This window comes from Cucumis sativus, chromosome 7 (assembly GCF_000004075.3).
Source record: "Cucumis sativus cultivar 9930 chromosome 7, Cucumber_9930_V3, whole genome shotgun sequence".
NCBI classification, from domain to species: domain Eukaryota; kingdom Viridiplantae; phylum Streptophyta; class Magnoliopsida; order Cucurbitales; family Cucurbitaceae; genus Cucumis; species Cucumis sativus.
Genome location: NC_026661.2, coordinates 11340111 through 11460278, shown reverse-complemented (window position 1 = coordinate 11460278; position 120168 = coordinate 11340111). Strand labels below are relative to the sequence as shown.

The 120168-nt window shown below is 31.9% G+C and overlaps 14 protein-coding genes across 20 annotated transcripts; 6 read left to right on the top strand and 8 right to left on the bottom strand.

Annotated features, from left to right (window-relative positions):
- Positions 1-2828: 2828 nt before the first annotated feature.
- On the top strand, positions 2829-6091 carry LOC116404988 (ribosome biogenesis protein BRX1 homolog 1-like). Of its 3 annotated transcripts, none has more exons than XM_031888482.1 (5): positions 2829-3168; positions 4261-4487; positions 4667-4808; positions 5055-5181; positions 5844-6091. In XM_031888482.1, the coding sequence occupies exons 2-4, from the start codon at positions 4285-4287 to the stop codon at positions 5151-5153; spliced, it is 444 nt and encodes a 147-aa protein (XP_031744342.1). In that variant the 5' UTR covers positions 2829-3168; positions 4261-4284; the 3' UTR covers positions 5154-5181; positions 5844-6091. The 3 variants fall into 3 exon arrangements, with proteins under 3 accessions (XP_031744342.1, XP_031744341.1, XP_031744340.1); XM_031888481.1 differs by lacking the exon at positions 5844-6091 and adding an exon at positions 3485-3555 and having other exon boundaries at positions 5055-5818; XM_031888480.1 differs by lacking the exon at positions 2829-3168 and adding an exon at positions 3485-3555.
- Positions 6092-13795: 7704 nt separating this feature from the next.
- Positions 13796-17344, top strand: LOC101210511 (probable serine/threonine-protein kinase WNK9). Its single transcript, XM_004139836.3, has 7 exons — positions 13796-14026; positions 14135-14172; positions 14265-14492; positions 14595-14815; positions 14905-15062; positions 15145-15583; positions 15677-17344. The coding sequence occupies exons 1-7, from the start codon at positions 13943-13945 to the stop codon at positions 16729-16731; spliced, it is 2223 nt and encodes a 740-aa protein (XP_004139884.1). The 5' UTR covers positions 13796-13942; the 3' UTR covers positions 16732-17344.
- A 4214-nt stretch (positions 17345-21558) lies between these two features.
- Positions 21559-30780, top strand: LOC101210263 (increased DNA methylation 1). The gene is made up of 9 exons (XM_011660723.2): positions 21559-21709; positions 21839-24147; positions 25029-25161; positions 25250-25335; positions 26141-26379; positions 26732-26818; positions 28270-28369; positions 28497-28710; positions 28798-30780. The coding sequence occupies exons 2-9, from the start codon at positions 21946-21948 to the stop codon at positions 29730-29732; spliced, it is 3996 nt and encodes a 1331-aa protein (XP_011659025.1). The 5' UTR covers positions 21559-21709; positions 21839-21945; the 3' UTR covers positions 29733-30780.
- Positions 30781-34660: 3880 nt separating this feature from the next.
- On the top strand, positions 34661-38024 carry LOC101211659 (imidazoleglycerol-phosphate dehydratase 1, chloroplastic). 2 transcript variants are annotated; one of them, XM_031889038.1, is made up of 10 exons: positions 34661-34813; positions 35003-35298; positions 35386-35510; positions 35751-35855; positions 36063-36155; positions 36726-36800; positions 36908-36970; positions 37278-37387; positions 37510-37582; positions 37668-38024. In XM_031889038.1, the coding sequence occupies exons 2-9, from the start codon at positions 35064-35066 to the stop codon at positions 37535-37537; spliced, it is 834 nt and encodes a 277-aa protein (XP_031744898.1). In that variant the 5' UTR covers positions 34661-34813; positions 35003-35063; the 3' UTR covers positions 37538-37582; positions 37668-38024. The 2 variants fall into 2 exon arrangements, with proteins under 2 accessions (XP_031744898.1, XP_011659020.1); XM_011660718.2 differs by lacking the exon at positions 34661-34813 and having other exon boundaries at positions 34993-35298.
- LOC101211891 (photosystem II D1 precursor processing protein PSB27-H2, chloroplastic) lies at positions 38010-40087 on the bottom strand. 2 transcript variants are annotated; one of them, XM_011660721.2, is made up of 4 exons: positions 39877-40087; positions 39430-39561; positions 38479-38882; positions 38010-38394 (listed from the first exon to the last, which is right to left on the bottom strand). In XM_011660721.2, the coding sequence occupies exons 2-4, from the start codon at positions 39503-39505 to the stop codon at positions 38257-38259; spliced, it is 618 nt and encodes a 205-aa protein (XP_011659023.1). In that variant the 5' UTR covers positions 39506-39561; positions 39877-40087; the 3' UTR covers positions 38010-38256. The 2 variants fall into 2 exon arrangements, with proteins under 2 accessions (XP_011659023.1, XP_011659022.1); XM_011660720.2 differs by having other exon boundaries at positions 39427-39561; positions 39877-40085.
- A 4985-nt stretch (positions 40088-45072) lies between these two features.
- Positions 45073-55162, top strand: LOC101210911. Its single transcript, XM_004139770.3, has 3 exons — positions 45073-46207; positions 51980-52287; positions 54486-55162. Exons 1-3 carry the CDS (start codon positions 45177-45179, stop codon positions 54839-54841), a joined length of 1695 nt encoding a protein of 564 aa, XP_004139818.1. The 5' UTR covers positions 45073-45176; the 3' UTR covers positions 54842-55162.
- Positions 55163-59983: 4821 nt separating this feature from the next.
- Positions 59984-63438, top strand: LOC101210012 (FRIGIDA-like protein 4a). The gene is made up of 3 exons (XM_011660717.2): positions 59984-60991; positions 62032-62207; positions 62585-63438. The coding sequence occupies exons 1-3, from the start codon at positions 60097-60099 to the stop codon at positions 63068-63070; spliced, it is 1557 nt and encodes a 518-aa protein (XP_011659019.1). The 5' UTR covers positions 59984-60096; the 3' UTR covers positions 63071-63438.
- A 3379-nt stretch (positions 63439-66817) lies between these two features.
- LOC105436123 (transcription repressor OFP12) lies at positions 66818-67534 on the bottom strand. Its single transcript, XM_011660716.2, has one exon. It carries the CDS (start codon positions 67479-67481, stop codon positions 66888-66890), a length of 594 nt encoding a protein of 197 aa, XP_011659018.1. The 5' UTR covers positions 67482-67534; the 3' UTR covers positions 66818-66887.
- Positions 67535-69792: 2258 nt separating this feature from the next.
- Positions 69793-72463, bottom strand: LOC101209766 (late embryogenesis abundant protein D-34). Its single transcript, XM_004139833.3, has 3 exons — positions 71935-72463; positions 71533-71814; positions 69793-70395 (listed from the first exon to the last, which is right to left on the bottom strand). The coding sequence occupies exons 1-3, from the start codon at positions 72253-72255 to the stop codon at positions 70204-70206; spliced, it is 795 nt and encodes a 264-aa protein (XP_004139881.1). The 5' UTR covers positions 72256-72463; the 3' UTR covers positions 69793-70203.
- Positions 72464-72766: 303 nt separating this feature from the next.
- On the bottom strand, positions 72767-74537 carry LOC101211159 (hypothetical protein). The gene is made up of 4 exons (XM_004139771.3): positions 74321-74537; positions 74010-74246; positions 73454-73529; positions 72767-73057 (listed from the first exon to the last, which is right to left on the bottom strand). Exons 1-4 carry the CDS (start codon positions 74408-74410, stop codon positions 73023-73025), a joined length of 438 nt encoding a protein of 145 aa, XP_004139819.1. The 5' UTR covers positions 74411-74537; the 3' UTR covers positions 72767-73022.
- A 2598-nt stretch (positions 74538-77135) lies between these two features.
- LOC101211410 lies at positions 77136-78190 on the bottom strand. Its single transcript, XM_004139772.3, has one exon. The coding sequence runs from the start codon at positions 77859-77861 to the stop codon at positions 77238-77240; it is 624 nt and encodes a 207-aa protein (XP_004139820.1). The 5' UTR covers positions 77862-78190; the 3' UTR covers positions 77136-77237.
- An 11380-nt stretch (positions 78191-89570) lies between these two features.
- Positions 89571-89969, bottom strand: LOC101209523. The gene has a single exon (XM_004139832.3). It carries the CDS (start codon positions 89967-89969, stop codon positions 89571-89573), a length of 399 nt encoding a protein of 132 aa, XP_004139880.3.
- Positions 89970-97995: 8026 nt separating this feature from the next.
- On the bottom strand, positions 97996-102328 carry LOC101210669 (folate-biopterin transporter 1, chloroplastic). Of its 2 annotated transcripts, XM_004139769.3 has the most exons (9): positions 101694-102328; positions 101300-101505; positions 101070-101134; positions 100814-100976; positions 100436-100584; positions 100082-100336; positions 99783-99951; positions 99585-99677; positions 97996-98890 (listed from the first exon to the last, which is right to left on the bottom strand). In XM_004139769.3, the coding sequence occupies exons 1-9, from the start codon at positions 101764-101766 to the stop codon at positions 98591-98593; spliced, it is 1473 nt and encodes a 490-aa protein (XP_004139817.1). In that variant the 5' UTR covers positions 101767-102328; the 3' UTR covers positions 97996-98590. The 2 variants fall into 2 exon arrangements, with proteins under 2 accessions (XP_004139817.1, XP_031744519.1); XM_031888659.1 differs by lacking the exons at positions 100814-100976; positions 101070-101134 and having other exon boundaries at positions 101694-102315.
- Positions 102329-103100: 772 nt separating this feature from the next.
- LOC101210425 (FCS-Like Zinc finger 8) lies at positions 103101-105288 on the bottom strand. Of its 2 annotated transcripts, none has more exons than XM_031888660.1 (3): positions 105154-105288; positions 103639-104484; positions 103101-103546 (listed from the first exon to the last, which is right to left on the bottom strand). In XM_031888660.1, exons 2-3 carry the CDS (start codon positions 104445-104447, stop codon positions 103471-103473), a joined length of 885 nt encoding a protein of 294 aa, XP_031744520.1. In that variant the 5' UTR covers positions 104448-104484; positions 105154-105288; the 3' UTR covers positions 103101-103470. The 2 variants fall into 2 exon arrangements, with proteins under 2 accessions (XP_031744520.1, XP_004139816.1); XM_004139768.3 differs by lacking the exon at positions 105154-105288 and adding an exon at positions 104589-105134.
- Between the last annotated feature and the right edge of the window lie 14880 nt (positions 105289-120168).

The following is a 120168-nucleotide window of genomic DNA, read 5'->3' as shown; positions in this document are numbered from 1 at the left end:
AACTCTTGAAAAAAAAAACATTTATAAGATTTAGCTACCTAAATCTAAACGCTCGTGTAGAATATTCAAATCTAAATATATTACACGACGCGTTTGATGCTAATTAATCACAACACATTTTTCAAAATTTTCATTGTGGATCCATGGATCTGTTTTTGAAATTGTTTTATAAAAAGTAAATATTTTGTGGGTTTGTTCTATTTTCGAAAAACCACTCATTTTTATATAGAAATAAAAATAATAATTTATATTGCAAAAAATCTAATCTTGTTTAAGTTCACAAAAATTCCAAAACGGTGTAAAATTGATAAGCGCAACAACGCACAACTAAAGTATAGATATATAAAAAACTCAAACAATTTTCCACTATTTTGAAGGTTTTTGGAATTTTAACCCAATCTCGTGTCTTATCAAATTGAATAAAAAAATCATATTTATGGCAAAAAGAAAAAAACAAGAATTGGTTCGATTACGAATTAAATTTAAAAAACTTCACATTGCAAATTTGTTATTATTATTATTTTTAGAGTAAACTTCAACTTCTTTCGATTACTATTATTATTTTGTTTTGTTTAATATATTTTTTAATAACATATTTTGTTAATATATATGTTTTTTAAAGAGAAAATTAGAAATATATATATATAATTTTGGTTAAGAAATAACTAAATTAAATTAGAAAAAATGAATTAATAAGAAAATTTGAATATTGAGATATTTAATATATATATATATATATATATATATATATATATATATATATATATATATATATATTAAATTTTTTATTCAATGCATTGATTTATTATTATTATTTTGAGTAACTTCAACTTCTTTTAATTATTATTATTATTATTTTCATTTGTTTAATATATTTTTAGTTGAATTATTATTATTACTATTTTTATTTGTTTAATATATATTTTAATAACATATTTCATTAGTATATGGATCTTAGAAAAAATTGAAAATTGGAAAATAAAATGTATAATTTTGATTAAGTAATAATTAAATTAAATTAGAAAAATAAATTTAATAAAAAAATTGAAGATTAAGATATTTAAATATACATACACGACTTCACCTCAATTCACCTATTTTTAAAAATAGTCTTACACTTTACCTATTTTTTTACTTATAATTAAAGATCCAATAAACTATATCAAATTCATTCAGTTGTTTATAGTTCATAATTTTTTTTCTATATTTTATAAATAATTTTCTTTTTTTTAATCGTAATCATTTCTCTTTCAAATTTTTAATCGTAATCATTTCTCTTTCAAATTCTAAATGGAGAATTCAACCATATTTCGGTTATAATTTTCAACTTGTTGAGTTATATTAATTATTACATCTTTTTTATATAAGAGTTATATTATTTATTTAGGTTGGTTTTTACTTTACAAATTTACTATACATAAAATAAATTTCAAATATCACATGTAGCACTAACATGTATATTATTATTAAAACATATGTTTTGATATGCGTTATTTTTAGGTTAATTTTCATGAACACAACAAACGGTCAGAATATTTATCTTCTGAGTTACAAATTGAAAAACTCCATAAAATTCATCATTTTTTTACTAAAGTTACTGGTTTGCTTTTCCTTATCATCATCTTCCTTCTCTTGTATGAACTTTTTTTCTTTTCCTCTTATGCGATCTTTTTTCTTTTCATCGTTTAAGGTTTAGGGTTTCCTTTCCATCGTCTTTTTCTTTCTTCTCCAATTTTTTTTAAATATTTCCATTTGCCTTTCCTTTTCATATTTTTTCTTCTGTAATTTTTTTTCCTTCTCATCGTCCTTTTCTTTTCCTTTCCATTGTCTTTTTCTTTCTTCGTAATTTTTTTATATTTTTTTTTCAAATTGTTATTTGGTTCAAGATCATTCTCCAAATATAAAAGATTGTGAAAAAAATCATTGGAATATTGGATTGCCAAATGTAAATGATCATGTTCCAAATATAAATGATCGTGTACCAAAGTTAGTGTCCAAAAAACTTTTTTAAAAAAAGTTGAAATTTGTCTTACCTAATTTAAACATCAAATCTAAACCATGTGTACCAAATATAAACGATCCTATACCAAATTTAAATAATCGCTTGCAATTTTTTTTTTTTAAAAAAATAGTTTAGATTTGACTACCAAAATTTAAATGATTAAATTACATGATTATGTGTCAAATGATCTAAACAACCGTACCAAAAAAACTCTTGAAAAAAAAATCATTTATAAGATTTAGCTACCTAAATCTAAACGATCTGGTAGAATATTCAAATCTAAATATATTACACGACCGGTTGGATGCCAATTAATCACGACACATTTTTCAAAATTTTCATTGTGGATCCATGGATCTGTTTTTGAAATTGTTTTATAAAAAGTAAATATTTTGTCGGTTTGTTCTATTTTCGAAAAACCACTCATTTTTATATAGAAATAAAAATAATAATTTATATTGCAAAAAATCTAATCTTGTTTAAGTTCACAAAAATTCCAAAACGGTGGAAAATTGATAAGCGCAACAACGCACAACTAAAGTATAGATATATAAAAAACTCAAACAATTTTCCACTATTTTGAAGGTTTTTGGAATTTTAACCCAATCTCGTGTCTTATCAAATTTATGAAATGTCACTGTTTATAGCTAATTATATATGACATGGATCATATGATCACAAAGGTTTGGTATCTTCAAGACACGTGACAATATACACTAGAAGAAAACTACCCTACAATGACAGTTATATATCTCAAAAAATGAATGGAAGAAAAAAAAACTGTCACGAAATATAAAATTTCGCGTTTTTGGCGGGAAAAGACGGAATTTTTCGAAAAACACTTTTCGTGACAGTTATTAACTGTCATAGAATGTTAGGGTTAAATTTTTTTTTCTTTTTTCCTTTTCTTTTCTTTTTCCTTTTTCTTTCTTTTCCCTATTTCCTTCTTCCTCCCCGTGCGTCCTTCCCCTTCTCCCCAGCCGCAATCGCCGCGCCTCTTCTCCTTCCTCCCGTACGCCGCGACGACTCCACCGTCTCCTTCTCCTTTCCTTCTCTTTTCTCTTTTCCTTCCGTCGTTCCCTTCCGTCTTTCTTTCTGCCGCAGCCCAGCCGCCCCATCCTTCCCCTTCTCTCCGTTCGCAAAGCAAAACCGCCACCGCTCCGCCGGTAAGCTTCTCTTCCTTATCTCTTTCTCTCTCTCTCTCTCTATGAAGTTCTTCATTGTCTCCATTGGATTGTTTCTTGATTTCAGTTTATCCCAATTTCATTGGATTGTTTCGCCGGTAAGATCTTATCCTCATTTCCAAAAGAGATGTCATGGCTAGTGTCGATTTCTTTGCAATCTTTAAAATTATTTTCTTTGTTTTCAAGAATTTGTGTAGGTTGGTGATGAAACATTTTGGTAGCTTACAATGTGTTTGATGAAATGCCTCAATGAAGCATTTGGTTGATTTTTGATTGATTTTTGTTCGTTCGAAATTAGGAAATCAAGGCCAAAGGAGATGTCATGGCTATGGGCTGAAGCTTTGAGAAAAAAAGAATGAAAAATGAAATGTGAGATCTTAAACTTTGTACTTTGCCTTAAGTTGTGTCAAACTAGTCAATAAAGTAACTTAACTACCAATTTGCCTTAAGTGCCGGGTTGTTGGGATTTATTTGCTGTAATTTGTCTAGGGTTATGTGTGTTTGTGATGTGTTGTTAGTGAGTATGTTGAATTTTGTGTTCGAGCTTCCAGATGTGAAGTATATAAAATGTTATTTGTAATTGTTTTAAACTTGAAACGCCTTTGATATTTGTTATTCTCTTGTGTCATACAATTATGTTTCAGGACATCTACTGATTAAAATCATGAGACCTCATGCATACGTGTATACGCATAGTTATTATATTTAAAAGTTATGATTTTGGTAATCATCATCATGGGTAAAGTTTCAGTAGTGGTTTACATGACACCAAGAGTTAAGATTAAAGAGAAAACGAGTGAGTTGTACACTTATAGAATGGTATTACTTTGGTTTAAGGACTTGTGAATGATCTATATGTTTTCTTTGTAAAGTTTTAAGATTTAATTTTTTTATTGCGTATTTTAATGATTTTGGTATCCCATATAAAGATTTATTTCTATTGAGTCTTTGAGTGTTTTCTGTATGCGTGAAGTAACAATCCTGTTTAGAACGTGTCTTTGAAGTTAGGTTGCTTCACTCCTCTCTTCATCCTTTACAGATTCCTTTAATCTATGTTTCTTAATTTAAGTGTAGTATTTCTGAAGGTGATATTCTCAAATGGCAAAGAAGAGGAAGCATAGTGAGTCTTTGCCGACGGTATCAGTTAAGAAGGACGATGATGCTCCGGAGAGACCTAAGCGGACACTCATGGGCTGGAAAGACAAAAAAGTGACAAAAGAGAGTGAAGTTGGTTCTGATCATGCTGTTTTTCGAAATAAAGAAAAGGTTCTCATCACGTGTTCCCGTCGAATCAATTTTAGGTATGTAATATAGTTGAAACAAGTTGTTGTAGCTTTTTGTAAAATATATTGTTATGTCTATACATGGTTAGGTAGTTTGCAGTATAACTTATCACCCAGTAACCAAATGTTTTTTGTTTTTATTTATTTAGTTTTTCTTCCCTTTAGAATTTTTGGCAATTTAACTTGTGATTGATTAGGTATTGGCATTTGATGTTGAATATGGTATCACTTTTGCCACATTGTAAGAAGGATAACAAGGTGGAGTTGAGGTCCAGCAAGGGTGCAACACTGAATGAGCTGGTTGAGCTCAAAGGTTGTTCTTCCAGCCTATTTTTCGAGGTTAGAACCTTTTCATTGCACTGTCGTAATCTGGAATTTTTAAGGTACAATGTTTTCTAATTTTTATTTTTAATTAGATATAGGATGATAACATTTTGGTTTTATTCTTGTGGTGTATAACTTATAAGGATGTTTTAACTATCCTTTTGCTTTTCATTATATTACTTTCCTATATGGCCTTCTCATCATGTTTGTACATTGCGATCATATTTTTCCACTCATTGATATTTTTTTCTCTAATTCCAGTGCAGAAAACATAAAGATCTTTATCTATGTATGGCAAAGTGCCCTAGTGGGCCATCTGTGAAGTTTTTAGTTAATGCCATTTGTTTTCTCTATTGTTGATGACCATATCTGGTTCTGGAATTACCAGGTATGCTTTATTTATTTCCTACTTGCTACAGAATTTAATACTAACCATGATCATGCTTTATTTATAACCATCACTCCGTTAGCAACACCACTTGAGGAACAATGCGTGTTTTTAGTGAAGTACGTTAAGGTATATATAGATAAATGTCAGAAGTGTCGTTCTTAAGATATGAGGCATACAATCGTCATTAGGAAAGGAATTTGGCATGGCAAAAAATTAATTGATTTGAAGAGTTTGAGATTAAGCAGATTTTGGGGAATAGTTTTTAGGAGTCCTAGTTGGGGATCTTGCTATTTTTCTTTCTTATGTCAATGATTTCATTGTTTTTCTAGTTCACTGTATACATTTCCATATAATTGATTGTTATCCTTTAAACTTACATGTTCAATTTTCCATCAACTGTTGGTATGAGAACCCACTTTATGTATCGCCAAACCAGGTTAGATTGATTGTCCAACTTTTTGATCATTTGGGATTACACTTCTTCACACTATTATTTAATGATCGTTTGCCTAATGTAGTCCTCACGTGCTTCTTTTCATTTCATGGAATCAAGTGTTGAAGTTCTTGTTTGTGTTCTGTATTTTGTTGAGACATTGATTTAGTTACTCATTGACTGTACGTATGTGTTATGGATACTTATGTTCATGTTGTCTTTGTAGGTTCAACTGGAGTCGACAACTTCATGAGTTTTCTTTCAAAGAACATTTCCAGAGACGAACATTCCCGGTTGGTCGTTTATGCTTCTACAGAAAATCTTGTTAGATGTATTCTAATGCTATTTAAAATATTTTTTGATTAAGGGCTAGTATTTCGTACATGTGGATTATTGAAACTTGTATTAAGATGTACAAATATTATAAATCGTATTATAGTGTATATATATTAAAGTGTTGGCTATTTTTTTGTACATTCGTGTGAAACTTGTATAATTTCAAATTTGTCATTCTCAGCTACATTATTGTCATTCTAATGGTTCGTGTAATGGTGGAGTTGCAATATATTTGACTGGAAAAAAATGTCGTCACTAGCAAAACAATGACATTTAATGTTATCGAAAAACTGTCACGATTGCACAATTGTTGACTGGAAAAAAATGTCGTCAATAACTAAACAATGACATTTTTACAAAAAAAAACTGTCGCAAAAAACATATTCATGACAATTAATACATGTCACGATAATAGAATTCGTGACAATTATTTAACTGTCGTTAATAAAGAAATGATGATAGTTATTGAATGTCATAAAATAAATTATGACAGTTATTGAATGTCGTTGAATGTTGATTAACGACATTTATTTCATGTCATAAAATAACCTATTGCGACAGTTTTCAAAAACTGTCGTCGAAGGCCTTTCTATGACTCCCGCTTCTATGACTGAAAATAACTGTCGCGAAATCCGTTCGCGACAGTAAATAACTGTCGTCGTAGACCACTTTTGTACTAGTGATAAATGAAATGTAGAGAGAGTGTGACATATGACAAAAAAAAAAAAAACACTAAGCATAATAGACTTCTATTTAATAATATTTATAATGCGAACAAAAGGTATTATGAATTTTCTCAAACAAAGGAAAACGTCAATCTTAACCATAAACTTGTTTAGTTGTTATCGATTTTAACTCTAACTTGGTTAAATTTATCAAAAACTCAAACAAAATGTTACCAACCTAACCTTAAATTTAAATTTTAAATTTCTCAAAGAGTGTTAGCAATTTCAGTCTCTAAAATTTATTGCTCCATATATATGGTCGAAAAAATTATTTTCATTGGTGTTATTTTCATCTCGCGTGTTTTTTGTTAATAGTTTTTTTTTTAATTTTTCAAATTTCTTTTATCAATTGAAATGATTGTAACTATAACAATTAAATTCAAAATATTTATGTATATAACATCATTTTAAAAAAGTTGTATATATAAAAAAAACTATCAATAATAGAAGTTTATCTGATAGACCACTAACAGACTATAAAAGTTTACACTCGATAGAAGTCTATAATTAATAGACTTTATTGTATTTGTAATTTTTTTAAAATGTTGATATACATTTGGTTATTATTCTTAAAATTGTCTTTTATATAACTTTTTTTTTTCTGAACATTGTATTTTAAGATTTTATCCTTTCTACACTCAAATACATTTTAACTTTTCTTATTTTCTTTTACTTTTTAAAGGAAAAAAATGATGAACCTTTTCACGATGAACCTTTTCGCAAGGCATACAATTCTGTAAGTTTAGCCAACTATATATTAGGTTTGAATCAAACGAAAAGGGAAAATCAAATACAAATGATTCAAACTTTTACCTATTTTTAAAATAGATGTTGACATATAGATTTCAACTTTGATTATGTGAAAAAATGAGAGCTATTGAAAGTTCATTGGAATTTAAAATAAACTTCCATCAACAGATCATTAGTACGAAGTTGAAAGGTCTAAATCAATATTTGAGTATTCAAATGATATATATATAGAATGATTATTTAAAGTTGACTTGGACAATACACATGGCAAAGCTGGAAAACAAATATGGGAGAAAAGAAAAAGACTTTTGAGTATTCAAATAATTGGTTGAACAAAAGATTTCCTAACTCTACATTGGAATTGTGTTATTAATTAATTTATAGATTGATTTGTTGATTCATGGGTTTTGTTGAATTGAACCTCTTTCAATCTATTGATTAAAAATTTTATCTTCTTTTTTTTATGATATAACTATGCACTTCACAGTGTATATATATATATGTGATTGATTTAAATCTTTAAAATATTTTTGCAAGTCGATTATAGCATCCTACTGTAAAACTTGTTAAAAGTTGACGATTTTGCAACTTAAACCTTTGAATTATATTCATATTCATGATATTCAAATGTTGTTTTATTAATTCAATTCAAAGGTTATAAAACATTATATTTTGTTTAAGTGTCAATATGAGTTTAGTTATATTTTGTTTCTTTTAATCGGTTCAAATTTTCTATCTCAATCATTTATGTCCAATAAATAAATATTTTTGCTCCTTTCTTTTCTAATTTTTTTTTTTTAGAATAAATGTAATTTCTTGCTTCTGATTAAATTTGCATGTGTTATGTATTGAGATAATAATTCTAAAATTAATAGCAATAAAATTGAAATGATATTAGATGTGAAGGTTAGGCCAAATTGGATGGACCTAACTATTAGAAGTGCCACTTTGCACATGAATTTTCATTCTTACTGTTGAATTGATGCATCCCAACACCCATACAACCCCACCCCTCTTGGTTTTATTTGTCATTTTGGTAACCATCACCTTGACATATTAACATGGTTTCCCATGCCCTCATGTTTTTTATTTTGTGATTTTTTTTCTTTTCTTATAAAAAAGTGGTCTAACAACATTTTAATTTAGCCCAACTAGATTATATTAGAAATATATGCACTAACTTTTCCATAAGGATTGAAGTAGATTTAAATCTCTAAAACTTTTGATCGAAGATATATGTCTTAACCAGTTTAGGAAGACAAACAAAAATAAAAATATTCATTACTTATCTTCTTACAAAGCTTTACAGCTTACAATCCTACTTAAAGGGTTTTAAAACAATTTTGATTAAAAGAATTAAAATAAAAACAAGTTTTCTAATAACATTTTTAAAACCCTTAAGTTAATCAGTCATTTTTTAACAATTTAAATTATCAATTAAAACAGTGAGTTTTTCAAAAATAAAAAAATTGACAAATTATTTACACTAAACAAAACCATTAGAAGATAAAATTTATTACACTTGATTTTTTTATGAAGTGTAAATATATTATAATTTTAAAACTAGTCTAACGTTGAAAGTAAAAAAAAATATATAAAAAAATTGACAAACTATTTATCTTCCATAGAACAAAACCACCAAAAGAAAAAACTTATTATACTAATTAATTTTTTTACAAACGGTAATTATTTCGTAAAATGTTCTTTTTTTATATATATAACTTTTCTTAAACAAAACAACATATATTTATAAATAAAAGCAAATAAAAAAATAAGAAGGATTATTCGTTGTTAAAAAGTAATATTAGAAATATGTAGACGAATCCACGTTGATATTACCTTTTTCTTCTTTTCCACATTCCAATCCTATGAAGGTTGGCATGGAAAAAAAAAAAGGTAGCCTAATTTAGTCTCAATACATCACCAAAGAAAAGGTGAAAAGATACCACCTTTTCAAATTTTGTAAAGGGTTTTTTTTTTTTTTTGTAATGTAAACCAAACCTTTCTAACCAATGGTTGGGATTCAATGAAGCAAAGAAAGGAATAATTATGGAAAAAACAAACATTAAACCCACCAAACAAGTTTTTTAAGATTGAAGTTGAAAAAAAAAGATGATCACCGTGAATAATTTCGGATTTATATTAATCTAAACTATGCACGAACTACACTGATAACAAATTTAAACCCTCAATTTTTAAATGTATCAATTTACATCGTTTTTCAAATTTAATTTGAAAATTTTGTGTTAGACATTTACTTTTTTTCAAATAAACTTATAAATTGTTATAACAAAATTCATACATTTATTAAAGTTGTGTTTAAATGATGAATACAACTTTCAAAGTTTAAAGATAATAAATGGATATTATTATTAATTTAGGGTTTAAATTCATATAACCCTCGAATCAATATTTTTCTAATTAAATATTGCTTTGGACACTGAGGACTCGTTCCATTTTCATGAAAATGTTCTTTCATATATCTAAATTTACTTTATACTCTTGTCGAACAACTTTAAACCTACATTTTTTTAAAAAAAATTGACAGAACCCACCTCAAAGAGACAGAAGAACAAAGAAGTGATGGCCACGAGTAACATTCAAAATCTAACTTGGAAAGTCAGACACCCAATTGCACCCTACATCTTCTGAAAGAGAAGAAAGATGAAAGTGAACGCAATTATGGAACCCATGATCAGGATACCATGGAGCTATCATGGGGACAATTCGAAAAGGAGACCAGACCCAAACCTACTTGCAAAATACCAAATTTCAACACTGCATCCCTTAACTCATTCAAATCTTCAAAGCAACTGTTAACTAAATTCACCAACCTCCCCCCATCAGGGTTTAAGAAGTTAATCGGAAGATCAGGAAATCAAAGTTAAATTGTCACTGATAGCTTGAGCTTCAAGCAACTTAAGGAACCACTCGCGGTGAATCTTCTTGAGACCCCAGCCCTTTTAGAGATCCAATTATAGAGTCACACACCACTCAGGTCACACCACCACAACACTTTCCCTAATTCCCAAAGCATCAATGTTCATCCTCCACTAATAATAAATCTACATCTTATCATCAGTACTTCAAAGTTATTTTTAACTAGTTTAATCAAACAATAACGATAATAATTCTTAAAATACACCGTTATTATAATACGAAACACTAACGATTGAATTTTGATGTTTTAACAAAAACGAGCTCAGGATCTAAATTTTTGGACTTAAAAAACAAAAAAAAACTTTCACAATACAAAAAAAAGGAAGGTTATGGAAAACCCAAGTTGTAATAGTTTGTAACTCAAACATAGTTTATAATAACATAAACTATGATAGTACTATCCTACCACATAATATCATAGTATATACTACAAACACATACTGTTAATTATAATATATACTATAATAGTCTGCGCTCCAAACACAAGCTATATAGCATAATACTAAGGCTATTATAATATTAAAACTATCACAATACTAGGACTATCATAAATTCTCATTTTTTAAAAAAAGTTAAATAAACATGGGAGAAAAATTGAAATCTTTTTAGGAGTTTTTTAAAAAATATAATAAACCGACAAAATATTTACATCACATAGAACAATTCAAAAAAGGGGAAAAGTTCACGAGCCCACAATAAATAATACAAAAATATCTCAGTCAACGCACAATTAATCAGTCATACACGTGCATGCAATTCTTCTTCTAAATGATCATGGATACGCAATTGTGTAGCTAACGATTGTGTTGACTATGGTAAGCGATAGTTTAGATCATATTCACATGATTGTATAGTTCTTTTTAAACGATGTGAAAAGAGTTTCAAATCTAAACGATCGTGTTGACTATGCTAAAGGATCGCGATAACCATGATAAACGATTGTTTAGATCATGTCAACATGATCGTTTAGATCATTTTAAATGATGAAAAAATATTTTCAAATTTAAACGATAATGTTAACCATGCATGCTAAACGATCGTGTTGGCAATGGTAAACGATTGCTTAGATCATGTCAAAGCAAAATTTATAAAATTATTTTATCGGTTTATAAATTTATAATCTTGTCGAAAATGGCGAAGATGAAATATGGGGTTTAAACATAAGAATAGATCGTCTAATAATAGAAGAAAAAAATTTGAAAGAGGAGCTGAAGAAATTTAGAAGAGAGGATGAATAAACCACAAAGAAGAAGAAATACAAGTGACGAATAGTTTGCAATATCAAGAACAAATCTAAAATTTATTAAACTATTTTATTGGTTTGATAGATTTTTGTTTTTGTTACAGAAGTCATAAATATTTTTATCATAGATTATATCGATCAAAATTAACCCATCTTTTAACCTTTATAACTACATTATTAGCGTGTGTAATATTATCTATTATTTTCATTTATGTAGATCCTATTTCTTTAATTTTGATATTCTTTATTAACCCTATGATCATAAACTAGCATTAAAAGTGATTGTATACTAGTTCATATATTTAATTTACATCTACATTTTCCACTTTCACCCACTCTTCTTTTTTTTCTCTTTTACAATATGGATGAAAACTTTTGATTTCCAAACTGATATTACACATTTCATCGATGTAATTCACAACATTATTGAAAATATTTATAAATATTTTTTAACTTATTTTTACTATATTTAAAAATAATCTTAGTTTATAATGATTTATTGTAAAAACAATATTGCCACATATTTGTTGTTGTATACTTACAATGCTTACCAAATTAAATGTTAGTAGGCCTCATAAATCCATTAAGCAACCTTAGTGATCAGCTACCCAATTTTTACTGGATTTGTTATTTGTTTTTGGCAAAAAGTCTTGTTTTTTTTAATATTGGAACAAGTTTTTTTTAGTACAATTGAACTTTCTACTTTTTGAATGAAAGGTAATATTAATTACTGATATGATCACATCAGTTTTTCTTAATATTAATGGTAACATTTAATAAAAGTTTTTACTTTTTCATAAACCTATCTGCATGGCTATGCCTATGCCTATGACCCCTTTCTCCTCCTTTTCAATTTCTAAATTAATATTCGGCCAATCTTTTTTAGTATGTCAAAAGTAGGGTATGATAAAAATAACTATAACCTCAAGCTAAAAAGCTCATACTAATTAGATTGTAAAACTATACAGAACATAATAAATGTTTAGTAAAATTATAAGTTCAATTTAAAATTTAAAATTTGTGTTTATTGAGTTTAGATGTATTGAATATAAAATTGAATTCTAACTTTAATCCAACTTTCACTTTTAATTATATACTTAATAGATGATTAAAGTAGCTATGGTCAAAATCAGAAGGTTAAGATCATATGAGTATGTTTTTGAAGAAAGTATAAAAGTATTTAAATCAAACTTGAAAGTTTATAGGATGAAAGTTGTGAAATTTAATAGATCCATAGACCATACACACTAAACATGTAATTCATCCCAAATGTTGTATCCATAAATAGGAAAATTGGATATAAACAAACAAACTCTTATTAGATATTTATTTGGGATTGGATGAGTAAATCTCAAAAAGAACACACACACAAATAAATTATAGCATTAAGTGAGTGGCCAATCCAAAAAAAACAGGACATGTTGTTATCATAAATGAATTAAAGTTAGTTTGAGTTTCACAAAATTAAACCCAACAAAGCAAAGATACAAAAACAAATTACAAAATATCCTACTTTTGGATTTCTTTTTTCTGTACAAAATAAAAATCTCTCTTTTTGTTTTTAAACTTTTTACACTTTAAAAGAGAAAAGTTAAGACAAACCAACAAGAGATGAGGTTAGTTTGTTGTTTCTTTCTTCTAGCACTTCCAATGAAAGTAAGTTCTCAAAAGATTTTCGTGATTGGAAAGAAGAAGAAGAAAAATCTTCACAAACAAAATAATTATTAATTTTATTTTCATAACTTCTATGGTCCCTAGAAAGTGTTGGGTTTTTTTAGAGGTTTTACAGCTCGTGATGAAACAGAGAAAGAGCTAAAAGTGAAGAGGAGAGACTTTTTTTTTTTTTTCTTTTTTCTTTTTGAACCAATTGTAGAATCCATTCCAAAGATATAACTGTAGCTGAAGCCTTCAAACTTAGAAATTGTAATAATTGTTAGTTTAAAGGTTCAGTTTTTGTCATTAGATAAGTTCAACGACCAAATATCAAAGACCCGATTATTGTATTTGAAAGTTTGAAGATGTAATTAGCTGTGGTTTTTGCATTTTTGTTTTTATGGGGTCAGATTATTTAGTGGGGTTGGCTTGTTTGTGAAATCCTCTGCTTCGTTGGCTCTGAGTAGTTGGCAATTAAGCCTTGTCTTCTTGGTGAACTTTCCTAGGCTTTCTTTCTCTCTTTCTCTCTTTCTCTCTCTCTCTCTCTCTTCTTCTCATCCAAACAAAACCCATTTCAAAATTTCTGTTTTTGTTTTTTTTCTTTTCTTTTCAGTTTTTCCCTTCTGAAATTCCTCAAATCTTCCTCAGCACAACTAAAGAAAACATCATTAACAAGGAATGAATGGTGCCACAGTAACAAATTCTGAACCAGACAACAACTCTGAATATGTTGAAGTTGATCCCACCGGAAGATATGGAAGAGTATGTTTCAATAATCTCGTGTTTTGTGTAACATAATCATTACTTTGATATTTTTCTTTACTAAAATTTCCTTTTTTTTTCCTTTTCTCTGTTTGATTGTTTTCTCAGTACAATGAAGTTCTTGGCAAAGGGGCATCGAAGACAGTGTAAGAACAAGAAAGAACTTAAACTGTTTTGTTACCCTCACATTTCTGTTTTTTTTTTTTTTTTTTTCTCTTATGGGATTTTTGTCAAACAGTTACAGAGCTTTCGATGAATACGATGGCATTGAAGTGGCATGGAATCAAGTGAAGCTTAGTGATTTTCTTCAAACTCCTGAAGATCTTGAAAGGCTGTACAGAGAAATCCATTTGTTGAAGACATTAAAACATAACAACATAATGAAATTTTATTCTTCTTGGGTTGACATTGCTAATAGAAACATTAACTTTGTTACAGAGATGTTCACTTCTGGGACGCTTAGACAGTGAGTTTTGTTCTTCATGGCTTTTTTTTTTTTTTTTTTCCTTTTGTCTTCTCCAATGGGTTTTGTTAAAAATCCTTTCTTTGACTAAATTTTTCTCTACAGATATAGGTTGAAGCATAAGAAAGTGAATATCAGAGCTGTGAAGCATTGGTGTAGACAGATTTTAAAAGGGCTTCTCTATCTTCACAGCCATGATCCTCCTGTAATCCATAGAGACCTTAAATGTGATAATATTTTTGTAAATGGGAATCAAGGGGAAGTCAAAATTGGTGATCTTGGTCTTGCTGCTATTCTTCGTAAATCTTATGTAGCTCGATGTGTTGGTAAGTCATTGAATCAACTCAGCTAAAGATGGGATTGAAACATCTAACTTTCTGGGTTTGTTTATTTTATTTTTCTTTCATCATTTCAGGAACACCAGAGTTTATGGCTCCAGAGATTTATGAAGAGGAGTATAATGAATTGGTTGATATATATTCTTTTGGAATGTGCATATTAGAGATGGTTACTTTTGAATATCCATACAGTGAATGCACCCACCCTGCTCAGATTTACAAGAAAGTTATCTCTGTAAGACTTCTTCAATGTTCATATTTGTTTTCTTCAAGTTTTGTTCTTTGTGGTGCAAGTTTCTTATTCATTTTTCTTTTAGGGGAAGAAACCAGATGCTTTATATAAGGTAAAGGATCTCGAGGTTCGGTGTTTCGTTGAGAAATGCTTGGCTACTGTGTCAACTAGGCTGTCAGCTAGGGAGCTTTTGAATGATCCTTTTCTTCAAATTGATGGTTGTGATTCTTTATTGAGGCCAATAGATTACTATTCAGAATATGATGAAGTGAACAATTCCCTTATCAGAGGAGGGCCTTTTTATGGAACTTCTCATGGTCCTTTGGATAATGGGTATGCGAATTATTTTAGTCATGAGGCTGGGAATGGCTTGGATTACTGTCCCATTGATAACGAGGCGAGCGAAATCGATCTTTTCTCCTGTCAAGAGGATGAGCATTTGGAAGATGTTGATATCACTATTAAAGGGAGAAGAAGAGACGACGATGATATCTTTCTACGACTTCGGATTGTAGATAAAGAAGGTAAGAAAAATGAGTCTCAGATTCTTAAGTTGATGGATTACCGTAAATCTAATTAGATTCAAACTATGGATAACATTTTCTGTTGTCTTGCAGGTCGAATTCGAAACATCTACTTTCCCTTTGATTTAGAGAACGATAGTGCTTCGAGTGTTGCTAATGAGATGGTTTCTGAGCTTGACATTACTGATCAAGATGTGAAGAAGATTGCTGATATGATAGATGGTGAGATTGCTACATTGGTACCAGAGTGGAAGAAGGGAAAAAGTTTAGAGGAAACTCCAAATTGCAGTGATTCTAATGTTTGTCACAATTGTTCTTTGAACAGTTCTCTTTTGGATTACGTTTCGCCACATAATCTTGCGAAGAAGAACCTGCACATTCTTCAGTGTTCTGAAGAGCATGGTTGTGCTTCTATCCATGGACGATTTGAAGAGATTACATACCAAGTTGAGGGGTCGGAACAATTTAATGGAGACGAAAACTTGCATAGAACAACAGGAAATTCAAGTGATATCCATTATGCCGATATTTGGGCGCAACGAGATGGACCCGATGTAGTTTCTCCAGAATCTTTAGAAGCTTGCAATGAATTTGGAGCGTCGGAACAGCCGAAACTCGAGAAGGAAGAAAGCAATGTAAATATGGATGATAATGATCATCAAATGGAATTCCAAACAAGAAACTCTAGCTCATCAAATCCTTCGGAGTCCTTTGTCGATGATCACGAGAACGAAATTCGACAAGAACTAAGATGGCTCAAGGCTAAATATCAAATGCAGTTAAGAGAGCTAAGAGATCAACAATTAGGAGTCAAGACCAAATCTCTTAGCTTGCACCCAATTTCCAACCTCACCGAGACCGATAACGGAGCTTCGGTATCTTATCTTTCGCCAAACTTCAATGAAGCAGCAAAAAATAAGACTGTCCAAACATCTCTCTCCTTTGGCAAGAATATCACTTCACATTCCCCCTATGTTGCTGCTGATAACATTTTGGAGAACAAAACCTTTCAAGACAACAATGTCATTGTTGACGAGTTGAGTAGTCCCGAGCTGATTGTTACGGCCAAGAGTTTCTATACAGGAGCATTGTTTCCACATTCTCTTCAAAGAGCAACCTCACTTCCCGTTGATGCTATAGACTTTTAGAATCATCCACTGAAACTCACTTAATACTCCAAATGTTCTAATTACATTGGTCTTTGAGCATCCTCTCCTCACCCTCACCAATAGGATACAAGTTAAGGCCCAACTAGGGGGAAAAAGTACATCCAAAAGCTCTTTCTTATCCCAAAGCCTTCCATAAAAGAAAGCCAATTTGTTTGAAATTGTAGATGCCCATTGAGATTATGAGCTGTTTGGCCATATTTGCTTGTCAATTGGCAAGCTGAGATGCCATTTTGAAACTGCATATGGTACAGAGCCAAAGTGGGAATGGTCCCTTGCAACTTCTTGAAGGGTCATTTTGAAAATGCCATGAGCCTGATTGCGGCTGTAAGTTCCAAGTTGGCCAACTTGGTTGGATATTAAATCCACTCCATAACTTTTATTGTGAGGTTGTTGTGGCTGTTGTGGCTCTTTACCAAACTTTAAAAACCAATATAAAAATACACTTTTTTTTTTCTAATCAAACTGTTTGGGACATTGAGTTGAGTTATAAAATTGAGAGTTAGAAAGCCTATCTTTGAAGTGCAGTGCTCTAAGTTAGAGGTCTTACATAAATATGCAAATGAAAGAAAGAGATGAAAATAAAGTTACTCTATAAATGTGCAATTTTCAATGGTAAACATCATTGAAGTCGAGTTATTTGAGTCAAACACCCCTTGATTTTTTTTATAATATGTAAATTTGAACTTCTAACCTTAAAGTTTAGTAGTAGAATATTTATATCAATTGAGTTTTGCTCAGGTTAGGACTGAATTAGAGTTTACAATTAATAAATCAAAATGGTAAAATAATGTGTTGACCGATGAATGAGAATTGGTCACTTGTTGAATAATGATATTAACATATTTCCGTACATTTTAGTTTATTAGAATTAGGATATAATTGAGACATTTTTGTATCTTTGGTACAATAATGCCTACTTTAATCTTTAAAAGAAAAAGGAAATGTTCTTGTACTTGTTTACTAAAAGTTTGAGTTAATTATATGTTTTAGTGCTTAATAATGCTCATGTGTCCTTTTCAAAATAAAAAGCCTTGTGGTTCATAAAAAGTTTTCAAGTTAGTTACTTGTGTTTTAAACATTATTAATTATACCTTTACTGTTTCTACATGTGAATGTTAAATTTTGGTTGTTGATCGACTTATATGACTCGATTGTGTTGCTCGAGTTGACTTGAAATTACTATGTTTTGTGATTTTTTAGAAAGTTTTATAGGAAAAGTGAGTGAATGCAAATGATGTAAAAATGACCCATATTGATTTGCGGTCATAGTCTTCGTTTTTTCAATTGGTTAAAACCTGTTAGGTGATGTGGTTAGATTGTAAAGGAAATATTTGATTACAATTGTCACACCCCGTCCTGCATATCTGCTTGCGTTGTGCGACTTGAGCATCTTTGACCTAGTTAAACGCCAAAGATACTCGTTCTAACTTCCTTAACTTAGATCGTCAAAACACTTAACTTAACAAATATACTTTAGACAATAAAGAACTTAACGTAAAAAAGATAGAACAAACTTTAAGTTTTATTACCAATAAGACATTTAAGTACAAGAATATACAGATACAATACTTAATCAAAAATAAATACAATACACTTAAGCTTATAACTAAACGCTTGACAACTCTTCGCCTGATAAGCCCAAACTTCCCTCTCCTCTTCGCCTCAACACTTAAGTCCAGTAAGATAAATTTTAAAAAATAAGTCTAAAAGACTTGGTGAGGTTTTATGAAATCATTTTCGCAATACATTTTTATAAGCCGAACAAATAATCATATCAAATTATATAAATATATCATTTCGCATAAGCACCATTTCACATAACACATCTTTTCGCACAACTGAATCATTTTAAATAAACACACATTAGTTAATTGTCATTCCTTTCGCCAAAGATCCCGAATCACTCTCTACGCTAGGTCATGTAACTTTGCATTTAAATTATTGAGTTCTTCAGCATCCGAGAGTATACAGGTTCATCCTTGTTGCTTAGGCCACTAAGCTTTATACGCTCCTTTCAAGGCATAAGTTAATTTCTTATCACCATGTAGCCCCATACATCCCATGATGGTCTTACTCTTTATGTGTACATAAAAGTTAGCATCATCTCAAGAAAACAACTAACGGTTTGAAAACCATTTCATAATATTGAAATCATAGTTATCAAATCAAGCTTTAAACATTTTCAATTATCTTGAAAACATATAAGCTTTCTTATAAATCCCTGTTGAAACATTTCTGGTTGGAAATCATCTTTCAAAATAGTAAAGAGGAATCACAAGAAAGATTTTAACATGAAAGCATTTAAGAAAGTCACTCACAACTTCTTTTGGCTTCTGCAAGCCCCTTCTTGCAAAGCTAAATCAACAGCACTTCAACACTTTGATTTTTTTCTTTAATAATCTCAAACAAATGACTGAGGACCTCTATTTATAAAGCTCTTAAACCAACTTAGTTATGCTTAAACTCTTCTCAAATTGTCAGCTCTTACTTTTTAATGAAGCACGTGTAAAATTAAGATGTATCGCCTTAATCATGCTTAGCTTGAACTCCATACATGACCCATTAATCACACCTAGAAAATTCATCCAAACTTTCCTTACTTCTTCTTGCCAAACTTCATTTCGTGAAGAACCTAACTCGTCCAACCTTTCTCGCGAACATCTTTATCGCGTAGTTACACTTTTACTCCAAGAAATATTCCTCGCGAACTAACCAACATTTCCTCGTAGACTCTCTTAAGATAATTTCTTAGCTCACAACCTTAAAATTTCTATTTTCCTCGCGAAATCCTTCCCCGCGAAATACTTGATTCTTCTCGTGAAGACCATTCTAAAACACCAATTTTAAACATTTAGCCAAACTTCCACTTTTTAACTTAAACTTTTGGTACAAGTCTTACAACAACAACTATTAAGGTAATCAGTTGTCATATGTAGGAAGGGTTTAAAGAAGTAATGAGTCCAAGTACTATAAAAAGAGACTATGACATTGATTTTAAATTAATGTCACGTCAAGAAGAATCTCAAACTTTACTATACTCTAATATGATATTAGGAGAAAGAGTGTAAGGTACACAAGCTTTAAGAGAGTATTCTTGTAATTGTAACGAAGACCAATGAGATAATTAGTGCATAAAAAGAATTATATAGTAAATTTTTTCAAGTCATGGCGATTTTAACATTTTCCTTGCTTACACCTAACAAAGTTATGAGAGATTTTTTTAGAAAAAGAAAAATAAAAGGAAGATTGCAGTTTGTTATGTTTTTTTAAGTACACATGTATTGTTGTGAGTTTGGAAAAAGAGGTTTGAAGTTTACTTCTCATTTTTTTTTAAAAAAATTACAATGAATTTATTAAAACAAAACCAATTTGGATTTACATCCTGAAAATGTAGTTGTACTATATAAACACAATATTAATTGTTATACTACATTAACAAAACAAAAAAATGTATAGTAAACATATAAACAAAGATTTCTAATAGAGAGTGAGAGTAAATTGATTGATAGGCATTTAGTGGATGGTGCAATGAGTGGAAAGTGATTTCAAAAATCACAAATGTGTTTGTTAAAAAAAGATAGATGCAAAAGCCAGGCGAGGCTTCCCACGTTTGAATAAAATAGTAGAAGGGAAAAAGAAAAAGTTAAAAGGGGAATCCGTACCACCACCAAAGCATGCTCCTTTGAAACAAAACAATTCCATGCCCATTTTATTCCAACTTTGTCATTCTCCAACCACACACTCTTTAAATATATACCTTACACAAAAAGTAGCTACCTCATAAATATCACCAACATCCACCTCAACTTTAATCTTATGTATATATATTAGCCCTTTCTTTTTTTCACTTTTGATATTATTTTATTCTTTTATTTGACTTTTAAACAACACGTTTAAAATATGTATAAATGCGAGATAAAGTTTACGAGTGTACCACTCCTTTTATAACATTTCACGAAACAAATATATTTGCAAAAACTTTAAATTGTATTTGTTGGAGGCATCAAAGTGAAAGAATAGCATCTCTATTTATATTTTATTATAAAATTGACAAATAATAAATAAATAAAGTGGAAAAAGATAAATCATAAAATAAATGACATAAAGATTTACAAAGTTTAGTAACCATGTTTGTAACACTTGAAATTGATTGATTTATTGTTAATGAAAAATATTAGATAATTCAAACTATAAAAACATATGTAATTTTATGGAAGCAGAAAGAAGGAGTGGCAGCATGGATGGGAGAATTGAGCCCAATAGCAAAAGCCCAATCCAAAACTCAACCCAAGTAGTGCCAGGTTCTAATAAGGACCCAAATGAGAGGCCATTAACAAGAACCCTCAAATTACAGTTCCTCTCATGTCCACTAAATATCTAGCTGATGTGTCACTCAATTTCCTCGTCAATACCTTGACGAAAACGACCCAATAGAACAAAGTATTGCCTTAAGCAGAATCAAACGCCAAAAAATTAGAATTTTCAAAAATAAAAATAAAAATAACATAAAGTAAAATACCCACACAAAAATTAATACAGTCGGAACAGCTAGCATTAGCATAGCAATCTTCTACTCCCAGTGAGATCATGCCACATCAGAAATACAATCCAACGTAGCTCAATTACCATCTCACGTGGCAAAATCTGCACCGTCATTCACCTCCATGCTCCACCTAGGAAAACGAGATTTGGAGAAAAATAAAAAATAAAAAGGCAAATAATAATAAAAATTATTATTATTATTATAATAATTATTATTATGAGTATTTTATGCTTTGGAAAATATATGCTAAAGAGGAAAGGGAAAAAAAGGAAATATAAATGGTTTGGTTTTTAATAAAGTGGCGATGACGATCCTAACTAAGAGACTTGTGTCTGATCAGTTTCGTACGTCGGGCCATTCAGCGGGGAATTACACCGAATTTCCGGCCATGGAATTCTAGAGCCTTCTATTGAGGTAAGATTCCTAATATCTCCTTCACGCTCGGTTTGGTGCTTCCGTTTTCGAATTGGGAAATCTTCAGAAAATTTGGATCTCTTTTGCGTCAGATCTGATACGTTTTTCGTTCTGGGATTATCGAATTAGGGTTTGTGGTAGCTGGATTCTATTGCCTTTGTTGGTGAAGCTCAATATGGGTATAGAGGAAGATTTTTCTGTAATTTAGGGTTCTTGCGTTAGGGGGGTTGATTCAAATGGAGGACGGTGTGAGATCTGGGGGTTCGTCGGGGGTTTTGGTGAAGACTAGGAACTCGTCTGGTTGCTTAATTGTTAGAAAAAAAGAGGATGGATTAGGAGGTGCTGGTTCTTCGGCCTCACGCTTGCTTAATGCAAAGAAGGAGAAGAAGAGACCTAGGTTGGTCTTGAGTGATTCTGGGTCCAGCGATGAGGTATTGTTGCCTAATCGTAGACGGGTTGGTCCTGAAACCATTCGGGTTTGCAATGGTTTGAATTCTTTTGGGAAGGATGTTTTGGACGGGAGTGGAAGTATTAGAAAGAAGGATAGGTTGCAGTATGTTAAGCGGAATGATGATGGTTTAATCAACAGGATGGATCTTGATGGTTTACGAAGAAATATGGACACCTTAGATGTCTTTGAGTTCGATGAGTACGATGAAATTGATGGTGATGCTAGGCGGATGAAGCATTTTAATGACAGTGGAGAAAGACGGTTTGTTGGTGCCATGAAATTGCCTCAAAGTGGCATCGAGAGGGAATTTGGAACCACTTCTAGCAGGCATGGTTTGGTGGACAAGAGGAAGAATTTGTATGCTGAACAAACCAATAGCTTTGATCGGGACAGACCTTCAAGAAAGATTACTTACGACTCAGATGATGATGGACCTCACCTCCCAACACCTTTGTTGAGAGATAAGTTTAGGGGTCATTCCGATGAAGCAATCAGGGTTCAGGGGAAAAATGGAGTTTTGAAGGTCATGGTGAATAAGAAGAAAAATGTGAGTGGAGCTTCCGATATTTATGAGCATCGCAAATTAGAAGAAAGTAGAAAGGGTCTAAGGACTGAAGATACCCTGAAAAGGAAAGTGTTAGTTTCTCCTTCACTTCACCCAGAAACTAAGCCCAATGTGAAACAGGATCTCTTTTCTAAGCCAGAGAAAGACCATACAGATTTTCAAACTTCGGCATCAACAAAAAATGTAAAAGGTAGCAGTTGGGATTCAGGTGATGGCAGTGTGTCATTGAAGGCGAGAAAAAAGGTTGTTGAAGCTCAGAAATCTACCAAGAAGGCAGCTTGTGAAGTTGAAAAAGTTCCATGTGAAGATACTCCCCCAAGTACAGCAAAGGAAGGAAAAGTAAAACGAGGCAGTGGAACAGAGAAACAAAAGCTACGTGAAAGGATTAGGGGAATGCTCCTTGGTGCTGGCTGGAAAATCGATTACAGACCTAGAAGAAATAGAGATTATTTAGATGCTGTCTATGTTAATCCCACTGGAACAGCTTATTGGTCAATTATTAAAGCTTATGATGCCCTTCAAAAGCAATTGAACGAAGGAGCAGAAGCTAAACCTATTGCTGATGGTTCATTTACACCAATATCAGATGATATTCTTAGTCAATTAACCAGGAAAACTAGAAAGAAAATTGAGAAAGAATGGAAAAATAAGCGGAGAGATGATAGTGACAGTGAAAATGCTAAAGATGCAAGTGCACTAAGATCTGCTGGTACAAAAAATGACATGGACAGCATGGACAGTGACAGCAACGAAGAAAAGTTAAGCTCTTTCATAAAGCAGGGTGGAAAATCTTTAAAAAATAAATTGAACGATAATGGGTTACCCAGTGTCAACTCCAAAGGTCAAACTTCTAGTAAGTATTCGCGTGATGCCATTGTGAAATCTTCTTCTGGATCCAATTCACGTGTTTTACATGGAAGAAAAGGTAGAAAGCTTGGATTGTTGGTTCGTGGATCTAGTAGGGGATTAGATTCAGAGAATGATGGATATGTTCCATATACTGGTAAAAGGACTCTGCTTTCCTGGCTTATTGATTCCGGAACTGTGCAGTTGAGCCAAAAGGTCCGGTACATGAACCGCAGACAGACCCGAGTAATGCTGGAGGGGTGGATTACCAGAGACGGCATTCATTGTGGTTGCTGTAGCAAAATCCTCACTGTCTCAAAGTTTGAGATACATGCTGGAAGCAAACTACGCCAACCTTTTCAAAACATCTTTCTGGAGTCTGGACTTTCTCTTCTGCAGTGCCAGAGAGATGCATGGAATAGACAGGAGGAGTCTAAACTCCTCAGTTTCCACACGGTTGAAATTGACGGTGATGATCCGAATGATGATACATGTGGCATCTGTGGAGATGGTGGAGACTTGATCTGTTGTGATGGGTGTCCATCAACGTTTCATCAGAGTTGTTTAGATATTCTGGTGAGTGTCTAGTTTCTTGTGCTTGTCGGTAGGTTTGCCTATTATGTTTGCTCCCTCAATAATACTAGTTTTTTCTTTTGCCATGCCACTTGTTTAATTTTATTTATTGATCACAGTTTATGGCCAAATTGAGCATAGCTCAATTAGCTTAGTGCTTGTACTATCTACCTCAATGTTAGAGGTTCGATTCTCCCGCTCCAATTGAGCTATGCTGATTTTAGCAACTGTTTATTGATCACAGTTTATGATGCTAATAACTTAGGAGGCTAGAAATAATTTTTAGCTGAATTTAGGGAATTGTGTACAGGGGAGGATGGGGTTATTTGTTTGGACACACACACTCCCTCTCTCTCACTCCATGCATATGATTTTAGTTGATTTATTTGTCTGATTTTTTCCTCATCCCTCCCCTCCTCTTTGAATGAGCCTTTTTTGTGCCCACCTTTTTGTTTCTCATCCTGAAATAAATTCTTTCGGTATCAAACAAGAATTAATCGAGGGTATGACAGATGATATATTATCAAACCCACCTACACCCATTAGCTTAAGCTCTTAGGTCAATCAGTGATATGGCAGCTTTAGCTTTTGGGTCAATTGACGAAGATTTGGATAGAATAATTTTTTTACTTCCCGTCAATGATGGTAAGATAAATAGCATTCTTATATAGGAGAAAGGCTCAATGCATTAAAGGAACAAATTACAATAAGAATAAAACAAAATCATTGGTGATTCTACAATTTACATCTAATTATTTTATTTACAACCAACAGTAGAGTACTTGAGTGATATATTTTTGCCTGTATTGGCTAAGTATCTCCAATTTTTTTGGTTAAGAAAATCAGACTTACCCCCCTTTAATTGCCTTTTCCCTTTGGTACAGATTCCTCCTCCTGGCGATTGGCACTGCCCAAATTGTACTTGCAAGTATTGTGGAGTTGCCAGTATTGATATTTGTCAGGGAGACAATACCAGTGTTTCTGAGATATCTACTTGCATATTATGCGAGAAAAAATGTATGACTTAATTTCTTCTTTTCATTTTTTCTCTCTTCCTTGCTCAACAACTGTCATTGTAGAATTCTTATTTTGGTTATTGCTGCAGTTCATGAATCCTGCAATCTGGAGATGGATACTCCTGTTCATTCCAGTGGTCTAGTCACTTCTTTTTGTGGCAAGAGTTGCAGAGAGGTACCAAAGTTTTCAATTTATTCTAGCTCTCAATCTTATTTTAGTATGTCTTTAAATTTCCATAAGTTATTTGTTAATGTGGATGGTATGAATAAAGTTGTTGAGCAACTGTTGACATTATTCACTTTTCCAGTAGTTATTTGCCGTGGACTGTAGTTATTCCTGAGACTTCTATGGAGAGAAGTTGCTAAGTTTCGTTCCTCAGTTGGAGTTTCTATGGTTGAACTCTTTTGTAATTATCAATTAAGCCTTATTATTTTGGAATTAAGTCACCTTTCTTTCTTTCTTTCCTGTTCTTTTCCTCTGTGATTCATTAGGCTCCTTTTTGTCATGCCCTTATATCAGTTCACATTTCACTGTTAAATTGCAATTTCTTGTTTAGAAAAAAATGAATCCGCTTGTCATTTGATAATATATTTATGTTGTATGTAACAATGTTTGTTACTAGTTTGGCAAATTATTTTTTCTTGGACTTGAACCTTTTACTTTCAAGAAATTATAGGAAAACTGACGATGTCATGTCTTCATCCTAATCTTATGAAGATTTTTATCATATTTTCTCCATAATGTTCGTGTACCTTGGAGCTACTCCTTGTTATATTTCAATCACCTGAGTGTGGTAGTGAGTTCAGGCTTCCATGATCATACTTTCAGTCTGCATGCTGGTGGCCATGTAGTGTAGTGGTATAAGGTTCCTTAGTTGATGCATTACGCTAATGGTTTTTTCTGCTTTTAAGTAACTTTAAGAACTCCAATTTCTTCCCGCTGAAATTTTTACCTGCAGACTAATTATTGCATTTCACAGCTTTTTGAGAGTTTGCAGAAGAATCTTGGGGTGAAACATGAATTAGATGCAGGATTCTCTTGGTCTCTTATCCGTAGAACAAGTGAAGATTCAGATGTATCTGTTCGTGGACTTTCTCAAAGGATTGAATCCAACTCTAAACTGGCTGTTGCATTAACAGTTATGGATGAATGCTTTTTGCCTATTGTTGACAGGAGGAGTGGGATAAATCTAATTCATAATGTTCTTTATAACTGTGGGTAAGATTCTTTTCTTGACTGTCAATACTTATATAGTTTGTTCTCATAATCATAGTTTTGATACTTTAGGAGTGCTCTTTCAATAATAACATTATCATGAATAAGCTTGATTTTACTTCATTGTTTTAATAAACAAGATCTTTTAGCTCATGTGTTGACTTTTGCTCTTTAGAAAATTGAAATTTTTTACTCAGGCGCTGTCTCTTTACTTTTGCCATAGCTACTTAAGTTTAATTGCTCCATCATGGATAAAACTACTTGATCAAAATCTAGTGAAATTTTGTTTTGAATATTATTGTATTATCAAAGCATCTGGAAGTTTGTCTGATGTGTATCGTGTTTAACTTTCCAGATCAAACTTTTATAGGCTGAATTATAGTGGCTTCTACACTGCTATTTTGGAAAGGGGTGATGAAATCATCTCTGCAGCAACAATCAGGTATCATGAATCAAAAGTATTGGCAGAAGGAAAAAATTCAAATGAGCTTCTCTGGATTGAAATATGTGCTATGTTTCTAAACTTAATGTGATTGATGAATGATATAGTTCTGGCTTTTATATGACTTGCCGCTTGTGCTTGGGCAATTATACCAGTCTTGCCAGTTGATAGGTCGTAGATTGGTTCTAGTTGTGTGATTGTGTAACTTTGCAAGTAATGTACTTCATTAGTAGGAGTTACTTTTAGACAGTATTATTAATGAACCAGTAATTAAGAGAGCTGTAAACAAGTCGAGAAATTCAGAAGTTTCTGTCTAAGAATTGACGTATTCAGAAAAGAAACAATCAGGAAACAAATCTATGATAAGGAACAATCGGCCAAGAAATTACTGAAGTTTTTGGCTCAGCATTGTCCTTGCTCACGGTTTTTCCCTAAAGGAAACACCTGCTGGCATCAAATACCCTGTCTTAGCAAACAACGGTGAACTTAATTCTTGAAGGAAAAATCGAGATCCCCATCTTGCCTTCAGTTGTCCCTGTATTAAGGCATGGTTTGGTAGTTATTTTGAAATGGTTAAAATCACTTGTCATATCCAAAATCACTTCCATATATGAGTTTAATCATTTGAAATAAATTTTGATGATTAGAAAATTGTGTTAGTGTTAAAATCAAACACTAAATTGATTTTGAATGCTTAAAGACAAGTGGTTTTGAACATGAGAAATGTGATTTTAACAATTTGAAAATTGCTCTCAAAGATAGTCTTTATCTTGCCAAACTAAGTGTCAAGGGTGATGTTGATATGCAGAAGTTAATCTTAGATATGATGAGAACTGTAAAAAATTAGTATATTTGAGTTAATATTAGTTTAGTTGTTAATTTAGGTTACTTTAAGGTTTAATTAGTATTTAAGTTTGAATTAGTTATTTTTCATATTTCCCTGTAAGTCTATAAATAGACACCTTAGGGTTGTAATAGAAGGTTTTTGCAAATCATATTTGAAATAGATCTCTTGTTCTTGGAGAGCTTTATCTCAACTATAGGACTCTTTGTCTGGTCATGAATACCTTAGGAAATAATCGGACCTTTAACAAGAATTGTAAAGGTTGAGTACATTTTTGCTATTAGTTCGTCCTGTTAGGATACTAGAATCCCAAGAGGAAGGTGGTTTCTCGTATCCTCAAAGTAAAAGCTATTATGGTGCAGAAATAAGTAATCTTTGTCCACGGATTCTTACATTGCTTTTATGAGATTCAATCTTATGCTGAGAAGTTGTCATGTTGTTTATTTTAGAACTTAAATATGCTAAAACTAGAACTTTTCTTTTGCATTTTTCTTCTGGCTTTCATTGTTTGTACGATTTATCTGCTGGCCTTCATTCTTAGAAATTTTCTTTTGGATGCTTGCTTGGCAATAAGGTTTTTCTGACGTGCTATCTTTTATATGGTTAGGTTTCATGGGACTAAGTTAGCTGAAATGCCATTCATTGGTACCCGCCATATTTACAGGCGTCAAGGAATGTGCCGTCGGCTTTTTTGTGCAATTGAATCTGTAAGCTACACAAGATGTTAATCTCCTATTTGTGCATAATTGACAGTCACGGGATTGCAAAATTTTGGTTTTTAAGACATTTTTCTCTATTGCTGCAACATTTACCTTTTTTTCCGGCTGTATTTAGGCTCTCCGCGTGTTTAAGGTTGAGAAACTGATTATACCAGCAATTGCTGAGCTCATGCACACTTGGAATGTGATTTTTGGCTTTAGTCCTTTGGAGCCATCACTCAAGCAAGAAATGAGATTGATGAATATGTTGGTGTTCCCTGGAACAGATATGTTACAGAAGCTGTTAATCCAAGAGACAATTGTCGAGGAGAATACTTCTAATGGCTCAGGTTTTTATATAATTCTCTTCGCTTTTTGTTAACAATAAAATTGGTCTGCCTCCCAATTTAATTATCCAGTGTGTTTTTGTTTAAAAGGTGCAAAGCAAACGGATTGTCGAAGTACAGAGTTTAGTAGTCCTAAGATGGAAACAGAGACTTCATCCGGTCATGAACCTCAAAGTTGTGATGACACGGAACAGCATCACTCTAAGGAGAAAACAAAAGAAGCAGCTGTCCTCAATGCGAATCCTGAATCCGTGTCTGTTTCTCTAAATGATACTTCTGCGGCAAATAGTCCTTTGGATACATTTTGTGAAGTTAAAACGTCATGTTCACCAATGCAAACTGTAAATTCAGAATCTGATTCTGGTGATAAAGTTAAATCTTCGTCTCCATCTGATTCAACCAACTCTCTTCAACAGGAAAATCAGCCTGAAATTCAGCATGGTATAGAGGACCATGTGCAGTCCACATCCCAACGTGTTGAAGTGGATATATCTTCGGACAATTTTCATGAACCTAAGGTTAAAGTTTCAGATGAAGGAATCATTTGTTCCAACTCTCATGAACCTAAGGTTAAAGTTTCAGATGAAGGAATCTTTTGTTCCAACTCTCATGCTGGACACGAATTGGCTGACTCCTTTTCTGAGAAGAAATCGATTTCTCCTGCAATTGGCAATGGCATAGATGAGTTTAGAAATGATACACCGGCAGTGGATTGTCCTGAAGATGATAAGCCATTCAATAAGATTAATGGTCATGAATTCCATGAAGAAGATGCCCATGTTAATGCTCTTGAACCTGCTCATTCGGTTGAAAATTTTGCCAATGACATCATCAGTGAAAATCCACTTGTCTCTTCTACTAGTTTGTGTGACACTAATGGACGCCCCTTTGAGACTACATCTGATGGCAAAAATCCAAGACCTTATGGGAAAGAAACTATTTCTGATGGAATTTATGACAGTGAAAATTCTCCACGGTCATCATGTGGGGCAAAAGCCAAAGGTGATTCACATGAAGAGAGCTGAATCTGGTTCGGTTTGAAGTTGCCTCCATGTTGATGTTTCATCTCCAAATTATCATGCAACCACTTTGCTGGTTTGTCCAGGGCTCTGTTGCTGAATAACTAGTGATTACATTGAGATGAGTCGCAATAATTGATATTGCTATTTGACAGCATTTATTCAATGTTATACTGTTCAGAGTTTGGCATTTAGGTCATAATCCAACTTCGGTGATTGTTAACACGATTTTTTCTGCCCTGGAGTTCACAGTGGTTCCCTTGATGGAAGTAGCATTGTTCAATTCTTCACCCTTTCTCTTCTGAAATTGCTGCTTTGAAAGACGAACTCATTATACTGGCTGGCTTGGAAGCTCAGACCTTCACAGTATGGCCGAAACCTGATTCGGGGTATCTCCATTCTTGATCAAGGTCAGCTAATCTCTTGGAGCAAAATCTTCTTGTAGTTTTAAGGATTGATCTCACATAGTTCCAGCGCCGATTTGTCTCGAACTATCTGGTATCTTATGCTCTGTGCCTTTCCAACAACCACAACTGAGAGAGACAGAAAATTAAAATAACTCTGTGGCCTTTTCAAGTTCTCAAGGATTTCTGGTGGGGTCTTTAACAGAAATATATGGACATAATTAAGAATAGTATGGCCACCTTGTTGTATAGACTGTTTTGGTGGAGTCTCCAGACTCGTCCAACAATGAGAGCTTGCTTAATTTAAAAGCATTTTCTGGGAAGCTGCTTCTTTGCCAACCATGAGAGCTTAAGGGGGGTTTGGTTAACATGTGTGTGAAAGCAAAGGGTAAAAAGATATAGTTTTTAGTTAGATTTAGAAATGAGGAGTCCATTGTTTGCTAACTGTTATTGGAATTACTTGTTATATTAAGATGAAATTGTAATTATTTGGTGCACATGTATTTACTTTGAATTACTGCCCTGAAGATTTTGCTCCACATTTTTCTCAACCCCTCAAACTATATTGTCTCTCTCTCTTGAATCCAAGTTTGAACTCCAAGTGTTTTTTTTTTTAGTAAAAATTTGAAGTGTCCATGAGAATTGTGTAATTGTAAAGGGTTTTTTTTTTCAATGTGTAATTGAAGTTAATAACACTTCCACATTAGAAAACTAGTTTGTTTGGGTTTTAGTTGGAAACTTATTCGTTGTCTTTTTGGTTTTGTATCTTCCAGAAGTTTTTGATAAGTTTTAGACTTTAATACTATTCGTTTCAAGTAGGTTCATAAAGTTTAATTTTAGTTTATATTTTTGTGTCTAATAGTTGTTTGAAAATTTATAGATTGTAGGGATAGAATTTGTAAATTTCAATGTTTGATTATGAAATTTTATGGAGACTTTTAATTTTAATGCCCACCTTTTGTTTTTATTTTATTTTCTTTGATGCAACTTTGGTTCACTTAGATCAATTTACTTTTAAAACATCATTTTAGTTTGTGTGTTTTGAGTTTTTGTTTATTTTAATTTAAGAACTCTCTCTTCATTAGAGAAGTGATATAGTCTTTTAATACAACACCCTACATTCAAGGATTAAAATATCGCTATTGGTATAAATATTGGTAACTCAAATTCATGGATACATCAATAGAAAAAAATCACAGAAACTTATGGAGTTGTAAATTCTTTTGGTGAAATTTTACAACAAGCTTATTTAAATAAATAAAATATGACTTCAAGTAAATAACTGAATAGTTAAAATCAAAATACGTTTGATAATAAAATAATATATAACAATGAAGATCGAAAGATGATTATGAATAGAATATTTTGTAAATAAAGTCTAAATCATATAAAAGGAAGGTCAAATAAAAGTTTCAATAGTAAAAGGATGTTATGAGGGTTCGTATATTGGCCACTAAATATCTACAAAAAATATACGATACTAGGTCGAAAAATTCACGATATTTGATCGACATTTTCATAAAATATCTGGATATATCTATGTCAACTGATTTTTGTATGGATGTCTTCTCATGGTCAATGTATTAACATCATAGTCAGTTTTTAGTAAAAAAAGATCTACCTCCAATTATCGCTATTGGACATACCATTTTGACGATTTATGGTCGGTTTATAGCGATTTTTTTATTCTAATTGACAACATCAAACAAAAAAAAAGAGAGTTAAATATAGATTTGTTGACATGGACTTAACAATCAAATTGAATTGTCAAAAAGTAAAAAAGAAGACGGAAATAAATCGTGCAAAAAAGAGAAACAATTGTTAATGTAAAAGAAATGAAAGTAACCAAAATTGAAATCGATCAAATGCCTTCCTAAGTCAACAAGATGAGATTGTGCAGAGATTGTTAAATTTATTTTAAATATAATAATATTATTAACATAAGTCATATGTATTATATGTTATTTTACCTCTTTCAAACCTGTTATTTTATTAGGTTCATTAGGTAAAAAGATAATAGTCTTAATTAAACATCATAATGGGTGATGTTTATAAATAGAACCTAAGAAATTGGTCTCTTACTCACTGCCTTAAAGAAGGTCAAGCTAGAGAAACATAATTCCTTGTATTATTCATTGATCAAGGTATGTTATTCGTCAACTAAATTTAATTTGTAAATTCATCTAGTTCCAAGATCTGAACTTATTGTTATATACAATGTTAGAGTTTTATTATGTAATCATGAAACTAAAGTTTACAAAATTGGGATAACAGAAGGCATTCTTTTTGTCAACCGTGCTTGTCACTTTGCTAATCATATTGTGTCCTCCTAAAATGTGGCCTCATCTACCACTAGTGGAGGATGGAGTTGTAGAAAAAGTTTTGGAAAATTAAGGTCGTTCATATCTTTTGCTTGGACAATAATTAATGATTTCATTCCAGCCGGAAGAAAGATTTAAAAGTGTTCGTTGTTGCACTTCGGTGGAGCTAAGCGTCGTAGTAGAAAAACCTGCAAAACAAAAGCATGTCAACAAAATGACTGAATCGTGGATCTCACTCTATTAAAGAGTTTCACGACTCTACTCAAATGTGCAAATAAATGTAAAGTGTCGTGTCATTCCCATAATAAAAAAGTCTCTAATTAGTCGATAGGAACTGCACTGGAACCAACCGATATACCAACTCTCACAATATACTTAGTTGCTTCGAAAACTTAAAAGAATGAGATAGAATAAGAGAGATAGAAAAGTGGAGAAGTTGAGGGAGAATGTGAGAGATTTTGTGTTTTGGTGGATATCTAAATGAGAAGCAAATGCACACATATATAGCAGATGAGGGAGCCTTGCAATGGTAAAGGATTTATGATGGAACAATAAAAACAATCCAACAGTCAGGATATTCTGCAGTCAAAATAAAACGATCCAACGGTTGAAGACCATTCTATTAACTATTGGTAATGGCTCAATGGTTCACAAACTTAAATATAAAAGGTTTATTAATTAAATCCAATGATTTTGAAAAAAAAATGAAAAATCCATTTTAAAATATACATATATATATATACACTCACTTTTGCCTATCTCCTCTTCCTCTCCAAAACATGGGTACCCCTTTGCCTCTTGATCAGGTATAAAAGGATTGAGTTGGATTGTCTTGTCGGGTTGAAAAGGAGATGGTGAACGTTGGAGACTGAGAAAGAGACAAATGTTGAATTCATATGATTAGTTCTCTACTAATCTCAAGGTTTAAAATTAGATTGTAGGATCAAGAAGGTGATCGAATATATGATTTTTATTTTTTTTTTATTTTAGAGAAATGAGTTTATTAGGAATGGATACTTTTTCTGAAAAAAAGCAATCAAGATTCATCATCCAAATTACACAACCAAATAGGTAAATCTCATGCAAACTTACAATTAGTTTTTAATTGAGCTAAAACATAATGGGATTTGTGTTTGTAGGAGTAGAAGACCATTCACTAATAATACACCATAATTTAATTGAGATAAATCCTCCAACTCTCACAAACTCAACAACTAACTTTTGATTTTTTTGAAAATGTTAAAATTCCAAAAAAAAAACTAATTCTTTAATTAAATTAATTACACTATTATTTAACATTATTAATCTCCATAAATCTTATTACCCTAATTTGAATAATCATTTCTCTCTCAATATGTAATCGTTAATTATATCGAATATTATTAACGATTCATTTTCTTAACTAATTCGACCAATTCAAATATTTTATCACTTTATTCTAAGTTCAAATTCATAATGAGCTAAGCTCAAAATTCGTGATTAATTGACTAAACTCTTTTAACCGAGCTAATCAATAACTAATCGAGACTATCTAATATAGCCCATAGTTGTACTATCCTCATTATAGATATATTTGTATCCATTTGATAAAATCATGATTAGTAAATCAACCCTCCACAAGTTGTTCATAATTTTGGTTGGGTCAACTTACTGTTTTACCCCTAAGATTATATATTGTTCTTAAGTTTCATGTGATTCTCTAATGAACAATTAGTTTAATGTATAACCTATAAATTGAATATCCCTCGGACCAATAAGAGGGCAGTGTCCTTTTTGTTCAAAACCTGAAGTAAGTACTTAAGGAAACAACTTATCTACTAAATCTAAAAGTGTGCATAAGTGAATTTCGTTTTGCACCCTACATCCAACTATTGGCCAACGCTGATGAGCTGTTCTCACCTACATAGATCTAAGGATAATCTCGAGTAAACAAGATTTCATTTTGCACTCTACATCCAACTATCCACCTGATCTTACCCCTGAAATGGGAGGTCTATTGGCCAACGCTATGAGTTGTTCTCACCATTGAGTCGAGTTGTTGGGTCTTGTAAATAAGGGTCGGGTTAACCCAACCCGACCCGGTTAGCATATTATGTTGTTGTTGTGGTTATTATTATTATTATTATATATATATAAAAATGTAAACCTAAAAGGCCTTCCCTAATTCCCTGATTATTATTATAGTCGCCCCCATCTTCTTCAATCTTGAGTTCAGTTTCCTCCCCGCTGGCCCTTACAGTCGGCTGCCCACATCTTCGCTTGCACTTCAAGCCGGCTGCCCCCATCCACCGGTGTCCAGTTGCCTGCCCTTGATACCACTGTCTTTCAACACTTATTTGGTCTTGAATTTGTTTTCTGTTTGGTAGGTTAAATATTTCGAATCTGTGGTGGTGAAATTGCTTAGTTAAATAAACTTTTTAATGAACGTTGCGGAAATAGTTTTAAAAACAATATGAAATTTTTGGTTTAGAGATAATATGAAAATGATTAAACTTATATTAAAATAAAATTGTGCTGATCTATAATTTTCTTAATTTTTATTATATTAAAGAAAAAAAATCCAAAGCCCAAATTTCTACCTGGGACCGGCGTGGTTGGTCGAACCCTTTCCAATGGAGCTTTCTGCATCTCCCCACCTCTTCAGCTCTCGCTCTCCCACTTCGCTGATGCTACTCAAACCCAAGTTTGGGTTTAGGGTTTCTAAGATTTCTTCATCGACCTTCCATCTTCACCCATCTGTTTTATCTCTTAAACCCAATTACAAAATGGAATTTACTGGGACAGTATGTTCGGCTTCTTCGTCTGAACGAAACGGGTCACCGGCGGCCATTTCTTCAACCGCTTCAGGTCGACCCTAAACCCAATTTCTTATTTATACCCATTGATTTTCCTTATGAACTTTCTACTGAAATCTGTTTCTATTTGAAAGTTCAGGACCTCGAGTGGGCGAAGTGAAAAGGGTCACCAAGGAAACAAATGTATCTGTCAAAATAGACCTCGATGGTTCTGGGATTGCGGATAGTAATACTGGGATTCCATTTCTTGATCATATGTTAGATGTAAGTGTTTCCCCAATTTTGAACTCATTTTCGGTTTTCTCTGTTTCTGAAGTAACTATTTGCGTTCAATCTATGCTCAATGAACCTTCCTAGCTGAGAGGAAGTGATTTTTAGCTTTTCCTATATGAAATTTCGATGGTTTGATAGGATCATACATGTCCAAACATTATGTAATCTGGTTGTTGTACTTTTTATTGGATTGACGAGTAATTTGTAAATGTTTTTATTTGATCGTGCTAGCAACTTTCTTCACATGGGCTCTTCGATGTGCACGTAAGGGCCACAGGAGACATCCACATTGATGATCACCACACTAATGAAGATGTTGCCCTTGCTATTGGATCGGTATTGCACAACTTATTACAAAAGTTCAATTCTTTTTTTTCTAGATTGTTGTTCTACTGTATGACAGGTGATGTTCTCGGTTGATGAAAATGTTTGTTATGGCTTATGAACTGGGTCTGTTTCATAATTTCAGGAAAAAGATCTATTCTGGGTTTAGTCATCTATTTACTACTGCAAATTAATACCTTATATCTTCTTGCTTTATAGGCTTTGTTGAATGCACTTGGTGATCGGAAAGGAATTTACCGGTTTGGAGACTTCTCTGCTCCTCTTGATGAAGCACTTGTACACGTATCACTAGTATGATCCATCTGATATTTTTCTCTATGCTCCTATTTTTGGTGTTAATAAAGGCTGCTAAATCATTTATCAATTGAATTAAATGCCTCTCTTATTAGGGAGAAAGCCCCTTAGTTTCAGAGCGTAAACTAGTGGGATGGGGACTGAAATGCTATTGTTAGAGCTTCACATTTTTTGCTTTTAAGCTAGCGAACTTGTAGCATGATTAGGAAATGGGAAGGAGAACTTGTTGTAGCTTTCTAAAAATTGAGCTTGTTTCATCACCATTTCTTTACTGTGGTTTTCACCTCTCTGAAATAAATATTTGAGTTCTTAGTTAAAAAAAAACAACTTGACTTAGATTGTAAAAACCCTAAGTCGTAAACAGCTTTTGAAATCTACTTTACCAAAACTTGGTATAAATTTTAAAAACATTTGCAGTAAACAAATAAACTCATCGGCAGTATGGGTGTTTATCAACTTAATTGTCAAAAACGAAAACTAAATAGTCATCCAACAGAGTCTCTCCTTTTTTAAAAAAAACTCTATTCATTCTCTGTTGTAGTAACTTAGGTTAGAGTTGATATGCAGGATTTATCTGGCCGGCCACATTTGAGTTATGATTTAGAGATACCTACTCAGAGAGTCGGAACATATGACACCCAGGTGTTCTGAGCATTTCTTTTTTCATTCATCTTTCATGCCGTTTTCTTACTGAATCTATACCATAATAGTTTCTTACTTCTATTTTTCTGTTCAATGTAATCTGATAGTTGGTGGAGCATTTCTTCCAGTCTTTGGTGAATACTTCTGGTATGACTCTTCACATTCGACAGGTAAAAGAAAAAAAATTGGAGCAGTTTTATAACATAATGGAGTAGAAGCCTAAAGTAAATTAACTCTTCAGTTTGTGTTGTATTTACCTTAGTCTGTTTTTATAGTCCTAATTGTGTATTACAATAAACTTCTTGGAAGATTTCCAAAACATGGCGTTCCTATATGAGCCAAGTTTTGCTTATCTTATTCCTCAAGGCTTATGGTTTTCTGCTTATTACAGTAGTTTACTGTATTGGACGTCCAGTTATTGTACCTATCTTCTGTTCTAAATTCATTTTTGTTCAAAATCAATATGTTGACGAACAGCTTGCTGGAAAGAATTCTCATCATATTATCGAAGCCACGTTCAAAGCCTTTGCCAGGGCCCTTAGACAAGCAACAGAGTATGACCCACGTCGTCTTGGTTCTGTGCCCAGGTACGATATCTCCTACTTGTTGATTTTCATTTTGGTTTTACATTTCTCCTGTCTTGTATTTGGAGAGTCAACAGGGTTAATTCTGACATGCTGTGACAATGTTCATGTCTTTTGGTCTGCAGTTCAAAAGGGGTTCTATCACGTACTTGATTTGTTGACATGAACATGCCAAGTTAAAACTTGTGCCTTAATACGGTAAGTTTCTGTCTCCCTTACCCTATATTCTAAGTCTGGACATGGTGTGGTGATTATTTAAACTGGCGTCTTTTATTTTACCTAGGGATAATTGAGTGGAGCAATGTTTCATATGGAAGTGATCAACGCTGCTTCGGTCCAGTATGGAGATGGATGCTTGAACAGGAAGAGATGATGGCAGATGGATTCTTGTATGGTTGATGGTAGAACATTTTGTATATGAAATTAACTGGTCCTTTAGCTTGAATCATTTTTCCTCATATATCACTGTTGTAATAATATTTATGCATTAGATATCTAGTGCCTTCCTCTTTGGAAGCATCGTTGAATAACAAGGCTCAAACTGCCACGGTTGAAGATTACTCCATCTTTTTTACTATTTCTCAAAGGGCAGAGAAAATAAGAACAGAAATGGCTTATCCATATGTTAGACAATGCAAAATTGTACTTCTGTAACAAAATTTGATACATTTCATTGTCGCTAAAAAGCTGATATACGACTATACAAGTGAAGTGAGAAACAAGAGCAGCTATGTATGCTAATTCCAATCCAAATTCCTTTTTATGATCAATTTGGCGGAGAATAGCAACAAAAGCAGCTGAATACCTCAAAATCTAAGAGGTGAAATAGTTCGTTGACAAAAAAATTCATCTACACCTCAAATGCTCTTCATTTACAAGGATTCTTCAACCTTATCCAAATCATCCAGAATATCAGATTTAACCGCTTCTGGCAGTGGCGCAGATGGCCCAGCCTTTGCATAAAATCCTGCCAACGACCTAATTGCTTTCTCTAATACAACGTAAGATTCCTGCACGTGAGTGAGCGTTGTTATTATAAAGTCCCTACGATCATCATTCATGAAGTAACATCATCTGTTTTTCCCTTGTCATACCTCTTGAACAACTGTTTGTTTCCCCAACCAATTGCTTAAATAGTCACGAATGGATTCTTTTGCAGCATCCGCAGTTCGTCTAAATTTAGCACCATCCTTGGGGTCTTCCTGCAATGACTCACGCAGCGTTTTCACCACCTCCCTTGCAGACTTCAAGTAAGCCTTTGGCAATATTTTCCCTGATTTGGTTTTTTCATTTGGATCAAATATTGATTTGATCGTCCCGATAACTCCATTATCCTCTTCCTCCATGTTATTTGGCATTTCTTCGGCCTGGGCCGAAGATGGTGTCAATCCATTGTTAAATGTGAGAAACACAACCAATGACATGCCATTCCATACCAAATGACGTCTACAAACTTCTTGATATGGAAGCACTACTCGAGACCTGGATGGTAGTTTACCTGTTATGTTGCATAAGACAGTCAATAAAGAAATAGTACAAGAATGAAGCTTATGTCCAGGTGCATTCAGATTCAGAACAAGAGAATTGTAAATAGGTTAAAAAATACTCGTCCTAAACTTTCCTACATGGAATAATTCAATCCATAAACTTTAACTAGTCTTAATACTTCCAAATCTTTTCAAAAATTAAGTTTCAAGATTTTATAATATAATGGTTTAGTCTTTATAGTTTGTAAACAAACTCGATCTCCAATCAATTTATAAATTAATATAGTAGAAGGACGGACCAAATGGTTGGAAAGAAAGAACTAGATTATCACTAATTCAAAATGAGTTTTGACCAATAATATGTATAAATGATACGGCATTCAGGAATAAAGCCTCTGCTGCAATACATTTTGAATGTTTGAAGCATCAAAAGAATCTTAAGACATGTTATAAATGACGACAGCTAAGAAAAATAACTTGCAAATATATTAGGCAACGTTTCAGATTCAACACAGAAGGTAACTAACGGGCTTACAAACAAGAGATGTTACTTACGACCATATTCACTTATTAAGCTTCTATCCAATGTTGAAATAGTCGTAGGGCAGATCTTTGCATGAATAAATGCAGCCATCTCTTCGTTCTTCTTAGTTACTCCAGCTATACCCCTGGTTCATCTCAGCAATACCCCTGCAGAAAAGAAAGCTTTATTCTGTTTAATCGTGGGTTCATCATAAAACAAAAACCTTCCCATTACAAAACCAAACCCAGAAAACTTTTCTAATTCAAGAACAACTGAGGTTGCAGTAGATTCTGCCCATGAATTGAATGGCCAATTTACGAAAGAAAGAAAGAAAGACAATCAACGAAATTTAATGAAAAATTAAACAGAAGTGAGGGAATAAATAGGCGTGGATACCGCCTGAAGGCTTGTGGTGTGAGTGTTCATAGATGGAGTAGGTTGCATAAGGGAAAGGGAGAAGAAGCTGAGATGGAAGTGGATACCTAATTCTTAAATTTTGTGGCAGCAATGCATGAAGTTCTGAACCGGCGTAGAATCTGCGGAAGCAAAATCCGGAGAAGAAGAGAAAGTTTCTAAACCTAATGGGGAAAATGAATTGGAAGAGGATAAGTTAGGGAAACGGAAATGGAACTTCTTCGAGTTCTTAATCTGTGTGGATATGCGGAGAGCGTTGCTTTCTCTTATTTCTTCTCTGCCTTTGTACATTTTATACAATAATTTATAAATATTTTTAACAATTTATAGAATAATTTTTGGATTTTATTTGGAGCAATTGAGTTTTAAATTGATTTTAATACTTCTAAAACTATTCCATTAAATTAATTGTTAGATCTACAAGTGTCTCTTAATATATTTCTATGTTTTGTTGTAATTTTAATCATTTGTCTCTTTCAATACATTAAATTTTAATATATTTCACATCTTTAAGCTTTTAAATTCATCAATTAAATCCTACATTCTTAAACTTTCAAATTGATTAATTAAACTCTTTACATCCGAATGTTGTGCACCAATTTGTTGTACTGTGATGTCGTCATTTTCTTCAAGATCATGAGTGTAGAAAAGCTTCGATGAAATATATTTTGTTATATCACCTTTAATATAACCTCTTTTAATTTAAGTTATACATGTCGTGTTGTTTTCATATAACGTTGTTGGAAGGAGTTTACTAGGAGACAAACCACGTGATTTCCAAATGTGTTGAGTCATTGATCTTAACCATATACATTCTCGACTAGCCTTGTAAATTGCAAGAATTTCGACACAATTTGAGGAAATGGATGTTATGGTTTGTTTCACTAATCGATAGGATATAGCAGTTCCTCCAGATATTAATAGATAACCTATTTAAGATATAGCTTTGTGTTGATCAGATAAATATCTAGAATCTTAAAAAAAAAAAAAACTATATTAAATTTTGATTTATTTGAATAAAATAATCTCGTATCAATTGTTCCTTGGAGATAACGAAGTATATGCTTTAATTTTATTCCAATGTCTTTTTGTTAGAGAGGAACGATATCTAGCTAATAAATTTACTAAAAATACAATATATGATCTTGTATTATTAGCATGATACATAAGTGCACCAATTGCAGTGAGATATGGTTCTTATAGACCAAAGAGTTCTTCATTATCATCTTGAGGTCAAAAAATATTTTTTTTCATATCTAATAAACGAATTTGTATTGGAATGTTCAATGAATATGCTTTATTTATATAATATATTTTCAAAGATTTTCCTGTATAAGTTGATTGATGAACAAATATTCAATCTACTAAATGCTCAATTTGCAAACCAAGACAATATTTGACTCATGGTCATATGCTAATTGTAATAGCGAGTATTTGTGATAAGTTGTTGGCCTAATACTCACAAGTGATGCAACATGCAAATAACATGGCACCACACAGATGTAGGAAGTTTAGCTCTTATATAAGCAATGGTCTAGCAATTAATTGCAAACGTTTTATAAATGATTATGCTAAACCATTTTGTGTATGAACATGAGTTACGTGATGTTCTGATTATTAATTTACCTTGAGAGCAAACATCACATGATAATTTATTAGATTGAAGAATTTGTTGATTATTCAATGGATGTCCATGTGAATTTTCAATAATTATTCTCATCATTATAAATCCTGGATGACCTAATCGATTATGCCAAAATTGCAAATATGTCTAGATTCATAAACTCCAGGTTTATTGTTGCATAGGTTTTAATTACTCGTTATGAGTATAATATAATCCATAAGATAAAGCAAATAACTTTTCTAATATATGTTTTTCATTTGAGATGGTAGATATAGAGGAAGTGAGGCCCGAATAGGCAAAAGAAAGTCTGTATAGAGAGAGAAAGAGAGAGAGCTCAAGTGAGCTACCTGAAGAATATATAGTCGTGATGAAGAGAAAGACTAATTATGTTGATTTCCTAACTTGTAATAGTGTTCCACTTTCTCTTCCTCCCATTTTGTGTTTTTTATATGTATAACTTATACTTTATATTGTACATAATATTTATAGATCTGTAACCCACAACCTTAGATAAATTTAAATAAACATAGTCGTTCAATCTGTCATCTCTTCTCTTCTATAAGTCAACGTGTTGTCAATAACTTGAGTAGGTGATAGTTCATGACAAGAAGAGTCACTTATAAGTTTTAACATGTTAATTGTGCTTTTATTAGTGTTTGGCCAGCATAAGTTGCTAACTACCCGAGAGGAAAAGTAGCTAGATCTTACTTAGTATGCGTGAAGAGGAATTTTGCCTATTCGTGAGAGTATTTCTAACATTTAGACCTCAAAAGGAAGGCAAACGTGGACAGTGGATATCAAGAGGTATCAGTGCTTAATTACGAAATACTATAAAATACATAAGTGGGTTCTCCTAGATATAACACACCTAGCCATATTTGGTCATATGGAAAACAGTCATGTTTAGCATATATGCTTTCGAGAGAAGCATGTCTTAATTATAAGTATGACTTAGCGAGTTAAATCGCATAAAAGTTATCTCTCTACTTCTTCGAATGGTAAAACGCGAACATTTCTGTCTTCGTTTCATTAGTACAAGTTAGATGTGTTAATTTATCTCTCTTCACTTCGTCGTGCAGACTTTCATTTTATAATTAGCTGATTTTTACATTTTCTTATTCTTTGATTCTTTCAACTTGCCTAAATGAAAAGTGGATCCTAGAACTAACATTTAAAAATAATTTCTTGTGTTCGACCCTGGATCACCCAGGTAAACCTACTGTTTCACTTGCACTTGGGCAAGTAGTAGGAAAACTTGTACTCAACAAGGACTTAGGAATCACGAGATGAAGAGGTACATTGTGAACATCTCACATGCTATGATCACACCCCATGGCCCATCACCTCGAATGAAGTATGCTCTACAGAGAGTTACGATGAGCGCATTATGCGCAATGACTTGACTCGGTGACGTATTGCAATCATATTATACACGAATGAAATTATTAAATCCAATTCAACACCAACCATATGCTAGATATAGGTTTTCTTTGTTCATTTTTGAATGACCACTATAAGAAATTAGGGATCTTCTTATGCATAAAACTGTTGAAAGATACAGGAAAAATAGTCGAAAAAAGATCTTCCGACACACAAGTGACTATTCGGATCAAGATCGGGTGAAATGGGTTGGAAGAGGCCTTCTTGAGGCCGTGAAATACATCATTGAAACATCATAGAACTCTTGATCCCATACATGCAACGGTGGGAGTTTGATTATTATTTTTTTTAGATACCCTCCACTATTTATTTTATCCTTTGGCCCATACTTCAAAAGCATCTTGAACAAATTTGTTGGTGCAAATGCATGAAAAAGACATTTAAAAACAATTGACTAACCAACTTCCAACAAATGCCAAGAAACAATAAAAGTAAAAAAGCAAAAGCCAAAATACACCTTAAATCCAATATCCAATAAAAACCAAACAAAAAGAAGACCAAAGAGTTTTATGGAATCAAGACACAAACTAACACAATTCTCTAAAATGAAAATTATAAGAAAAAAAAAACTACCATAAAAAACAAAGGCACATTTCATTCCCAATCATATAATATAAAGTATATAATAGGTTTCTATAAAGAGAACCATTTATAACCGTAAGAACGTTAGAATGTCTAAACAGCCCAAAATGTGAGAAGATATAAACATGATCAAATAAACCTAAAATGTGAGGTTGAAGTTTAATACCGACTCCCAAATGAATTTGTAATGCCGACTAAAACATATACGCATACATATACCTTGGAAAGTATAATAAGTTTCTATAAAGAGAACTATTTCAAGTGTTTAGCAGCATAACTTTTGTCGGCTAACATAATCAGACCATATTGTATGTTAGTAACAAAAAACTGCACCTACTTGATGTGTGAAATCATTTACCAAAAAGAAAAAAGAAAAAAGAGAAAAAAGTCATCGAGTAGTTCAAAGTAACAACACAAGTGAGCATGTTGTTATAGTTAATAACGTTATATATGGTTTGTTTTATCTTTATTCTCGTTGTACACTTACGGAGCTATTTGTATAGTTTTCTTTTGCAATCTACACTTTAAGCAAAAGTTACAATCAATGCCGAGTGCTATTGTGAGTGACTTTCCAAGGTATATGTATGTGTGTGTATATATATATATATATAGAAATTAACTAAACTATTCAATTATTACCATTTAATACAAATAATGCACTAGAAATCTCTGTGAGAATTGAGGATTAAATTAGTAAGATTCTTGTCAAGGGTTTTGGTAAACTGATTCAATGTTGGAGGAACCTTGAGCCATCTGCTTCAAAATCCTCTTTTTCCTCTAAATTTGAACAACTTTAGACCATTTGACTAAGAGAGTGAATTCCTTTGGGGCGGCAATGCTCCATCCATTCCAAACTGCTTGGGACGCTTCTCAAATAGTGGGTTTACCACCTTGATCTCCTACAAAGAATCCAAAGCCTTGTTAAACCAAAGCAATAGAGAATTGAAACAACAAATTTTACATAAGAATGCAAAGAATAAATTGAAACTATTAAAGTACCGATTAAGTGAGGATTTTAAGAAGAGAAAATGAGAGTGTACCATTTTTTGTTGTGGGAGTTGGTAGTAAGCTTCAGTAAACCAACAACGGAGGGAACAAAGGCATTTTATGCTAGGAGTCAATGATGGCGGTGGCATGTTTTCTCAAGTGTTCGTGGTGCATTTTTGCTCCACATATATGTTTTTCTTATCCCCTTCGCAAATACGTGAATTGATGTGGGAAGAGTTTTTAAAGACAAACTTCCGACGCAACCAGATATGCATTGACAATTCTTCCATAACTTCCGATACATACTTGGAATGTATAAGGTTTAATATTAATAAAAGCAAAGATGAAGATAGAAAACAAAACAACAACATTATTCTAGATATATTTTAATATAGGACAAACAATTATCATCATTATTTTGTGGAGCATCGTGTTTATGATCACGATTATGATGTTAGTGTGGTAGGATATATATGTATACACACATGACCATCTACACTACACTGCTATCATTACTTGTATTTATAATAGTTAGTATTGATTTAAATTAAAAATGGTGTTGTTAATATATATTTTTGTGGGGCCGGGGAGGGAATCGAGAAGCTGTAGGCTGTGTAGTTGAGATCATGGGCAGAATAAAATCTGCATTCACACACCGATTCGAACCGCGAAACGGCGATTTTCTGATTTTTCACTCCTTAACCCTAGGCGGCTCCGCCCGCGTCTACAGCAGCCATGGCTGGCGGTAGCAATACCAACAAGTCCTCTCAGAAGCCTTCTTCTTCTTCCGCCGCCGCTTCGCATCGTAAATCCCGCTGGGAGTCCTCCTCCAACAATCCTCCCTCCCTTCCTAAATCCGATTCTAAATCTTCCAAACCCCATCATCCTTCCTCCAAATCTGGAATTAGTCCCAATTCCACTCACCCCAAGCATCCTACCGACAAGCCTCTTAATCCCACTCCGGCTTCGGCTCCACTTCCTTCTCCTGGGCTTCCACTTCCCTTTCCCGATCTCTCAGCTCTTGGCCCACCGCCTCCCCCGTCTTATGGATTCCATATGCTTGAGCGCCGCACGATTGTTCTTGCCGATGGGAGTGTAAGGTCGTACTTCGCTCTCCCTCTTGACTATCACGAATTTACTCCGCCTGCTAGGTCTATGGATCTTGCTGCTCGGTTTTTACCAATGGGCGCCGCTGCTTCTGGCCATGAATATGGTGGATTCGATCATCGGTTTCCCCCAGGTGGACCCATGAGTCCAGATGAATTTAGGGGTGCTCGGGAAGAACAATTTGGGCGCGGTAGGCCTCAAGATCATTGGAATTCTCGGGGGACTGATGAACGCGGTGGTCCTGCAGATTCATCAATGAAAAGGAAATTCAATGATGACAGTGAGAAGGACAGGAAGGACGAGAAAGACGATTTGTCCCGGCGTCAGCAGCAACTTTTACATAACGGGAATCCAAATGGGTTTCTTACTGGTTCTGGCGAACGAAGGGGTGATTTTTTGGCAGGAACGAGTGATCCATATGGTCGTACAGAGGATACGAGATTCTCGAAGTACATGCGAGCTGGTGGGAGTTATGAAAATGAAGGTTTACGGCTAGGTAATGGTAACAGTGTAGCTCCTAAATATTTAGAAGTTGATCAGAGTGCATTGAGAAAAGCATTTCTTCATTTTGTGAAGACTATCAACGAAAACGCCAATCAGAAAAAGAATTATTTGGAGGATGGGAAACATGGGCGTCTTCAATGTCTTGCTTGCGCAAGGTTTGATGCAGTCGGATTCTTTGTGCCTTTTCTCTTTGTCTTGCCCTATTTCTATTTGTTGCTTAGGAATAATGCTTCCTTTTTATGCATCTGGGATAATTTGAGGAGGATGCTGTTGGCTAATACTTTGCACTGTTTGTTTGCACTTGTCTGTTGTTGTGATTCAGAAGGAAGTAAATGTGTAAGGTATATGCTTCTTGATTCGTTGAGCTTTCCTATAAAGATTTTTTTTTCTGCCGCTGCTGGTTCTCTTAGCACAGCTGGGTTAAATCATTTGAGAAGAGTATGGGTAGTGACTTACTCTTAAGCATCGGGACCTATGGTTTATTGGACACTTCCTCCTATGCTTTCTCCCACTAAGTGTGTGCAAATAGGGGTCAGATATTACGCTTTCGTTGTACTTTTGTAATTTTGGATTTGACATGTAAGTTACGTTTAATTGAATTGCCAAGAAGAAGAGAAGAGGTAACATGGGAAGGAAAGGAGAACTAGACTCCCTTCAAGAATCCTTTACTTGTATCTATTTGTGGTGGTTTCTGGTAGCAATTATATTTAACTATTTGTTTGCATCCAGGCATGTGAGGATTGTAAGCCTTCAATAAGGAAGGAGTGATCTTCAAAATCTTATAATCACGTTGATTGGAACTTCTTGGACAAAGTTTTGGAGAAGAAAGGTTTTGGACATAAATGAAGGATGTAGATGTGGAGTTGTGTTGAGAACGTTAGTTACTTCATTATGAAAAAGTTATTTCCTTCTCATCAATGGGAGCTCGAAGGGTAGGATTCAAGCTTTAAGGGGGCTTAGGCAAAGGAAGCTCTTGTCCCTTCTTTTGTTCCTTGTTACGGTGGATGTGTTGAGTAAACTTGTCACTAGGGGGTTGAAGGTGAAATAATTGACTTCTTTCTGGTTGGTAGTGGTGAGTCTTTCCCACCTTCAGTTCGTAAATGACCCCATTTTTTTTTTTCTGTTTGGGGAAGGACTTGTTTAGGATTTTTAACCACATGGTGGGTTTCTTTGAGATATGTACGGGCTTAAAATTAATAGATCTAAATGTCATATTTTGGGGATCAACTATTATTAGGTTGAGCTTAGTCACTAGCAAGATTTGGTTGGTTGTGATATCAAATCCTTATCTTGGTCTTCCCTAGGAGTTAATCCTAGGCCAACCACTTTCTGGGACACTACGTTGGTTAATGTTAGGAAGAGACTAGCTTCTTGGAGGAAAAGTTTCTTCCCAAAGCTGGTAGACGAATGCGGATCAAATCAGTGTTGAGGAGCCTTTTATTATCTCTCCCTTTTTCGAGCCCCTTGTTCAGTTTGCGAAAGCGTTGAGAAACTTATGTATGATTTCCTGTGGGAAGGGGTCAATGAAGGAAAAGGATCACATTTGGTGAATTGGGAGGTTATGGGGAACTTGGTCATTTAAGGCTTCAGAATGAAGTCTTTTTGGCTAAATGGTTCTGGCATTTACCCTGTGAGACTGATTCTTTGAGGCATACAGTTACTGTAAGGAAGCATGACTTTAATCCTTTTCAATGGCTTTCAACTGGGGTTAAAGGCACTTTCCAGAATCCCTGAAAGCATTTCGTTTGAGCCACCTTCCTTCTCCCATTTTGGTGGGGGGTTGGGTGGGGGGAACATACTTTTTGGAGGGTTAATAGGTGGAAACCTCTCTTCACTATGTTTCATTGTTTTTATCACTTATCTTCTTTTAAGCATTGTTTTATTTCTAATTTTCTTGTTTGGTTGGGTAGCTCCTTCTTTTCTTCTGTTTGGCTTTTGTCGGTCGTTGATTGATAAGGAAACAACTGAGGTTTGTCTCTCCCAACTTTGATTGGAGAGTTTGATTCTAGGCTTGAGAGGAGGGAAGTTCGCGTTTGGAGTCTCGAACCACTTAAGGGCTTTTGTTGTAAGTCTTTCTTTTTGTATTTGTTGGATCAATCTCTCCTTAGTAAGTTTGTCTTTGATAAGTCGTGGAGGATTAAGATTCCAAAGAGAGTTAAGTTATATTTTTGGCAAGTTTTGATGCGTCATCTGAACTCGTTGGACCTGCTTTTGAGGAAGTTACCTTTATTAGTTGACCCCTTCTGATGCATTGATTGTCAGAAGACGGAAAAAGAACTGGATCATTTGCTTTGGAGTTGTGAGTTCGATATGGAACTACTTTTTCTAGGAGTTTGGTTTCATGTTGACTCACTAGCATCAACATTTTGATTGAGGAGTTCCTTCTCCATTCGTCTTTTAGGGGTGTGCGCTATTATGTAGGTGTTATGGAGAGAGAAATAACAGTGTTGATAGGATTGGAGAGAAACCCTAGTGGGTTGTTTGGTCCTTGGTGAAGTTTTATGTCTCCGTTTGGGCTTCAATTTTGAAGACTTTATGTAACTATTTTTTAAGCAACATCTTAGTTTGTTAAACCTGCTGTTTGAGGGGGTTTTATATGCCCTTGTATTCTTTCATTTTTTTTGTCAATGAAGTTGTGTGTTCTATTTTAAAAAAATGTTTGTTTCCACTCGCTGTTGTGACAGAGAAGGGAATGAATGCATAAATGATTTCTTCTTGATGCAATGCCCTTTCCTTAAAAGCTGTTTCTGTGCTGCTGATTTTTCTTATGAGGGTTGCGTAAAAGCATTGTGAAAGTAGATCTGGGTACTGTTGAGTGTCTCAGGCAATGGTTTTGTTTTGCCTTTTGTCCTATGATTTTCTTCATATTTGATATAGTTTATGATATAAGTGGTGCGGACTGTCATCAAGTTCAATGCCTCTGTTTGGGCATTGATCTCGAAGGATTTTTTTGTGGTTTTTCTTAAGGGTTAGTTATTTGGATGGTGTACCCTTCTCTGTATAGTTAGTCTCGACTTTGTGTTTTGGCTCCTAATGGCGGGTTGTCTTTTTTATGCTCGTTTGTATTCTTTGATTGACAGCTCTTTTCTCTCTTTTTCTCTCTCTCTTAGAGTCATAGTATAAAAAAAGGATGGTTTGTTCGAAAACCAATCTGTTGTATTGGAAAATCAACCTCGAAACCAATTTCTTTGAAAATGAAATGGAAATCAACCCAGTTACTTTTGCGCTTTATACATTAGACAATAGAACTTAGGATGGAATAGTTCACTGACTGCAGGGACTTAAGCATATTTTTGCTTTCTAACTGATATGAATGCTGGGATTGCTTCTGCACAGTATTTGCAATTTCCACAAACACACTCATTGTGGTTTCTGGCTATTCCTAGAGTGGTTTTCACCGAAAATTGAGTCTGGTTGTCATGTTACGGTTTTTTTCTATCCTTTTTCTTTTCTCATTTTTGTTACTCCTTGATATGAGTTTTCATGTGATGCATTAATTATTAGTTGTGTGATGCTATTTTCCTTGGTAAAGGGTTGTTTTGCAGGGTTTCCCCTGATTTGGGCTACGTTTTGTTCGCTGTATGTCTTCTGTTTAGTTATCTTAGGGTTTCTATTTTTGTCTTTGTTTTTGTTTATTTAAAGAGTATGTTTGCATTAATGGGCAAACACCATGGCCTTGTAACTTTAAGTTTCTTCATTTCATTGCAAGAATGATTCACCTTTAGTATTGTGTTTTTGGTTTGGTATTGACGTGATCTCTCTAAACACTGTGATAGAGTTTGATGGCTTGTGCAGATCAAATTACTTTGTTGTATCCAATCTATTTGTTCTAGGGCATGGGGTACAATCAAAAGGTTTATCTGGAAATATTTGTTTTTCTGTATGGAGTGAACCGACTGGTTATATATCATTGGTACTCCAAAAAGCATGTTGTCTAGATCTTGTACCTTCAATATTTCTTAATAGCTATTTAAGGTAAAATATTTTGGATTTGTTATCTCTTCGCTGGTCAATGTCTGGTTAGGCTCTAACCCCAGCCTTTAAATGGGAAATGTGGCTTGAGTTGACTTGATATCTTAATCATAATCAATGAAAGAATCCTGTTTAGCATTTTTTTATGAGACTTCGTTTTCTGTCTATATCCATTTGATTTATATTGACACTGGTTTATAGTTCAAATTTTCTTGTTGCAAATTGGTGAAACCTTTTGGCCCCTTATATATCTCTTTGGATATTCCATTCTATCAATGTGATCGGTTCCTATCCAAGATAGAACTTGCAACTCTCCACTGTTGAAATTACCATGAGAATATGATAGAGCTTACATTTTTATTCACATTGAGGTGTCAAATGTGCCTGTTCATTGATTTAGGGAGAAGAAAAACCCTCTCTTAGTAGGTGTCAATGTTTAGGATAGTGCCAGACAGGATGAATAATGCGTGCCTGTTCCTTGATTAGGGAGGAACTGACTGACTTGTTTCCTTGGTACCGTTCCTCCTTACTTTGATGGAGGACTATTCTAGTAGGTTTAGCATAACCATCGTGACCCTAGAAACTTACAAAAGTTGTTTGATTTTCCTTTTGGCGATCCTCTAATAATGAAGGAAACTAGGAAATTGTTCCAAGTGTTGAAAGGTCTTTTGACACTCTTTAGAAGCTTATTGTATTTGTCATCCCGACATCCCATTGAGGGACTTGTTTCTTGTAAAGGATTTTATTCCTTGATTTGTTTCTATTGGAGAATTCTCATTACCTTAATTAGTATAGCTCTTAGGCTTGATATATACACACGTTTTCATAAGTCTGTTCAATAAAATCACTAATCACCATCGGACCTAGTGGAGGATAAGGGTGAGGTTTGGAGGAAACAAATTGAAGTCATGGTGGCCAACCTACTTGGGATTGGATGTTCTACAATTTTGAGTTTTCTTGGCAACCAAATGTAGCAGGATCAATTACTTGTCTTTGAGAACGGCTGAGGTCTTTAAAAACTCGATTAGATGCATACCCCATACAAAAAACAACGAAGCTTTGCTCAGTACGAACCTTGGTAACTTTTTTTTCTATTTAAATGGTGGACCTGCTTTTCTATTGGTATGATCCTTATGACGTGTACCGTGGGCTACCGACCATGCAAATATATTAACCATGTTACCGATCATTGGTTCCCAAATATTGTGCTTGTTTATTCCTTAATGTTGTGGAAGAGTTCAAGCTTCAATGTTTTGATCAATGAATCTTTCAGAAGAGTAACCCATATCATTGACAATCCGAAGTTCTTACTGTAATGGAAAGATAGATAGAAAGAAACCCCTTGAAACACAGTGACCATAAACTTTAGGTATGTTTCTATTAAGGTTCCTCTTAGAATGAAATCAAACGAAATAAAAAATCTTAAGTGTGGAGAAGGAGACTATGATCCTCAGTAATCAAGATCATTTTCCATTGTCATCCCAGACGGCAGATGTTAACATGGATAAATTAAGTAATGGGAGAACCTTAGATGGAAAAACTTTGTGTCTTCTATGTTTTTTTCTGGACTGAATCTTCCTTTTTTGTTTGAGGTCACAAAGGTGGAACTATCTCATCAAAGCTTGAAAATACATCTTAGGACTACTGCAGTTGACAAGTGATTGTTGGTGACACTAGCCCTCTTTAAAGAAGCAGTTTTGAAAACTAATTTGTAATTGTTTGAAGATTTTGTGGGAAGTAGTGGAATTAATGCATGCTTTCTGTGCTTGTTGATACTTTTTGCAATTCTGGAGTCTTTGTTTCCACCTACACCCTAACATTTTGAGTGGTGCTTACCAACTTATTCCCATTTTGGTTCAAATTTGTAGGCTTGCATTATAGTTTGAACCTATTAAAAAATTCATACTTTGGGCCCCTAAAGAATGTTGTCCCCTCCTTTATATGCTTACTTTCAGGTCCTCTAGAGATTTTCCAGATATGCATGGCCTTATTATGCACACATACAACTCTGAGAGTGCTGACTCGCAAGTGGATCATTTGGGTTTACATAAAGCTCTCTGTGTATTAATGGGGTGGAACTACTCAAAGCCTCCTGATAATTCAAGAGGATACCGGTTTCTATCTGCTGACGAAGCAGCAGCTAACCAGGAGGATCTGATTATGTGGCCTCCTCTAGTTATCATCCATAACACTATTACTGGAAAGAGTAAAGATGGACGAATGGAGGGTTTGGGAAACAAAGCAATGGATAGTAAGATTAGAGGTATAATACACCTTCTTAAATCTTTTCGTTCTTCATTTCTGCTTGAATCAATTTATCTCATGTTTGGTAGAATAAGGTCTATCAACTAGGACACACTATGTCCATCTGTTTTAGGCAACAGATTTAGAATGTAGAGTACTTGATTGAATTTTTTAGTTGCTGATAAGAAACGTGGTTTTTTTGTATCTTACTTGTTTAGCTAATAAACCTAAAGTTGTATCTGAATGTTCCATGGATGAGTTGATGCCACACGTGGAACACTATGCTCATTCTGATATTGTCTTGTTCTGGCGTTAGTGCATCTGTTTCAAAGCCAATTGGAAGGAATTTTTTTAATGCTTTTGCTCAAGGAGAATATCTTATCCATAAAATGTGAATGAAGCTATTTCTCCCCCTTTCGTAGTCTTCTTTCTGGACCAAATCTCTGCTTCTTATCCGTAGAATGTGAATTGAAGCTGTTTCTCTTTTCCAATGTTCAAACGTTCACACATTGTAGGGAGGAAGGGCCACACTGTACATTGTACAAGTCCTTTTTTTCCTTAAAAAACATCTTTTGATAATTTACTTATCAGGTCTCTTCTCTCCTTATCTCTCTCAAGTCTGTCAGAGTCAGATGATTCATCTCTTATGCACAGTTTAGAAATTAGAGCAACTTAATTTCTTATTGATACAATTGCTGAAGAACTATGGTTATATTTAGTCTTCATAATATACTTCTTTGTTGAAGTACTTCTGTTATGTATTAGTATGGTTGCTGATCGTTATTAGGTTATATTTACCTGCTTTATACTGTAATTATAATTAATTTACCTAAAGTTTTTATCTGAATCCTCCATGGATATGTTGATGTCACATTGGTGTCTTTTAGGACTTTTCTGTTATTGTCCTGTTTTTGGCTTGGAAAGGCTGTTTTTCAGCTCATTTGAAGGGATTAATCCCTTTTCTAATTAAAATCCTTAGATCACTGTAGATTTCTTTGGAGTCCTTGATTTTTTTAAAAATTATCCTGCAATCTTGGTCTGCTGACATAAGTGAGATATGAATAGGTTTGCAGTCTGTAGAGAGCTTAATCTGAGAAATGTGCATATTACTATTGGCATGTTCTTTATGCACTAGATATGATTTTAAGCATCTCTCTGCATCTCAAATGTCGAGTTGAACATAGTTTTTATTTCTTTGTTTTAAACTATACCTTTCTTATCAATTAGGTTGTCTGATCTTATTATTATATTGTTTAGGCTTAAGTTTCATATGCTTTTTTTAATATAAGAAACGAAGGAGTCTTAACAGCAACCAAAGTTGATACAGTCTATGAGCAGGGGGAAGAGAAACCTATCTCTCAAAGGAAACTAATTACAAATTTTTTAATGATCTTAAGAGAAGTTAGCGGCAGGTTACATGAGATCTTTTGGTGATAAATTGATTAATTTCATTGCATATTATATATATATTCCTGCATTGTTTAAGACGCGTGAACTGGAAGAGGTTGGGGTTGTGATTTTGATTGTTTAATCCTAGACTGTACCTTCATCAACCTCTTATTTCGGCAGTATATTTTTGGATTGTATTCTTCATCTGTTTTAGTGTGGGAGACAAAGAGAGGTAGTGATAGGCTTTCCAATTTGATACTTTGCAATCTCAGATGGAAGACTTAGATTCCGATAAATTGGAGGCATTCTGATATTAAGTTATGCTTAACATCAGGGCAACTTTTTAATTTGAAACATTATTTAGTTTGTCTTCCTTGGTATTATAACAGTGTGCATTTAACCGTTCATTGTTAGTATTTATCATGCTAGTTTCTAGTGTGATGCTTTGTTAATTGGTAGACGTGATAATAATTTGGCTCTGATCGTCTTTTCAATTTATTATCATATGTGATTTGGGTTTTCCCATATTCTCAAGCTTCCTGTACTGGGTACTCGGGGTGTTCTTCCGTGCCATATGCCTGTACTGGGTACTTGGGATTTTGTGCCCTAATTTTTGTTTTAAATAATCGTGCCATACACCACGTTAGATTTGTACATTCTGAATCTTTTAAGCTTTAGTAAACAGTGGTCTAAAAATGTTTATTTGGTTTCTACATAGCCACCTCTGTTCTTAGTTCATGGTTTTGCCTTCTGTAATCCAACGCTGGTTTGCTATCGATCTATTGGCATTTAGCTGTCATGATGAGTCATTTGGCCCTTTTTTTTCAGACCTCGGGTTTGGGGGTGGTAAGTCCAAGTCTTTGTATGGAAGGGATGGTCATTTGGGCACAACTTTGATCAAGTTCTCGGGTGATCAGTCTGGCCTCAATGAAGCCAAGAGGCTGGCTGAATTTTTTGAGAAGGACAATCATGGACGTTCGGTTTGGGCTCGTGTGCGACCTGCAGCATATAGCAGGGACGATGATAAAAATCCAAACCTTGTGATGGTGGATGAAAAATCTGGAGAGAAGAAAAGGATTTTTTATGGCTATCTTGCAACTGCAGCTGATATGGACAAGGTTGATTTTGATACAAGGAAGAAGGTAACCATAGAGAGCTGTAGGGATTTCAAATCATCCAGGTAGATTTTCTCGATAAATATTGTTCAGCATATTGTTCAGCGCTTCTTCAATTTGTGTCCTTGGTTGAACCGCAACACTCAGATCCACCTCATTTATTAGCTCGATAGTTCATGGATGGAGTCTACCAAACAGCTTATTGAATTTTGTCCTTTGTCAAAAGGTGGTGGTCGGTTATGTTTTGTCTACCAGGAATCTCCCTGGATTGTTGCGTAAATTTTAATTCTACTGTGGAATATATGTGTATGGTAGGATGTGGAACATGGATCTGGTTTTTGCAGTTTTAAATCCTAATGATTGAAAAAAGCTTGAATTATTAGTATGTTACCGCATTAACAAACCTGCATAATCACACTATTCACACCGTCGTCACTCTAGCCTGCTATTGCTAACGATGTGTGATGGAACAGGATGTAATCATAATTGAGTTGCTGTATAAGTGTATTTTTGATGAAAACGAATTCTGACTAAAATCCCTTCAACGTTGCTCAGTACTTTTTAGAACAAGCAAAGCATACTATGTTCAAGTGTGGAATCAATCACACTAGCCTGTCTTCAGTTACACTTCCCTGTACTTATTGATGTTGTACCATAAGGGATCCCTCGTGGAGTTTTTAAACAGCAGGCACACTTAGTCGGAGTGACTGTGGGTGGGTGTAGCGCCTGCAGTGAGATTCCAATTGATGAATAAAAATCATTAGACGGTTGCAGTTACATATGCATATTTTCTTTTGTATTGAAGTACAAATATGTGCACCTGGGCTACCTGTCAGGCGTGGATACTAGGTTTGAAAAGGGTGTAAAATACCTAATCTGATAATTTTTTATATAGCATTGATGCATGTATGTATTCGAACTATATACAATTGGGTAATATAACTTTGTGCAAAGAAAACTAATTGAGTACTTTTTGAAGGCAATGTAGCACATGTGCGGAAAGGGAGGGGAAACCAGAGAACCCTAGCCTTTGTGACGTAGTTTTTGTTTGCTTTTCATTGTCTCTAGTTTATGTTTGGTATGATTTGAAGAATTTTTCTTTCAAAAGTAGAAATAGAAAGGATATTATCTCTGGGGTAGTGATGTTGGATGCTGAAACTTAGCCTCAGTGTCGGTGGAAGATACTTTGACACACTCGACTAGGAATCTTATCCACAATATTGTATGGTTCCCCGAGCTGGATGGTTTGATAGATTTGATGTGTAATATCTTAACAAGATGAATTGAGTATTGTCGAGTTAAAACCTTTTTAGCATTTTCATTCGTTCTGTGTCTTGCAAGCAATGTTTTGAAGATTCCTTCCATAGAATTCTGCAATTCTGACAGGTAATAATTGGAGATGGTGTGGTTTTTGGATTCAAAAGGAGGAGGGAAAGAATGTAGGTTTAAGTAGATGGAAGGGTAAGTGAGTTTGGAAACTTTACACGTGTGATGCGCATGCTTGGAGATGGTGGTGTAGGGAAGAAGAGGCAGGAAGTGGCACTGTGTATAATTGCGTACCTTGTTTGGCATCTGTCTTCACTTTAACTGACTGAACCCATGTGGTGGTCAGACTCTCTCTGCGTAGGCATGGCCCATCCCCCACCTATTCCTATTCCTTTCCCCCCCTCCCTCTCTTCTTTTACTTTGGTTTTCGAGAAAGCACTTTCTTCCCACACCCCCCCATTTACTTCCTTTTTCTACACTACTCTTCTGTTGGTCTGTATAAAAACATTATATAATTTGGACTACTATAATGATTTGTGTTTTCAGTACAGATTACTTGATGAAAATATATGATCTATGTTGAACTTTTGAAATGCAGACTATCTTTCAAAACACCAACTATCACATATGAGATGGGATATTAGTTCACCCTATCTGTTTGGAGTTCAAACCATTCACTCTATTATATTGTAATTCTATCCTATCGTACTGTGTTCAATATGCAATTACACTTTGCTGCTTTCTTTCCTCCCCCAAAAGAGAGGAAAATTCTTATCTAGATGGTTGCTTTTGTTAGTGATCCGTCTTGGTCAATAGGGTATAGGGTGTTTGATTATCCCTGTATGTAGGTTGACACCTAAGATTTCTTAGCTAACTCATTATGAAGTCACTCGATAAAATTTAATAATGCCAAGTGGTTTTTGGTGATGATAGGATAGGGAGCTATTATGAAGTTTAGGTGACTACTAGACCGACCAAAGAGGTACTTGAAAGATTGTTAGTCTTTGTAGTTAGTCAAGATGCTTGGTAATAGAAGTCTAGAGGACCAGAGACGTTTTTCTTACAGTGGTTGGTTAGATTAACTTGATAGTCTAATTCAGATGCCATTAGAAAACTAATTCAGCCTAAACTTTGAAACATTGCTCATGATGTTACGTCAAGTATTTTTCAATCATCTTGTTACCGGTTAACTTTTTGAGAGTTGTAAAGATCATGTACTATATATGCAACATTGATGCATGAATTGCTACGGTCTTTCGTTATAGTCTTGAGGTAGTTTTTGGTATAGTTTATATACTTTAATTGAGGGTGGTCTTCTCTTTATTTTAAAATTAAAGAAATGTCAAACGGTTAGTATGAACGAACAAAATCAGTAACAAAAAGAGAATTAAGGGGAAGCGAATGAAGAATGAAAAAAAAAAAATTGTAGGTCATAGGTTGGAATAGAGAGTGGGTGGTGATAAAGACCATTTTTTAGGGAAGGATAACAATTGAAAATTTTGCAACGAGTAACTAATATATTTTTCGTATTCAAACAACAAAGAAACCATGAACTTTTATTTCATGTTTCTGGCTTTTTTTTTTTTTTTTAACTTTTGAAAATATTAAGTTTGCATTTGATCGGTTGATAATAAATTTGTTAGATATCAATAGTCAAATATAGCTATCTTGATTTACATGTATTTTAGTAGTCTGCATACTCTCTATGATGTTATTTTCTACAATGCAAACATATATCGAATCAGCCTAATATTAGGAAATAAGACTTGAAAAATATGGATAATAGTTGAATGTCTATATTACAAGTGTGCAATTTAGGGGTACGCCACTTTTTCTTCAAAGAAAAATGTTGTGTCGTTCACCTTTCCCAATCTTATATTCAAATCCAACCCCTGACTTGATCAAGCAAAGAGACATTTGCTTCAACTTTACCTTATATTTTCTTTTTTATTTTCCTTCTAAATATAATATATCTCACTTGCGATTTTTGCCAATATTTTTTTATTCATAAATGTTTGTGTTAATTTAAGCTTAACTTAACTAGTTTAACGGGACAACTTATCCAAGTTTACAATATTTGCATGTCAAAAAAATTCGTAGTAAACTAAATTTCTAGAAGGTTATAACTATGTATTGTATTGAATTTATGACGTGTGATTTATTGAGACCATTATGCGAGTTCATGAAAGTTAATTTTTGTCTATGTAATCCATGATTATGTAATACAAAGTAATTTTTGATAGAAATGTTGTAATGGATCACTTGAATCATGTTTATATTGGTGTTTCTTTTTAAATAAAAAATACAGAATGGTTGATTCTATGATCTAAGAAATGTATGAATACTAGAATCGATGAAATGTTAGTGAATTAAGATAACAATTTGAGAATAATCACTCAACAGTATGTTCGTTGTAATCAGTATTGAAATTTGTAGGTAATCTTTGTAATTCTATGAAAGATAATAGTAATTATAGAATGTTGATATAGACAGTGTTATGCTCTTCGGCATTAGGTGTTTAGAGATCAAAATATAGTGCAACCAATGTGTCCTTTTTGTTTGAAAGAAAATAAAAAAGCTGACGTTTCTAAAGTACTATATTTTAATTTTGAATTTGTTTAATCAATTGATAAGATATTAGCCATTTGATGTTAAATTAAAGTTTTGTGTCATTGTTTTGTCCATTCTATTATACTAAATAAAATAATACTCTGTTGAAGAATTTAACAGAATAGACAGCAAAATGACACAAATTATTATTTTGAAACGGACATATCATTGTTCTTCCAAACTTAATCTACATCGAATTAAATAATTCCAAAATTAGAAGTATTAAGAATTTCAGTTATTTTTTTATTCGATCAAATTACACATTGAATCTTTTTAATGTCTGGATTTAATACTAATGATAAACTGAGAAAAAAAGAAATAGGCCTTTGATTTTTATTTTTCACATTCATTTTACAAAAATGTTTTTCGACTAATCTTTACCTTTATGTTGTTTAGGGTTTAAAAAGTATATAACAATCACGAATATATAATTAAAATTAAAAGTTAGTATAAACTTTGTAATTTGAAATAAGTTTATAGTTTGTTAATAACAATAAATGCTAATTTAAAGCTTACATTAAGAAAATACGACTAGAGTCTAGTGTTATGTCTATTCATCCATCTAATCCAAAAAATTTCTAATAAATTAATTTTTTTTTGTCTGTAATAAATTTCTTTATTATCTTCATTCTTGAATGCTTACATGGCTCAAAGTTTTTATTATTTGAAGATTTACATAGTGGGTTGATTTTTTTAAAAAAGTTAATCAGATTACAATAAAATCTCTACAATAAATATTATTTCAAAAAATTTCATTGCTTCAACTTTTATTATTTTATAATTTATTTATTTATTATAGTTAAAATAGATTCAAGTATGATAATAACTAAAGCTAAAATAACAAACTCATTTTACCAATGCTCTCTTTAGTGTTAAAAGTTGATGATATAAATATATAAAACAGAAAATTATAACATTTGAAGCACTTTTTTAAATTTTTTTTAGAAAAGAACTTTTATAAAATAAAAAGAATAATTCATATTTTTAAAATTTCTTTTTTGATGGATGAGTTTAACAAAAAAAAATATATATATATATAAAAAAAAGAATATACTTAAGAATTCAGGTAAGAATATGTTAAAATAGTAATAATAAAAACTAAGGTAATAAAAATGAAGGATTTAAAAATTGAAATCTTAAGAAAAGAGAAAAAAAGAAGAAAAAGGAAATGATATAAAAAGCGGCAGTAGGCATAGTCGGCGCACTGTAGAATTGTTTCAGAAGTACTTTTGGACGCCGGTTTCCGGTTAAGTATCCCTTACGTGTCAAAGTTTTATTGGTTTATGTAATTTAAGTGTCTTCCTTCCTTTGATTTTATCTCTTCCCTTTCAAGTTTCATTCCCCCTTCTCTTTTCTTTTTCATTCGCCCCTTTCTCTCTCCCTCTCTCTCTCTCTCTCTCTCCGACGTTGAGCCGCCGCCACCGCCGCCGTTCGAGAAACAGAAAGAAATGGGAACGATCCCCGATCCCGGAGAGTTGAGTGAGTTGACTCACCCGAGTTTCGATGAGTTCCAAAGACAAACGTCTCTGATGACCAGCTGTACTCTGCTTTGGAAGGAACTATCCGATCACTTCACTAATCTGGAACAAGATCTTCTTAAGAAATCGGAGGCACTGAGGCATAAAATTCAAACCCTAGACCATCAGACCAAGGAGTCTCTTGATGAGCTAGAGAAGCGTGAGGTTAGTATCCAAGGTAGTGTTCAGATCGCGCTAGGTAAGGTTGAGAAAAGTATGGAAGCAGCGCTTAAAGCTCTTGAGAAAGATGGTGATGAGAATGGTGAAGTGGATGATGATGATGGATTGTTGTTGAAGCTGAAATCGTTCTGTTTAGAAATGGATTCTGGTGGGTTTTGGAGGTTTATCACTGGTAAGAAGAAGGAATTGGAAGCACTGAGGGCTAAAATTCATCTGGCTTTGGCTGAATGTATCGATCCGCCCAGATTCGTGCTGGAGGCCATCTCGGAGGTGTTTCCACTTGATAAGAGAGTGGAGAAAAGTGATGGTGGGAATGATTTGGGCTGGGCTTGTGTTTTAGTGCTTGAATCGCTGATTCCAGTTGTTGTAGACCCTGTGATCGGGAAGTCAAGGATTTTGGTTACTCCTAGCATGAAAGAGCGCGCTAAGGAGATTGCCGAAACTTGGAAGGCGAGCTTAGAAGAACGAGGTGGTATCGAGAATGTTAGAACACCGGATGTCCACACCTTCTTGCAGCACTTGGTTACTTTTGGTATTGTTAAGAGGGAAGATGTTGATATGTACAGGAAGCTTGTAGTTGGATCGGCCTGGCGGAAGCAGATGCCTAAGTTGGCTGTATCCCTTGGCCTTGGAGATATAATGCCTGGTATAAATCTTCAAAATTTCTCTCATTTCATATGGAAAAATGATATGATTTCTGATCCTGTGTTTATTTTTTAATCTAGACCACATTCACTTTCTTTTTTCCCTCTTCCATTTATCTAGTATGGGCTTTTGTTGTTCTCGTTAAGATCCAACCATAGAACTTCAATAAGTGGAATGATTCGTGAAGGATCATCAATTCACATTGTAGTCGTTCAACTGGAAGGAGCTTTTATGAGGATTGCATGGCAAATTACTCAAGAGAAGGATTATGTTGGTTGCATATTCAATTCTTTCATAATAATGCATGGATTTGGGGCTGGGTTGTTTTTTATAGAACAAATTTGATGTTTTAGTGGAGTGGGTTCATACCAGTTATCACAAATTAGTTGAATCTATGGGTAGGGAGTAGCATCATACTGGATTTTATAGTGATTGTCCTCAAGCGACCACTGGGGTTTAAGTGTCAGTTTCATTTTAGGTATACAATGATTCCATAATTAGTAATATTTTGGAATTGATAGAGATTAGTTTCGTTGTAACTTACTAATTGCAATGCTCTTAACCTAATATCATTCTGGAAGTTATATTTTTCGATTTGTGTGTCATCGTTGCACCGTTCCAATTTTCTCTGTATCATTCTGGAAGGTTATATATATATATGCATGGCTAGTTTTCCTCGTATATGCTGCAATGCGAAAACAATTTTCTTCCCCTCAAAGATTTCCCCTTCATTTTCTTTCTAAATTATTTTCTCGATTCTTAATTGAAGTCATTACTATAATTTGTAAGGTATAAGCAAATATGTAGTCGATCATGTGTGATTGTTCTTTTCTCTTTAATTCTCGTGTAGAACTTCTATAGCTTTTGCATTTGTATTGCTTGCTTCTAGCATGATCATATTGTAACTTTTCCTATCTTTTTTTCTTTCTGAACTACTTCCTTGTTATTGTTATTATCCTCATATCATGGAAGACATCACATAACTGTAATGGGAGAATTGCAGATGTATTTTTTATTCTTCTAAGCTGGTATCATGTGTAGATATGATTGAAGAACTAATCAGCCGGGGACAGCAGCTTGATGCCGTGCATTTTACATATGAAGTTGGTCTTGCGGATAAGTTCCCCCCTGTTCCGTTGCTGAAAGCCTATCTGAAGGATGCCAAGAAAGCTGCAGCTGCTATTTCGGAAGACCCAAATAATACTGGCAGAGCAATGGTATCTTTTATAATATATCTTAACTACATTGTTATTTCTTGAAAACAGTCTTTTTAGTCATGTAAGTATCTCGCATGCAATATTGTGGGATCATCAATGGCGTCCTTTGGATTATAGTATATATCAAATTTACCATTCATTCATTGTGAAAGCATGTACTCAGCTGTGACAAATTTATTTTATATACATCTGTCTATTTGTTCGAAGGTGAGATTGTGTTAGGCTTTGCTATGTGCGTGTAATTGTTCTATACTATACTGAAAGAAAATTTCCTCATTTCTCGATCCCTTGTTTAATTTGTTCTCTGCAATGATTCTATACAACATATTAGAGGAGAGGCAGTAGTAACTGGTATATTTTTGTTTTGTTTGGCATAGCATCTTGCTGCACGGAAAGAGCAGTCTGCACTTCGAGCCGTTATCAAGTGCATTGAAGAATACAAGCTTCAGGCTGAGTTCCCTCCAGAAAACCTCAAGAAACGCCTTGAACAGCTAGAGAAGGTGAAGGTAGAGAAGAGGAAGCCTGCTCCAGTCCCTGCCAACAAGAGAACACGAGCAAACAGCGGTGGTCCTATGCCTCCTGCCAAGGCTGGTCGTTTGACGAATGCATATGTCTCTTCATACCCTGCAGCTCCTGCATTTGTCAGGTCTCCCTCGCACTCGCAATACCCTGCTGGTGTCCCACCTTACCATTCCCCACCCTCAATGTATGGCAGCAGAAGCCCACCAACAAATCCTTACTCTTACTCACCGGAAGCTGCTCCACATGCTGGATCGTTTCCATCACCTCCAATGTCTTATCCTGCATACGGTGGTTATGGCAATGCAATGGCCCCAGCATATCAACCAGCTTACTACCGATAAACAATGACTGATCTCTGAAGATGGTAACTGCTGATCTTGATGACTCCGATCTTGTTGTTTACTTTCCCGATGGTTTGTCTGTAATACCTAACCATTAAACAAGTAGCCATGTATGTGTGTTAATTGTGACTTGTTATGCTTCTTGCTTTTCGTGCTGAGAAGCCAAACTCTAATGTTGATCAAACTTTAGCTCTAGGTTGATCGTGTAAAGTTTTTAGGATGACCACGACACAACATTATTAAGTAGATCCTAATGTCATATGGTCTTTAGTTGTAGAAAGACTTGTCCTATTGGTTTTATTAATCTCTTAGTCTCATAACTCGATCATGCCTATCATTTGATACAAATGCCATTTGCTATCCATGTATGAGGGCTCTTTTGTTCCATCCTAAATTATCAATGTATCTCGTCTCATAGATTTTTTTCGCCCAAGTGGCATTTGATAACATCATCATCAAGGATGGGAATTCGACTTTAGAATCTCATCTTCATATTGCTGTCTGTGGCTGTGAAGCAGGTGGGCATCATCATTCAATCTGATGCTTGTTGGTACGAAACAGCTATCGGAGTGTATTTCTACACTCCATAGTAGACTCCTTTTGCTACAACCCCATTCAATTCCTGGCTCCCTTTTTTTTTTTCTTTTCTTGCATTCTATTTGTTTCAATGTCAGTCCTGAGATGTTGTTTGGAGGATGTGGAGCTTTTTTTTTCTCTCAAAATAGGCAGAAGGTTGAAGGCAACTTCTTTCGTCCCTAGTTAAGATCAACAACAGTAAGTTGAACCAAGAGCGATCTCCAACAAGAATTACATCTAAAAATGCACAAAGTTAACACTTCTTCTCTAATAAGTTGAACAAGCAGTGACTATCGGCAAGGGTGAATCCACATGCACAAGGTTACCTCTTTTTCTACAATAAGTTGAATAAATAGCAAAGTTGACAACATTAAGATGCACAAGGCTGCTATTTATTCTACATAAAGTCGAACAAGAAAGTTAGGCTCGAAGCTTCCACTCGATCTGTTTAGGATCCGTCCCCCAACAAGTTACCTATAAAGGAACAGGGGAAGGTTTGAATCTGGGAGGGTCCAAATTTTGGATTTTCATTGTCTACGAATGGATTTGTCTCGTTTATCATCTGTTTTCAAGAGTCAAAAGACAGAGAGAGAAGCCTTGTTTTATCGGTTTACACACTAATTTTGGATGGATTTTTGTCAATAACAATCTTAATTCTTATGAAATCGACATGTTGGGGTTTGTGCAAATCCAAAAAAATTAATCCACAATAAACAGTAATTGCAAATCAGTTTGGTATCTTGTTTGATTCCATACTCATATAATTGGTTTCCACACGTTCATATACAACTTCAATTTGTAGTGGGCCAACCAAAATCGTCCTTGCAAATCTCTATCAAATTTTGATATGGAATCTTCTTAACAAAACGGTAAATTTTCAAAAAGTAAATCCTCATTTGCAAATCTCTCTCTCATCAAGAGTTAAAACCAAGAAAGTATTTGATAGTCCGTTGATTTTTTCTTTTTTCTTTTCATTTTCAAGCCTATGAACGCCATTTTCACTCCTAACTTCCTTAATTTGTTATCTACTTATAACTAATGTTTACAAAATCTTAATTAAAGTTAGTTTTTAAAATCTTAAATTGAGGAAATATGCTTAATTTTAAAAAACAAAATAGTCATTCGTCATTAAATTTTGTTTTTGGCTAAAAAAAAATAGTACTATGTTTGACAATTGTTTCAATCCAAAAGGAAGTCTTGAAATTTTGAATGAAAATTGAGTTGCCAAAATGAGTGCACTCACCCACTATACAAAGCTTCAGTTTTTGTCTGGCATTCAAATATACTTTTACTTATTTAGAAATGTTTATGGAAATATATATCATATTTTTTTAAAAAAAATTAGTAAATCACCAAATTTTGAAATATTTTAGTCCATTTTCTAATATATAAAAATGTATAAAAAGGAAGTAAAATATGTATTGATATTTTGTTGTAATTTAGGATAGGAAAGAAGTGAGGGAAAATATTAAAGGTCCTCTTTCAATATGTTTCCAACTAAGAAACAAATTAAAGATTATATATTTGAAAAGAGGGACAAGTTAAGTAATAATAATTTTGAAAACCCCCCACCAGCACATGAACTCTTTGCTAAGCCCTAATCCAACCCATCCATCCTAACAACTCTTCTAATAATGCTAAATATTTTAGAACATTTTAGTTCGTAAGGAGATCATAAGAAGATAAATGGGATTAGGTCTAATATGATGAAAAAGGGATATGGAGGGGGTGACCCAGTAGTACTGGATCTTGTCCTTATGCTTCCAAACAACATATTGGTTAGCCCAAGTCAAGCCTCCACATTTATTTTTCCTTTTCCTTTTCTTCATATTATACATATATCCATTAAATGTATCTTTTGGTAAAATCCAAGAGTTCTGATCATTTTTATATAGGTTGGTCATTCAATGGGCCTCCTTCATCATCCCTCTTCTCTTTGTTTCTTTTGTTTACTTAATCCATGTTATATATATATATTTGATGAGGCCATATATATTACACACATATATGATCATCACAATCATTCAGCAATAATAATTATATGGTTTCCACCGTATATGGTAATCAATTTCTACTTCTATTTCTAGTTTCAATAATAAAAAAAAGTAGATGTTCGAATCTCTGTCTTTCATTGTAAAATATGGCTCATGATCTCTACCTCACACTCTCGCCTTTGAACATAAACTTAACAGAGACAAAATGACCCAAATTTGTTTTCAAAAAACTTGTTGAATAGTTAAGGATATTTCTTAATAATTGTCCAACAAATAAGAGATCAAAATTGTTAAAGTTTTGAAAAGTGAGACAAAAGACATAGGGAGTAAATTCAAAATCAAGACTAGAAGAAAAGAAATTAGAGATTGTGCCATCAAACTACAAGAATTGAGATGGGAGAGAGAGATTCATAAAAAGCCTTTTGTTTTGCTGAAAGGAACAAAACCTTCCAAATACCTCAATGATTCATTTTGAATCAGGTGACTTTGTTTTTTGTTTCACCAAAACGTTCTTAATGATCTTTTTTTTTTTCTTCCAATTTATATGAAGTTTTGAATGCATTCCTAATGCTTTTTAGATGGAGTATACATCAACCAATAGCTTTGGAGTGTGGCTCTATATATATATATATATATTTATACATAACAATGAATGAAGGAATGATGTGGTGATGATAGGATTCAAAGGCAAAGTTATTTGGGTCCATGTCTCTATTGAATGTGATTGACATGATTTGTCATTTTCTTTCATCTCACATTTTTCTTCTGATTTTCTAAATATTAATTGGTAGGGCTTCTCGCCATATCCACCATTATTTTTTTGTTAAATTATATAAAACAATTCGAATACTTTCAATTGAAAAACTTAAATAGTTTTTTAATTCCAAAAATATAGTTGAAGAAGAAAAAGAAAGAAAAAAACATGAATGCTAAGCTCCCTTACATCTATTAATTCACAATGCTAACATCTAATGGAGTTTTGCTAACAAAAGAAAAGTGTATTTATCATATGTATAATTTGAGAAGATGAATTGATTATGAAACAATTATATAAACATATTTCATAGTTAATTTGTGTGGACTTCACCGAATAAGTTTTAAAAGAAATTTATATTTTTATAAAGTGATAAATTTAGATATATAGATGTAAGTAGTAGTAGTAGTTAGATGAGCGGCGTCCTTAAAGAAGGATTTTACCTTAGTGGTACTGTTGAGAGGTCACCTCCATAGATTCAATCTTTATTAAATTATCGAGACGTAACAACTTTTCGGCGAGCTATGGAAGCCGGCGCCGGAGTCGGCGAGGAGGAAGCTAACAAACTGAGTACAAGATCAGAAAAAGCTTTAACAATAAATTTATGGGTATTCTTGGGATTCAACCGGAGATAGCAAGACAAAAGCTCTCGCAAAAACTCCGAATCGCTTCTCACGTCCTCCAATTCTCGAGCTTCGACCATCTCCTGCATCGACCGTCGGAAGTCGGCGTAAGGGTCCATGGAGTATTTCCGGATTCTATGGCCTTCTGAGACGAGGACGTCGTGGGGTTGTTGGCGGCGGGAGCAGGAGGAGTATTCGAAAATGGAGTTGGAGCGACCGGGGGAGGAGAAGAAGAAACGGCGGGAGGCGAGGAGGGCGGCAAGGTCGTCCGAGATGGAGTCGTCAGCGTCGGAGGAGGTGGAGAAGAAGTCGTCGCAGTCGTCGGCGGTGGTAGAGGAAATGGGGTTGGAGGTGAAGTAGCAATCGGAGGGTGGGGTGTGGGAGGCGATGACGGGGGGCGGAGGTGAGAATTTGAGTTTGGAGAAAAAGGAATAAAGGTTGTTGAGGAATTTGAGATTGGACATTTTTTAAAGATGACTTTGCAACACACAACGAATGGGAGATTTAAACAAACCAAAAAGTTCTCTTTTCTTGTTAGCTATAAATAAGTTCCAAAATCAATATATCCCTGCAATCTCAAACCTCCTAAGTGCATTTTGATTTTCTAAAGATCTTTCGTTTTCTAAAGATCTTTCATTTTCTAAAGATCTATAATATAAGCGTAAAACAAAAAGTCAATTCAAACATATCATAACTGAAAAAGAGAACTATAAACAGACACATCTTATCATAACTGAAAATGGATGTAAACTGATACATCCTTCTTTTCTAGTTAGTTAAGTAAAAAAAAGTATAATAATTTTCTTTTTAAATTTTTTTTGTGTTTTAGGTTTATATACAAATATTTTAAATTTATCTAGTATCTATTGCCAATTCAACTATTTTGGTTTAAAAGACAAAGCCAAAACATAAAAACTAGCTTTTAAAAATTTATGTTTCTTTTTAAAATTTGAACTTGTCCTAAAAAATGTTATAGGAAAATTTCAAAATAAAAAAGAAAATGCAAATAATATAGGGAATTAAAAGAAAAAGAAAAGCAAAGGAAATTGCTACCGGACAAAACCCTAATTATTATTTTGAAAAAATTAAATAAATATCGTTTTCAAACATAAATTTTTACTTTACCGATATTTTCTAAGAGAAATGGCTTAGTATTAATTGTTAGATGCACAAATGGAGAAACTATATATGTTGTTAACTTTACTGTTCAAAGTTTAGAAGCTATATATGATATGTTTAGCTGACATTGACAATATCAAAAAAGTTTGAATTGCATATCATGATACCTCTATATGATTATATTATATGAATTAACATCTCCTACAACTTGTGGTTAATTTAGTTTCCTTAGCCATACACATACATAACCACTTCTAACAATTAACTTCTCTTGCACTAAAGAATAACTACTAAATTCTCTTCTCATTACCAAAACTAATAAACCATAAAAGAGGAGTTCAAGTACAAACTAAATGGTTACAACAAATTTGGAAGCGTAGAGATCACTTATCAAGTCTAAATTTTAAGAACATGTAGACTAACTTGTTGCCACCCATTTAGTAACTATTTAACGTTATTATTTTTAAACAAATTAGAAAACGAAACAATTTCTTATCACAATAAAATATAAATAGTTAGTATTAGCGATGTATTGTGATGAGTTGCAACTTTTCTACCAATGTGCATCGTCTTAGAAGTGTACCTAAACTACTCCCACCCAAAATGTCATTAAATGAAAATTTTAGAATGTCAACTTCTATGAAGTACGTAGAGATGTTTTTGCACCGGCTTTCTTTATGGAATATAAAGGTTAGGGGGACCTCAACCCATTTTTATGACAACTCTTTCTCACTGTTGCTTATTCTTTGATGGGAAATCTTGAACACACAGCTTCGTCACCCCGAACACAATAGATTTATAGAGTATTTAGTGTCAAATTTTTCGATAAGAATGTCCCCATCACATTAAGATGATACACATGTTCATGTCATACCCAACCCGGAACGATGTTACATATGAGAGAACTTTGTGAAGAACGGGTCATTAATAATAAAAAGAAGCCTTTTGTGAGGGACGGGTTATCAATGAAAAAAAGAAATGAACACTCAACTAATTGAGACTTTATCACTATCTAACTTTGATCACATGGTTCAGCAATACTAGAAAAGAGAGAATTAATTACAAGTTCACGTATTCGTGTATCCAAAACAAACAGATTGAATCCATGTTTTATACATACCATTCCACCGTAGGACTACGCTATATTACATACATACATACATACATACATACATATATATATGTAACTTATTGTTGGTCCATAGAAATTAGAAAAGTAAAAGATTTTGCAGCTACAAAAATTATTCTACGCGGAGAGGGTAAAAACTTTAGATATGACAAACTGGAGGGGCCCCGCTGTAATCTGTTGCATTTGAGGGTGCGGTCTAATATTTGAAACTTCCAATTGAGGAAGATGCATAGATAGATAGTACTAAAATTGACAGCGAGAGGTTATCAAAGTTTAAAGCAGACATCAGCAACGTATTTGTTTCTTTTACCATTACTGTATCATACAAGAAGTTAAAACAGTGAAACAAGACCCAAATTTTAGATGCATGTGGCTCTCGATAGTGACATTTCCTAGGGCCAATATTTCTTCAAAATGGGGAGAATCTATTGACTGTTTTATTTGCTTTTAACTTCAGCAAAAACTTCCTATATTTGAACTCATCATTTTTCAGAAAAATGAAAGAAAAACAATGAAAAAGAAATGCCTGCAAGAAACTGGAAATTTCTAAAATTGAGGTGGAATTGATTGTCATGCATATAATTTAATGTTAAATTGAGTCAAAAGAGAGCGTACTGTTGGATTGTGATTGGCAAATAAAGAGCCTGCCCTCTGCTGCAGCTTTCGTATGGCAGCAGCTCTTCACAGGTGCAAGGCCAACACCATTTCAACATACGCTACTTTTCCAAGTTTTCAAAACTGGACTGCTCCTTTGTTATATTCTATGCTTGCATGTGAAGCTTGGTCCATTCCACACGTCTTATTCACCTGTTCATTTATACGGCTAACATGGGATCTTTATTGAAATGTGTTTGATGCCATCTTTTTTTGTAATGTTGGATCACTGTTAACAAACAAAGCTCAAAACTGTACTATACAAACGAAACGATACAACCCCGTCAGTCATCACTCTCACCACAAGATCGTTCATTATTAACGTTCTCATTGAGCCTGGCGGCTTCTGTTATGGAATCCGCCACACCACCAGGATGGGCAGCCAGCCTTGGGTTGTTCCTCAGCTCTGCACTCATCACGCCTTCAGCATCCTGCTTCGTTACAACTTTATCTGCCGGTAGCCTCATTGCCGCATCCTAAAATGTAGAGTCTAGCCATCAGTATGACTTGGTTACCGAATAGAAGGTAAAAGACTTGGTTCTTTAAGAAAAGCTAACATAGGAGCAAGCAAGAAATAATCCTATATAAAATTTGAAATACTACATAGTATGAAAGTTCATTCATTTGTCATTTGTCAAACGAGTATGCTTTTAATAGTGTAGGGATTTAGTCTAAGAAAAATAGCATGGGGTCCACCAATACTTATAAAGACCAATTTCTATTTTCTAGTATGAACAAAGAAAATATAGTACCCTAAAATATAGCTCGAGCACCTATAGTATTAGGGGACCCTCTTGTGTTCAAATCCCTGTGTATAATTGAATAGTCAAACCAAACGTTGGATCTCCAAGCCCAAAAGTCTTATTCTGAGCCCACGAATGAGCCACTTCTTGGACTTGGACTATCCAAACCAAGGGTGACAATCTGAGCCCAGGAATGAGAACTGGTGAAAAATGTAAATCAATAATTAAGATAGGATAATTATAATAGGGAGTAATAATTAAGTATATAATGCAATTATAGCAAAGTCTCGATGATAATAAATTCTAGACCAATATTTCCACAAGAACTATTTGCAATTTTTAAAAAATGTTGTTATGTATGCAAATATTTTGAATCTAGAGGTTAAAATTGCAACTATCCCCCAAGACTATGTTTATCATTTGACTTTTTTATTTTTAAAAATTAGAGCTCCACTACTACCTTCTAACTTGTTTGTTAAAGCTTTGATAACTTAAAATCCTTTTTTTTTTTTAATTCATGGAAATCGGTAAGAAACATAACTAAATTTCAAAAAAATGAAAACTAAGGAAGAAATCGTTTTTAGACGGGACCTAAATGAGTTTTAAAAACTTAATTTTGTTCTTGAAATTTTAGATAAGACTTCAAATATTTCTTACATAAAAGTAAATTGTAGTAAAGCAAGTGCAGAAAAAGCATGCACAATTTTTTTGGAAAACAGAGCTAAAAATGAAATATTAGCTAAATCTTCAGCAAAAGAAGCATAAATACAAGCAATATAAGCCATCATGCACACACATCATGAACTGTATCAAACGGAATCGAAGTCCTTCAAACATTAGTTGTTTTGGATTTTGTTAGCTCATACGCACCATGAGGGTGTCGTTCAGTTTAATCTTATCTTCGTCCTTGCTAACCCCAGCATTGAAAGAAGCAGCAGACTGAGCGCTGGCTGCGAGTCCACCCGGTATCACAACATTGCTCCCTGTTGCCCTCACCTCTGCCGCTTGTATGGCAGCAGCATCGCTCTGGTCAACCGGTTTATCACCTGCAGTGTGGGCGGTCGCTTCAAGAGCTTGTCCTATGGTGACCGCGTTCTGCATTACAGCCGCAGCTCCAAAAAAAGAGGTAGGCTCCACAAACTGCCCAACGATCTGCACTTCGAAACAAGCAAATCAAAATCAATTATAATTAGTCAGACGAGAATATGTTTAAGACTCGAGCTTAATCAAAAGATAAGCATAATTAAAAGTTAAGAGACAAGAAAAGAGAACCTGTCCGGCAACTGTTTCAGTGATGATGCGGCTTCCAGGGATATCTGTCTCTTTAACTGCAACTCCTTGATCCCTGGCAGCATCACTTACATCCTCGTGGCCTACGAAGCCAGAAAGCTCATTCCTGGTGGCGGCAGATTGCATGGTTGCGGCAGGGCCACCCTTCTGGGTTCGACCGAACACAATGGTCTCGGCCGTTTGCATCATATCAGCGTCCACCGGCGGTATAACCTTAGATGCAAGGTCTCCAGTAATATTGAAAACGTCCCCGTACTTGATAGGATCTTGAGTTTCTTGACGGCGAGGCTGTTCTTGGCTCATTTTCTCTCACAAGGTACAGGATACTCAAACAATCTGGGAAGATGGAGGAATGTAACAGTAGCAGGTCAAGGAGAGGGACTAAAACGGTCGTTGTTGGAACTTGGAAGGGGAGTTTAATGACACGTGGCTTCCACCAGACACGTGTTGAACTCTGCTGATTTTATGTAAGAGGTGGCATTAATTGAGACGAACAACAAGGAATCAGCATGCCACTGCCACAGATGGCAGCTCAAGCATAGCTAAATGTGCTTGTTCAATACTTTTGAACCCATCAACTCTTTCTACCGTTTAACTTTTGACACCCTCACCAAATGTAGCAAACGTATTCATTCACCACTCAAACAATGTCCCCTCCCCTACGAAGCCATTCTTTTAGTGAGAATTCTATAATCTTATTTCAACGAGACTACGAATCTATCTATATCTATAATTCCAGAGAGTTTGGGCAAACAAACACGATGTCACCTAATATAAGCCCTCGTGGAGAAGTGGAACCATTTGATTTGTTTGGTTCAGTCAGACACCAATTTCATCCATTTATTATATCAATTCCTCACATTCCCATTGTTCAAACACAAGTCTATCTATCAATTTCAACAAACACTTTAGATGAGAAGTGGGAGAGGGAAGAATGAGAAGATTAAGTAATAAAATATACGGTTATTCACGTTGATTATAAGTTTGTCGAACAAGGCTCTGCTACGAAACCCCCATTTAAAACCGTACATTATATTACATTTGATTACAGTATGTAGGCTAGATCTTACTCAATCTTCCCGACTTGCAATCTCCAATCCATTACCTGCATAGACATGGATAATTTACCAACTAACTGAACATATCAGGAAGTCTAAACATACAAGTATTAATCACCACTCATCAATAAGCAATCAGAATCCAGAAACAAAATCTCTTTATCGAGAATGCTTGAAGAATTAGGTGTTCAAGATTTTAGATTCTGAGTGGGCTCTTTTGAGAGAGTGATTAAGTTCTGCTTCGTATTTAGATTTTAGTTTTAGTCTGTTTTTTGTCTAACCTTCGGTAAAATACTCCTGTTTTGTTTTTTAAAAAATAATAAAGCACTTTATCAAAAGATGAAAGCTGATAGCACAAGTTCGGTACAGGAAAAAGGGATTTTCATCATGTATTTACAACCACACAAGAAGAGGAAGAAGAGGTTGGTTTGGCGGAAGCTTACCATCCGGATCAAAGAAGAAGACTTGCTTTACCTTCCCATTTGGAAGGGTCTTCTCAAAAGTCTGGATGCCCTTTTCCTGCAGCAAGATATAATTTAGTCCACCCATGTCTAATTACATTAGGACTGTAATGCATTATGCATGTAAAAGGAAGAGCAAACTTTCTATAAACTGAAGAAATTCGAAACTTTCATTGTTTTTTCTATTCTCTACATTATAAATTCAACAAGTCGCTTCAATTGATTCTCTCCAACAGATTCAATTAGATTGAATCCTCGAATTAAATTAATAATTCAGCATTCAACAGTGAACTACTCTCATTTAGTTCGTCAAAGAAAATTTCTGAGAGCTGTAGTGATTACTGATTAGTGGGGATTTAAACTAAAAGTCCCCTCAATTAGCAAATTATAGAGGCAGACAATTAGAAATCAATTCTTCTTCATCTACATCATACGGTTCATCTCCCAACCCGGACTTTTAATGCTTGGTATAATTAAATCCATAGGCATAGCAAAAATCTCGAATGTTTTCCAAAGTTCGGATAATTTGTAAAATTACCTTGAGAGCATGAACGACAGAGTCGAAATTGGAAATGGGAACCGAGAAACAGATGTGGTGACCTCGAGGAAGATGGCTAGGGTCAGCAACGGGTGACGTGGCGCTCCATGGACCTTCGGGAAGCTTGGAATTAGGGTCTCTTTGGATGAGGTGAAGTTGAAAGGCAGAAGGAAGGTTTAACCAAATGACCTTGAGTTCACCGAAATCTGGACTCTCGATTTCTTCGAATCCAAACATCTGCACCATCAAATAAGAACTACCATGAACAAAGCTGTAAGAAACGGAGGTAGATGAAGATAGAAATTGTAGACCTCTTTGTAGAATTGAGAAAGACGATGAATATTTGACGATTCTCTAGCTATGTGAGCAAGAGACGCTGCTTTCGCCACCGGAAATGCCATTTTCCTTGAGTACTCCACCGATTTCGATGCTTCGTCGGAGATCTTCGAGCTTATATATTGAAGAAATTCATCTCATTCTTAATTTATTTTTAAAAAATGTTAGAAATAAAATGTAATATTTTAGGATCAAAAGTCTAAACTTTAATTCCCAAAAAACTATAAACATATTTCATAACCCTTTACTTTCAACAAAAACAAAGTTTCTTCCTTACAAAATTAATCTCCATCAACAGCAATTGAATAGATCATTCAAACTCACCTTTTTTAACAAAAATCCACCATTAGTATAACAATCAAACCAATTTGGATTTAGAAACCCTTGTGAAATGAGAAATCTATCGTTAAATCTCAAAATTCATCTGATTTCAAACTTTAAAATGTTATTTTAGATAAAGATTACCTTCACATTAAAACTTTTAAAACAAGGAAAAGATACTTTTCGACTCAAAATTCAAAACACTTCACAAGATTAAATGACTAATCGTAATTAACTTGTCACTAAATGATATATTATTTTGTTTATCGTTTATATACCATTTCTAAATATTTCCAGCATGATAAACCATGTATGAGTTAATATGACATTCGGATTATACTTTTATTTATGACATTCAGATTATACTTTTATTTATGGGTTAATTTATTCTTGTTTGTGGGAAAACCTGAAAAAATTTAGTTTTATGTAATTAAAATTTATATGTGGTTATGATTAATACCATTTATTTAATAAAAACATGTTACATAGAGAAAGTTAGTAAAACATTGGTAGTTCTTTATATTAATAAATTAATCAACATTATTAGTATCACGTAAGTTGATGGTTAGAAAGAAGTTTTATAAGAATGAATCCTCAATCCTCCAATCAAAAGGGTTTAGTAAGTGGGAGTTTGGTACAAATAATCTCATTTACTGTACAATATTTTAGCATGTTTTGAAAGTTTCTCACATTCTTTAACGATACCCATCCATTAATAAAGAGAACCTTAATTTAAAGCTTACATCCATTAATAAAAAGAAGCTTAATTTAAAGCTTATATGTTACACTTCCTAAGTTACTATATCAAAATGGAAAGGACTTACCTAAATATAACAAAACTCGACTCGCGTAACAAAATAAAAAAACTCGACTCGCTTATCTAGTCAACACGATCACTTAGATTTAAAGCTATTTTCTTATCGTTTAAAAAAAACTACATAATTGTGTGAATTTGATTTAAACAATCACTTAACATAGTCAATACGATCATTTAGCATGGTCAATAGGATCATGTAACTTTGAAGTCATTTTGATTGTGTAACTTTGAAGTCATTTGCTCATCATTTAAAAAGAACTACACGATCACATGGATATGATTCAAGTTCTTAGTCAACATAAAGCCTTTTTTCCATCATTTAAAAAAATCTTAGTCAACATGAAGCCTTTTTTCCATCATTTAAAAAAATCTACATGATCACACGATCATTTAGCCTTATCAACACGATTGTTAGAATTGAATCATTTGTTGACTCAAATATTTTTTCGTTTACAAAATTGTTCTATATATATATATATATGACTTATCTACCAAGGTAATTTTCCTCATCCTAATGCACACATCTTACTATATTTCTACCACAATCTATTTGGATCTAAATTTTCATATATATTCTTTTTATAAATTTTCATTCTAATTTACTGGTGTAGAATTTTTAATTTCCCGTAAGATTAAAAGTAATATCGTAACTTTTCAAAGAATAAAAAAAAGGTTTCTTTAGAGGTGATCCAAATTGCAAGTCTCCAAAAACAGTAAAGAATAATATAACCTTTCTTCACATGACAAGCTACTTGTCAATGTTGTAGCAAAAGAGGAAGAACCCAAGTATGTGAGAATTTTATTATATTAGATTAGAAGTGCAAGTTGTTGGTGACAATGACTCTTCTCATATCTCTACTATGCTAGTTTACTTCGAGCATAAACCCTCTATTTTTGTTTTTTTGTTTTCAAAAGATCTATATCATAAACAATTATGTTAACCTATATCCACGATCATCTTTGTTTTAGAACTTTGGTTGCATTCCTTATTAGGATGGAGAGGAACTAGTTAGGGGGCAAAAGATTTGTAGATAGAAGATCATATGTCGTTTCAAAAACTTGGGTTGAACAACATTTCAACCATGAGATAGTATGTCAACTATACAAAAATCTAAGGTCTCCTAGAATATTATTGCGTATAATTTCACATCTAATTGGTGAAGACTAGATGGGCTTCATATTTTTGGACTATGTTTTGCTCTCTAACACACACACACCACCAAGAGAAAAAAGCAATTGAAGAAATCATATGGGCGGTTCAATGCATGGTTGGTTGGACCAGAAGAAGAATTGATGTCCAAAGACAAACAAATCCATTGAAGAAAGTGGAAGAAAGAAATTCATGGCCATCAAGAAACAGAAAAGAACTTATGCTAATGAATCTAAATTAGAACTTATGCACTAATTTTATCCCCAACTTTTGACCGACTTTTTTGCAATAATATAGAGAGAAAAAACAATGGCCACAGCCCACAAACATCAATTAATCAGCAAAAGCAAAACAATGTCATTGTCAAACCATGAAAAAGAATCAGAACCCAACACAGTCAAATGAATTCTTTTAAAAGAAAACAAAAGTTGAAGAAAATTCTACCAAGTTCTTTAGCATCATGTTCTAAAGTAAATTCAAAGCTATATTTTGATCCAGCAAGAAGAGAAAATCAGAACAATCAATTCAACCCCAGAAGAAGAATGAACATAAATTTCATTAAATTGCTCAATAAATTGAAAATGGCAACAGAAAAAGATTCTATTTACTGTACAGTTACTAAATGGCCACCTCTAAAACCCCCATTCTTAGCCCCCCACGCACCTTCTCCGGCGTCCTCCCTCTTCGGAACTGTCACGATGAGTTTCCCACCGTCGAACACAGCGGTTGCAAGATCCGGCAGAGTCGTCTCCGGCAGTCGAAATCTCCACATATCGATCTCAAGTTCATCTAACGTTGATTCCAGATCCCCAATTTGTCTAACCACAACTTTAATAACTCCAGGATGGATTTGAACAGTATGAGCCCTAAAATCCTCAGTAATCCCATCAGTTTCCGCTACGAAACGGAAACAATTACAGTTTTCAACAATGGAAACATCGGCATCGGACCTAAATGGAAGCTCCAAAACCCGACTGAAAACATGGGGTAACCGCCGTAATTTCTTAGGGTTTAAACCAAGAAGCGACTGAGCACGAGAGATCGAGTTGCGAGCATTAGAATTGTATTGAACAGTAATATTCTGCCTGTTGGTCACTGGATGAACCTTCTTCATATCGTGGATTAGATTTCTTCTTCTTCTTCTTCCTCTTCCTTCGTTCTTGTCAATGGATAGAAAAAAAGAAAGGGGACAGAAACTGATATATATGGCGAAATGAGTATGGAACATCAATTGAAAGACGGAATCAAAATCTTGATCGGATAGATGAAGATTGAAAGATTCATTAAGGAAGTGAGATAATTGGGTTAGCGGATTCCGGTCTAAATTTTAGAAGGAAAGTCGGAATTGAAATCGGAAACGGAAACGAAATGAAGAAGAAGAAGAAGAAGAAGAAAGGCAATGTTAGAGAATTTTTGATTATTTAGGAAGAGAATGTTTGGGAGAAGAGAAAGAGGAATTATTAAAGGGTATTGAAGAAATTTCCCTTTTGTTCTACTTCTTTTCTTGGGGTTGCAGAGTTCGAGAGAGAAGCATCAATAACTCCATATTTAAATAAAATTTTAAAAACCTTGGCTTATCAATTTTTAATCAACTTTATTCTCTTTGAAAAATATATGTATATATTACACACACACACCTCTAAATGAAAATATGTCTTTATTAGATGAAAAGGTAAGTAATTTCAAATTTCTTTTATTTCTTTCTTAATTTTTGTATTCTTCATTCTATTTTTATTTCTTGTGTTCATATGGGTTCTTTTGGTTTTAAAGCTTTTTAGATAAAAAAAAAATTACTTTCTAATTTGGTTGGAACATGATCAAATCTAATTTTAGTTGAGATTTTTTAAGATTGAAAATAAGAATTATTTATAAAGTGCAAAATTGGATAATATTTTTGGATGTTGTATTCATATTCATTTTTTACTTAATGTAATTTTGTTTTTATTATTTCTTCTTCCAACAATAATTCTTCTTTTTTAGGCTCAACTTATTCTTTTTCCCTAAATTATGTGAAAAAGAAAAGTATTTAGGGAAGTTTGTTATTCCATTGTTACCTACAAAAGTTAATTTTGAATTTTATATTTTACAAATGAGAATTTCTAAGGATAAATACAAAATAAAAGTTTAATTTATGAATACCTAAATTAAAATAGCTTTAGTTTATTAAAGTTTTCTAAAGTTTTAGGGAAGTTTAAATTAACAAAATGGTGATTATATTAAATAAAAGTATTATTTATTATTAAATTTTATAAAATAATTAATTCAAAATTTGAATTTATAGTTACAACTAAGACATCACTTACTTTTTTTTTATGGCTTTTTATAACTAATTTTAGATTTTTTTAAATAAACTTTTTTTTTCAAATTCTCAAATGAAATGTCTATTATTAAACTTTTATAATTTAGTTCTTCCTTCTAAAACTTCTTATAACAAGTGCATATGGTAACAAACTAGTATATGTATGTTGTAAAATGAGACGGAGAGGAATTGGAAAAACGAGAAAATATAATATTAAAATAAATTTCTCTAAAAAATTCTACTTTCTAGAATTTTTTAGTAAATTTCACCGATGCGTGTGTCTAACAAAATCATCCAAATGCAACTATTTATAAGCAATATGGCAAATATGGGGTGGATTATATGACCACTAAGAGTTGGTATCTTCAAGACACATGACAAAGGAGTTAGATGTGGAGGAAAATGACTAATGACAATGGATATACAAAGCATAATGGGCATATATTATACTATTTATAATACTACCTTTTAGATGTCTATTACGTATATGAAATATGTTTCGTTAAAACATTCTTAGGAAAAAACCCAATGAAAAAAAAAATTAGTGAAGGAAAAAGAGCACTTCATATAGTTTATACATTTACACAAATACAATTTAGTCGCCGCATTTTAATGTTGTGCACCAATTTTTCAAAGTTTGGGGTGAGTAATGATTTTGTAAATAAGTTTGACAGATTATCCTTTAAACAAATTCATTGTATTGTGATGTCGTCATTTTCTTCGAGATCATGAGTGTAGAAAAGCTTTGGGGAAATATACGGTAAAGAAAAGGCGTTTAGTATAACATCCTTTGATTTTAGGTATACATGTCGTGTTGGTTTCGTATAGTATTGTTAGAAGTTCTTTTACTAGAAGACAAGGCACACGTTCCACAAATGTGCTGATCCATTAGTCTTAGCCATACACATTTTTTGCTTGTCTTGTGGATTGCAAGAATTTGTGTGTAATTTGAGGAAGTGGTTGTTATTGTCTATTTCAATAATTTCCATGATATAGCAATGCCTCCACGTGTGAATAGATAACATGTTTGAGATTTAGCTTTATGTGGATCAGATAAATATACAGAACCTACAAAACAAACTAAAGTTAAAATTTGATTTATTTGAATAAAACAAACTTATATCAATTGTTGCTCAGTGATAACAAAGTATGTGTTTAATTTCCTTTCTTCCAATGTCTTTTTGTTGGAGAGGAACTATGTATCAACTAAAAGTTTATTGAAAATTCAATATCTGGTCTTGTATTGTAGCAAGATACATAAGTGCACCAATTGTACAAAAATATGGTACTTTTGGATAGAAGTTTTTCTTTATCATCTCGAGGTTGAAATACATCACTACTACAATTTTGGCCTTCTTTGATGTGCAAAGCAAGTAAAAAATGTCTACATTGATGATTTTTGCTCATCAAGTAGGCAAACATCAAGGAAGCTCGACCATCAAGAAAAGTAGTTTTTTAGATTTGCTTTTATTTTCTCCCTCTTGTTCATAGATACATACATGTGTCAGTTGAGCTGAGCTCATGTTCTACAACTTTCACAAATTTTAAAACTCTAAATTACAAACTTTCAATTCAACTCATTAAAGTTGAATAGAATAACTAATTTAATTTTGATAAAGTCACTTATTTCAATCTAATTATAATTACAACAGTTAACTTTTAAAAAAGTAATATTATATTATTGATGTATATATAGACAATAATAATTGGAAAAAAATAGTAAAGCTTTAAGAATACTATTGATGAATATCGTGTTTTTTGAATCCGTTAATGAGGTCCAAATTTCGTGCTTCGTAGTAATTAAATAGTTTTTTTTCTTGATGAGTAATGCCCATCAAGATATCATTTCTCTGAATGGACCTTGTTCATGATTTTTCTTCTTCTTTGTCCATCAAGAAACCCTAGATCCATCGAGAAAATTCTAAATCCATCCAGAAATCCAAAACAAATATATTAAAAAAAATTCGATGATGACCATTGCAAATCAAGAAAATTCATTCCTTGATGGGCCTCGTCCATCAAAAAAATCTATCTAACTTGATGGTCATTGCCAGTCAACAAATATATTATATTTGATGTTTATTGTCCATCGAGAAATAGTTTTCTTGATGATTATGAACCATTAACAAAACTAAAGAAACTTTTCACATCAAGGAAATAAAAAAATCCACACATTTTTACATTTTTTCATACTTCTTTAGCAAAAATAAGGGAACTTTTCTTGACGTACATGACCATCAAAATTTGTGTACGTCAAGAAAGACCAAATTTGTAGTAGTGATAATTTTCACATCTAGTGAACGAACTTGCATTGGAATGTTCAATGGATGTACTTTATCCATATAAAATCTTTAAAAAAATTCGTATATAAGTTGATTGATGAATAAATATCACATCTACCAAATGCTCAATTTGCAAGATCTTCCATCTCGAATTCTTTTTTAAGATATTCTCCAATCTTTGAAAGCTCTTTAGAAAATTTTAATTATATTTAAATCATCAACATAGACAATTATAATATCAAATCTTGATTGTAATTTTTTTATAAAAACACATTAAAATATTGAATTATTTTGATATCATTCTTTCAACAAATATCCACCCAGACTTCATATCACATTTGTCTCGATTGTTTCGATCCATAATGATCTTTATAATGTTATTGAATAAAATTTCCAGAAACTTAATTTATGTGTTTCAAGTATCTTAAATCCTTTTGAAGCTTTCATATAAATATCGTTTTAAAAAAATACATATAAATATGGTGTGACATATTCATGTGGTAAGAATATGATTACATCTTTATAATGACATATCACTTTCATATAAATATCATCTTATAAAAATACATCTTTATAAGATGCGTGTTCACATTTTCACACACAATCAAGTCAATTCAAAATCTTAATGTGATTGCATCCACCATTAGAAAATATCTCTAATCATAATCAATACTAGATCTCTGTGAAAAACCATGTGCAATTAGTTTTGCTTTATATCTTGTGATCTCATTATTTTCATTATTTGCTCAGTTATACCTATTTGTATCTCATAAAGTTTGACATCTTATGGTATTTGGACTACTAGTTCAAAACTTAACGTTTTGAAAGTGAACTTAATTCTGCCTTAATAGTTTCCTTCTACAAAAACAATTTTTTTTCTCTATCAACATTATTCAATAGATTTTGGTTCAAGATTCTCACTTTCAGATATAATATCAAGAGCAATATTATATGCAAAAATATTGTCAACTATACATTAGTTTAGTTCTATTTCTTTTTCTGTCATGACATAGTTTATTGAAATCTCATTATTATTCTTAGTTGTTTTATCTTCTACGATATTTTTGGATTGCTTCTAGAACATTCATATCCTTAATCGAGTTATTGACTCCATTTCTTTTCAAGGATTTTTGTCTCTGGAACATATTGGTCTATCATGCTTCTAGTATATTCCAGATTCATTAATGGCAACTTGTTGTGTTGGAACATCAATTTTTTATAGAACATTTGCATCTTCTATACGTTACTTAGTTACTTTATTTGCATCTACAAATGCATCTGATAACTGATTTGCAATATTTTGCAAATGAATTATTTTCTAAAATTCAAGTTCATGTTGATTTGTACAATGATCTAAATGAGACAATAATAATACATTTCGTGTCATTTCTTTTTCCAACTTTTGAATTCCTCTTTATTGTTGGAAATTTTGTTCATTAAAATGACAATCAGCAAATCGTGCAATAAACACATCACTTGTAAGGAGTTCGAGATATTTAATAATTGACGAAGAATCAAATCACACATATATATTTCTAGTCTCCTTTGAAGGTCTATCTTAGTTTGTTGTGGTTATAAAAATATTCTATCTCATTATTTTTATAATAATCGTTGCAATGTATATATTTAAAACTCGGTAAATTTCTCTTTGATTGACTAGAGAACAATGCATTATCAATTTTGAATTTTGTTGTTATAGGTAAAGTGGTATTTGCTTTTCAAAATCATTCAATTAAGTTTGTAGAACCTGATATTGTATTAATTTTTGCTTTCAACACTGTCGATTTGGAAAAATATTTTTTACTTAGTATTGTGTGTAGTTGCATTATCTGTCAAACTATATCTTCATTACTCGTTTTTTTAGTTATTTAGTACAAAAAAGTCATTCATGCTTCTTCATTAAACAAAATATTTACGATGAGAGAAACAAAACTTAGAATATAAAAGGAAAATTGAGAAATAAACGACATTAATTATTATATAAATTCATAAAGAAAACCGTTGATATTTTATCAAATATTACATTTTTTTTTCTTTGGGAGATTCAAACTTACCACATCCAAACCGAATGTGAGTAAAATATATTATTAATATGATATGCAAAATTTGCTTCCACATCTTTCTCTTTTCTTGTAGAGCTTTTCTTTTGTAGTTTTTTTATAAAAAAAATTGGATGTTTACAACGACCAAACATGAAAAATAATTATTTTTCCTTTACTGCAATCACATCCTCGATCACAACTATTAAATTCACAACATTAACAAGAAAATGAGATTGTTCCGGTTGGTGAAGATTCATAACTTTTCATCCACCATTATTAAAATTTACAACATTCACTTCAAGAAATGTTGGTCCTTTAGTTGTCTAATATTCATAATTTTCAATCAATAACTCATTATTTCATTCATCCATGAGAAGAGTGATAAGAATAAAAATATTTCTCTCAGTATTGCTACTGTAGGAGGATATCCAAAACATATTGATTTAAAATTTTGGAGTTTCAAGTGCATCCATTTATAAAGAGCTTTAGGAAGAATAATTGCTTTTTTATGATCATATTTTTAATAGCATCTCAATGTATTTTTCAGCATCAAACATTCATGATAAATAATAATAATTATTAGTATAAAATAATAGAAATTGTAATTTTTAATATTTTTCAAGGTGACATATGCAAAATAATGTTTATTAATTATAACGAGCAGGGGAAACTGATATATACCTTCGAGGCCTGCCCTCAATGGAGAAAATGATAAGAGCTCATGTTGATAAGGTGTTGTAAAAAGGGGTATAGTAGGAATACGAAAAATAAGAAAATATAATATTAAAATAACAAAAATAATAAATTAAGAAAATATAAATTTATCGGAGAATTCTACATTCTCCAATTTCTCCAAGAATTCTACTTTCTTCAATTTCTTTGGAATCATCGATATGTGCTTCTAACAAAACCCACAAAATGTCACTATTTATAAGCTGGAAAAAAAAGTAGATTTAGTTAGATTTTTAACTTTTTACCACTAGGTCAACCTATGATGATTACGACACTACTTCTCTTTAATAAAGGCTAACATGTCGACACTTGTTTGGCGTCATTATTTTTTAAATCAAAACACATATTTTTTGACATATAAATGATGAATATGAATAAATTAAATACATGATTCAACTTATCCACGTGTGTTTAGAAAGATTTTTTTTATTAATAATAAAAAATATAAATTACATTGCCCGTAAAGATTTTACAATAATCCAGAAGATAAATTAATTGCAATACATGTATGTGTGACATAATTTAATAAAAAAGTCTAACTCATAAATGGACTTGATCAATCTCATGGTCCACTTATCCTTCAACTACTCGCAAATTTGGTGAGCTCCTTCAAACGCCGAGTGGAGAGAGCTTTTGAAAGAGAGGAAAAGATGTGAGTGTTTGCGAGAGAGGGAAAAATGTTGCCGGAGAGTGTTTGCGAGAGAGAAAGACAGCGAAAACATGAGATGAAGTAAGAGTTTTTTTCAATCGTGGTTTACAAGAGGGATCAGAAAGTGTACAAATGAAGAAAAACATTGATTTTTTTTTTAGGGCAAATTTTAATGGCACATAATTTATGTCGTTAATTAACGACATAAAAATTGTGTCAAGAAAACTCAATTTGTTGCAAGAAAATTCTGTAACAAAAAATTTAGCATTTTTATTTTTAACGACACATTTTATTTCCTTCTACCCTTTTTTTCTATCTCAAGTGTCATTAAAATTCATATTTCTAAGTAAATTTATTCGACGACAGTGGCTAGATTGGTGGGTTCGAATGTGAAGGCTTGTTGTGGCGACAACGACGACAGTAGTTGGAGTGTGGAATCGACGACAACAGGTGGTAGAAAATTGGAAGGCAAGGGTTCTTCACAATGACGCATACCCACTTCATTCAATGAGATTATTTTGCATTATTCGAACAAAGGCATAAAATATAAACTATTGATCAAGATATATGAATTCATGTCTCGTTATTATTATTCAATTCAAAAAGATTAAATGATCACAAGAATATGTAGTTAAGGGTAAGTACCAAAATCTTTTTTGATAACATTTTATTTATAGTCTTAGCCTCCTCTTTCTTCAAATTTTCAATCTACATATAGAATAAACATGTTAATTTTTTTTAAAAAAAATATTTGTATGAAAAATTAAGGAAAATTATTTTAAATACTAATTTGAAATTATAAAGAATAATTTAGGAAATCTAAATTATGTTTTATGTTTAATTTCAGATTAACTCAGCTTAATAGATAAGCATTTGATAGACAATCTGGATCCTGTTTCTTAAAGTTGTTTTCAGATAAAAAACAATGCAAATTTTGAAAACATTTTTTATTAATGTTTTGATTGGATCGTGAATTTGATTTTTACCTAGCAAAAAGTAGAATTATATTAAATACATATAAAAACATTTCAAATACATGAATATGTCAAGTTATAAACTCAATTGATTTTTTCAATATAACATGTATTACATAATGTACTACAAATTATATAATAATACAAAATAACAGTTATACAAATTTTTAGGTTAAATTACAAATTTGGTCCCTATTGTAAAAATTGGTCTATCACCGATAGATCATACGAGTTTATCAGTGATACAAGTCTATCAACGATAGTTTTGCTATATTAGCAATTTTTTTTAAATGTTGCTATATCCTTAATTATTATTACTCAAATGACCATCCATTACAATTACCCTAAAAAGAATAGAGTTTAGTCCCTATGATTTATAATTAGAATTTAGTAGAAGTGTAATTGGGCTAGATCAGGTTGGTTTTCATCCAAACTTGACCCGATCCGAGATGCATGGCTTCCACAATGTTAAGACCTGACCCGATCCGACCCAAATTCAGGGTCAGGTCAAAATGGTCTGAATCGGATCAGGTCATTTTTCTTTATTTTTATTATTTTTTCCCTTTCTTTCTTTCTAGAACATCCATATCCTTAATCGGATGCAATTTCCTTATTTTTATACTAGTAGACTAATAAAAGTAAACATATCCAACCTAAAATGAGCTTCTAATAACTAACATATATTTTTAGGTGGAAGTCGAAATTTTGTTAGAATAACAAACACATAATGAAAGATTGAGTTTTCAACCACTAAAAAAGAAAAATCATATCAATTACGATCAACCAAAACCCAGGTTTTACTCTAGAAATGTGAGAGTTATCTCCGTTGTTGGCAATTAAATAGTTGATCATACCATTTGCCCCTTGATTTTAGAGATAGTTGCAAATTTAGTAATTATATTCAAAATAATTAAGGATATAATAATATTTTTAAAAAATTGCAAGTATAGCAAAATTTGTCAAATTCTATCAACGATAGAAGTCTGTCGCTGATAGATCATGTTATAAATATTGATATATCATTAATAGATCATAGAATCTATCAACGATACAAGTATATCAACGATAGTTTTATTATATTTATAACTTTTTAAAAATGTTATAATATCTTTGATTAATTATTGGGATAGTTGCAAATTTAGCAATTAAATTCAAATTAATTAAGTATATAGCACAATTTTAAAAAATTTACAAATATAGCAAAATTTGTTAAATTCTATCAATGATATAAGTCTATCACTGATAGACCATGTTGCAAATATTGGTCTATTACTGATATATCATATAAAAGTCTATCAGTGATACAAATCTATCAGTGATAGTTTTTCTATATTTATAATTTATTTAAAATGTTACTATATCCTATTCATCCATTACAATTTTCCTTAATTATTATTTCTTAATAATATTAATTAAAGAAAAGGTTGCTATTTGTGTATTAATGGGCCTGCCATCGTAGGAATGGTGTTAAGAGTCCAATATGGTTGGCCCAACGGTAGCCCACTGGGAAAATCGAAATCATTTGAATGAATATGTCCACTATGTATATAGTTTTAAAAATTAATGATTAAAATAAAAAAAAATCAAAAGTTTGTGACGTCAAACTTTAAATGCATATTGTATTAATTTATCTAAAATGGTATATATCATTAAATCACTAATAATACACATAATAATATAATCTCCACAAATTGTTCCAAAGCCACATATTGATAAATCTAAGGAAAACATATGTCACCTAATCTACTTTTTATAAGGTGCAAAATTCAATCTCTACCATGCATGCAACTTATTATTTATTTACTTATCAAACAATCATCAATTGTACTACAGGGAATTATTTTGGACCATCCATTTTCACATTAATTTCAATGATACACACCTTATCCTATTTTATTATTTTGCCTTTGGTTAATCTTATAAAGTTCTTCCTAAGCTGTTAGCTAGGTATTTAGTGTAAATGCGACTTAAACTTGTCTCCTATCCAAAAAAAAAAAAAATCATAAATGGAATATGATGTGGTAGCAAGTTTTTATAATATTTACATTTTAATATATCTATATATGGAGAGAGTGATTACAATATTGTATCATTTAATGTAGTTTTCAAATAGAAAATTCTTGAAATATCTTGGCTAATTGCATTAAAAAATTATAAATAACTTCAACAACTTTGGGTTGAAGAGTGTAATACACTCAAATTATTAATCTTTTATTTTAATTTTTTAGCAAAGTACAAGTTGGTGACAAATGCACAAGTTAAATCAACAAGACAATTGAGTCTTTTAAATATAATGAATTTGTATGAAACTTCCTTTTTCCTTTGTGCAATTAAAAATTAACATACTTTCTGGAGATTTCTTACAATAGTTTTTATTTATTTTGTAAGTAAAAAGAAAATTGAATTCAAGTAAATTTTTTTAAATCACTTTTTTATTTCTAAAAAATTATCATACTGGTATAAAGGAGAGTAAGATTTGGAGGTGGAAGGAAATTTATAGATTTAGTTTCCATAAACTTCAAACCAAAAATCAAATAAGAAACTATACCAATGAGTGTTATTTTTGTGAAAGATACGTTTGAGATTTTAAGTTGATATTAATTTTTCTTCTTAGTTTCCCTAGATAGAGAAATTAAAGAAAGATTATTAAGTGTACCTAAGGGATTTAATTACTCTACTCTTCCTTCTTAATCAACCCAATTGAGATATAATTAATATTGTTTTGACTTCAACTAAGCACACTCAAGAATTCTTAAATCCCACTTAATCCAATAATATTATTTAAAAAGCAATACTTAATTTATCACTTCATTGCATAAAAGTAAACAAAATAATAATAATAATAATAATAATGATAGTAATTAATTCTTTAGGCCACACCCAATGACGACCTATCTTCAATCTAATCATTGAGTTTTATTATAAACAAATCCCTAACCCTCACCCTCCCCCAAAAAGGAAATTCATCACTTTAATTTGTATATAATACTCAATAACATACGAGAATAGGGTTTAAGGTATTTGACTTTTATGGATGATCAAGATATATATATATAATCTATTTAATGGTTATAAGAAATTAATTTCATAATTCATATAACATTTTCATCGATGGAAAATTAAATTCAATAAAACACTACATAACTAGTCATTATTGCATTTTTTTTTTACTTCCAAATCCAATTTTATATTTTCAATTTAATCATAGGAATTTATTATTCAAAACTTACTAAACTTCCCCTTGAAAGGAAGGTGGAAGAAACCAACCATTGTCCATTAATTTTGTAGTTTTAACCAAAAGAAAAAAAAGGTTGAGTAGGTATTCAAATTTTGTAATTCTAAACTTTTTCATCCATTAATTGAGTTATGTTTAAATTAAATAATATTAAGATGAGCAAGATTAAATTAAATAAATACAAAAAATAGCCAACGTATACGTGACGTATACATCTCTTTTCAAATAAAAAGGAGTAATATTGTATGTATTTTTCATGCATGGACAAGATTTTAAAATATTGATATATAGTGTCACTTTCAACATCAGTACCCAACAAATATTTTTGTGTTGATAAGTTCATAATAACTATTTAAATTAATAGTTAATTTATTTTTAAAATCAAACTAAGTTATAAGTTTTGATATTAACATTCATCATCCATATTCATACTCATATGAGATTAATAGATGATAATTTTATAACGTTTTCTAACAAATCGTATCAATTATATATCAAGTAATTATACGGATATATCAACGTAGCAATAGATATTTCATTTCCGAATTCACATCTTCCTATTTTGTTAGGAAAATCGTTCACTTACGAGAAAATTAAAAAAAAAAAGTATTATATAATTAAAGAAAAAAGTGTTTAACGTACACAGCCATAACCAGAATTGAAGGCAAAAAAGTATGAAGAAGAACAAGATCAGTAGATCAGGAAACAAAAAAGGGTTTTGAAATTATCGAAGAGAAGAGAAGGACGACATGTGGGAAGAAGAAGTGGAATTAGAAGAAGATGAGGATGAGGATTGAGAGGACGACAAGTCGGAGGAGCGCCTTCTCAAGATTTGTTTCATGCCGTCAGCGACTCTAACGGCAGGGTTAGATTTGAACTTACGGCAGAAAAGCATGTGGGCATTAACGGCATCTTGAATTCCACCAGTGGACGAAGGCGGCGGCTGTGGCGGCGAGTGGTGGTTGTTTTTGGGTCTAAACAAAATTTCATCACCCACGGCTTGAGAACAAAGGCCACAAAGCCATTTCGCGTCAAAATTGGCCTTCACTTCACTGATATAATCTTTTGTGCATTCTTCTTTTAACCCACAACACTCACACTTCACTATTTCTATTTCATCCATTACTCTAAAATTTTCTTTTTCCTTTTCTTTTTTCTTTTTTCTTTTTTCTTTTTTCTTCTGCAATATATATATATATATACACACAGAGAGAGAGAGAGAGAGAGAGAAGAAGAAAGCTTTGGAAAAAATATGAGAATTTTGTTTTTTTTTTTGGTGGATTTGATTGAAAATAAGGATATGGGGATGGAAAGTTGGAAAGTGAGGTTATGCTTCTTCTTTTTTGAATGAGGTCACTCTCTCTTTTATATGTTGTATTTTGATAAAGAACTTGATTTATATTCCATATAAAAGAATTTTGTATTTTATCTTACAGTATACTATATGATTGTTATTGTGATGGTTAATTAGATGGATGGTTTTGGTATTGGGGAAATAAATATGTGTTGTGAGAAAAAGGAAAAGGAGAGGAAGGAGGGGTTGAATTAAGAAAGGGAAATCTGCCATAATTTCCTCCATGTTCTAAGGGACATGGGGCTATGGAAAATAAAAACAAAAGTGGGTCAAGGGGTGCCTCTAAATTGGCTCTTTCTACCATTTAATGTTTTCATCTTTGGTCCCATTAAATATCCCAAAAAAACCAAATATGTGGAACTAAAATATTCCCACTTTACACCCTTTTTTTTCTCTTACAAAATTCTTTAATAATTCATTAAATAAAAAGAGTTTCTAATTTTAATTTTTCTTACTACAATATTAGTAGGATGTGAATCCAACCTTTCTACTCTTACTAGAAATAGAATAGAATGAATTACTCCAAACTCGCTTTCACAATCTTCCTCGTTCAATTCAGAGTACAATTTAGGAAATAAATTAAAAATAGATCAAATATATACAAAAATAGAAAATAATTGCATTTGATAACACATTTTTCAAATTTTAAAAATTTCAAGTTATCACTAATATCAACTATTAGTAATAACAATTGATATCACCACTTATAAGTTAGAAGTGATAGTATAATTTAAAGACAATTAACAATTTTTACTTTTTTTAGAATATAAGATCAATTTTTTTTAAAGTGTATAAAATAAAAATAAAAATGAGTAGTAGGTTATTTTATATCTTTTAAAAAAGTTTACATAATGAAAACCCGACAAAAAGCTTGGTTTCACACCAAATCATCTCTAATTCTATCTTTATCAAATAACTTTTTTTTTTTTCTTTCTTTTTAGTATTTTAGATTTTACATGGAAATATAAAGAGATGATAAATTTTTTTTGACTTACAAAAAGTTGAGTTTTTGGAGTGACTATATTGATTTCCCCTTTAATAATTCATATTAAAATGATCCCTTGTAAGTATATATTTTGAACTTTAATGTATTGAAAGCCATTTTGATGTAAAATATTTACTATGAAATTTTGTATGTTTTATAAATAATTTCAATCATTTTTTCATTAAAAGAAAAATATGGCGTTTAGCTAAAGGTTGGGAAATAAGGGTTATAGTATATTGTAATTTAGGTTATGATTTTGATGTGGGACACTTACAAAAACACTTTCAGTTTCAGTTGGAAATAATTGAGAATTGACCTTCCAAAATATTCTCTATATTATTATATATATATATATACTTTCTCCATTATCTTTTAAAACATTAAAATTAACTCTTTACTCATTTTAATTATTCTATTTTATGTTTCTAAGTCTTCTACATATATTTTATATTTTTTTGTTTTATTTTGTAAAATTATTTAAATAGCGTGTTTTGTTTTTATTTACTCTCATGGATTCTTTTATATTTATGTGAAGAACTAGGTTTTGTTTTCAGTGGATTTAAATATCCAATTTTTGTTTCAAATTACTTTCAATTTCATTAGCTAAGTTTTTATAACTGTTTCTTAATACTATATGAAGAAAAAAAAGTGATAGAATTATAAATTTGAAAAGAGAGAAAAAAAAAGGGGGGGCATTTAGAGAACTTGTTTCTCGCAAAATATATCTGTAATTTAGATACATTTTCTTTGCCTTAAATGTCATTAAAATCTTAGTGATATTTAAAGAACATAAAGAAGAAAAGTTAGATACGCAGATTGTGCTCAAATTCCATGTATTCCTGCAATAATAATGCAAACAACTTTTTGGCTTCATGTGAATCATTTAAAGTTCCAAACTTTAGAAAATTATTATTATTATTATTATAATAATAAAGTAACATATGAATTATTTCATATTTTTATTATTTATTATTTATAACATGGTTCGTATTTAATTATTTACTTATGTTATTCTATGTCCTCGACAAGCAATTCAAAATATAGTTTTATATTTCAAATTCAGTGTGCTATATATAAATAATGTTAGTTTTAGCTACTAATTTCTTTTTTCTCTCTTGTTAGATGATGCAAGAATGATTCTGTATTTGCATCATTAAGTTAAGTAAATTTGCACACATCTGTATTTTGAAATGCATGATTATTAGATTTAATGTCACTTTAATCAAGTCCATACCCTAATAATTAAATTTATATTAGTATTATTCAAAATTAAATAACAACTTATTAATTACAAATAAATTGAAAGTAAATTATTTAAAACATTGAGGAAACATTTTTTTTCATAATAATGGGCTTGCAAGACTTTTAGAAACACTACTAGTACATTACCACATGCATCTATTTTGTTTTATTTTGTGTCGTTGTAAACTAAATATTAACAATTAATGAAAAACTATTTTCTTGTTAGTAGTAAATAAAAATATCAATAAGTTTATTCCATCATCGATCATTATCACATCTTAATTATATTTTAGCATGACTTTCTTTTTTTAGAGGTCAAAAGTTTAATCTATTACAAAGATGATATCGTAATAAATATGTATATTAGATTAAAATAAAAATATAGTAATTTATAGTTAATTTTTTTCGATCAATCAAACGTGTTCAAATGATGAATGAAACAAGAGGTGATTGATGTAACATATATTTAATAATCCAAGTCCTAATCATATATATATATTATAAGTGTTAAATATATATGTGAAGGGACAAAATTAATTAATTAGATCATGAAATTAAATGCAACATTCTGTAATGGGTGGATTTTTAATGGGTTCTTGGTGGTAGTTGTGATGGTTGTGGTGGTGCACCCACTCTAATCTCATGGCCTTCAATGCAATTTTCTTTTTTCTTTCTTTTTGAGGACTTATTATATAATGGAAACTTAAAATGTATTATAATAAATTAATTAGCACAACTGGAATTTGTTGTAAAAAACACAAAGATAGCATATATCAAAATTCTCCCACACCAATATGTTTCTTCATCAACATGTTCTTGAATTTTAAGCAAAATATTACACATAAAGTTGAATGTGCATGTGGATTCCAATTAATATACAATACTTTTTTCTTCTTTCTCAATATACAAACATCATATCCTAAATTTAGGAAAGAAAAAAATTATCGTTCTAAGATTTGAATAAGTTGATGTCTATTTGATATCTAAAATTATAAAGGAAAATGTTTTATTATACCTTACACCGTTCCTTCGTTATTATGTCAATTTTTAATCTAATTTAACCAAAACAACTCTCCCAATATAATTTTTAGATGAAGGTCGAAAGTTTAAGGTAAAAACAGAAAAAAGTGAGTTGAAAAGAAACCATAAATGAGAGGTGGTCACATATTAATATAATAGACTATATGTCCCTTGAATTGACATTATTGGAATTAAAAAGCATTAATCAAGTGTGTACTATCAAAATACCCTTTTTCTTCTTTCAATAAACTACTGATTAAGGCCATACAAAGGGTATATATGGATCCCCACCATAATCTTCATTGATCTGATCATTAAGCCCTAGCTTGGAATTTTCATTTCAAATGTGTATCCAAATTAATTGTTCATATTATTCTTTAACATTCATATTACATACATATTCTAAATTAACTATGTGTTCATTTTGTCCGATTAACGAGATAAAAAGGTCGAAGTGAGAGCTTAAAATAGCAATAAACTGTGTATGCTATTTCATTTGAAGTTAACTACGGTAACAAAATGAGATAAATCATTGTTGAGTGTCGTTGTAACATTGGTACAACCAACATGAATTCTATAGAGGAGTAGGAGAAAATGTTTTGCAAATTTTAGTGAAGCATCATCACGAAAAAGCTTTTAGACAGTAGTTTGATAATTTTATTTGCAACAGTGGATTTCAAAGGTGTCAAGAACATCAATTGTTGGTAAATAAGATCTTAGGGTATCTCTTACATTATTGTATTGTTATACATTGATGCCATTTTGATAGCAAGTGGACACAGATAGGAAATTCAATTCTAAAAGATAAAAGTTGGGTTATCTAAAGAATTTGATATGAAAGTTTTAAGAGATGCCAAACAAATCTTAGAAACGACCATCAAGAGGAAAGATTGGTGCAATGACACTATAAAATTACGAAAAGAACATATGATAAAGGAATTGATTGATCGATCGATTGGAAATTGTCGAAGCTTTTCATCGAACGTCCAAATAATTATTCCGTTCTCAACACCAATTATGTTGTAATAGCATAGTAACATAGTCGATCCATAAATAATTATTCCGTTCTCAACCCCAATTTTGATTTAGTTGATTAACAACTCAATCATTGATGCAATATGCATATTGTACCCTTAGCAAACTATGAACTATATTTCTTAGCTAAACCATGTCTAGAGAAGTTAGAGCAGTGAACACATCCTATAATTCAAATTAATCTTTATGTTTATATGAAGCATCCTAAATATGTAAATCAATAAGCATTAAGATTTGGGACAAAAACTAAGTCGATCATACAATTTGAAATTACCTAATTAAATATTCGATAAAAATTTAAGCCTAAAAGCTAGTTAGACAAATGTCATTAGACTGAGACTGCCTAATTAATTAGTGAACAATTCTAGCTTTAGCTTTTGTATCATGTGATTCATATCTAATAATTACATATTAGAATTAGACCTATAACAATTGATTAAATATAAATGACTAACTATCAGTATTTCCAGACGAATTCAATCATAGTAACAAACTCAATGAAAGAATTCAATTGCTCAATAGGTTCACAAGAGATAAATACTCAAAACTTCATAAGATTGTAAATCGAAAGATAAATCTAGAATCTTGCCTCATTAACGCTTTAAACCTCCAAATACCATAACGATCCCGATTTAAGCAGAATACGTGTATTTTCAATGCTATCAAGAATTAAATCAATTTTTGATGGAACATGCAAAATCTATAAGTACTACTTTGGCTTGTACATTTTAGATTATCTAAAGAGCACCCACCCATTACTAACCAGAAAAGAGATGATCGAACAAGAGTCATATGTTTCAGTTATATATAGCTTGATGTATGTGTCTAATTAAACATTACACATGCTATAGAAGTTGTTAGTGGGTGCATGATTTATCTAGCTAAGAAAGCAATATTGGGAGGTTGTGAAGCAGGTTTTAAGATATATGAGAGACACAATTGATTATGTTTTGAACTCTAGACTGTTAAATTTTAAAATGTAGGGTTATGTGTATATACATAGAAAAGAAAAAGTGTTCGGGTGTGTTTTTACTTTGAATAATACAACCATTAATTGGATTTCTAGATTACAGAAGATATTAGCTCTTTCTACTAGAAAGACTAAGTGTATTTCAATAACCAAAGGTAAAGAGATGATACAACTTTGCTCCTTTCATAATATAACTTGGTTTTTGAAATTGGCAAAAAAAAACTTCACATTCTAACGTTTCAAGTATTAGTCATTTAACAAAGAACAATCCAATGTTTCATTCGAGAATGATATACATATAGATGAGGTGTATCATTTTCGACGGTGATTGAAAGATATCAAGAAGTTGGAATCCTACATATATGTTTACTAAATGTTGTTTTTGTTGATAAAAGTGAGAAGTTGTACACAACTTTAATTGGACTTTCGGGAGGCAGGTTGCTTGTATCATCTCCAACTTCAAGTGGGAGATTGTTGAGAAACTATGGAACCCAAAACCATATATTTGCATTATGTCTTAGGGTGTTTTTAACACTTGAAGAAGAAGAAGAAAAACCTCATTGTTTTTAGTATATATTTTGTGTATGTGGATGTTTTTGGAAGAGTTTAGGTAAGTTTTCCTTACTAGTGATTCATGGGCAAAAAAAGTTATTAGAACATTGTAACCTGTTGAATTCTTCTCTCAATCATATTTTTTTAGTGAAGTCGAGTATAAATCAAAGTCATTTTTGACATGTCCCTCCTCACTAATTACTATCATTATAACAAAAGTTGTTATTAACACGATAATATACAATAAATTTGTAATCATAAGTGTAAGTTTATATATGATTAGCATGTGGGGGTAAATAATTAAATGTAATATGAAAAGAATATTTGAAGTTAGATGAAAGAAATAAAAAGATGTGTGGTTGGTGGGAGAGCCCCTAAGATTAGGGTCAAATATTATAGACTCACATGAATAAATGGTTGTCCGGTGGATATCCATCAACCCAACTGCCTTTACTACTCTTACTGCTTTCCCTCTTTCCTTTTTCATTCCATGATTCAATTTCTAACTTTCAACTTCTTTTATGTCTTTTTGGTTGGTTGCACTTTAAACCCTCTCAAAATTCTCATCCAAACCACAAAACCCATCTCCCAAACAAAAACTTTCTTTCTGTTTCTTAAACTTGGTGTTAAATTCAGCTTCTTTTTCTCGTAAAAACTGGAGCTCTAACGTTACCTTTTCATCAAAATGTCAACATTTTCGTCACTATGTTTATATGAACATACATTTGACATCAATGTAAGGTATGGATTAATATTTCAACTATAACATGCATAAAAAAAAAAGTGTTCTTATTTTTCTATCAACGTTTTTTTTGCAAAATTGATATCTTCGACCACATTGAGTAAGTAAAATGAATTTGATTGTTACTGTTATAAAAAATAGAAGTGTCAATGTCAAGTAGTTTACTCCAAATCCAACAACATACTATTTGATAATAAGACTTGAGAAAAATGAATGGAAACAAAAAAGGGAAATGCCTTTGAATTAGTTGAGAGGACCATTTTTTGTAATGTCCAAATATTTTATAATATGATGATTTTACGTAAAATACATACAATTTTGATTTTTAAACTTTCATGAAGTTTATTTTATTTTTAAATTTTTAGTTGATTAAATTTTGGTCCTTAAAACTTTTAAATTTATTGTCCAACAACCCACGCAGTTTAAATGGTCAAGTCTTCATATCAATCTTAGCTCTAAAGAGAGATGAAAATAACTTCGTTTGAATGAAACAATAGTACTATTTTGTTTACCACCTTCTGCAACCAAATCCAACAATCTCTTTGGGTGATCAATATGAATTGATTCTCTCAAATGGCCTAGTGTTGCAATAAAATCACTTGTTAGGAACAAAAGACCTTCAGATATCTCAACGATGGTAACAAAAGACCTCCAGATATCTCAACGATGGTATGATATTTGTCTACTTAAACATAAATTACCTTATGATTATACTCCGTTTTACCTAAAAAAAAACCTCAACCAAATGAAGATAATTGTTGTTTATATACTCTTGATCATCAACTTATCTTGTTGTTTATATACTCTTGATCATCAACTTATCTGGTCAACATATGACTATAGTCGCACTCTCACACAAACATACACGAGAAAACTCTAACCTACAATTTGTCACAAGATGTCGTAGAAAGCTTAAATCCCTTGATCTCCTACTTTGTGGTGATTACTCATAAATTCCACTTGTGTGAAAGGACATTGTAATTTTGTTGTTTATATAAAACAAAAGAATTTTATCTACCACGAGAGGTTCCACATAAAAAATTGTAAAACATATGTAAGTTTATAGGACTACGAAAAACTACATCAAACACCTTTGACTTAGTAACACAACTTTGCACTCCAAACAAAATTATGAACTCTCTTAGACAACTTTGCACTCTAAACACATTCTAATTCTAATTTTATAAACATATTAATTCCAGACTTCAATTCCGCTCCCTAAACAGTTTCCAGTCACATCCCTAAACAGTTTCCAATCACATGTCAAAGTGTATAGAAGAGTACGTAGCACCTCGCTTTATGTGCCTGCTATTTATATGCAAGGCTGGCAGTATCTATTGTATATAAATACAAATCAAACTAATCAAACATGTAATATATCTGTTTTCTGAATTTTTGTTCTAAAAAGACAGAAAAAGGCTGTTTACAGAGCACTTCAAGAAAAACATCTCAAGCAGAACAGAAAGTGAACATGCAATAAAATCCAGAAGTACCATTGAATGGTGGCTGCCTGGCAACTTGGCACATTACCAATTTGACGACTCAAAAGAAAGATTTCTGGTTCTTGAAGTTTGAGATAGGAATCAGAGTATGTGGCAAACAGCAGGCCCTACCATGTGGACAGCAGAATCTGCCAACCACATGAGATGTTTTTTGGGGTCCTTTGCTGATGCACAAAGCCATGTAAAAATCCAAACGGGAAAGCTACATGCGCCAGATATGGCTTTAAGCAGTGTCACAGTGTCAATTTACAGGAGTCAACTTCACTCTGGTCGGCAACAATGTTTGGCAATCTATGAATGAGTTGTCTTGTTTTAGTGGGGAAGAAGAAGCAAGGTTGAGACTTAAATTGTTTTCATTTCTACATCTGAGCTCTCTTTTGAGCTAAGATCAGAACTTTCCTCAGGAAGAAGGCCAAGGAGGGGCAAAGGTAATAAGGAGCTCAGATTGCACAGGATTACTAGAGTGGTTAAATTGTCAAATCTATCTTTAGTTATACCGAAGAGATGAGTCAAAGCAGCACCTACCAGACCTCCAACAAGGCTTCCTCCATTAAATATAGACATGAGAGTTGCAAAAAGCGTGGCTTCCATTCCCTCTGGACATATTCTTGCTGCTAGCACGAGAACAGGCATGAAAGAAGCCTGAAAAAAGACTTGAGTTAGCCTTTTCCACGAAGAATGAAGCTAGAAAGTGACAGGAAACAGCAGCTAAAATAGCTAAAAATAAGAGAAGGTTCATGAGTGGTATTTAAAATCAAATGGCTTGTATGGCTGGGGAAAGGTGTTGAAAGAGAGTAGGTCTGTCAAGGAATATATTGTCAATTATTCCAGATATCGTTTGATATTGATATTTAAACCATTTCCTCATATTAAGAATTGATTTAATTTGACGAATTAGGTTTGCTAGCAAATAGATATTTTTTTCGAACTCCATGGTTTCTTGTGTTAAATATCGATCTAACCCAAATATTAACTAATGGGCTATGGTACAATTAATTATATCAATACTTGAATCATCCCCTTGTGGGTTTGAAAATGAAAATTTGTTGAATTAAAATGAAAATTTGTAGAAGATTCAACTAGTGAAAATTAATAAGAATTTGAACAAAGGTAATAAGAATTTGCACAAAGGATCTATTATAAGAATTTAAGAATTTGAACACAGGACCCCTGAACTCCTAGAGTAATAATCCACCCCCTCATGTGCTGATGTTATGTTCTACCCTCACAGCAATAAGAAGTTGAAAAACGTAATTATCCTTGAGAATACTTTGCATTCAAGAATTAAGGACAAGAATAAGGACAGGGCTGTGACACTCCAGGAAAAACATATTACCTGGCCAAGAACTGTGATGATTAAAGAGTCCCCAATAGAAAACCACTCATCGCTTATGCCAAACTCTCGATTTAATCCAGTAATAAGAAAAACCTAAGCCACATACATAAACAAGAACTTAGACAAAAAGGAAACCAGACACATTTTCTGTTAGTTCCAAACAACATGAGCACAAAACGGGAGGAAAACTGAATGAACCTGCGTCATCCCAAGAGCTGAACCAATAATTGACATGATTAGAAAAATTTTCCTCAATGCAACCTTTTTAAGAAACCCATTGTAAAGTGCTACACCAACCAAAGATGCAATTGAAGTAACCAGCTTAACTCGTCCAAGAAACTCGGGGGTGAATCCCAGTTTATTTGTGCTGAGAAAAGATGTCATGTACTGATGTAAGATCTCGAGTATTTAACACTTAACACCAAAAAAATGATTGTTCAACTCTACAATTTAGCACAAAGTGAAAGATAACAATCAAGATAGCAAATTGCACTTACGTAAAGAAAAACATTGCTGAGTCTGACTGTGGTGTTGCCTGCCACAGAAAAATGAACAGTGTGGGAAGATAAACATTTGGCTGTCTAACAGCAGTCCATAAGCTAAGTATGTGCTGTTTTGAGGTTTCAAGAAAACCCAATCCGGCTGAGGGAAGACTGGGCTCATTTAATGGAACACAAACACGTTTTTCTTCAACTAGAACAGCAACTGCTGATATCAACAAAGGTAATAAGGCTGTTACTCCAAATACAAACCTGAGAGATCCAAATTGAAGAATATATTCATAAGTTTTAGTGCTCACCTAACTACTAGGAAAAGTGCAGGAACATTTGATCATCGGTAAAAGTATATACCTCACACCATGAGAATCCACCAGGGAACCACTAAAGTATGAACTAACAATTCCACCAAAAGCTGAAGATCCCCAACATAGTGACTGGAGAGAACCAGACATGCTTAGTGATTCACCACGAGCCCTCTCTACAACCATTGAGTCTACCACCTACATTAATGTTCAGTATAGTCAAAAGCAAGTTTCAGTCGCATGAAATGAAACTAATTCCATGGTCAATTCATGTTGCAACTTCCGACAAAAGAAAGCAATGTAGACTAGAAGAGAAAGCTTTTGATAGATTTATTAGTAAGATAATTATCTATGGAACAAAGTGTTTACATATGAAAGAAAATTATCTTGAAAAAAAATAGCACAAAAAATATTAGTAAAGACATACAACATCAGAAAACGCCACAGAAAGAGACCCGAGAAGTATATACATAGCAGCACCATACTTGCTATTAACAAGGGTGGCCATAAAGCTCCATGAGAATGCACCAAGAAGCCCTGATAAAATCAAGTACGACCTTCTTCGGTAGCCAAAAAGAGGAACGGAGTCACTGCAATAACCGAACAATTATTATGAAAATGAACAAGAGAGGAACTTATTTGAGTCTTGAATAGTGAGTAAAAGAGAGAGGGGGAACTTCAACCTAATAAACCCATAGAGAGGTTTGATCAGCCATGGCAATGCAGCAAAACCAGAAATTACAGCTGTCTAGTCAAACACATACATAATTTGTTACAGTTATATTAAGGTACTTCCAACAATTAATTTCTTAGAAGTGCAGAAAATTATTGGCAAAGTTCTAAAGATGAATGCAAAATATACACAACAAAGTTAATCCATGTGAAGAATCATGAATGTAAAGGAAGTATGTACCTCAGCAGGATCTAAATGCAAATCATCTTTCAAATAAAAACCGACAGCAAGCTTTGCAAGGCCTAAAACTCCTTGAACAAAATAGACCATAGCAACAGCAACATTATCAGGAGTTAAATCTACCCCAAAGCATTTGACATCATTCAACCTGACTCTAGACAACTCTCCATCCACACGTGAGATCAATGGGTCAACTTCCTCAACACCTGGACCAAGTTCATGAGACCAACGTTAGCATTCAAAAACTAACAGTAACAAAAAGCTAAAAAAGGGGTTTTGCATAAAAACTTCCCCAATTCAACACCGACCCAAATTCAAATTCAAATAGGTACAACTACATAGAGAGAATTCAGCTCGAAGTAAGATTGATGGATTGATAGATTGATAAATTTACCACGGTTGGAGGCGAGAAGGGTGTGATCGTCCAAATCGGATGGGGCGGTTGGAATTGAAACGGGCTGCGACATGAAGGTTTTAAAGTAGGTTCCGTGGCATCCGTTCGTGGGGATCCAGTGGAGTAGGGGATCGGGAAAGGAAATGAAATGAGACGATTAAAATGATCAAAATCACTACCCAAATCCAAATCTAAACACCCTTTTTCTGAAATTGATTGTCCCTCTCGATTTCTGCAGCTGCTCCGTTCTTTGTTTCTTTATGAACTCTTCATCCAGCTTCTTGTCAAATGACGACGGCGACGATGATCCTTGGATTTGGGCTGGGAACGTTGTTTGTTGGATCTTGGACCTGGCCCGCTACCTTCATTTACTCCAAATTCAAATTGGCCAAAATTTATCCCATTATTGAACGAGAATTTCAGGGTTATCCTCACTGAGGAACTTAAGTAAAATATAATTGAATGGAATCCTAAAGCTTCTCAAATATGGAGAAGTAATTTGGTTGTTGTCACTCCGTCCAACGAGATGTGTGATAATGGTTGTGCCACTAAGGTATTCTTAATATCTAGCTTAGGTAAACGAGGAAAAAACCAATTCAAATGAGTTTGTATCAACAAGTTACGTTTTTCCATTACATTTCTCAAGAAACCTTTTAACTTTTCTTTAGGTACAATATGTAAGTTTCCAACTTAAAACTTCAAATTTCAGCATAAGAAAAAAAGGCCATCTATATGTAGTCATGTTTACATACAAGTATTACAATAAATGTAATCTTTTGTATACACGTGTAAACCTACTAAACTTATGTCATACTCATATTTAAACCTAATAAATGTTTAAATAAATATGATAGTGATTTACAAGTGAAATTAAAGTTTTTGTCAAATACGTACACTTTTCATGACATCAATTATATATACAAAAAATTAAAAATTTTCAATTTCACCCATATGTGCATGTCTCTTAAAATCGACAAAATGTTACTACTTATAAGTAATTTAACAAGCATTAGGTAAATTAAACGGTCATTGTTTAGTCGACGAAATGTTACATATAAATATCTTTTTTACCATTTTAAAGTTATCCTTAAAACATCTACTATTTCATTTTTCATTCTTAAACACAAACTATTATAATTGAAGAGTAATAATCTAAAACTATAATAACCAATAAACACTCCTTGATATAAATGCAAGTTTGAAGAAGGTAAGTTGAATGCAACTTAGCTAGTTAGCGGGAGGTGGCTTTAATTATGAAATTATGAAGTAGGATAGATAGAGAATATGTGGAAGAAGGTGGGAGGCAAAGAAATAATCCTTTGAACTTTAAACCATCTCATTAGTGGTAGGTATAATCCAAAACTAAACTTGATTAAAAATAGAAACTAAACAGACAGTTAGTGTTTATTTTAACTAACATTCAAGTTTTTACATTTATCGAAAAAAATGATATTTTCTACACTTATGAGGCTCTCTTTCATAGTGACGACTTTAGACACAATCATTGACATAAGAAAAGAAAAGAAAAGAAAAAGGTGTATACGTATTGGGAAATTAAATTCTCTAATTAAACATACAACAAAATTCCAATTGTACATCGTCGAGCTTTTGGGTCACTGTACTTGGTAACAAAAGAAAAGAAGAAGAAGATAAAGAAAACAGAGCACAAACACATGGGAATCATTTTCCTGGAAAATCCAAGAAAATCAAATCCCAATTTTGTTTTAATCATTAATGATTATCATATTGCCATTATTTTCCATGGATTTTCTTCAATTCAAACCTCTTCTTCTTCTTCCTCTAACATCATCTCTTGGTATCGACATTCATCGCTGCAAAATGCCTTTTCACCTCTGTAAAAACTCAAACCAATGAGACATTGAAATTCAACAACAACGAATTAACGGGACGGGGGGGGGCGGGGATTTTAATTTTGGATTCCTACCTGTACATGTAAATATCTTTTCCCTGTTCAAGATTCTTCTTGCAATTGTTACAGAAACTGAGGAAATTTTCCGGTGAAAAACTGGTTCGATCTCTGAAAAACCCATTTTCTTTTCTCACGGGTGAGTATACTCCACACCCGCTTTCGATTACACAATCGCCGAATATGTGTGTGGTTTTGGGATTTGGGCCGTGAGAGATCACACAAGTGTAATCTTCTGATTGTTCGATTTCGCCGGCCGAGAGACAGCCGGTGAAAACTAGGGGAGAATTCGGAGTTTCCTGGCCGGAGCTTGAGGATCCAAACGCAGATTTCTTCGCCGGAGACAGAGATGAAACGGGGGATAAGGAACCCAGATGGGAATTCCTCGTCTTGATCCCGAATTCGATTGGCGAAACTGGAGAGTCGTCGGTCGGAGAAACGAACGGCGGAAGAGGAGGAATTTGTATCTTTAATTGAGATCCCAATACAACCATTCGAGTATCGGGTTTCGAGGGTTTGGGATCAGAATTCTCTTCCGTTAAACCGTCGACAATGGCAAGGCCGATTCCTTTGGAATCCCACGGTCGTTTGGACTCTGTTAATTGCGTTCTGGGTGAATTTGATTCTCCCCAAAACGAATTTCTCAGACCCAAAAACGGTTCGAGAATTGAAGTTGGACTCATTACAGCCTCAGTTTCAGACAATCCCTTTGAAGAAGAACTTGTAAACAATCTCGGAGAACCAAAGAAAGACGAACTCAATTTCCTGCTATTACTCGTCGGAGAAGGTAAACATCCACCACTTCCACCACCAACACCGGCCATCATTTCTCACTTGCTAATTTTACTTCTAGATCTAATTCCCCTGAAAATTGAAAGAGAACAAAAAAAAAAAAAAAAAAAACCCAGTAAGAAAAAGAAAGAAAAAAAAACAGTTCCCCATATTAGAAATTCAAATATCAGACTCACGGGAAAAGACAACAACGGGTGAAGATGATCGGAAACCGCCATGGACTGTGATTTGGTGAAGGGGAAAAAGGGTATTACTAAAACTAAAATTTCAGTGACTTCCATTAGTGAAAAGAAGAGAGAATCAAAGATCACAAGAGATTCAGAGAAGAATTTCTCAAATCCATTCCCCCGGAATTCACGCTTCAATGTCCCAAAAGGGTAATTTAGAAAGGAAAGCAGACGTGCAGTAAGAACAGGACAAGAAGAGAGAAAAGAAATAGAGATTTTCTTCTTTTTATTTAACTTTTTGTTTACACATAACAATACAAAATGTAAGCATCGTTGAAAAGGATTCAAATCCTGAAGAAAAAGAAGCAGAAATTAAAAATTGAGTAGTTTATGAGTTTCTCCATTATGGGTTTTGCTGCAATTCAGGTAAAAGAAGAAGAGGGGAGGAGGAAGAAGAAGAAGAAGAAGAAGATTATTCATCTGATGATTCAGGAGGAAGAGAGGGAATATATAGATAAACGGGGAGAGGTTGAGGATGAGGAGACCATATGACCCTACGGCTACAGCCACTTACCTGACATACAAACACATAAACTTTCTCTCTCTCTCTTCAATTGTTTTTTCTTTTTCTTTTGCTCGGCTTCGCCATTTTAGCTTTCGTTTCATCTTCTCTTTCTCAACTATCCACGGAGGTGGTGGGTCAATAGAGCTATAAACCAAGTTCCATGCTTTGGTACCAATACTACTTCAAATCCTTCGTTTATGATAAATATTTATTACAACTTTTACTATTTTAATATACCCTTACACCAATCATATATTATTATAATTCAAACTAAAATCATGTATTACAGTCTGATTATAATAATTTACTTATTGTAATAAACGTCTTTATGTCTATATGGTAGTAGCAATTACACTCTCAAACTTTCAATAATGACAATTCAACCTCTAAACTTCTAAATATGTTAAATTTTGAATTCACATATAATAAAACTTATATAATCCCCACAATTTATATAATTATATAAATTTGAACGTTCAATTTCAATTGTAATTATATTATACTTTAGGGGTGGTTATGGCAATATTCTCTAAAAAAACTCTATTTGGTTTTGGTAGATTCTACCTATAATTATAGATATTAGAAATATAACCATGTTTGTTATTTAGAGATATTTATTCAAATATTAGATTTTTTATTATTTTAGAATGTTTAAATTGTTCTTTTAAGGAAATAATGTAAATTGATTTAAGATTTTTTTATATAAAAATAAGTATCATTTAAATAGATAAAATGAGTATAGTTGAGTTGATATAAGAGTATTTTTGTAACAATGAGAGAGTATGTGGTTCGAACCATATGTTTCTAATGATATCTAAATTCTTGAGATCTTTTGATAAAAGCCTCTACAAAACAAATATGTTTCTTTATATTAAAAACAATTGATATGAATCTTAGATTCTCACAAAAACAAATGGTGAATTAATTGGTTGTTAAGTGTTTAATGATTTCTCAATAGATTGATTAATTGAATAGGATTTTAGTTCTAAGTTTCCTGTAGATATTTTTGTTTCTTTTAAAAAGATATTATTTGTGATGTGAAATCAATAATACAAAATGAAATTATTTTGAACTTACTGAGAGTGCTTTCGTAAAATTGTGAATGTGTCAAAATGAACATAACTCAATTGACATAACGCTTATACAATCACTCTCAAAGTCAAATATTTAATTTTACTATCTTGCATATTAATTTAATATCTTTGCAAAAAATAAAATAAATAGTGACAACGATAAAATATGTACAAGATGCATATTTAAAACCAATCAGCTATTTAGTTACCAAATTACTTCAATAATAAACATGATCGAACTTGCATATTTATTACTAACTCCATATTTTAATTTCACATTTACCGAGGTACTCAACATTTCGCATTTATCAAGTAATCATATCTTACCTTCGTAATATGCTTGTCACATTCATCAACTAATTTAATATTATAACTATACACATCAGATACAAATTTACTAACTTTAATTAATCTATTAATTCAAAAACATGGTATAAAAAGTGTTTCATAATATATGGTAAAAAAGGTTTTTTAAAAAATTTATTATTATTATTTCTACTCTTTCATTTAAACATAGATGATTAAGAAGTTTAATTCTTCATATTCCAAATTTATTTAATAGAAAAAGAAAATTTTATCTTTTTATTTTTTTTAACTTTAAGAAAAAGATGATTTTGATTCATGAAAATTGAAATTTTAAATTATACATATTTAATGATGAAGTTTGTAATTGTAGAGGTTTAAAAGATAATGAGATTTTTTTTTATATTTTTTAATTTTTAAATGTCATATAATTTATTCACAATAAAAAAATTCTTAAAATTTCTTTTAAATTTAAAAAATTTACAAACAACCAATAAATTACATTCTATAAAAAAAAATCAGGAAAAGATAAAATTAATCAAACTCAACTATTTTTCATAAGTGTTTGATTTAGAAGTGAGATACTAAAAATAAAATTATTTTTGTAATATAGAAAAACTAGTGTTTCATTTTAACACTCATTTTAAAGGGTTGTTTCGTATTTGTTTTTCCCCTCTTAATTCAATATTGAGTTGACATAAGAAAAATAATGAAATGGAAATTAATTGAGTCATTAAATCAACTCATTGAAATTGAAAGTAAATAAATAAAATTTGAAATTTGAGCCATCCAAACCTCCATTTTTCTTTTCCAACCTTCTAGTTTTCAATTCTAGAGTACCTATCCAACTTTATAACACCATTTTAATCCATTCAACTCACTTTAACTTGATAGTTTCATTTTAATCATATATATTATATAATCTAATTACTTTATTTGACCAACTAACATAAACTTAAGTATATAATCTTCATGAATTTTCTTTAGCTATAAATAAAACAAAAATGATAGCAAATAGCACACTTTACCAAATAAACTAAAAATGTAACGCAATCATAAAACATTTGCAAAAGTAGTAAATGTTGACCGGTCAATTAGTGAATCTTTTTTAATGTCAAGTTTTATCCTTAAGTGGTGATAGAAGTTATCATTCATGATAACAATAATAACAATTGATTAATATCAACTTATATCAACTATTAATTACCAACAATGATAGCTTTGAATTTGAAAAAACTGAAAATAGACACTATAATGGTAGAAAATAGAAGGTTATCACTAATAATAACTATCAATGCTAACAACTAACAACGATTATCAATAATATACGTAGACTACAGCTGAATAGTTACTACAAATTTGTTGAGAAGTGTGTAAAATGATGGTTACAAGTGGAAGCTTTTAGTCATGTTTGTGGTATATATTTGATTAGTTTTGCCTTAAATAGCATACATGCAAGTGATGTAAATGAGAAACAATATTTTAGAAAAATATTTTGATGAAAAGGTTTTGTCTCATAGTCCTAAAATTACCAAACACATGATAATTATTTAACAAAATTTCCTTAGTTGGAGTGGATAAATAATTATTAATTTAGTGTGGCAGCTACTTGAAAGATATATATTAAGTCTATGTGATAGCCATTCATTTTATTTTCTAATTATTTAGTGATGCTATTATTTCTATGACATTAGATATATGATTGAGAAGTCGAAAGAAGTTATTTATTTGACCTTACATTGATGAATCTACAAGTGACCTCCAATAATTAAAGGCATCCATCTGCCCCCATCCACCCTCAATTTTTTAATACATATTTACCTTATGTTTTTTTAATTAATATTAGATTCCATCATTGACAGATAATAATAGTCTATCATGGTCTATCTATTTTGTTATCTTTGAGAATATTTTTTAGCAATGGAAAAGTTAGTTTTTATAAATATATTCAATCAAGAACAAGTATCAAAGTTTTCGGTAGTACGAACAAAGTTGAGATGTAATTGGTACAAAAGTTATTAGGTTTAAATTTTCATACAATATGTATGTATTTGTAATTAAAAAAGAATTAATTTGATCAAATCAATACTTTACCCTCAAAATTATTTTAAGAGAAATTATAAAGAGATTAGAGTGTTATATTGAATTTTGATTGTGGATTAATAAAAACTTAAACTACTTAAATGAAAAGGTAAAAAGAATTGAATTATAAAAATGTTTACATTGATCAGAATAAAAGAAGTAAAAAGAAAATTGAAGGGTTAAAAAGTGAAAGTAAATAATTGAGGGATTAGTGGAGAAAGGGTGTGTGGGTCCATGAGAAGAGTTATAAATCGGGGTGGAAAGTTCACGGACTGGCTCATTGGGACCCATAATCATCAAGCCCGGACTCATCGGCTGCATAAACCCAAATAAAAATGAGAGAAAAGAAAGAAAAGAAAGAAAAGAAAAGGCCCCACTTAACTCAAGTTAAAGAGCCCGGATTCTTGGTCCGCTGGGGTCCCACATTCTTGTAACGTTTCGTCGTCGTCTCACCCCACGCTTATTTAATTTCTCTGATTTATTATTATTATTCTCAAATTTAATGACACTATCTACCTTCCCAAATCCCCTCCTTACCCTTATTCTATGATTCACAATCCCCACTCAACCTAAGGGTATCATCGCCATTTTCCACGGAGTCAACAATATTATGGAAACGGCCCCATTTTTTTTTTTTTAAAAAAAAATTACTCTCTCAATAATGTTTTTTCATCACACTCCCTAACTCAACCAATCATACCTTTTCTTTCTTTTCTTTTCTTTCTTTTCTTTTCTTTTTTCTTTCTTATATATATATATATATATATATATATATATATATATATATATATATTACAAAATGGAAACATCCCTCAAATATTTCATTTCATTTTACCCAAAAACAAAGTGGGTTTGCTTATTTTTAAATGATGATGGAAATATAGTTGTAAATAAATGTTAAAATTATCTATTGACTTATTTGATGTAGTCTTGCTTTTATTTAAAAAAGAAAAGGAAATAAAAGGAAATTTAGGTTTAAAACTTTGAAAATGAGCGTTTAAACGAATGATTAAGAAAATGGGGATTGAGACATATATATATATATATATATATATGTGGAAAACCCAAAAACTCAATTAGATAAGTAGACACACAATAATTTAACTTCTCTACCAACCTACAACTCTGCTTTAATTTGTCTATCTACCTATATTCTTTTGTGTACCTCTTTTCTCTATTTTAAAATTCCATCAAAATTCACCAACGTCTTTATTTTTATTTTTTTTAAATTAACATTATAAATGCTACTTCATTACATGATTTTATTATTTAGTACTAATTAGGAGTGTTTTTATCTAATAGAGTTTAAATTAAAAAAAAGTAGCAATTAAAAGAACCCATTTTTGTTTTTATATTTCTAATAAGAATTCAAATATTTGTTTAAAGAAAGTTTAAAGTGTGGGAAGAAAATTGAAAGGAAACCAGAATATATAAAAGAAAATTTTGAAAGCAAAATGATTAGGAAATGGGCCAAAATCTAAAATTGTTAAAACTATAAAAGCATCTTTTTGGTCCATTTTTTCCCCATGGAAAAAAGTATTGATTATTGGAATGGGTCATGTTTTACAAAGCCAAGCAAAGTCACCCTGACAATGCATTTATAAGGGAGAAAGTGATTTTTCACCAAATAATTGTATGAGTTAGTTTATCATTCATACTATCTTTATTCTTGCATCCTACATTGTCTACCTATCATATAATATAAACCTAATGTATTTTCAAAATACGTGTTTCATAACTTCATAATCAAAGAGATTTATAACATAATGTAACCAAAATTAAAATGTTAGAATTGAACATTTTAGATCTATAACTGTAATATAAAACTTATATACGGTTATGAAAAGCAATTGAATTTGAAAATTTTTAGAAAACAGATGTTTTCTATCAATAATGCTTTTTCAAAAACTTTTTCATTTTATTTAGTTTAATTCTTTTTTCAATTTAGTTTATCATCCCTTAATTATTGTAATTTGTTGATTATAAACTAATATAATATAATACTTAAAAAATTGGAGGAGAAATTTAGAGGATTAAAGAACTTTTTGAGTAAAATATAAAATATAAAATTGAGAAATGTTTAAAATATAGAAAACTTAATTAATTTAAAAATGTATTCCAAAATCATCATAACTCCGCTAATGTATTTAATAATTGAACTTTTTTTTTTTTTTTTGTCTAACTCTTTATTTTATAATTTATACTAAAAGAAATAATTTAATGATGTTTATAGAAACAAAAACTATAAGCCTCATGAAAGAAAGGCCACCAACATAAAGTGTGAAAAATGAGAATTTAATAAAAAGTGGAAGATGGAAGGTGTCGCTTTTTTGGAGGTCTAGCGTTGTAGGTATTAAATTGTCTATCACTATACTAAATTTTATTTTAGAATGAGACCTCAACCTTTCGATCGATATTTTTATTTTAGAATGAGATCTCAACCTTCCAATCAATATTACATAATAATCAAATTAATGTCACTAAAATTATTTTTTAATTAATATTTAGTTGTTCCAAAAGAGAGTCATTCTATTAATGGAGTATTTTTTAATTTTATTTTATTTTTAAATATTGATTAACAACAAATATCAAATATCACATCATATTTAATTTTACGAAGAATAATATAGTAAGTCCAACTTTACAAACATTTGATTATTTATTTTATATGTTTCAATAACAAAAGGTAATGTTAAAGTGTGAAGGACATTGGAATTGGGATTCTCTTACATGCCCAAAATCGAGTTTTTATGCCCTTCATGGAATTGGAATTCTCTTACACCCAAGGATTTTACTTCATTGAATGTGCTTTAAAAGTTTTCGTAACATGTTGGATGGGTAACTTTGTTGCCTTTGTACAATATATTCTTAACATTTTTAGCCAATTCTTAGATCTAGATCGTTGCCAATGCTTTCTTATCTAGTGTGTTGATATTTGATCCTTCAGTTTTACAATCGTTTTTATGAAATTTTTGTAGTATTATGTATAACTTTGCTTCTCTTTTTGAGTTTTGGGCTTCAAGCTTTCGCTAATCGAGATAGTCATTTGTAGATCTTAAAATGTTTTGGAAATGTAATGAGTAAATGTAGTAGTATTATTATTTATATTCCAACTTTGGTTTTAGTCTCTCCATTTTAATAATCGTGTACTGTTTGTGCATGATAAACAAATATATGTATTATTTTATTTTTGAGTTTGTAAAACTTGTATGACTATAAGCTAACAAGTTAGGACGATGCAAATAAGATAGGAAAAATCCTTTGGAGATGTGCTACGTAGGTAATCTCTAGGTTGAGATGTAGTTTGACACTTTAGATATCATCATCTTTTCTCTTTGTTCGAACTGATCTCTAGACTGATATGTAGTTTTATACTTTTTTTAATTAAAACAAATTATACTTGCAAGATGTTTTGTGCAAACCATTCTATTCATTGGAGGTTTTGCTGTTCTTGTTTCTTGAGAAATGACTCACCACTTACATCGGGTTAGTACATTGTATATACGTTGTGCTTTAGGTTAGATAGCTAATATCAAATATGTTCATGTCATAATATTCTCATACCTTATTTTGCCGAAAACTCTATGTTTTATTTTATTTTTACGTTTAAGTATTGAGTCACGTCTCTTTCATTTTCACTATTTAATTACGTGTTGCTATGTGAACCTATTTTAACTTGACGTTGTTGTTGGTTTAGGTTGTAGAATCCAAGTTTGTATTTGAAGCCAAGATCATCTAAGATCATTAAGTTTCAAGTTTCTTTAATTAATTTTGTGTCCCTTGAACTAGAATTGTAGTCCATATTAACTTACAAAAATCTTTCATAAAAGTAAGGTTTTATATATGACGGTATGAAACAAATAAGTAAAGTTTTGGAGTGTTTTAGAAATAATGTTCATGTAGGTTAAAGTTTTGGAATTCTATTTGATGCATATCCCGATCATGAATATATTTATGAGATTGTTGGACCACACTACATGAATTACAGGGGCAATACGTAAACAAAAGATATAATTGAATTACAATTTTATAAAATTTGGAACAGGCTTAACTCTTTTTAAATGTAATGAACAAGTATATTTTTTATGTTGTTAAAGGTTATAAACTAAGTATATTATTGACATTTTTTTAATGTTAAAAACAATCAATTTCTTGACAGTTTTTTCGTATCAAGTAAAGAATAGCTCTTGACAGTTTTTAAATGTCATGAACACTCACATTCTTGACGTTTTTATATGTGTCAAGAACCTTAGGTCTTTAACTTTTTTAAAGGTCGTTAACATCAATATACTTAATGGTTTTTACGTGTCATAAACATTTATATACTACACGTTTATAAAATGACAACATTTATTATTCTTAACGTTTATTAATTGTCATGAACTTTGACTCTCTTTACATTGGCTTCAAAGACGGTTTTAAAACCATAAAAGAAATTCTTGATTTTTAAAAAATGCTAAAAAAAAGTTGAATGAATTTTGTTATATTTTATAAATAGTTTAAATATTTTGGTTGAAAATATTTTTTTAATTGTGCGAATCACAATTTCATTTTATTAGTAAAACGTTTGAACGGATAAACTAAAATTTAAAAATAAAAATTAAACTTCACTCAAAACTACTCCTTATTTTTTTCAAAATTCAAATTGTATTTTGAAAATATGTTTAAAAATATAAATTAAAAATGAATAAATGGGTGGAAACTTAATTTTGAAACCATTTAATATTATCTTTAACTTCAAATTTATTTATTATTTGTTTTTGAAGAGAACTATCAAATTTATTAATAAACATAAACTTTACTAATAATTTTTTTGTCTAAAAGAAATCTAGAATTGTCGCATAGTATTCTTATTTTACTTTATATTATCAAAGATAATCTGAGTTGAAAAGTGATGTACACCTATTATGTATTATTATTCAAACTTTATAATTATCATCCACATTCATTTACATTTTCTTTTTAGTATTTATCCTTAGAATAATAACAACTTTATAATCAATAAAGTCATTGACTTTGACTAAATTGCAACTACGACATTAAATTTTTCCCTTTCTTTAATTTGAATCAATTGAAAGCTTCTTCTACTCCACTTTATGTTTCTATTATATACTTATTCTAAGTGCTGAATGAAATTGTACAATATAATAAATAAATGTTGGACTTGTTTTATGAGTTACTTTCTTTGTTTCTTTTAGCAATTTAGTTAAGAATTTTAGAGAATTTGTAAAAAATAATAGAAAAGTTAGACCAAACATTTATAGAAAAGTCAACTTTAATTTATTTCTAATTTGATGTTTAAAAAATAATAGACATGTGATGTTTCTGAAGTTGGAGAAAGAGTCTTCCGATTATGGAAAGAATTCTCTAACATTTGTGAAAAATTTCTAAATCTGACAGATGAAGAGAACTTCTTTATTTATAAAGTTCTAATAAACTTCATGAGCTTGGACATGGTTAGGCCTGGTTAGTCCATGGATTAGACCCATAAGCTTAATCTAGACTTGAGTCATATTTAACATTTGACCTTTTTTTTTTGACTCAATTGAACTTTAAGTCAATTAAATAATATTTTATTGGACCAAAATAATTAATCTAATCCAACGGTAGTAATAAAAACATGTAGTATCATCAAAATTGGTCAATTTTAATTTGGAACACATTTCAAATTTTAATTAGTTTCAAATTCAATTATTTGTATTTTTCTTTCGTTATTAATTCAATAAATGACGTGACAATTTGTGATTGGTCCCAAAATATCTTATTGAATAATCAACTTCACGTTTTATAAAAGAATTTTTTTCTAAAAAGATTAACTAAAATAAATTGATCTCTTAATACCTATTTGGTAATCCATTTGTTTTATATTTTTCGTTTTTGAAAATCAATTTTCAAAGAATAGGTTTTGTCTAACAACTAATTCACTGTTGTTTAAATAAAAACTTGCTTTTAAAACTAGGAAGTGAAACTAAAAATGAAAAAAAAAGAACTTTTACAAACTATATTTCTATTTTTAAAAAAACAAATTTAAAAAAAAAAACAAATAACAAAATCAATTACCAAGTACATATAGTTTTGTTTTTAAACAAAATTTTAAAACACAATTTAAAAAATAGAAAAACAAAATAAAGAACTTGGGGATGATTAACTAAGAGGTAATAACTTTATGTTAATCATTTAGTTTGAAAAAATGCATTCAAATAACAACCTTTATAAATTATTAGTGAATCTTTGCAAGTTTAAATTAGAAATAAATTCATGATTATTTTTTTAAATTCATATAGGTTCTATTGTTTCTATTTAATGACCTTTTATTTTATTTTGAAAATAAATGAATAAACATGACACATGTCTATTTCTTTCTTTTTTTTCCAAAGATACTCGATTAACAAGCGAAATTGAAAAATCAGTTATCTAACTTCGAGATTGTAGTACAAACAAGAGGTATTCACGGTTGAGTTTCAAGCTAAAACCAACCGCAAAATGAAAAAAAAAACCTAATACAAAACCGAACTGAACCGCACGTTTGTGTCAAATCAAAATCGAACTCCATATGTGGTTTGTTTTTAGTTTGGTTTAAATTCCATAGAATCTCAGACCACAAAAGCATCAAGTTCGATGAAATTTGCCTTTTTGTTTTAAATTCCAAAAAAACTCGAACCACCAAAGCACCTTTCTATAAATTTTTTCTTTCTATTTTATATCTCACTAGATCTCAAGTCAACATATTTAACTAAGTTTTAGAAACAAAACTTTTATGAACATTTCTTTATCACACAAACCACATGCAATCATTTTCAATTCAGTCTGGTTCGGTTTTTAAATATTTTATAAACACCCCTAGGATAAGTCCTATATCGATTCAGTCATACTCATTTTAGTAATTTTTTATTTATTTCCCTTATGTTTTTAGAATTTAGCTAACAATTCAATTGTTTAATTAAAAATATGAAAATCATAATCAATATATTGTGAGAAAATAAATATAGTTTTAAAAAGAAATTAAATGGTTATCTAAGAAATTCTAAAAAATCAAATTTTGACTAAATAATCCACACTTTTAAATTGAAAAAATCTAATTAGCATCAACCTTCTTGTTAGATATCTAAAAGTTGAGTAGTTGAAATCTTACTTTTACATATAATTTGTTAGGACTTTATTCTGCTAAGATAACTCATTGAGATTCATCGTTAGTTTTTTCCTTTTATGTAATCTCGACTTATTCATTATATTAAGGTCCATTCTAATTGTTCTAGAATTTGTAAGTTATATGGAAAATAACTATTTAATGTGTGTGAGTCTATTGTGTAAGAGTTTTTCATCCATGCTTTTATTTATAAATTTTAAGATTGTATCCATATCAAATATGAATGGAAATCCAAAATGGTATTAAAGTTTCTCTTTATGGAATTTCTCTTTATATAGTTTTTCTTGCACCAAAATTTTCTCTATCTTCATATTCTTCCGAGATGGTATCAAAGCTTCAAGTTAATGACACCATTTTTTTTTTTGGCTTTTGTTGCTCCAAAACTAGTGTTCCTCTGCCAATCATTCTCCTCCAAAAAAAAAAGATGAGCAACAACTCATCCTTTCTCTTGACTTTAGTTTAGGTTTATTATTTTGTTAAGCTTTTAGCCTATAAAAGGCTCCCACATTCATTAATAAAATCATATATCTTGAAGAATTATCATAAAACTTTTTATGTTTTGCATCACATGTTCTATTTGATGAAAACTCACTCCCTTATTCTTTCTTCTCATCCCATTCCAATACTCCAACATCTAAAAGTGTCATATCTCCTCCAATTACCTTTATATTTCAATCACCAACCATGAACCATAACGAGGAAATACACCATACTAATACATTTTCTAATAACATTGAACATCTGAATCCTACTAACGTGAATCAGACAAGTACTAAAAGTAGCTCCCAAGAGGAATTCAGTCATGGTGAAGATGCTTGTGATGGGGCAACCTCAACCCAGTCCACAAATCAATTACTATCGCAACTACAGGATGAGTCAACTAACACTATTCAACCATATGCAATACCTACTCATCCAATGATGACTCGAAGAAAGCATGGTATTTTCAAACCTAAAGTCTTTTTAATTAATTATACTCAACATGAACCATGTGATGCTAAACAAACATTAAAACCTCCTCATTGGAGAAGGGCAATGGAAGAATAAAATAATGCTTTACAATAGAATGATACATGGAGACTATCTCCAAAAATCCCAAATTAGAAAATAGTTGGATGTAAATGGGTTTTCAAAATTAAAAGAAACTTAGATGGTTCAGTTGCTTGACACAAAGTCCGTCTAGTTGCAAAATGATTTCATCAAACACCTAATATTGATTACAATGAAACATTTAGTCTTGTTGTGAAACCAATTACCATTTGTATGCTCTTAACTATAGCAACTATGAAAGGGTGGGTTATAGCCAACTTGATGTTAATTAATGCATTTCTTCATAGAACTTTAGGAGAGAATGTGTATATCGAACAACCCTTTCATTTTAAAGTTAAAAGTCCTTATTTTATGGTTTGTCACTAAAAAAACACTTTATGGGCTTAAGAAAGTCCCTCGGCGTGGTATGAAAAGTTGAGCTCAAGTTTACACCCATTAGGCTTTAGGACATCTAAAGTAGCTTACACATCTCTTCTAATTCGTATAACTCCTACTATCTGCTAATATGTTTTGATTTATGTTAATGATATGATTATTATGAGAAATTTTGGAAAGGATCTAGATGTTTAATTCACCCTCTGAATAGTAATTAAGTTTTCTCTTTAAGGATATGAGAAAACTTAGCTAGTTTCTTGGAGTTGAAGTTTTTACCATACCAATCAAGGTTTGTTTAATTTCTATCTCAATCCAAATATATAACTGATATTTTACATAGAACAAAAATGTTTGAGGCAAAAATAATGGTAAGTGGTCCTTTATTATCTACTTATCAGGGAGAATCCTTTAATGACACACATATGTATCGCAATGTAGTTGGTGCACTATAGTATGCTACACTCACCCATCCTGGAATTATCTTATAGTGTCAATAAGGCTTGTCGATTTCCGGTACACTGGTAGCTTGTGAAACAAATTTTGAGATATTTGAAAGGTGTCCTATCTCATGGTTTATGACTTAGACGCTCTAACAATGTATTTTTGGTTGGTTTTACAGATGATTTATGTATAGATCTATCTTATCCTTCTATTATGTGTTGTGAAAATCTTAGAGCAGTTCACTTAAGTGCTAATCTCATTTTACATTTCAAGACAAAACATTTTGACCTTAACATTTACTTTTTTCAAAATCTAACACAAAAGAAAAAAAAAATCTCACTTTTACATCTTCCAACATCTAAATAAATAGCTGATGTGCTCACCAGACCACTATCTGCTACAATCTTTCATAAATTGAAAAACAAATTAATTGTTGTTGATGCGGCTGATATTGGTTTGCAGGATGTTAAGACAACCCATTGAGACTCATATTTAGTTTTTCCGTTTTATGTAATCTCGACCCATCATGTAAAGCTCATTCTAATTCTTTTAGAATTTGTCTGTTACAAGGGAAACTATTTAGTGTGTGTGAGTCTATTGTGTAAGAGTTTCTCATCCTTGCTTTTATTTTATATATTTGAAGATTGTATCAATATCAAATATGAACGAAAAACCAGAGTTTTCTCTTGCACCAAATTACTCTCTCTTCATATTCCAAGAATTTCATTTTAGCTAGTTGAACATATTAAAAGATTAGTGATCTATTAGACCTAAAACTTTTTTTTTATATACAATAAATTGATTATGTTTTATAAAATATTAAATATGACAACAAATTAAACACAAAAGTTCGATTCACTTTCAAAGTCAAGACACTTACTAAACACAAAATTAAAAGTATAAAATTTATTAAACACAAAATTAAAAGTATAAAATTTATTTACATACCTACTAAACATATAGATAAAAGTTTATAAACTAAATTTACAAATAAATTAATTATTCTTTTTTTTTTTATGATCATATTCAAAAGTGTCATGAACTAGTAGAAGTATTTTTATATTTTTGGAGATTGATTGGTTTTTGGATGGAGTAGTCAATCCCTTTTTATCTTCAATCAAAATCTATAATAGACCCAAAGAAAAAGAATAAACTCTAATAATTAAATGATTTAAAAACATTTTCTTTATTATTACTATTACTATTATCATTATTATTCCCTTTTTCTTTCATCTATTTTGAGTACTTATCTATTCAAAGATGCTATTTATGATGATGGCGACATGGCACCAAAAAAATCTTAAGAACCTCTAACCATATAGCTAATGCCCCTTCTACACTTATAATTATTCACAACTATTCATTGTTGAAGGTTACACTTTTAACTCATTACCCTTTTCTTCTTCTTTTTCTTCTTCTCTTTTTCTTTAAATATACAAAAAATGAAAATCTTAGCATAGTTAAATTGATGAAATCAAAATATTATGATGGATACAAATTTAGAGGTTTTATTTTATTTTTTTTCTTTTCTTTTAAAGAAAAACAAATAGGAACTAATCCAACTAAGTGTGGCTTTCAAAGATTTTATATATTAAAGTGACCCAAAACCCAATAATAGCTAATTCAGTGGCTCTTTGGCTAATTATTTGTTTAGATGGAGGGCCCAATTTCTTCTTAGATTATTTTACAATAATCTCATTTTTTTATATAACTTAATTTTAATTAAACTCCTCTTTCTCTATATTGATTAATATGTTTTTGGGAATATATTATATTAATGGATTTCTAGACAACATGATGATGCCTTTAATTTTAATTTTGTCTTATCAATCTTCTTTTGTTCAATTGTGACTCTCATATCAACACTTAGGTTTGATCATAAAAAGATGAAAACTTTATTTAATTTAACCCATCAAACTGGTTTGATTTGATTAATTGAGTTTTTTCTTTTTTTTTTTTAATGAAATGAAACGTGTGAAAGAGAATAAAATGACGTACTAAAACTAATAAAAGTTTTTTATTTGATTAATTGAGTTTTTTTAAAAAAAATATATGAAAGAGAATAAAACCACGTATTAAAACTAATAATTTTTTTTTTATATAAATATTCATCAAAGTTTGAGGTCGTTAAAAGAGTTTATGTCTAATCAGTTAAATCAAAATGAAAATTAAATTATAGTGATAAAAAAGTTGAATTTGATGTATGTTGAAATTAATTTTGAATTTGAATCAATATAATGAATTCATTTATTTATTTTTAATTAATTGGTTAGATTTTGGATAATCCATCAATATTAATGTTATTAGGATAACTATTATGGGTTTGGTATGGTAAAGTTCCAAGTACATAAAATTGTTTTAAGAGGGTATATAGTCAAATCGACCAATCAAGTAATTAGAAAATCAACTTTATATATACACACACGTCATTGAATTAAAAACCATAATAAAGAAAAAAGTGTTTCAAAATAATGATATTAATAAAGACATTTTATCTCAATTCATGTTCATTACTTAATAATATGCATTGAGTAACAGTCTAATATATAAAAT

Bases quoted from the DNA above. Each gene is read 5' to 3' on its own strand.
- LOC101211659 (XM_031889038.1), top strand. From the start codon at position 35,064: ATGGAGCTTTCTGCATCTCCCCACCTCTTCAGCTCTCGCTCTCCCACT. The intron at 35,299-35,385 runs GTCGACCCTAAA...TTGAAAGTTCAG, and splicing joins CATTTCTTCAACCGCTTCAG to GACCTCGAGTGGGCGAAGTG. The intron at 35,511-35,750 runs GTAAGTGTTTCC...TGATCGTGCTAG, and splicing joins TTCTTGATCATATGTTAGAT to CAACTTTCTTCACATGGGCT.
- LOC101211891 (XM_011660720.2), bottom strand. From the start codon at position 39,505: ATGGCTGCATTTATTCATGCAAAGATCTGCCCTACGACTATTTCAACA. The intron at 38,883-39,426 runs GTAAGTAACATC...GCAACATAACAG, and splicing joins CTTAATAAGTGAATATGGTC to GTAAACTACCATCCAGGTCT. The intron at 38,395-38,478 runs GTATGACAAGGG...ACTCACGTGCAG, and splicing joins AACAAACAGTTGTTCAAGAG to GAATCTTACGTTGTATTAGA.
- LOC116404988 (XM_031888482.1), top strand. From the start codon at position 4,285: ATGGCAAAGAAGAGGAAGCATAGTGAGTCTTTGCCGACGGTATCAGTT. The intron at 4,488-4,666 runs GTATGTAATATA...GTGATTGATTAG, and splicing joins TCCCGTCGAATCAATTTTAG to GTATTGGCATTTGATGTTGA. The intron at 4,809-5,054 runs GTTAGAACCTTT...CTCTAATTCCAG, and splicing joins CTTCCAGCCTATTTTTCGAG to TGCAGAAAACATAAAGATCT.
- LOC101209523 (XM_004139832.3), bottom strand. From the start codon at position 89,969: ATGGATGAAATAGAAATAGTGAAGTGTGAGTGTTGTGGGTTAAAAGAA.
- LOC101211159 (XM_004139771.3), bottom strand. From the start codon at position 74,410: ATGGCATTTCCGGTGGCGAAAGCAGCGTCTCTTGCTCACATAGCTAGA. The intron at 74,247-74,320 runs GTCTACAATTTC...TTGATGGTGCAG, and splicing joins TTTCTCAATTCTACAAAGAG to ATGTTTGGATTCGAAGAAAT. The intron at 73,530-74,009 runs GTAATTTTACAA...ATCTTGCTGCAG, and splicing joins CTGTCGTTCATGCTCTCAAG to GAAAAGGGCATCCAGACTTT.
- LOC101210511 (XM_004139836.3), top strand. From the start codon at position 13,943: ATGAATGGTGCCACAGTAACAAATTCTGAACCAGACAACAACTCTGAA. The intron at 14,027-14,134 runs GTATGTTTCAAT...TTGTTTTCTCAG, and splicing joins CCACCGGAAGATATGGAAGA to TACAATGAAGTTCTTGGCAA. The intron at 15,584-15,676 runs GTAAGAAAAATG...GTTGTCTTGCAG, and splicing joins TCGGATTGTAGATAAAGAAG to GTCGAATTCGAAACATCTAC.
- LOC105436123 (XM_011660716.2), bottom strand. From the start codon at position 67,481: ATGTCCAATCTCAAATTCCTCAACAACCTTTATTCCTTTTTCTCCAAA.
- LOC101211410 (XM_004139772.3), bottom strand. From the start codon at position 77,861: ATGTTCCATACTCATTTCGCCATATATATCAGTTTCTGTCCCCTTTCT.
- LOC101210425 (XM_031888660.1), bottom strand. From the start codon at position 104,447: ATGATGGCCGGTGTTGGTGGTGGAAGTGGTGGATGTTTACCTTCTCCG. The intron at 103,547-103,638 runs GTAGGAATCCAA...GAGTTTTTACAG, and splicing joins AAAGATATTTACATGTACAG to AGGTGAAAAGGCATTTTGCA.
- LOC101210911 (XM_004139770.3), top strand. From the start codon at position 45,177: ATGGCTGGCGGTAGCAATACCAACAAGTCCTCTCAGAAGCCTTCTTCT. The intron at 46,208-51,979 runs GTTTGATGCAGT...GCTTACTTTCAG, and splicing joins CAATGTCTTGCTTGCGCAAG to GTCCTCTAGAGATTTTCCAG. The intron at 52,288-54,485 runs GTATAATACACC...CTTTTTTTTCAG, and splicing joins AATGGATAGTAAGATTAGAG to ACCTCGGGTTTGGGGGTGGT.
- LOC101210263 (XM_011660723.2), top strand. From the start codon at position 21,946: ATGGAGGACGGTGTGAGATCTGGGGGTTCGTCGGGGGTTTTGGTGAAG. The intron at 26,380-26,731 runs GTAAGATTCTTT...TTAACTTTCCAG, and splicing joins AATGTTCTTTATAACTGTGG to ATCAAACTTTTATAGGCTGA. The intron at 28,370-28,496 runs GTAAGCTACACA...GGCTGTATTTAG, and splicing joins TTTTTTGTGCAATTGAATCT to GCTCTCCGCGTGTTTAAGGT.
- LOC101210012 (XM_011660717.2), top strand. From the start codon at position 60,097: ATGGGAACGATCCCCGATCCCGGAGAGTTGAGTGAGTTGACTCACCCG. The intron at 60,992-62,031 runs GTATAAATCTTC...TATCATGTGTAG, and splicing joins CCTTGGAGATATAATGCCTG to ATATGATTGAAGAACTAATC. The intron at 62,208-62,584 runs GTATCTTTTATA...TGTTTGGCATAG, and splicing joins ATAATACTGGCAGAGCAATG to CATCTTGCTGCACGGAAAGA.
- LOC101209766 (XM_004139833.3), bottom strand. From the start codon at position 72,255: ATGAGCCAAGAACAGCCTCGCCGTCAAGAAACTCAAGATCCTATCAAG. The intron at 71,815-71,934 runs GTTCTCTTTTCT...TTCGAAGTGCAG, and splicing joins CTGAAACAGTTGCCGGACAG to ATCGTTGGGCAGTTTGTGGA. The intron at 70,396-71,532 runs GTGCGTATGAGC...TCTACATTTTAG, and splicing joins AACTGAACGACACCCTCATG to GATGCGGCAATGAGGCTACC.
- LOC101210669 (XM_004139769.3), bottom strand. From the start codon at position 101,766: ATGTCGCAGCCCGTTTCAATTCCAACCGCCCCATCCGATTTGGACGAT. The intron at 101,135-101,299 runs GTACATACTTCC...GTGTTTGACTAG, and splicing joins TGCATTTAGATCCTGCTGAG to ACAGCTGTAATTTCTGGTTT. The intron at 98,891-99,584 runs GTAATATGTTTT...GTCTTTTTTCAG, and splicing joins TCATCACAGTTCTTGGCCAG to GCTTCTTTCATGCCTGTTCT.